This window comes from Toxotes jaculatrix, chromosome 16 (assembly GCF_017976425.1).
Source record: "Toxotes jaculatrix isolate fToxJac2 chromosome 16, fToxJac2.pri, whole genome shotgun sequence".
Taxonomy (NCBI): domain Eukaryota; kingdom Metazoa; phylum Chordata; class Actinopteri; family Toxotidae; genus Toxotes; species Toxotes jaculatrix.
The window spans coordinates 10,266,675-10,409,080 of NC_054409.1; the positions used below are offsets into that span (position 1 = coordinate 10,266,675).

The 142,406-nt window shown below is 40.7% G+C and overlaps 6 protein-coding genes across 9 annotated transcripts; 3 read left to right on the top strand and 3 right to left on the bottom strand.

Annotated features, from left to right (window-relative positions):
• Positions 1-15,165: 15,165 nt before the first annotated feature.
• pigo (phosphatidylinositol glycan anchor biosynthesis, class O) lies at positions 15,166-24,137 on the bottom strand. The gene is made up of 11 exons (XM_041059581.1): positions 23,982-24,137; positions 23,217-23,695; positions 22,654-22,797; positions 22,412-22,535; positions 21,916-22,075; positions 20,417-20,599; positions 18,665-20,261; positions 18,315-18,518; positions 18,039-18,223; positions 17,708-17,778; positions 15,166-17,350 (listed from the first exon to the last, which is right to left on the bottom strand). The coding sequence occupies exons 2-11, from the start codon at positions 23,692-23,694 to the stop codon at positions 17,221-17,223; spliced, it is 3,276 nt and encodes a 1,091-aa protein (XP_040915515.1). The 5' UTR covers position 23,695; positions 23,982-24,137; the 3' UTR covers positions 15,166-17,220.
• Positions 24,138-24,829: 692 nt separating this feature from the next.
• On the bottom strand, positions 24,830-29,622 carry stoml2 (stomatin (EPB72)-like 2). The gene is made up of 10 exons (XM_041059820.1): positions 29,486-29,622; positions 28,791-28,943; positions 28,201-28,300; positions 28,040-28,098; positions 27,322-27,423; positions 27,090-27,224; positions 26,731-26,875; positions 26,442-26,521; positions 26,214-26,342; positions 24,830-26,058 (listed from the first exon to the last, which is right to left on the bottom strand). Exons 1-10 carry the CDS (start codon positions 29,528-29,530, stop codon positions 25,951-25,953), a joined length of 1,056 nt encoding a protein of 351 aa, XP_040915754.1. The 5' UTR covers positions 29,531-29,622; the 3' UTR covers positions 24,830-25,950.
• Positions 29,623-30,702: 1,080 nt separating this feature from the next.
• On the top strand, positions 30,703-92,286 carry LOC121195432 (protein unc-13 homolog B-like). Of its 4 annotated transcripts, XM_041058892.1 has the most exons (40): positions 30,703-30,935; positions 37,947-37,976; positions 43,089-43,188; positions 45,632-45,747; positions 46,001-46,126; positions 48,004-48,077; positions 48,352-48,409; positions 49,976-50,189; positions 63,521-63,814; positions 63,933-64,023; positions 72,291-72,337; positions 72,532-72,610; positions 72,858-72,863; positions 73,467-73,541; positions 73,655-73,874; positions 74,014-74,241; positions 74,392-74,533; positions 74,702-74,871; positions 76,897-77,012; positions 77,692-77,855; positions 78,400-78,550; positions 78,730-78,798; positions 79,213-79,302; positions 79,498-79,635; positions 79,763-79,893; positions 80,113-80,198; positions 81,490-81,616; positions 81,784-81,880; positions 81,998-82,141; positions 82,785-82,862; positions 83,073-83,150; positions 86,749-86,837; positions 86,925-87,071; positions 87,341-87,464; positions 87,594-87,647; positions 87,801-87,878; positions 88,153-88,300; positions 88,831-88,923; positions 89,033-89,192; positions 89,660-92,286. In XM_041058892.1, exons 1-40 carry the CDS (start codon positions 30,914-30,916, stop codon positions 89,943-89,945), a joined length of 4,740 nt encoding a protein of 1,579 aa, XP_040914826.1. In that variant the 5' UTR covers positions 30,703-30,913; the 3' UTR covers positions 89,946-92,286. The 4 variants fall into 4 exon arrangements, with proteins under 4 accessions (XP_040914826.1, XP_040914828.1, XP_040914829.1 ...); XM_041058894.1 differs by lacking the exon at positions 72,858-72,863; XM_041058895.1 differs by lacking the exons at positions 88,831-88,923; positions 89,033-89,192; positions 89,660-92,286 and adding an exon at positions 88,534-88,778.
• Positions 92,287-93,244: 958 nt separating this feature from the next.
• LOC121196027 (phospholipid-transporting ATPase ID-like) lies at positions 93,245-104,894 on the top strand. The gene is made up of 28 exons (XM_041059795.1): positions 93,245-93,561; positions 94,387-94,470; positions 94,639-94,697; positions 94,860-94,973; positions 95,311-95,409; positions 95,604-95,665; positions 95,843-95,915; positions 96,049-96,119; positions 96,207-96,289; positions 96,635-96,793; positions 97,314-97,402; positions 97,634-97,827; positions 97,969-98,177; positions 98,289-98,332; positions 98,423-98,588; positions 98,915-99,103; positions 99,249-99,364; positions 99,461-99,625; positions 99,956-100,067; positions 100,306-100,411; positions 101,328-101,478; positions 101,753-101,936; positions 102,068-102,291; positions 102,412-102,495; positions 102,661-102,906; positions 103,047-103,185; positions 103,280-103,410; positions 103,579-104,894. The coding sequence occupies exons 2-28, from the start codon at positions 94,416-94,418 to the stop codon at positions 103,843-103,845; spliced, it is 3,591 nt and encodes a 1,196-aa protein (XP_040915729.1). The 5' UTR covers positions 93,245-93,561; positions 94,387-94,415; the 3' UTR covers positions 103,846-104,894.
• A 4,263-nt stretch (positions 104,895-109,157) lies between these two features.
• stbd1 (starch binding domain 1) lies at positions 109,158-115,904 on the bottom strand. Its single transcript, XM_041059481.1, has 3 exons — positions 115,595-115,904; positions 113,861-114,264; positions 109,158-113,475 (listed from the first exon to the last, which is right to left on the bottom strand). The coding sequence occupies exons 1-3, from the start codon at positions 115,902-115,904 to the stop codon at positions 110,779-110,781; spliced, it is 3,411 nt and encodes a 1,136-aa protein (XP_040915415.1). The 3' UTR covers positions 109,158-110,778.
• An 879-nt stretch (positions 115,905-116,783) lies between these two features.
• On the top strand, positions 116,784-117,522 carry LOC121195600 (heat shock protein 30-like). Its single transcript, XM_041059174.1, has one exon. It carries the CDS (start codon positions 116,846-116,848, stop codon positions 117,488-117,490), a length of 645 nt encoding a protein of 214 aa, XP_040915108.1. The 5' UTR covers positions 116,784-116,845; the 3' UTR covers positions 117,491-117,522.
• Positions 117,523-142,406: the final 24,884 nt, after the last annotated feature.

Here is a 142,406-nt window from a genome sequence, read left to right on the forward strand (position 1 = left end):
AAACAGTGTAAATGTAAAAACAACAACAAAAAAATATTATAACTACGTTTTGACACAGATAATTCCAACCATTGTTGAGCTCTCTGTCTTTTAGCTTCACTAGCACTCAAGTGAGCATAAGTCCTGAGCGTATAACGACACTTTTCCAAAAATGAGTGTGTACCAAAGAGAGCATCCAAACACACAGATAGGGAGCTGGCTCAGAGGGAGTCTAGCTTCTGTTCTTGCTCGTTCTCTGTGCTAGGATTTTCACAACAAAAACACCAAGTACATCAGTCAGTGGCAATTGGGAATCAATTCTTCCAATGTGTCCAGGGATTTGATATCCACACCTTTTGAGTTAGCACCTCTGTCCGTGTATGGACAGCTTAAAGATATACAGTCATATTCTTTTAAATTATGCATCATGCATGGATCTTGTAGCACAACAGCTTTTTCAGCTTTCACTGAAAAAAAGCCTGTTATGTAACGGATTCTCCTACCACAGCTCTGAATAAACAGAAACAAGACCTGGCCTTGACAGGCACCTTATTTAGAACTATGGTCAAAAACAGGTTCACAGTCGCACTGGGCAGGGAGTCAGGTATGGCTGAGAATAAGGCAGGAAATAACAGGCAGGCAGAAGGTCATGCACGGGCCAAAAACAGACACAAAGCAGTGAAATTCTGCTTGATGGTGGAGAACAAACTTGACTTCATGTTCTTGCAGCAGTTTGCATTTTACATAAACAGTACTTGCTGCAGATAATGACTTTTATGTGACATTATTTTCTAATTTTTCTGTATCGTTTATTACAAATAACACAGAGAAAAAAGTTTTCATTTTTCCCTTACTCCTACTAAGGTTAAATCCATAAAAGATATTATGAAACAGCCTATTGATGTTAGAAAGTCTGGGTGACAGATGCACGATGCCGGTGTTATGGGTATAAGATTGCAGGCAGCTCCAAAACCTTAGTAGACCTGAGGCCCAGGATTTTGTTATCACATCTGACTCTTCCATCTAAAGATGCTTTCAGTCCTCAGAAGTTTGAAAATTAAAAGCTTTTTTTTTTTTTTCCAAAGCTGAATACCTGAAATAAATGTTTATCAGAAACCAACAGCCAAGGAGTGTTATAATGCACTCTGACCCCTTTTACCTGGTTTTAACATGTGTGATTGTAACCAGAAAGCACTTAACCAAAAGGTGTAAATGCACTCAAGACACATTTGGGTTGGAGGCTAATCTAACCACCGAAACCACCTCCGGACGTGGTCTGGGACACATTCGACCATGTTAACAATAAAATTTAAAAGGGCTGTTTCTCGAGCCCACATACTACCGGGCTACTCAAACAAGCTGTTAAGACACTAATAGTGTTGGTCGGGATTCTTTTTAATGGAAAACAAGAGACATGTAGGATTAACTAGAAATGTTAATCAGAGGATGTGACAACCATGACAATCTGCAGAGGGAAAGGTTAATGCCGGGTGTTAACATATCAGTGACACATCTGGTCTAATAACAGCCTGTTTATGAAGCCAGGCATAAATGAGAAAGTGTGGCCTGGAGAAATACACCATACGGTTTTGACTGCTCCTGGCAGATTTCTCTTAACTGGCTTTAAGAAAGACAAATATGGTTTTCTACAAAACTTTGTATTTCTTGAAGAAAATAAGCTAAAGTTGTCAGAAAAAAAGAAAAAAAAACTTCACACACTCATACTAAAGTATTACAATATTTTGTCAAGGAAATTAATGTGAAAGATGGACAAATGGAAAAATGAACTAACTAGCCTACTGATTTAATGCAATGTCTCATTCAGTGACCTTCATACATGTGCAGAATCACACATTGTAATTCCTTATTAGTAAAATATGTCCTCCTCCGCCTGAATTTTCTCGTCTTCAGAATTTGATTCAGTTGCTCAACCTGTTACACTAAAAAAAGCATCTGTAATTTATGTAGGGCTGCAGTTATGTTTCTTTCAGTAGCCTAGTGTAAGCTAAAGTTTCTGATTCTGAGAATGGAAAGCCATTTGTGGGAGCTTTACTGTGTGTTTGTGTTGTGAAACTACAGTTCTTTATCTCCCTCCAGTCTCTCTCCTTTTTCTCCTCATCTTCACACTTCACACTTGCCAAGGTCCCTTCATATATTCTTTTGATCATTTATATTTTCATTTTAATTTGTTCATTTTTTGTGAATATTGCAACCTGTATATTAATAAATTCATTTTATCAGTCTCTGGCTCCATTTCAGTTCTTTCAAAGAGCTTTTCCTGATTGGATTGAATTGAATTTTCTTTTGTTGAGTCCCAAAACATTACTTAGATTTACAGAGCTGATCAAAAAATAAATAGTGTTAAAATATCAATAAGAAAATATATTGGAGTAGCTGTGGTAATGGTCATCAAAAGATGAAATAAAGGAGTGAAAAGCTTTCTCAGGGCATTTTAATGGCTTGCAGTTTTAGAGATGTATTCAACAGACTTGAAATAGGATTGAAAGAAAAAAAAAATCACTCAACTCCGTCCTGTGCTCAGTGTAAATGATCTCTCTTCTCCTCCTAGTAAATCACACTAACTATTGATCTTCTCTCCATCTGGAAGTAAGTGGCTGAGGTGATAGAGCCTCCACCATGTTGTTTTGCTCTTACATCCGTCTGTGTTGTCTTTTGACTCCCTACAGCTGCAGTAACAACATGAATGTGATAGACTGGTCCTGGCCATGTTGGCCCTATTCCTCAATACATGGACTTTATTATGATTATAGTCCCCTGAGGACATGAGAGACTAAGATCAGTGCTGCCAATTCCCGTGTCACAACTCCTCAAGAGCACTTAAAGGAGGGAGAAGGAAATAAGGGACTAAGTATCCATTTTCTTCTCAACCTAGACCTGTAATTTACTGACCGGCAACAAGATAAAGAATTTCCTTTACCTCGTAACCTTTGACTCTTAAGTGTAAGGCATTCAGTGGTTCTTAGAGGGGAGCATCGCTCTAAAAGCCAACAAGCCTTACTGCGAACCACATGCCAGCTTGATGAGGAAAGTACACTTGGAAGGTTGACAAAAGAGACGCCAGCCCTTAATCACTCTGGGCAACAAAAGCAGCCTTTTCTGGTGATTCTGTCTAATTGTGGCCTTGCTAATTATTCATTATCAAACTGTGGGCCATATACACACCCTCCATGTCATCAGCAAAAGCTGACAAGCATTATCATTGATCCAGAATCCTATTTCAGTATGTCAGTGTGGATGTTATCCTTTCTGCATCCCCTGCCCAAACCAGTTAGCGTCTGGAAGCAAAATGAGACAGTCCTGCAGGAAGTATAAAAAGCTGCCATAAAATGAGTTCAACACAAAACTCATCAAAATCAGAATCTGGCTGCAAATGTTGTTTGCCTTCCATGAACTCACAATGCATTTTCATGGTCAAATCAACAGCTTTTGAGAGAAACTGCTTCATTAAAGTATCTGCTATCAGCCCACCTTGAATCAAGGTGAATCTACTTTCCCATAAGGACTCTGCTGTCACATTTCAGCTCTAAAATCTAAAAATGCAACACCTCATGAGGCCGTCTCTGACCTTGTCTTTACTGAGAGGGAGGTTTCTCTGTCCTCTTGGTGTACTGTTTAATCTTGTTTAATCAAATACCCCTAAAGACAAGTAAGTTTTAAATCTTTATCTTGAATATCAAACAACCATTTGGAGGACTGAAGGTGAGTCTGAAAAGTTTGTACATTGCTCCTTCACATAGACAGGAGCTACAGTCGACTTTCAATGGCAACCCAAAAAAAAAAAAAAAAAAAAAAAAAAAGCACTGAAACATCAGTAGAAACAAGCCACTCCAGCAGCATTATCCACTTTCCCTCAATCATCATTGATCCTTACATTCAGTATCTAGTTTCTCTATGATCTCCTTGTAGCTTTGAAGTAAGCATGCTATTTTTAGCAATTTATCTGCAAGTAATGATGCATTTTTTTTAGATGGATGCAATATTTTTTTTTCACCCAGATGGTTAGAAGGGTCTCTGAGGATTCTAAGTGTATTATAAGCTGCCGTGGCCAGAAACACGAGAGAAGGTATGGGAAATGCCAGGGTCAAACACAGAAGACAAAACCATGAGGCAAACACAGGCACGATTAAAGGTGCAGACAGGAGCTCAGGAACCAACATGACTACAGGGACGAACACAGGAATGACAATAGCAGGTGCAAACTGGGATAAAAGCTACTGACTCAAGCTAGACAACAGGTACCAATACAGACAAACTAACACAGAGACAGGGGAGCGACAAGACTTACATACACTGGGGTTAATTGGCAACAGGTGATACAAATTAGGACAAGGCAGACAAACAACAAGGACAGGAAAAGAAAAGAATTAGACTTCGAATAGATACACAAGACAGATAGTCCAGATAGTCCATAAAGATTTCAATCAAGCCCAACACCATCTCAAAGGAGTTCAAGATAGTCACTAAGGGGTTGATCATGGCCATGAGTTCAACAAAAGACCAACAACAGTCCACAAATAGTCCGAAAGCCCAAAAACAGGCCACAGGAAGTTCAACCAAAGCCCTGAACAGTCCTACAAGAATCAGAAAACAGCCACCAAGGGCCTGATTGTAGGGAATACATTTAGATAAGATTTGTTGAACAAAGTTTTGGGTGTATAAATTATCCTGTCTTTTATTTATAAGAAAATCTAATGCTTAGCTGAGTGACTGGGCAAAATCATCAAAAAATGGCCTGACCACAACTTTTGTCTGTCATGACTAGCCCTTAAGGGGACTGTTTTCTGAGCCGTTTTTGTTACGTTTAGAACTCTTTGTGGACATTTTCAGAGTCTTGTTTAGTTTGCTAAGTTTTGTTAGTAGTTCCTGTTTTATTTTGAAACCATAGCCCTTGTGTATCTTGTCTTGTTCTACTTCCTGTCTTTGTCTTGTTTCCTGCCTTTGTGATTGTCTGCCCCGTCCTAATTTGTTTCACCTGTTTCCCATTACCTTGATACCTTGTCATGGTATCTCAAATAAGGTTGTGTATTATTTGTTACTTTGTTTCTGGTTTGATTTTTTGCTCCGTGTTCAATCCAGTTGCCTCACTGGAGTGATTTTGTGTTCACATTTTGTATTTTTGTTTTTGTGACTTTTTCCCCTTTATGGGTGATCCTTATTTTGCTACATTGTTAGGATAAAAACTATTATTTTTGATTTCGTCTGTGGGGTCGTGCATTTGGTCCAAGTCCTTGCTCAAGTCGTGACAATGTCCTTTCAGCTCTGTACAACTGAGTTTTTCAAAGGGGAAAACATTCAGTCTGGAGCACATTGTGACAGTACAAGGGTCTGGAAATAATGGTTTGTCAGAATGGCTGTTACTTTTCACTTATTTGTTAATTTTTTGACAGGCATTCCTTATTGTGCTAGGATACTGACATTTGAGAATGTGTTTCTACTTAAGCTTCAATATGTGGCTGATATTAACCTTTCTCAGACCTCAGACTAGAGCTCCTTAAGGAGAGTATTCTCCAAAATGCATCCATGAAAAGCATCCCATATAGTCTCTTAGGGAGGACAGCAGTTGTCCAACACGCCTTGGATGGATGATACATTAGTGCGCAGAGCTTGTAGATGGAGTTTGGAGGCTGTGGGGGTTGAAAAGCAGTCCACTGGCTTCATCCATTAGCTTAATGTGTTCTTTTCCACTCAATAGCCAATCCTCTCTATGCCCCTATGACTACTTTGTCATGTGCTCTTCTCCTTTCACCTCTCTGTTGTGTTTGGGGAGATGAAAGAGAAAATATCACACTGTTATCAGGAGTTATGCCTCCTCAAACAGCCAATAATGGCACATATTCTTTTGTATGAAAGAAGGAAGATGAAAGAATCCAAGGCAGACTGAGAAACTGAATCTTGCTGTTTCATTGTACTTAGAAAGTGGATATACATATATTGTATCTCCAGCAGGTTTAACTTGATCCTTTTATTCTCTTACTTACAGCACAGATATACCTTTCCACACCAACCGAATTGATAATTTCCCCAGATGTGACTTTGGCATCGTGGATAAACAGTTCTTCTAATTGTGAAAAGAAGCTTTGGGAAAAAGATAAGACTAATCTAAAGGCAAAATAGCAAACACAATCCCAGCAAACAGTCAGTAATCAGTGACAGACAGAAATCCACAGGAGTAGAAATGAGGCAGGTGCTGGAAGAATCCAAAATGAGACACAAACATTACACACAAATGACACCAAAATGAATGTGTAAATGAGAATGGAAAAAAAAATTGGAGCTGTTATTTATTACAGCCAATCAAGGGCACTGAGGTGCATGTTAAAACCAGAAAAAAAAACATTTTAAAGCTCTTAATCATATTTGTTGCACAAGTTAGTTTTCAATGAGTAATGTAATATCTGTATGTCTTATTTCTACTGGAACAAAATCATGGCCCAGATTCTGATCCTGCATTTGCTGATTTGGACGGCAGAAGTGTCTTCACCATCCACTGTCATCCAGTGGATGTGTCACGGCGTTCGCTGGCATCTGCGGCAGCGACAGCAGCAGATGCCTCACAGCTGTCAGTGCAGCTGAAAAGTCCAGAGCTCAGTGCTCCAGGTTGTGAATATGCAAACATGGGATGATTAGCCATGGAAGGGAGAGACATCACACGTTTAATGATATTTGTGAGAATATCCTGCTGACTATTCAAATGTTACGAACATCAGGGGCTGTATAAATGTAATCAAATGTGTACTATCACGCTAGACAAAAACGTCATCAGAATGGGTTGTAAGCCTGGCAATGAAAACAGACGAGATGAGAAGGCTTTATGAGAAAAAGATAGGAAAAGAATTTATAAAATTACGTTTCCCACAAAACTTATTTGCTGTTGCTAATTAGTTGTATAAATGTAATTTCTAGGAGACAGGGTTGACTCGCCTCTGTAATTCAATGCAATCTCTCATTAAGCATTTCTTTCATCGGTCTCCCTGAAAAGATGATGTGTATTCCTGGTGTTTACTTTCCGCATCCTACGACAAATTGCCAACCATGACTGGAGATGCTAATATGAAATGAAACAATAACTTTGTGAGCACAGAAAAAAACATGAAATGAAAATTTACAAGTGGGGCAGCACGGGCACTTGAAATCTCAACTACTGGATGGATTGCCATGACACTCGACACAGATATTTATGTTCTCCTTCAGTTTGAAGAGCTGGATCAAAGTCTGTGTAAAGGGGGAGGCAGCATGGCGGCATGGCGGGATGGTTGCACACCAATTGATTCCAGAGCAGCTTTGTTTGGTTCAGTGTAAACAAGCAAAGCTAGCACAATGAGAGGTCTTCTTAATGGCAATATAGTGGGATCACTGTATAAAAGAGTCTTTAGTCTTGTTAATATTTTTATTTACAACATTTCCCAATTAAAACTGGAAAACTAAAGAGAACACACAGCAGACAATGTCTTCAAAAACATGGAGAACAACATTCAACTTAAACTACTCCCTAAATTCTCCCTGGATCTGTTGGTTTGTTTATATATTAATTAATTAAATTATATATGTTTATGTGTTTTTGTGTGATCTGGATTTTTTAAAAGCAGGTCTGTTATTCTGGATTTTAGTAAAAACATTGCTTATGTGCTTATGGTCTTATGTGCTCCAGGCAGTGGAGAGGCATCTGGAGTGTGTTTGTGTGTGCATGTGGGTATAAGAGTGTGTGTGTGTGTGTGTGTGTGTGAGACCACACTGTAGGGAAACTGGGATCTCGCTCAGGAGCCGCAGAGAAGAAAAATATTCCCCCAGAGAATTAGAAGGAACAGCTGAGACTAATTCGTCAGATTACCTGGCAGCTGGGGAAAAAGTAACACCCCAAATAACCCAAGAGTTTTGCTGCGTAATTGCTTTCATTTGCAATTCATATGTGTGTGTGTGTGTGTTAGTGTGGGACTGTTTATTTCACAGGTGTTGCTGGTTGCAAAAACAAGACTGCTTTTCTCCCAGGTCACGTCTCTTCACTTTGTCAAGCTCAGGAGTTTTCTGCTTGCCAGCATGATGGCACACAGTCAAATCAAGCAAATTCAACAACATGCACCTGAATGAGATGAAAGATTGTTTTTGCCAAAAGAAGAAAAGCAGCAGCACCAAGGCCACTTGTACCAGCAAGGTGATATTCATTTGATAGTCCTCCAAAAAGACTTCTTGAAACAAGAGAAAATTGGATTAGAAGACAACAACATTTCAAAACTATAGATAGACAATTTATTTTCTGAATCAAATTTTAACGTTCCCTGAGCATAATCAGGTGCTTATTTGATCCATATTTTTCTTTTGTTGCAAGTTAATAGTATAATGAACAGCATCTTTTTAACCAAGGACATAAAATCTGGCTGAAATTGGTTTAAACTAATCATAGATGTTAAATGATTCTTCAGTAGAGTAAACCTTCAAATTCCATCAAAAAAAAAAAAGTTTCTGGACTATCAATCAGCATGCATAAGAAAAGCCTTGATATTTTCCATTCAGCTGAGCCATAAAACAGCCACAAACTAGTGTATTGAAGAAATCTGTGTGGAAGTTTATAGTTGTCTGACGAAACGTTCAATTTTGGGATTTTTTTTTTTTTTTAACTTAAGAAGCTAATATCAGTGCAAAAGGCAGACAAAACAGAAGGATGATGAAAGGGACCAAGGCAAACTGGTACACAGCTAACTCCACATTAGCACAGCATCACTGATGGCCACAAACAGCTGGCGCCTGGTTGCTACTTCCTCAGAGTGCTTGTTGTGCTGGGCCACTCCTGTAACTGCAGGAAATGCTGCTTGTTGATTATCTGTTCTCTCCTGCCGTGATTGGATCATGTAATGATGGCTGTGCTTAGTGGAGTCAAATGATATGGACTGCTCTCAGAAAAACACAAACTGTACTGTACAATAGATTATGTAATCTATTTTTTATTATACGATATATATGATATTCTGTCCCTGGACATACATGCAAAAACATCTGTAGTATAACATTAGTTACATCTAGGTCAGCTAATTTATTTCTCTGATCAGAAGGCCGAAGGCTGTTAGATTCATCGGTACAGAGAAATCTAAGCATCTACATGTATTAGAGAAGTTTAATGTTTATGACATTACACATCCGATTGCTTTTACTTTTTCTGTTATTGTCTTCTCTCCTGTTGCTGTGCGCTTGTATCGAGCTGTTTTCTGCATTAATGAAAAAAGCAAAAGTCAAAATTACTAAAGAGCAAGTCAGTGAAAAGTGGACATGAAGACAGAAAGAAGCACTGAAAAGTTCCTCCTCTCACCCACACATCAAATAGTCGGGGCAATTTTAGTGCCAGCCCAAAATTAGCAAACTAATCTTTGCTACTGGTATTTTTGCACGTTTCTTGCAAATCAAATTTACACACATTGTCTCAAGTCCAAAAGACACAAGCTTTCACGTTCACCCACTGATCATCCAACCTACTATCAAAAACGTATATCTTTATATGCCCTATTTGTGTTATTACATGCATTTATTTACATATGTAATAATATTTTGTAAATCTTGCAGGGCATGAAGGCTCCCTTTGAAAGAAACTGTGATATTTATATTTATGCTGATTTTTCTTTCTGGAAAAATACATCACTGTCACTGACTGAATGACATACAGAACTACTGATAATTTATTTACCAAAAAAAAAAAAAAAAAAAAAATCCTAGCTGTATCTCAATGCTAGGACCAAATTTAGAAATGTCTGTATGCCCCAAAGCAAGTAAGCAAGCGGGTCAATATTTCTATCTAAGGTGTGAGAAGTCAGGCGTTCGGAATCATCCAGATAAAATACTGGAGTCTGTTTTAAGGTGGAGGTACCTTGATATTGCCCAAGAAGAATTGTCTCACCAGCACATGTGTTTGTTTGCAGGAGCTCGAGGGAGCTGATGTTACAGCGGCTGAACCTGAGTTCAAATCTCAGCAACCTGACCTTTGACCAACGGTCTGTCCTCAGGATGATCAATAGAAAATGGTCAGCATCTGATCTATCTGGTCTTTCTCCGGCTTCAGAGAATCAGTGGTGAAGTAAAGTAAAGTAGTCTCACCGATTCATTTAACAGCTGTTCGGCAGCTCTCTGTAAGATCTTCTCAGTTCTGTGACCTTTAAAAAGTAGGCCGCAGACATGAGACAAGCTGATGTCTCCCACAAGCATGGAAACCTTTATCAGCTTTTAAAAAGCAGGAGTGAAATCCTCTTTCATATTTACACCAAAATGTTGGATGGGATCGCTTATCTTATCACAGCCAATACCTCTCTTTCACACTTCAAACGCCTACAAGCAATTTCTGCTCCAAGGACTGAAACACAACCACTCACCTAAACTTAAACCTTTTGTCTGTTGTGTTTCTGTTGTTTTTATGTTTTTTGTCTCCACCAGTAATATCATCCTCTGGGGAAACTAAATATATAGCTCAGTGCCATGTACTGTAGAGCACAATCCATGATCACAATGAACATAATCATAAGTAAAACTTAGAGAAACATATCTGACCTGTGGAAAATTGGCTGAATAGAAAGGTAAGAATATGTCAGATTGCATTCATATTGCTTAGATATACTTTATCTCACAGTGGGAGCTGTCTTGCAGTGTCCCGCTCCTTTTAGCTGTGTATTTGTTTCCACCAACAGTATAGAAATATCTGGCTATTTAGCTGCTAAATGCTGAGCTATGTTCACCAGCTAGTCACTAACTGTCTGTCTGCCTTTTGGTGCTGGATTGGAAGCATGCAATGGGTTTATGGTAGATGAGAACCGCTGCCTGTTTTGGCTCCATGGCATTAATGCAAGCAGTGAGCAGAAAACACAACAGTAAACTTGCAGGCTGGAAAACCAAAACAATTAGCTGCAAGACCCTAAAACACTGTACAGCAGAGAGGAACTGAAAGTAGGTTAATTAATAGGTTAATTTTTCACATTAATTATGTGCTAGTTTTTCCTAGACTTGGGCTGGACTGGAATTTGAATAATGTCTTTCCAAAACATATTCACTTCCACAAAGTTGTTTTCTCATCGAAAGACTGAACTACCTAAAATATTCCTCAAAGGTCCTAAACTACCTTAAGGAGCTTCGATTGCAAAATTTTTACATTTAACAGGGTGTAATTATCCATGTCTCAGAAAAAAAGTAACACTGCTAACTCAGAGAATTCAAGCAACAAATAGTTGCCCTCATTTTAAAAAGAAATCTTTCCTTGGCTTTGATACAGCTCACTCAAGCAGATCCTACCATCAGAAAGGTGCCACAGGGATGAAGCCAACAGAAGTGCAGCCATGTGCAAACACATCGTGGCTTATACAGCAGCTCCTCCATGTATATCTTTCAGTTGATTATGTGTGCAGATGCTGTGACCCAGCTGATTGGTCAGGTCCTGGCCTGCTGATGTATATCCCTCCAAGCAAAAAATTGCACTCTTTTTGAACGTCAGGTACCAATTTTGTATGAGTCAAAGCCATTAACCTTCGACTGGAATGGGTCCAGAGTTTGTTTCATGATATGTCCCTGTGTGGGAGCTGCATGAACGCCTGAATTTCAGAATCAGAAAAACTGAGGGGGTGAGGGGTATTCATTCAGTTCAGCTGCAATCTGCAACCTCGCCACTAGATGCCACTAAATCGAACACACTGGTCCTTTAAGGTTATAATTAAACTGATTAAAATGGGGTTAGAGTTGGGGTTGGTCCTGTAGCAAATACAGGTAGTGAAATATGGTGAATATATCCTGACAAAAAAAAAAAAATAGAAGTGTGTACTATATTACAGCCTGTAACCTGCTGACCTCACTGTGCATTTCAAGCCTCATTGTAGCCGACCCTTTCAGGAGCACTCAGCCTTTTACTTTGAACATATTCCTTTTGAACATGATCCTTTTAAGATCATGTAGGGCCCTCTGGCAGGTTCACCGACATGGTAAACTTTAGTGGCATCAGATTCAGGTATAACAGCGTTAAACTGAAGTTTGCAGAAACTTAGCTGGTATTTACATAAATGTATTATTATTTAAGGATTTTCTTAATATTGCCAAGAGTATTATACACTGTATACATGACATTATTGCTCATGCAGAATACAAAATAATGTAAAACTGTTCCCAGGAAGTAGCTGATGTCAGATTCATCCAGAAGCGGAAACAGTGTTGATAGAATTGCTTTCTTTTCATTCACTTTCATTTCAAATTCTGTTTTTAGATCAAACCATCAAATAAAGTGAGACTGCATACCTGGTCTTGTGCAACTGATAAACCATCCCTCACCACAAAGCTTTTTTAAAGTGATGTACATGATTTACCACCATTGTGTATTCTCTTTCACACGGGACTCTCTCAAACTTACTTTGATCTGCAGCCTATTCCTGGTTCTGATCCTTGATGGGTAAAATCTTTATTGAAAAAACAAAAAAGAAGAGACATGAGACATGCAGGTAAACATGGATTGGAAGAGAAATTAAGTGGATTAATGATTAAATACTGTGTAAACTAATCTGCCCAGTTGCATAGATTGGTATTAAGGACGGGTTTTGCTGAAAAAGCAAATACAAAAACATTTAACACCTTTGTGATGACTGATGTGATGTTTTAATGCAAATTAGCTGCAATTTTACCAGTGCTGTAATCCCCCATCCAGCCACTATCTCCATCTTTATGACTCATGATGTTAAATTATGTCCTTAATCACATGATTTGAACACCATGCTGACTTTGAGCATGTTTATTAATAATCCATTAATTTACTATTTTCAGATAAATAGACTCTGATTGTGTAATATTTCTCCTTTTTCATTAAAACCAAATCAAAAGCTTTTACAAGATATCAGCCTGGCTTACTGCTTTTATTGGCATATTTAAAAGAGAGACAGATTTTATTATTTTTTAAACAATAATCCTGAAGGTTCTGTATTAAGTTGTTTCTAAGGAGACGTACTGCTGCTGCTGCTTCATGTTGAAAGTATCCAAATGATAAAACTGGTGAAGGTTGGTTTGGCTGCACAGTTTGGCAGTGTCTGGCTTCTCTTTTGTTGTGTTTTTGACAAAGTAGTTGCATAAGGAGTCTTTGTAACCCCTGAATTCTGAGACCTGCAATATTAAACCACACTCGCTGTTAAACCACCAGTGTTGCTAAATCAACCAGGACTGAAATCTGACTGAAAACTGAAAAGGTAAACTCTGAAAGCTTAACTGCAAACCACAAGTAAAATCCTCCATTGCCTGTTTCTGCCACTGTCAGAATCATTTTGGACAATAACAATATGAATGATGCTGTACTTCTCTTCCCAGAAAAACAAATTGCAAAGTGGTAACCATAGTGCTGACACATTGAATGTATGGGTGGTCTCTGTGTATCTGATTATTTACAGATTGATTAATGTGATTTGTTTAGGAAGCAGATGTGTGTCTAACATTACCCATTTTTTTGCTGTGTTTTAAAACCATTCAGGATAATTAAAATCTGAAAATCTAGAATTTATTTACCTCAGTAAAAACTTGAGATACTGGTGCTTCTATTTTGAAAGACTTTTCCTCTACCTTTCTGGGGAGTAATTTTATTTCTTAGTAGCCACTACTTGCTTGCAACTTTGCAGACAAATGTTCGAGTCTCTCGAACTTTTGCTAAACAGGAGACAACAAAAAATAATGATGTCAGTGGACTGATCTGTAATGTTAGGCACACAGTACAGTATGTATTAAAAATAGCCAGCATAAGCCGATCACACTAGACCATGCCTGCAGTATCAAAACCCCTGAGTGTATTGAATTGGGCAAGGGTGAGATTTATTATATATGAATTACTTCTTATTTGTGAGAGGAAGAATGTGCTATTAAATTTTTTATATATATACATATATTTCAAATGTTAGCTTTTCGGAAAACACTAAATCAAATTAGAAGCCTTGTTCCCTCTTTTAGCCCAGCTAACCTGATTGCCATTTTTTTCAGAGGCCAAGTTTGCCTGCACAGATTCAGTAACTGAGCCTTAGTTAGTGATAATGGCTGAAAGCGTTACACCTAATAAATTCACTCTGAGTCCAGAAAGTCTGCATCCTATTCAGCCTCATCGGAAGAGCAGAAAGGGATGATGGATATCATCAAAACAAATTTAAGTGGGTTCCCTTGTGTAAGGATCAGGCCCTTTGCGCAAACATCAGAGATATCACATATTTTTCCATCCCTGTAATACAAATTGGTCTGACTTTAATAGTTGACGCGAGCTGAAATGTGGGAATTGTTGTCCAAATGGCTGTTCATCTGATAATAATGAGCAATTAGAGATACTGATGCTTTGAAAGAAAGCTTGGCAGCTTCACAGCCATAATGGAGTTTCGCATCCAAGATAATAAGAGATCCAAAGCTTCAAACAGCGACATCCATGGCACTGTTTTCCTGGATGTTACTGTGATGTTTTTTTTAAGTTGTTTTCAGGGTTAGAACCACTTCCTGGTATATCCATAATTCTAGAGGAATTCTTTATGCTAATCACATATTCAGTCAGACTACACTGATGCAAAAGCGCACTTTTTCCAACTTTTTTTTATACTCCAGACAGTATGAAACTCAAGCACATTGTATTCAGTGAATCACTGACCTTGGCTTTATGTGACAAAACAGTTTAGTAACATTATATAACATTAAGCATGATGAGTGAAGCTGTCATGACCAAGGTCAAAATTGTTAAAGCAATTTCTGCCTACATGTCTATTTCTATTTCATATATTTCCCCATCTGAAGCTTTAGCCTTGTGAAGCACAAGATGACACTTAGTACAACACTTTGCAAGATCTATAATTATATATATTTTTTGTGCAGTTCAGCCAGCCAGCAGCAATTTATGTTGCTCTCCACTTTCCCTGTTGACTTTGACAGAATTCTTGTTCGAAATTGTATAGAGTGAAAACACAAGTCCAAGAATTTCTGTTTCTAAATGTTTGGCATGAATTTGTCCAGCAGAAAATTTGGATTCAATGCTCCGCCCTCTTCTGGCATAGATTGTAAATACAAGATGTGAAAATTGACGTTTGAATACTAATGTGTTCAAATTATATACTATATATACTAATAAATCTCATCTCATTAAAAAGTGTCCCACCCACATATCCATCCATCCCATTCTCCACACAACTTACCACTTGACCGCAGTGGGTTTGCCTCTTACATGTCAGCAATACAGCGTACACATGCTGTGCTGGAGGTACGTCTGTAATGTAGAAATGTAAAATGAGCCACAAGTAGAGAAATACAGGCAAGGTGACGGAAGTTAGAAAATTTACTGACTAACATTTGTGTACAAGTGAGAGTTTCAGCAACTTACAGAGTTATGTGAGCTGGAAATGTGGAAAGCCTCCGTGAATAATGAATGAAGCACCTTGACTGATGGGTAGAAAAAACTTATGGCAGCACCCACTTCCTTCACATAGTCACTGGATCAATAAACATTAGTTTGCACTGCAGCGATAAATAATCTTAAAGCTGAAACCTGGATGCATGATCATAAATAAGGAAAGAATTTAAAAGAATCTGGTTACTTCTAATCTGTGCGAGGCTAATACGTCATGTAGAAAAGTTTTATTACGTTTTTCACAGAATGTAAAATCATTTTAATTAATTCAGTTATTTATATATTAAACATTTTAAAAACAGAAAAAAAAATGTGCCTTGTCATCACACAACCAAGCCAAACCATCACTTGAGCTGACGTCACTCGAGCGGGCTGCTCTAAATGACCAATCACTCCTTTATAACAGCCTGAGGAATGCAGTACAATTGCATTATAGCTAATTCAACCTGAGCTCAAGATTCCTTCGATATCATGCATTAGCTAATGAGCTTTAGCTGCTGACTACAGCTGCAGAACAGTAACAGATCTTACACCAGAGACTGACTCAGATGTGCCGCAGAAATAAATTAACTGACCGTGTTTCTGGAGGTCCTGGGTTTAACGACCCTGCCAAATTAATGACATCATATGGAAAAAAAAAAAAAAAGAAAAGGCATTTGTTAAAGCTAGGCACCTATTCCAAGGACAAGGTGTATGAGGCCCAATTAAGCCAAAAGTTTAGTTTGAGATTAGAAAACTGATCACTGATTTTAAAAAAATCAGAATTATAAACAGGCATTAGAGTTAGGAATCACAAAAATAAAAGATTAAGAACCACAAACTGTGTAAAAAAAAAAATTAAATAAAAGTATAATAACAGCACAGTAATACTCTGTGAATTGGCAGTAATCAGATGCACGGGGTATTTCAAACATCTTGAAAATACAAAACATAAAAAAAGGGAAAACTTCCTCCAGCAGACATTTAAATGACATGCTGTAATGCACTTGGATGGATTTCGCCACATGGAGTTGACCTGCTTGTGAGCTGATGATAAAGTTGCTCAGCTGAGTTTCTGCAGTAAGAAAGACAGTGAACCTTTACCTGCTCATTAGTCGTACATCGCTGTGGAAAAGTCAGCTAAATGGCTGAAGAGTAAATTTAATTGTCAATCGTCATCCTGCCACAGCTGCTTTTCCATCACATTAAATTGTCAGTTTGGCCACTCGGTCGTACCTAAGCACAACATTGGCTGCCTTAGTTATGAGGTGGAAAAAACCCCCAGATAATAAAAGGCCAATTCTGTTTAAATGCTGAGGTTGTTAGCCAGCTGTGACAGATGTGTAGGTAGTGTAAACTGTATGTATTTAGTGAAGCTGTTTAACTGCTGCACTATGTACCACTTGCAAGACTGTCTGGCTTGAAGAGCTCGGAAGGTTTTATCCACAAGTTTAGGAGAAACATTCAGAAATGACTATTCTCTCCTTAATCACATTCAACTCTGGCCCTGAAAGGCCTTTAACCACCATCACCTTTGTGAGGTGGTTTACAAGCTTTAATCAAAAACAGTGTATAAAAAAAAAAAAAAGAGAGAGAAAAGAAGTACAGGTGCTCAGAGTTTTTTAAGTCCGGGATTTGATGTCTTAAAAGTCCCTCTGGCTGGAAAGGAGGCAAACCTCAGTGTCAGTGATGCACAACATAGCCCTAAAAAGATTTACAGTAAGAGGCAGCCTCACATGACATGTCTGTGGGGATCCTTGTGTTAGACACCGATGGCAACGTTTCCATGTAAAAACTTTACAGGGACCACCGTGTCCGTTTTCTCTGTGGCACAGTGAGCTCTGGTGGGCCTCCGGGATAACGCAGCAGCACCTGTGCCGTCGCTACCTGGATGCGTCGGGGACGATTCTCTTAAACCAGCGGCCCACGGCTACGTCTACTCTTAACACTAATGTGACCCCAATCAGCAGAAACACGCTGCTCACCAAGAACCCTGAGGCCTCAAACATTAACCTGGAGGGAGAAAACGGATATTGTAAATTTCCAACTTTTTCAAATCTGAGAAATCTGTATTGTTTTCTATGGTTTATAACTCAGTGTTTTTTCATCTGAGCAGAAAAAACATGACACTATATTGGCAGCAAATAGACATTTCAGTATTCACTGGACTGGGAATGACAAGCAAAATAACATTAATTTAAAAACAAAAACTATGAATTTCAGATGTAAATACATTTATGTTACCGTGTAAAAGAAACCTGTATTCACTGAGGTGCATACACTGAACTGAAGTTACACTGGGTCCATATCCACAGAGGCCTTTACTGTCAGTGAGTTTACGTGAACTGGAAAATCCATTCAGGCACTTACTTGGGTGCGAAAACCTTCCACACCATTAGGTGTCTCCTGAGGATAGCAGCTGCACAGACTGATGCGAAGACCTGTGAAGAGTGCGGAGGTGCTTAGTGGTGTCATGTGATATATCTTCAAAATGTGGAACTGAGCAAAATAAATAAATAAATAAATAAATAAAAAATACAATAAAAACTGAACACCACACTAAAAGGGGATTTGGTTCCCAATCATAGATCATATTTTATAAAACTGATGACCAAACAAACAATCAATCACAGATAACAACTATGCTACTCTGATGTGTGAAATCACACAGCCTGAGATGATTCTCGGTCTATGGCCGCACCTGCGCTCCGTGAATAAAGAGGTAGCGTGTTGTGAGTTGTAGGAGAGCTGAGCTGAACAGCTGGGGGTTTTCTCTCAGTCTCATCTCCATCACGGCGTCCTCTCCTTCTTCCCCACAAACTCTTCCTCCTCTGCTTCCACGTACCTCGCACACCAGGGGCCAGAACAGTAGCAATGGACAGCCCACTGAAGACAATCAGACATTGTATAGGTTTTTGGGGACCAGCCATCAGACTGACTCACATGGAAAAGATAATACCAGCTCCTTTTTACCTACCTGCAAACAGAATGTGTGAGGCAAAGGTATTGAGGGTAACCAGTGAGGCGGGCAGTATGGTGCCTGTGTGTCCATCGGGGAAACCCACAAAGGCGGCACCCCACTGGATGGAGGGGAAGGTGGGAAGGTGACCTGTGGCATGGAAGAACTGGGTGGCAGCCAGGGACCACATCACTATTGGAGTCCAGGGCACGTTAAAGCCACCTGAGGAACCAACGAGAAGTGGGTGAACAGTGTGAAATCTATCTTTTATTAAAGGACACAGAGCATGTCACAAGTAATTACTGGCGTGATTCAAAAAGAGGCAAAGAAAGCACAAAAGAAAAGATGTGTGATTTTGAAGATCTCACCAGAATATGTTCCATGTAGGCCTCTGAGGGTAGTGGAGGAGGCGTGAATGTGCAGCAAAGCTCCCATTTCTAGCAGCAGCAGGAAGAAAGACATAGCCATGCCCTCTGGGTGCAGCAGCAGCATACCAATTCCCAGCAGGCCACAGAACAGCAGCAGAGGGGCAGAGTATACAGTTCCCAGTCCATAGGCCTCCACAGCTGGCCTGCTGTCCACCTCGCTGCCCCCGCTCAGCTCTCCGTCGTCCAGGGAACGGCGCATGCGCTGGTAGATCTGGGGAATGAGGTGGTGCAACTCGGCTTGGGGGCTGATGCCGGTGCTGGCTCGGTAGCGGGGCGGGGGTAGCGAAGAACATCTCGCTGAAGCCACAGCTCTGGTCTTCACAAACACAGTGAGAGGGTCTAGCCAGATAAGAAACAGCCCCAGCCCCAAGAGACAGAAGGCGGCCCTGGGGAGGGCCAGCTGGGCCAGGCTGATCAGCTCGGCCAGATTCCTGAAGCTGTCCTCCGGAGTGGCACTAACAGCCCAGTGGAGCCCCAGGCACACAGACAGCAGTGGTAAGATCCAGCGGGCCGTGAACACCGTCCCACCCGAGGAGTTGAGGTTACCATAGTGACGGAGGCAGCGTCTCAGCAGATATGTCCACAAGCCCAGGGAGAAGACAGAGAGGACGTAATGAAGGTTCTTCAGCTGGCTGTCCTGCAACCGGGAAAGAGGAGAAAGGAACGGCGAAGGCTGGCAGGAGCCCTGCTCTTCCCGACAGCCGTGAAAGGACAGGGAGAGGTAGAGGCTGCCAACAAGGAGTCCTAAACAGGTTAGGAGGGTGCTGCTCTCTTTCCTCACAGCTGATGGAGACAAGGCAGGGGAAGGTAGCAGCCCAGCAGACTTCAGAGGATCAGGGCTGGGGGGCAGAAGCAGGCCATCCCAGTTGAGATGGATGGGGATACAGAGAGCCAGAGAGAACATGAGGAAGGTCACTACCCGGCCTTCAGCGATCACATAGCTGTCTGACAGCAGGGAGGCACAGCGAAGAAGTGGAACCAAGAGAGAGGGAATGAGGAGATGGCGTGGAGTTAGCCTGCTAGCATACTTTGGAGCTTTAGATCCATTCTTTGCTACAGCAGTGGCTCTGGATCGACACACTCTCCAGAGGAACAGAAGTTCAGAGCTGAGGGCAGCAGCTGCCAGGCACCATGCTACCTCGATATATCCCTGTGTGAGCAGCTGACCCACAGCCACACAAACCCCCACTGTTAGAGCCACGACAACTGGGGCCTTCAGTCCGGGACCATTCTCCCTGATCAGCACAAGGGACAGCTCAGACAGGATGAAGCACATCAGGCAGGCAAACGCCAGGATGACTAAACCCACTGCCATCTTGAGAGGGTTGAATTGAGCCCAGGTAGCTCGGCAGGTGTCTCTGACAGAGGTGAGGTAAGCCTGCAGTGAGGCAGCCAGCTCTGGGGAGGGTGGCCGCCCCTCTCCAACTGTGGTGAGATACTCAGAGGAGAGGCGGGCAAATTCATCCTTCAGCTGAGAGAGGCTCTCTGGTGGAATGTCTTTGGCCATGCCAGAGTAAGTCTCCAGGAAACGGTTTACCTTCAGAAACAGAATGGTGACATGGGGTGAGATTAGATACACCGAAAACACACAGTTAGAGAACATGCTCCAGGATATGTGAAGTCTGAAGTGTTTTCCGTGCAGAAGCATTACAAAACTGTTGCTGCTAGACAGCTCGTAACTGAGCCGACTACCTGTTTTGCGTTGATCCACAGTGCCTCCAGCTGGCTGAGGCCTCCAACTGCACCTTCAGTCTTCCCATGAGGAGGGAATAAAGGCAAGAGAACCTGCCCCACGCTGCTGTACGGGATGGGAACGCCCAGCAACAGAGCCAGGGTGGGCACCAGGTCAGTCTGCGGCACCACATCCGGTTCATTCTATAAACATGAGAAAATAAAAGCCTGCGGTTTTAGTTTACTTACTAGTTTACTAAAAAAAAATGGGATGATAATAATGTCCCATTTCATTATACTAGTGGTATTTTCAATGTGCTCATGTAGCCTGCGATTTTCCACAATGTGTTATGTAACGCTCCAATTAAGCTGCAATTATGGAAATCAGCGGTGGAGTTTGCTTTTCTAGTGCGAGATCCAATTTTATCCCCGAAAAGGTGGAGACCACCTGCCAGCATCAATTTTACAGATTCGGGGAGCTGCACAGCCGTCCATGAACAGAAACGTTTGTGCGAGGAATAGTCTGATGTTTCGTATTTGGAAGACAGCAACAGTTGTTGAGGTGATTTGAGGAGATAAGCGTGATGTAAATGGGTATTTGCTGATAAAATAAAGACAGATACACAAACAAATACAGGCAAATAGTTACAGGATCTTCTATGTTGTTCTACTTCCTTATTAGCTCATGTGGGAACTGGATTGATATGTTGCTGTTTTTCGAATGTTCTGTTCTCTGAAAAGGTTCAGGAGTCAAGATTTTTGCTGCCAGTTGTGACCGAGCATGAATGGAATTTAACTTGCATCACTCTTCATTGCTTCTCTCTCACTCTGTATTGCATTTGGATTTAGGTGACTGGTTACTGGAATGTGTTATTTGACAGAGTCAGAGGAAAAATGATGTTAGTGTGACAAAGAACAAATTTAGTCTGACGCAAGACATTTTAGATTGGGCCTCTTTTGTTTTTTTTTAGTTTTTTAAATTAACTAACTAGTATTAACTACTATTTTATGTTACTAAATTTTATTATTTCTGTACTAAACCACATATTCCTCAGTTATATATATTCATAACAGTCGTGTAAGAGTGTATTTCTTTATTAGCATTACAAATGGGCCAGAACAGGCTTATTTGTATTTTTTAAAAAAGCCCTGTGTTTTTACTGCATGTACATAGTATGTCAAAGCACATGTTACAACATGTTTCTTTTTTAATTCACTTGCTTTAATCCCTGTTAATTAGATGTAGCCCACAAGGGAAAATACTATATAAAGGCTTTAATGAACCTTGTGGAAAGTCCTTGTAATTATGTGGGCTTACACAGCAGCATAAACCAAATTCATTGTTCCTATATTTGAAATAGTGAATAAACTAGTCCCTGAACCTTCCCCCATTTCAACAACCTTATTTAAAATGCACAAGCACCTTTCTTGAGGCTTCAGACTTTTGAATGTCATTCCTTTGCATGACTATTTGGATCACGATAAAACTGACAGTGGAAAAGTTGGCTTGTCTAACCCACCTGTGACGGGGGTCCGTGAAACAGAGGGGCAGGACTGTAGAGGAAGACAGCAGCATCAGTCTCCTTCTGACTCTCTCCACCATGATCCCCAGTGTCCGTCATCCCATGATCTCCCATCACCACCAGAAGGGTGTCGTTCTGCAGACGATCAATCACAGACCTGGAGGAGAAGGATCAATATGGTCTGAGGAAGTAAATAAACACAGTAATTGGGTTTCCGAACATTTTTTTTTTAAATAAAATTCATGAATTCTCAAACTCAAAGCAGCTGATTTAAATGTTGCAGTGTGTTTTGTTTTGGACAATAATTCTAAAAATGTAAAATCCAAAAAGATATATTTCATCACTGTCCATGACTGTCTGGGTCAGCATTTTACAATATCAGTGACCTGAACATCTGCAGTACTACAGATACACTATAGTAACAGCACATGACGGGGACAGCAGCTGTAGGACGCTGTGAAACATGCTTGTAGCAGCTTTACTGTTGTCTGACCTAATGACTCCATCCATCTGTGTGAGCTTGTCAGCCATGGCCGTATGGTCGGGGCCAAACCTGTGACCACAGTGATCCACTCCAAGGAAATGAGCAACCAGGACATCCCAATCACCACCCACCACTGTCAAAAGCAACAGAAAGGGACAGATGTATCAAAGTGTGCAATTCTGCTTTGCATATCATGTCAGGTGCTTTTGGTTTCACATAGTTTCATAAAAGCGTATTAAATAATAACATACTGGTGGAGTAGAGGTGCTGGAGGATCCCATTGTCCACTGTGTGCAGATCCTTGACATTGAAAGAAGGGAAGGGCAAAGAGCGGTAGAACTTCTTAGGAAAAAGACTCTCCCAAGTGTCATCGCCCATGAACACCACCCGTTTGCCTGCGATGGGACACACACATATAAAAATAAACATAATCGGCTTTGTTATAAACATTACATGATTACATTAAATGTGAGATAACACCTACCGTGACTGTTTTTTTCTTGACTTTACCTGATTACAAAGCTTTTCAATCCCTGAAAATCTTGAAGTTTAGTGTCTTGTTTTAAGTTTGTTTTGTTCAATAGTACGATACATCAGATTTCAATGAAATCTTATCAATATACTGTCATAACAGATTCTCTTGTGCAGTGTATTATTCCTGTTTTACCCTAAGCCCTGGATTGCTCTGTATTCTGGTAGTTCATCCAAAATCCAGAAAGAGTTTATACAACAGCTGTTCTGGAAATACCTGTCCTGGCGTCATTCACTGCGTTGTAGTTATACCGCAGTATAGAAACAGTGCGTAACTACTCACCTGTTTGTCCAAACTGGTGGATGAGATTGTCCTCCAAGATGGCGCTGGACGCAAAGTTATTACCTACATCTACAAACGTGGGCAAGGATCCAGTGGTGAAGCCCTTGATCCTCTGCATGGTGGTCGTAGGTGGGTCAGCACGGAAGGGGTACAGTCGGCTGTGAGAAGGCCTGGATGAGACGGTCTCCTCCAGCACAGGCAGCTTATTCTCATAAGGCCGGGGCGACGTGTTGCTGGGGTCAAACCGTGCGAAGTCGATCTTCAGGGCGTCGATGATGAGGAGGACAACCCTGCGGAAACGCGGCTGGACGCGGCAGAAGTCCACTGGCTCCTCTCCGGGCTGCAGCACGTCTCCGCAGGTGCTGGTCCTGTTCACCTCCAGCCTCACCAGCAGGAACCCACCCACGAACAGGTAAATGCCCACAATGTACATCGCGCACATGCAGAAGAGCAGGGACAGCACCGGGAGCCCCCTCATCCTAAACACACAGCAGCACAGGTAAAGATTCAGGCACACTTGTTCCACTCCAAGGTAAAAAGTCAAAGGAGAACAACTGTCTGTAGGGGACACCTGCTACAGATGCTAAAGCTGGCAAAGTGTAACTTGACAGAAACCTCAAGTTTCACCTAAACCAGTGAACGCGGCGCACGGTGTTCAGACGTGACTGGTAATATTAACTAGCTGACGTTAAAAGCAGCGTACGGTTATCGTTAGTGAGTTAACGCTGTTAGCCGCAGCTAGCTCGCCTCGCTCTGGTCACTGACCTTGTAACAGTCTGGTTTTCGTCCTCTCTTGGCCGCAGGGCGGACGTGAATGTGTGTATCGACAACACAAGGGGTACAGGTGTCTCAGGTAAACAGAGAACGACGTGACACCACCCTCACCTTCATTGGGACTCCGGTGCAATGATATTAGATGGCCGGTAGGAACTTTCAGTGTGCGTGGAACCTGGCGGAAGTTCGGGGCGGACATTTTTCTGCGTAACACCATGATTGATTGAGTGTTTTTTTGCCCTGAATACTGGCATTCAGGCGCACCTTCCTCGCAGCCGTCGGCGGAATAACAAAAACAAATTAAAATGCAGCCAAAATATTTAGCAGTTCTCTGAAACTGGCGAACTAGAATCAAATTTTACTGGAAAACTTTCTGAATATATGTGAAAATTTATGTCATAAGTCAAACAAGCAATAAAGTGCAATGAAAAACTAAATTATACAGCTTGACTAGTCATGCCTGTAAGGCTAAGCAGAGGATTCAGAAACACTGACATAGAGAGGACGGGGAAAGCGAAGATGTGTCACTCTGTCAATATTGCAAGAAACCAGAAAATCATTCAAAAGCAGAGCAGATACATGTATTTTATTAAATAAATAAATGAATAAAGTACATTCTCTGTAAAGTCTGTCCCATGTCCATTGTGGTAAGTTATGTCCTTTTTTGACTTCTCATATACTGCCAAATAATCCTGAGCAGTCTCTATAAATCATTTTAGGCTACAGTTGGTGTACTGTGAAACCATGTCAAATGATGGTATTAAATTAAATCCTTTCCACTGGTTTAAAATCATAGTGGCAAATACTGAAATATGTTTAAATAAACAGACCTAGTAAACCAAGGTAACAAGTTTCTTTATTTTATTACACTGGGAGTTTTTCTTTTTAACATTTTCCACACATTTCATTTGAAGAAGTCATGTAGTTTCTCATGAGTTGTTTCACACCATATTCCTCTAACATAAGTGCTTCACATCATCCCTCTTCCACCTCCATAAACCTCAAGTGAAGAAGAGACTTCACTTGAGAGTCTCAAATGACACATACTCAGATGTGCCTATTTCATGTTGCATCATGTTCCATAAACCTGTTTTAAGTTTTAAAGAAACCCATGAAATTACAAACTTGTTGTCTTTGCAGAGAGCCATGAAACTTAATAAATATAACCCACAAGACATAATAGGTGAACACAACTATGAAGATAATGGGGACATTTGTTCCTGGGGCTGACTTTTTAAACTAATTAATTAGCAAGAAGAAAATTATTTCTGAATAATTTTACACTTTCTCCAGACTATTTTTCAAGCAACTATTGGTTTCGCTTTTCAGGGAGAGAAGGCCAATTTTATGAATTAACTACACTTTTACTACACTTCCCACCATTTTGAGGCATCCAGCCAGACATCACATGTAGCAACTTAAAAGCTGCTGGTCCCAAAAGATGCCGAAGACAGTTGAAGAATTATCACAGATTCCTGTAAACAAGCCACAAGAAAGCAGATGTTTCACCTGAGCTTACTGTGATTAATACTAACGAACCCACAGAACCTGAAAATGGGCCAGAACTGGAACACAGCTTGGAAAAGAGAAGAAAGCATTAAACGACTAAATGTTTTAACCAAAGTAGTAGTGCAGTCACATTCAAAATCCTTTAAGTCACTGCTATGAGTATACTTGGCTGGAGGCTGTTGTTTATTTCCCAATCTGACAATAACTGAACATAAACAAGAGTCAGTGAAGATTAGAAATCCTCATACAAAAGATGTGATTTTCCAAGGACTCCAAGGCACAACAATGGAAGAGTTCATGAAGTTGGCAGTTTTTTCTTCTCATTCTGTCAGTAAAAGGTGTGTGAACTTCCGTCACCCAGCGATGCCTTGGAGCCCCCGATAACTGAAACTTAAACTGCTTCCTCTGGTGCTGTGTCATTTACTGCTCTGAGTCCATTTTGAGTCCTCTGCTATTGAGTCGATGCCGATTGATTCTGAAGCTCTTCAGTCTTCTCCTCCACCACTTCTGCTGCTACTACTGGGCTTGTCTTTGCCAGCGTGCTGTAAATGGTCATGGCCTGAGGGGCAGGAAAATAATCCTTAATATCATGACTGACAACAACAAAAGCATCAAAGATATTTTATTTAGATGCTGATAACATCTATATTTATGAGCAATTGTATTACAATGATGCTGTTCTGAACATATGAATAATAATGCACAAATAGATACCTGTGTGACCATTCCACTGATGTCCCCAGTATTAGAGGGCAGAAGGATGGTGTTGGATTCTTTGGCGAGGTTTGAGAAAGCAGACACATACTGCTCGGCCACACTTAGTGAGGCTGCTGCATTTCCATTCTGTACATTGCACAAAAAAACATTATTAGAATTAACCAGAAAACCTCTTTTATAAAGAAGACTGTAACCGTGGTTAAAAAACAAAAAAATACTATTCACCTGCTCAGTCAGAGCCTCTGACAGAAGACGGATGGCCTTAGATTTTGCCTCAGCTTTGGCCAATACAGCTTGGGCTTCACCTGGAAAGAAACCAGTAATCAATTATTGATATATAACTTGTGTTATCATCTGGAATATGTCAGTAATTCAAGTATTTTTAGCCTTACAACTTAAAACATCACTGAGAGCAACAGATACAGGAGAAAATAAGAGCCATTCCTCCAAGCACAGTAACTGTGTAAAAACCACAGAGATAAAACAACTGAACTGGGTGACTAAATGCACCTACCAGCCGCTTTATTGATCTGCTCTGCTTTTTCAGCCTCCGAGGCCAGGATCTGAGCTTGTTTACGACCCTCTGCGACATTAATGGCCGCTTCCCTCGCCCCCTCAGACTCCAGCACTGTGGCTCTCTTTTTACGCTCAGCCTCTACCTGCACAGAGAGAATAAAATGTGTGTGTTTGAACTTTTTCTGTGATTAATAGGTCTCTCTAGCTTCACGAGTGAAGTGCTGAATTTTGCAGAGGCTTTATTCTTCTTGCTAAGGTCACCAGCAAATGAAATCCAAACAAAGTAAAAGACTTCTAGGGAACTTTATCTCTTTGATCCTTTTTCATTCTTCAACAACATCAACATGTTAACCACACCTGCATCTGCATGGATTCTTTGACACGAGGTGGAACGTGAATATCTTTGATTTCATAGCGGAGGCAACGAATTCCCCACTCATCTGAAGCTTGGTTGATGGAGTGGACAATGTTGGCATTCAGGGACTCCCTTTCCTTGAAAAGACAGATAGATAAATAAGATTTAAAAATCCCCACCACACATTTTATGTCTCACATTCCAAAATGAGATACAGAAGTAGTTTGCTGTTACCCTGAACACTTTGTCCAGTGTGAGTTTGCCCAGTTCTGAACGCATGGTGGTCTGTGCCAGCTGTGTGACGGCATATTCTGGATCTTCCACACCGTAACTGGCCTGAAAACAAATAGAAAACAAACACTTTTAACTCTACAAATACTTTTAATTCTTGTGCACTGTACCAAATTAGCCAGGATCTAATGGTCAAATTACAGAATATCTGCTGCCCATCTGGATCTGAACCTAATAGTGTCTAATTATGCTAATCAACTGGATCCTGCTCTATGTAACCATGGAATACACCATTATTTCCCAACCTGGTTATAAAATATATATAAAGTTTACTAGGAGTCATTCTAATTTACGTACATTAGCGCACAGATATATATACATTGATACACACACATTGAAGTAATCATGGTCACCACAAGTTACAGGTATAAGTTACATAAATACTGTTACATAAAGTAAACATGTTTTTCTATGAGCATAACATATCACCAAAGGCCATACATGATATTACACATTAACCCAGGCATAACAAACAGGATGATGGAACCTAACCTAGGTCTAACCCTGTCCATATTTTGTTACAGAGAGGCTGATGGAATATTACATTATAAACCTGACTCTAGGTCACACATAACATACAGCAGAGCAAAAAAAAAAAAACCCTCCATTCATCAGGACAAAAAACTCCCTTCAAAAGAAATTCTAATTTTTGCAAACATACCTTAAAAGGGTCTAGGATCCTTAAGTAAAGCACTCCATCAATCTGTAGTGTCACATTATCTGAAAATCATCAAGAAAATAATGGATGAGCAACCAAAGATAAATTGCCTTCACACTCATCCTTCCCATGAGTTATGAAGAAAGGGGCATGGTGTTTCTTACCTAGAGATACTGCAGACTGCTCTGGGACATCAATCACTATCTCTTTGAGACTTTGCACATAGCGAACTCGGTCAAGTATGGGAATGAGGAAATTTAAACCCTAAAAGAGGTGAAAGGGAAAAATGTTAAGGAGCGCTCACTCCTTTCCACAGCTTTCAAATATATGTGACATGAGGACTTAGTAGGGCTGGATATTATTTGATGATACTGCTGTTGAATAAACACAAGCTTTAGGGTAAAAAGACTAAATTAAAATCAGTCTAAAATTGTTAAAATTGTGATTTAAGTAGGTAAATATTAAATCAACAGGTGTTTCTATTATTTTGTCCCCTCAATTTGAATTAATGACTACAAAACACATCCCACAAATTGATCATACAGTTGAAGCAATACTTCACTAAAACAGTTTCAATAAAAATTGAATATTATAACTTTCACAAAGGAGAATTTATTACAGAACTGTTAGATTGGACTGCATTAATTTTAGGTAGGTGTAACTCAAATGATAACTGAGAGTAACCTTTGGAACAATGCCCTGTGGTTATCCTGCCATTTAGATTTCAGTATCTATTAAAAATAAAGCCTGATACCGGCTCTAAGATCCGGTGGAAGCGACCCATCCTCTCCACAACCCAGGCTTCCTGCTGGGGCACAAACAGGATCAAAGTGTTCATGGGTAAGTTGGACGCCCATCTCTGCTGCGCTGGTGTCACCCACAACCTCGGTGCAGTCCGCTGGGTTTGCTACAGACACACAATTACAACAAAATGCCATCAGATTTGCAGAATGTCAGATTAAAAAATAAAATTTAAAATAATGAATAAATCTGTTGTTAAAACATGATTTTCATACCCAAGTCCTGACTGCAAAGATTTTGTCCCTTGCATTTAATTGAAAAAGATAAGGTTGCAGCTAATAATCATTTACATTACCGAGCAATTTTTCAGTGAGTCCTTTTCTGTTAATCAAATAATTGTTTAGTCTCTTGATGCCCCCCAAAATACCACTGAGCAAAATCTGACATCCTCAATGGCTATGACTTATCCTACAAACAACCGAAACTAAGGATGTTCAATTTTCTTATTTTTAGTTTAGCTGCTTTGTTCAGTGTAGTTCTTTCTTTTGACTTACAACGTATATATGTAAACAATTTCATGTTATGCAGCGGTAAGCAGACTTCTGGTCTGGATGTGACATTTCGTGGATTATTAACACACGGATGCGCGCTGAATGACAACTAACTAGCTAAAGAGCCGGAAATGACAAAACAACACTTTTAATTTACCTGTAAAATGGCTCCTCCGGCCCGACACAGCGTCCGTAGCATCATTCAAATGCAGTAAAGTGATTGTACAAATACGATTCAGCGTCTTGAACTGGCTTCTACCCCAAACTCCGCACTCATGTGAGTGACCCTTTCCGATCAGGAAATGAAAGTTACATCATTGGCGCAGCGCTGAAAAACTCCGCCGGTGCGAGGAACAAAGACCGAACGACTATGGTTCCGCTGGCTCATCAATAGTATCTGCTGTTGTAAATGAATGTGTTATAATCACACAGGGATAAACTGTGTAAAACTATACAATGTTGTGTCAAACGTAACACGAGTTAAACAAAGAGTAAAAGAGTCTGATGGAGAAAATGATGATTTGTACATAAGTCCTGTAAACAAAACCAACAAACAGCATACAGCCTGGTAAGAAGGGGGGTCTTCTGCACCCATATAGCTTTGAAATATCCGTTGTTAATTAAGTTTTTGTGTTGTCCCCGATCCGTAAATGTCCCACTCTCCAGTCAATAAATGTAATGACCCACTGAATACACAGGGCGGTGCTCTTGGTTTTTATTTAGCTCTGCTGCAGCTGTAGTCCCCCAGAGAAAGATCCTACTCATTTAAATAACTCTAACCTCATTGTTGTTAAGGGACCCTTGTTTTATGTCATGGCTGCTCAAAGGACAGACACTTGTGTATCAGCTTATGTTTTTTAAACTGACTTTTCTAACTGACTAAGAAAATCCCACTGATATGGTGTGGTGAAGACTAAGCGGACCGTGGACCGTGGAAAAAATTGTAAGACTAAGAAATCCGTGCTCTACCCATAAAATAATAAATTAGTCACCATTCACATACTTAAAAATAGATTTTGTCTGAAAAATTGTATGTTTACGTTTAAATATAGGAGACTAAATATAAATCCACAAGAAACAATACAAAAAAAATAGGAAAATTAACAGTCATCCTAAAACACAGTCTCCAAATGTCACTCAAAGAGTTGCAGGTGTTCAGTCTGCTTCGGATCTGTCTGCGTCACCTGTTTCTTCCGCCAACCTGTCCCTCTCAGTGATTGGTCAGATTACTTTAATTAGCCCCGCCCTTCAGCGCTGTACTGCTTTTTCATTGAACACATCAGACGCCAGTAACAGGTGCTTCGCCCCGCCCTTCCCCCCGTCTCTCTCTCTCTCGGTGCCCTCAGGTTGTCCGTCAGTCTGAAAACCTGGGATGAGAGTTTTGATAATGGCGTGGCCGTGGCGGGGGGCATCGGCTCTCTGCCCGAGTCCAGCATCAGAAAACCACCTGTAAACATCGGCGAGGAGCTTTTCAACGATTGAATAAAGTAATTTAACGGACGTTATAATGTAACCGGGCGGAGTAAATCTCCCCTGCTCTACAAACTCTGTCAAACTATTGGATTTTCGCTGGAAGCGCTTTGCCATGTCGTTACTGTGTGTCAGAGGTAAGTTTTCGTCTGCTTTTTAAAATTTATTTATGAAGTTAGAAACCACAGTAAGCGATAGTTTTACACGTACAACCTCAGTTTGTTAGATTCAATCTGATAAGGACAATTAAATCTTACAGAACGAGTTTGCTCGCAGCAGGCATCACCCCCCGCAGGCAAGTCACAGCACCGAGAGAAGTAGCTTGAGCGTTTGTCCTGTTGTGATTTTACGTCTTTTAAAAACTCAGACTTAAAGATAGTGAAATACCAGACTCATGCTTGAAACTATTATTATATTTTTTAAATTAGGAAATTATATCACACTTCTGTTGTATTGGAGCAGTTCGCCCACATCATACCGTTTTAAGCCTAACAGAGCCACCATGGCTGCGGTTTATATTGACTTTGAGATATTACAAAAATATGAACAAACAGTAGCTGTGGACATAATTTAAAATCACTTTACGTTGATCCCAGTTCAAAATTAGATTGGAAGACAAATGATAAAGTGATATATAATGAAAATCAAAAGAGAGTCATTTGTTTTTGTGAGTTAATTTGGACTTGGATTATCAAACAAACCACTTGTAGAATAATGTCAATGAAAACCAAAGGTTATGGTAACTATAAAGTACTATAGTACTATAATAGTACTTAAACTGGTGCAGGGCCTCTCTTTGGACCTCAAGGTTTTGGGATCCAGTTAAATTCAGTGGATGACAAAAACAACTATGTTATATATGCAGACCTTTTTATCATAGATTGAAATGAAATATTTATTTTGCGTATATGTAACATTTTTATCCTCAATAAAAAAAAGTAAAACATAAATAATGACGTGAATGTAAATCTTTTAAAGACCCAAATGATAACAATATAATAAAACACTTTAGGACTATAGAACCTTTCACAACAAGGTTACTGTCTGCTTTATACAGACACATTTAAAGACTAAAACTGAACTAAAGCAAATCAACATGAGGTTGGTTTAACCCAAAACATGTTGGAGAATCCTTGTCTGCTTTAGCATCCTTCACAGCAGCAAAGCACATTATGCAATACCCAATTCTGTGATCCAATGCCCAGCAATTTGATCCAGTGCTGCCAGGAGGAAAAAATAAATAAATAAATAAAAAGGAGAGAGATAAAAACATATCCCAAGCTTAAAGCAGAGCCTCAGGCTTCTTTTCTTTTAAGCACATATTTCATTTTTAAACAGTGCCTCTTATAGAGTTTGGCATTAAACTTTATTTTAGTAAAATGTGCTTTTATTGTTGGTTTATTGTTATGTTCTCCCTGATAATTTAGAAAGGGTATACTGATCTTAATAAAAGCATCATATTGACATGTTGCATCCCTTTTAAGAGTAAAATATTATTTCATACACTAAAATACATTAACAAATGCATTTTCAGGCATTATTTCAAATGAATAAGTTGTGTGCTCATTTATCAAAGAAAGTCCAGTAATATAAATAACACAATAACAGTGTATTTATACCTGCAAGTCCCATCTCTGACCTATAGTACCCTTTCCAGTGGTGGTTTGATTACCATGTGTCTCCTTGGTGGCCATGTGTCAAATTGATGGCGTCCTTTTACAGAAATGACGCGTGAAATATCATTGAGCATTTGGGTCAGAAAGTGAACTTTAAACTTTTCTTGGTTTCTTGGAGGAGTTGGGATCAAAGCTGACTTCAATCTGAAACTGCAACTAAAGCCATAGTAGGGTTTACAAATAGTTGTTTTTCTCTTAAAGCAGGAAGTATAGTGTATTCCTCCCTCTAGCTGTTTTCCATCCCATCATTTATCATGCAGCTTGATGTTCAGTATTCATTGAAGCAACATTCACTTTGCACTTTCTTTAAGTCTGGTCAAAGAAGGAGATGGTGAACATAGGAAATCATTTTTGCATTTTGTCTTGTTTTCTTTTATATTATTGTCACCAGCATATTTGTACCTGCAGGCAGTAACCACAAGCTGGACACAAGCCACTGATTTAGGTGTCATGTCTCATCATTGACACCTGATTCTGTTAAAATATCCTTCAGATCATTCCACTCATACCTGATTACAGAATCAAGCATGATGATCTTAAGCCACTTTAATACCTTTCCAAATATTATCCAAGTCACTGGAGATTATCAGACTTCAGATTTCTGTCTGACTTGTGGTGCAGTGTGGTGTTACTGCCAGTGCTTGTTTTCCCTGAAACTCTGTACATGCCTAATGTTAATGTAATAATTTCTTGTGACAGTAGATGAGGCACTCCTTATTTTAGGCTAGGTGTGACGCTGCCACTATAACATGTTATGGGAAACTCTCTTATATGAAGACTGACCATACATCTGCCTATTCACATATGGCACAAAAACCACTGCAGATTAATGATGGGCAATTTCAGATCATCACATCATCACTATCTCTCATATCAAAAAAAGAAGCTGTGGTGATCGGCACCTTCTTGGCAGCAGGAAGCACAGCAGGTTTTGGATGTGTAGGGAAAATAAAATCCAAAAGAAAATCAGTTCAAACCAGTCTGCCCTATTAAAGAAAACATAAATGAACAAAAATCAATGTATTTTTCTGTGAAATCCGATGCAATGATCCCTTCAAGTGATCCGGAAATTAATACACCAAACTAGGAAAGAGAGAAGCTCCTGGCAGGGAAAAGGTTACAATCAGTCAAATCAGTTTTGTCCCATTTACTTCAGAAAGTTCAGCCCAGTGGTTCTAGCAGTAGAGAGTAATTGTACCAAATGGGGCTTTTCTCTATAGAGCTCACACACTGTCTATTTATTGATTAGAGTTATGGCAGATGAAAGCTGGTGGGAATTATGCAGCCCATAGATAAAAGAGAAAAAGGTGCTCGGGCAGGGGTTGTGTGACTCATCCACTGATAGCACAGCTTGGCAATGTTGCTTATTGATTGCTAGTTGAGAAGCTTCATCTCCATGGCGATGTCTTTACACAACAGCTAAGTGGTTTTTACACAACAAGTGGACATTTGGAAGAGACTCCTGCTGTGGATCAGGACAGGGCTGAGTGGACACATGGCTCACATGGATGCTGCAGCACTGGGGGTGTAAAGATGCTGTTACAGACATGTGATTTTTTAATTTATTTTTTTCTCCTGAAAGAGAATTGCCACCGCTCCTCAGTACAAACAGATCTTCTTTGCTTTTAAAGAGTCCAGAAAGCTAAGTGAGAGCTAATAAGCAGCAATTGGAAGGAAGCTTTTGTGGGAACGGTCGGTCATGGTCTCAGTGGACCCATAATATGGTCTCCTAAAAGTTTTAAAGTTTTAAAAGGGAAGTGGTTGTGGACGAGGTTGATGGCAGTATTTCCTTTGCTGTGCATCAGCCAATATTGCTTACTGTGCTTTGGTGGAGGACGGCTGACAGACGATGATCTACTCAGACCGGACAATGTCCTGGAGGTTACAGTTGGAATATGAAGAGGCAGAGAATAACAAAACTGTGCTGGAGGGTGTTAGGATGTGAGATATGTAAACAACTAAAGTTATAACACTTTGTAACTCAATGTATGTATTGGGCTCATACGTAATATCAGACAAAAGAAGTAAATCAGAAAATACTTGAGAAGCAGAAATAAGAGATTTCTGTCATCAAGTTTCTGTTGATCAGCCAATTAACTGACTAATTGTCGAGGCACTAATCATCAGCGAAAAGCTACTCAGCTGCATCAGATATGATTGTTCGGTGCTGGTGAAGTGGCTTCATGCTTCCTCCGTTGGTACCTCTGTTTTTTATTGCCTGTTGAACAGTGTCCACACAGGATGTTGAGCTTGTTTCATGCATCAACGCGCCTTTTGTATGCTGATTCTTCTGTTGACACATGGTCAAATTTGTTTTACTCGTCAATTGAAAACAGCGACAGAGCAGATCTTTGTCACGGCCATGAATTAAAAACATGCGAGTTACGAAAACCACATCGCACCCTTTATCACAACCGCATTGACGCCATTTGTTTGGGGCCTGCTGGGTCGATGTTGGCACTGCAGCAGGATGAGTAGGTGAGGAGGTATTACAAGAAAATAATTTTCTGTAGGATGAGAAACAGAGGCCCTGCAGGACTAAACGTGACAGAGCTGCAGGCAGAGTGTTTGAGTGTAGCGAGTAGAGAGTAGTGGAATTATGAGAGAAAGAGGCAGAGTGAGACAGAGAGAGTGCTCAGAGATTGTGGGGGTAATCCCCTGGCCATCTGTTGCTCTCTCTCTCCCTCTTTCCCTCTCTCTCTCTCTCTCTCTCTCTCTCTGTCTCTCTGTCTGTCTTTCTCTCTCTCTCTCTCTCCCCCCCTCCTTACAGTGGCTCCACCTGACCAGATCCAAAAGCCAGTACAAAGCGGAAGTACACCACTGCCTGCCACAGTATTAGATTCTGGTGTCACTTCCTGTTCCTGCCCTCCTGTTTTCTTCCTCAACTCCCAGTGATGATTTCCTCTGTATAAGGAACATCAACACTTTTGGGAAAGGGTTGTATCATTTGCCCAATAGCCTTTAGTAGTATGGACATGAGTAGATATTGAATAGGGCTGCATATCTGACACAAATAAGATTAATACCACACGATTATTAAATCCTGTTTAAATAGGAACAAATCCACAGTGTTAAAGTGAGCAGCATAAGATCTGCATCAACAAGTTAATGAATTGATCAGTCAGTCTGCAGAAAGTGAATTTGCAACTATTTTCATAAAAGTGTAGTCACCTTTTCAAGCAAAAAAGAAAGCCCATCGTTCTTGAATGTGCAGATTTGCTTATTTTCTTAAAAAAATTTACAAGAAAAAATATTCTTATTTCTTTGTGATAGAAATACAAATACTGTTTGGTTTTGGACTGATGGCAGCTGCATTAGAAAAAAGCCAAGCAAGTGTCCAGTTTAGTTAGTCAGATGGCTAACAACAAAGGAATACACAGTTACGGGGAAAAGCGTAAAATTTCTTAATAAAACTGTCCTGTGTCAAAAATTCAAAATTTTGCACCATCAGTTTTTAAAAACAGACCATTTTGTGATACTGTATGAAGTGTAAGGAGGGAACGAGGGAAACAGCAGGTTGATGGGGGTAATTCTGCAACCAGCCCTGCAATGAGCTAAATGGCCTCTAAAGCCATGGAGGGCCCAGGACAGAAAATGATAAGCATCAGTTTCCACCATAATGGCCCCCTGTTTATTGCCCTCTGCTCTGTGTGTCACAGCCCTAAATAACATCATGCAAATTAAGACATAAGGCCACTGTGCCAGCTCATTTGTGCCACTGACAAAGAGATAGGTCCCTGGCTGAAAAGCCTTAGTGGAAAGCCAAAAAAAAAAATTCACACTCCTGGTTTGTCTCCACATTTCCACTGCTCCCTTTCCGCTTCACACAGAGGTATGTAGAGGACAGGAAGTGCTTCGGAAGAAGTGACTAGTTCTTTTTCTTTTTTTTCCTGCCTTGTGATAACAAAGTTCATTTTCCTCCATTGTTATCCTAAAACACAACACTGGGAAAAAAAAACCTCTAGATTTTCTGAGTTTTAATTAAAGTTAGTGTCTGTTTGTTGCTGTGGTTTAATTGACATAGTCAAGAATGATGCTTCATACTGAAGGGAAATGTGCACACAGAGAGGACGGTTTGATGTTACATGAAAATATGAAAGTGTCATTTGTGCCTTCATCATCCCGTCCTGCCCATCTGCCATCACAGGCTCCAGAGGTTTAGTAGGTTACATGCCTGAACACATAACTCTGCCACAGCAATCACAATTAATCCCCTCCAAAGCGCTTCACAATCCCATAAACGTTATTGTATAGATGCATCAAGGGGCTAAAGATGGTGGGTTCTAAAAATAAACCAAAATACACGAAAATACACACCAAAATTCCCCCTTAAATAATTGCTTTGAGATTTTAGAAAACGGCTGCCGGTGCCAGACATTTTGCCTTCTTTTTTTTTTTTTTGTTATCTTAATACCCATCTGCCCCAGTCCACTTTTGTCATTGTTATTTGTGTGTTGTTTACCAGCTGCTGAGTTTTGTTATACAGCTGTCAGGGCTTACGCTTTGTGATTGTATTGAAGTTGGTATTCCGCAATCAAATAAAGGCATTTGTCAGCTTTGATAAAAGTTAGGTGGCAGTCTTTAGAATGTTGTTGTCCGTTTGTGTCATTTAATTGTTTTTTTTTACTTTCTATAATCAAGGTATATATTATGTGCCAATATAACCTGATCACAAATATTCTAATATACAGATTATATTTTTCAGAAGTCGTATCAAAATATAAACTTCCCAAAGCTATTTCGAAGGAGGTATAGTATTAATAAGAGAGAACAAATGACAAACATTACTAATACAGACATAAAAATGGTCATGGAAATCTATTTAACTTCTAAGATTCAGCAAAGTTTAGGATTATTGCTCGTGTCAGAAGGTTTACTCAGTGAGCTGCATTCATCAAAAAATTCACTCTGTATCAGGAGAGCAAACAAAGATGAGTTCTTCATTGGTAGTTATTGTGGAAAAAAAAAGTTTTTTTTAGGGTAATGGGAAAATGTAAATCAGGCAATTTGAATAATAATGTGTGTTTTTGTTATAAAGCCACCCAGTCAGGCAGGGTGACGCATGAATTTAACAAAAACATTGTGTGTGTTTTTTTTTCCTCTAATAACATTTTGACCCAAAGCTGAGCCACCAAAACAAATGGCTCATCTGTTTTGATCAAGCGGCACGTTAAGTGGTCTTCCTCTTGCAGGCGACAACATCGTGAGGCTGTTATTCAGGTGTCACGAGTCGTCAGCTCATGGCTCACTTCTCTGCATATCAATGAATTTATCAGGCTTCAGTAATACGAGATCCTGTCCGTTTTTCATTACTCGTGCCTCGACTTGTTTACATTTCTGACTTGTTTTTCCTCACCAGTGCACTCAAGATCTTAATTGAAATTTTTTTTGTTTCTTTTCATCAACTTAATAAAGTCCTTATGAAGAATTACATCACATGCTAATCATTGTTTTTGTTTTTTCTCTTTTCAGTAAAGAAAGCCAAGCTCCAAGGACCTCCAGGTGAGTACTGTTGTATTCACAAATCTTTTACATTTTATGAATGTATTTGTTCACTCTGTTCACACTTTCCTTCCATCTTGAAGATGTTTCATGTTTTTAGCACTTTGACTCGCTCAGTCCTCTTTTATCTGTAGAAGCGGTGGTTCTTTCAGTCTCTTAAGAGCTGAATCCTGGTCTGTGGTACTTGTGGGACTGTTCATGATGTGTTACATCAACCTCACCCAGGGTCGAACTGTAGGAGAATCCCCAATAAACTAGTCACTTGCAATATATCACTTAAAACTTCCTGATTTGAAAGCTTTCCTATTAATGCTAATTCTCTTAATGCAGTTCTTGTTGGAAATATGCCACATGCACTCAGTTTCTCATGTAGGTTAATCACACAAATTCTGGCAAGTCACTGAAAGCCAGGTTTGATTTTGCATTGTGTAATCCTGTGTCCTTCTGCGCCACGCCGTGCACAGGTGAGCTTAGATCGGTGGCCGCTAAGTCCAAATCCCCACGGTCTTCACCTAAGCAAATCCCTCCAGCATTCAGCCTCACGCCTTCCTTTAAGCCTTGTGACGTTTCTGTCAAGAGCAGCCATCAGCACTGACACAGAGTCGCTGTGGCTTTGGATCTGCTGCTGACATTTTACTCTCACTCTCAGTTCGCACCTGACCCCTGTAAAGTCAATTATCCAGCAGGTCTCTACGTTCGTTTTGTGTGTATTTTTCTTAACCCCCCATCCCCTCCTTCACCTTTAAGCATAATGATTTTTTGAGGTGTCTGCATTGTAGCTGCACTGAGCTATTGGTTTAAAATTGTCGGCCTGTGCTGGCCTTCTATGTCTGCCTGTGCCCTCCTCCCTCCTCTGCACCACACCGCGTTACACCTACCCAAGAGCAAACATCAGGGATAATTGACTTAAGCTTGTCGTCAGCCCTTGGTGAAATTTAAACATCAGTCACTTTTTTATGCTACAGGGCAAAGACGGATTTGATAGGCACAGTCCTGCAGGAGATTTAGAAGATCAAAGGTTATGTTGATGCTGTAAATGATATCACTTTTAAGCAAATGGTGAAAAACATTCAAATTAATACTGTGAGATTGATATTGTAGGATTAGTAGTAGCAACCTTTTCGATCAGGTTTTCATGGAAATGTCATCATGCAAAAAATATCCTCTTCCACACCTAACTCATTGTGCCATATCAGCTAATATATAGGAAAGCCATGTTTTGCAATTGCATTGTAGGTCTTTTTTTTTTTTTTTCCTTTTGGGCCATTATGTCACCGTACTTCCCATTGTTTTGGGAATTCTCGGAAATAACAGGCTCTATGTCTGTTTATTCAGGCTTAAGAAATGACTTAACGTGTCATTGTTATTTACTAGTCCTCGTGATAACCCTAAGTCGCTCTGTAAAGGAAGATGTGTAACTTGTTGGAAGAACGCACAAAGTTTACATAAGGCTGGTCTGGGATCTGTGTTTGCGCTGTGCTTTCACCACACCTTTAGATGGATAGTTTTTAGGCCTTACTTTTGGAGGCCTTGGATTAAGTTATTTCTGGAGAATACTGTACATGTAGAGTTGAAGGTGACCTTGGATGGGCCTGTGGCCAGCTGTCTTATTTTCCACTGATTGCCACAGGAAACTGGGGCTTGATAAGGGCTGTGTGTTGCTGGATTTGTGTGTGCGTGTGTGTGTGTGTGTTCAGTCTGTGTGTGTGCTCGCCCACAAATTTTAGTATTTTTATTTTTACAAGTACTATTCTGAGTTGCTCAGGATGCGTGTTCAAGTCACATTATGTTCAGTCTAAAACTCTGTACAGATATAGACTTCACATGAGGGGGTCCCAGCAATGGTGAAAAAAAAAAAGCCTCCAATAGGTTTATGTCTCCTGTCGCATGCAACATTGATGAGTGGTCTGAATTTGAAATGTCAGCCTTCCAACTGCCTGCGTTTTCCTGACTGATTGAAAAACTCATCATCAGTCAATAATGGATGAAGACACTTACAGCTCAGGAGTGAGTGGGCGGTTCACAGGCTGTGGCAGCGAGTATTGTCTTAAAACAGCGATATGACAGTTAGGCTGTATCATCCCACAATTCATCACATCTGATTCCTCCTGATCCCTCCTCTGACAGGTGTGCTCAGTGTGCTTTCTCTGTGTTACTGTGTGTGCATATGTGTGTGCGTAATGGAGAGAGAGAGAGAGAGAGAGAGAGAGAGAGAATGGGAGTATGTGCGCTCTGGTTAGGATAAGATTTTACATTGTCACTTTAGATTAGTTAGGTACAAGCTTGATTTATGTGGATTTACATATCTTGCATGTTTGGGTGTGAATGCTTGACCCCGACTAATATACAGGCAGGGATGATATTATCATTTACTAGCATCTTGTCATGGCTGTACAAATATGTACTATATGCATACAGTGAAGCGTAAAGCTTCCTCTTAAATGAATGAATGACATCTTCTTTTCATAATAAAAAAAGTTAAACACATGTTTATCACAACTCTTTATAAAACTACATTTGAGGCATCCTTAACAAAAATGTTTACGTTGATTTCTGTCAACTTTGTGAATTAAATCTTTAAAAAAAAAACTGTTTTAAAACATGGAACCAACCAATCTTGCTACTGATCCTTTAGATTTTTATTTATTGTATTTTTCTTTTTTTTTTTTTTTATTGACAGATTAATTGACAGATTGTCAATTGACAGATTAGTTGACCAATCTACTTGCCAGGGTGACACTGTTCCTAAATTACCTCAAACCTTGGTCAGCAATTTTGTACAGCAATTCCTTACTTACTTATCGGCCAAAATATACACAATATCAATATACCTGCAAAGCAGTCTAGGTCTAGTGTTCATATTATGCATATCCAAAAGTAAAAAAAAAAAAGGGAATACTGGCCAATATCTTGTCAGCATATTTAAATTATTCTCAAACACCGATACTGGTATTGGCCTCATAAATCCATTATCAGTCAGGCTCTAGTGTGCATGCACATAGTTTGTGTTTTTTCAGGCAGTTACCGCTGCTTCCTCCTCAACAGCGCAGATTGTATCAGCCGTATAGTGGACAGCGCCTGCTGTAAAGGGCCCACAGCCACTAAGTGGCTCTTATCTAATCCAACATCCTCTTCCCTTATCTCATCTCTTCTATTCATGGGAGGCGGCCCAAGTGTGGCACAAAGCATGGACTATCTAATTAGGGAATGGCTTGAGCATCCCCCAGGCTCCTTTGTAATAATGCCTGTGTTTTGTCGCCGCTGCCCTCTCGAGACACTAATTAGGTTTGTGTCCTGTCACTCATGGTACTTGCAGGACGGACGATGCTTTCAGACGGTGTCACATCAAGGGGTTCGCCAGGTGCTTGCAGCACAACTTTTTTGTTTTGGGGCCTAATTTAATCTTAAACATTTATTTACATTGTGTGTCAGTGGAATGTTGTAAAAATCCACCTGTGTCAACTGTTAACTGTCTCATTGTGTCAGAGTTGCGTTTACTTATCTGGCTGTTGTGTTAAAGACTATGTGCAGAGTAAATGTTTCAATATGTTGCTGGGGTAACCAGGAAAATCTTTGTTTAGTGTGGTCAGGTGATCAGTTTACAAAGGAACAGCTGATGCTTTGCTTTTATTTCCCATGGACCAAAAAAAAGTGGAGTGTGTGTGTGTGTGCATGCAGGGGGGCCAACACCAGGGTTTTGCCCTGGAAATCTTGGGTATCACAGTGCTGTCTGTATCAGTTAAATTATTTTTGATATTGTATGGTGAATTGTCAAGAGAAATGCATTTAACTCGTGTTTTTTATGTAATTACTTAACTATATTTCACGTATCAGATGTATTTAAAAACATACATCATATCATCATATCATAATGTGAAGTTACATAATGTGATAGAAGATTTTTTCCGTATTGCCCACTCTTTGTCAGTCATACCACCTATTCTAAAGCATTTCAAAGCATTTCAATCTAAGCTGCTCCTATAGCTGCTTTTGTGCACAGGTAGGTGTCAGATTTATGCAGCTAGAAGGAGGTGTTGCAGGGCTAGTAACGACCAGAGCGAAACTGAGCACTACCACAGGCACGGGTTTGACTCTCCCTCGGCCTACTGCGGGAAATGAAAAGTGGTGGTTGTGTTACGGGCTGTTTAATCCCCTTCCACCCCCCTCACCCCGCCCAGCGCTGACAGCTGGCACAGATGGTTGTTGTTACTTCAGTACTACTGGCTGAGAGGAGGCTGATGGAGATCACTGGGTGTGAAAGTTTACACAAACCGAAAAATAGGCATGTGAATCCCTGTCGCAGAGTTCCAGCATTGATCGTTTACTACAAATATGGCCGGCTGTCATATGTAGACTTTATCTGTAGATCACATAGCTTCCAATAGATGCCTTACACAGGAAAATTACTGGTCACCTTTGACCCAAGTGAAATTCGGTTTTAGTCTTGATGGTATCAGGACTGACAGAGACCTTTTCTGCAGTAATAACAGGTCAGGAGAGACTTCCACTTTATTACATCATCAGCAGACCTGCATCCTCTGTCACATACTATATGTGTTGAAGGCCATTATAAAGAATAGAAAATCAGGAGAAGCTGTAATTTACAGTGCAGGAGAGACATACCAGGCGGTTGGATCCTGTAGTTGTATCTGCCGTGTGGGGTTGGCTCTCATTGGAGATTAACAGGGTCAGTTTGCTGCCCTGCCCTGGCTTGGCTTGGCTTGGCTAGGCTCCCGGGGGGAGGGTGCAGGACTTATCTGCTTTCACTCTCACTGGAGCTCTTGATGTCTTTTTGTCCCACACAAAGCTGAAGTAGAACTGGCCTGGTCAGTATTACCTGTATTAGTTTGAGCTTGTGAACTGTCAATATGTAACACCCTTTGAAAGTGTGTGTTTTGGTACAGTTGTGCTGGATAAATGACCCTGCAGACTTCTGCAGATCGGCTGACACTTTCACCACACCATATCTTCTCTACTGCTCATTGACTCCCCAATGTTTTTTTTAATAACCATGCATTATATTCTCCCTTATACAACCCCTATATATGCTCTCAGTGCATTGCTGCCACCTCAGTTTAATTTAAACTATAATCTCCTTTTCTTTTGTTTCAGACAAGTTCAACACCTACGTGACGCTGAAAGTGCAGAATGTCAAAAGCACAACTATCACTGTGCGGGGGGACCAGCCCTGCTGGGAACAGGATTTTATGTTGTAAGTTATTAAACACAGACACACAGGGTCATGCATCAAGATTTACTGAACTAATTAAATTTTGATCACTTTAATTACCAACTATAATAAATAAAAACTTCATAGTAGACAAGAGAAAATGCTGCAAGGACGTCACATAATATACTAAATATAAAGGAACATCTCAGTGCAAGCTTTGCACATTATTCAAGACTGTTAATATGTTTGACTTGATATGTTTACTCTCTGTGTCCTGTATTATCATAAAATCACTGACAATGGGCATCTTTCTATATTGACAAAACAAATTTTATGGTTTAGTGAAATTACTCCTCAACTGGCAAGGCTCTCTTTGCTGATTATCTTAAAAGATATTAATCTATGAGAAACAGTACAGGATGCATCCTTCTGATTCAGACACATACAGTGTTCCCACATCGTCCATGGAGTGCCATTTCCCGTTACTCTAATTTGAAACCTACGTAGTGCTTATAGCTACAGGAAATAGTTATATATATAGTTTTTCAAGTTGAGCAGCTCGTTCCTACGAAAGCTTCTTGTCAAACAGCTGCTGTTCATTTCCTCCCTGTAATTCATTGGTTTAATTTCCTCATTTTACTTTCCCTGTGAAAGGTATCCATGGTGACGAGAGAGACAGCACGTTGTTGCATGTGTGTCATTGTTTGTCTTTTGTTAACTCCCTCATTGCAACAGTGTTTGTTTTTCCAGACCTTCATCCTTCTACTGTCCATTAATGATGTGTTGGCTAGGTGTAATTCAAAGTAAAGCATAATCATTCGTCAGGGTTTTCAGTAAATGCTCAGCACCACCTGTTACAACCTAATATCTTTATTAAACATTAGAAATGATGACTTAGCTCAAGTAAATTCTAAAAATGAGAGCTGCAAATTTCATAACTGTGAACATCAGCATCACACTACCAATAGTTTTTTCAGGAGTAGATTTATATTTGGATGGTGGTGCACTTTAATGTATCAGCTTGGAAGAGTGTTTCAAATTGAAGGAATAGTTCAACATTTTGGGAAAAATATGCATTAGCTTTCTTGCCAAGAGTCAGATGAGAAGATCGTGACCACTCTCATGTCTCCACCATAAATATGAACCTACCACCGGCTGCCAATTAACACAGCTTAGTTTAGCCTGTTTTCAGTCCTTATGCTAAGCTATGGTAATCATATATATATTTACCATACAGGCATAAGAACAGTATCAAGTTCCAGCAAGAAAGTGAATGAAGTAAAAATGAAGTATTCCTTTAATGTTGCCATAGCTCTGACCAAAAATATATGGAATTTAAAAACCAGCACTGTTCTGCTTTAATTTGAGGATAGTGCAATAGAAGGTGGGCAAAATTGTCATCAATAATAAAATGAATATGCAGTTTGTAATGAGTTAAAACCACCACTACAATGAAAGGCTTTAGAAAACAGAAAGTTAGCAAAAATGTTATGCTTTTATAATATAAGGTTTCCACATTTCTTGTTCCAGTTCCGCTGTGATTTATATTTGCTGTAGGTCCACCCTGTTTGTTTTGGGAACTGTGCAATAAAACTGTTGTTTTGTGTCAGAATGGGAGCCTCTAATTAAACTTAATAATTATCTGAACTACATAAAGTGGTTGTGAAAGGATGTGGAAACTTTCACTTACTTACTTTCAGGTGGGCCTCTGCAAGTTCATTCCAGGTGTTCATTAGCGTTTGAATTTTTTAAAAATGGATGATCCATAATCATTAAAAAAAAAAAAGAAAAACTACAAGTTTGGATAACAGAATCTAAATGACATCCTGAACAAAAGAAGTCTCCCAGCTAAAATTAGCAACAGTTTGATATTAATACCTTGATAGATTTATTTATTCTGTGCCATTCTGTATGAGCAGATGATTTAGAAAGCCTTTGTCTGTGCACCTGGATGCCCTGGATACTCAACGCCCTCCCCTGCACTTCTCTCAATTGGCTGTTCTCTTTGATTATCTTTTCTCTCATCTTCCTTTTGTTTGGCCTGTTGATAGTTGTAAACTGCCACAGATGAAAATATGCAAATGCCCTTATCACGTGACCCCTTTCAGAATTGATATGCTGTTTTATTGCTGTCATCAAGCTGTTTTTGGGCCCTTTGAATAGCACAAAACAAGGCTGGAATGGATTATGACAGCTAATACACAACAGAAAGAGGAAGCAGCCTTTGTTATCAGCCAGTGGTAGGCCTGGCAGTAATTATGTAGAAATTTCTGGCTCATTGAATGTGAATTGAATAACATTGGAAGTGTTTTCAGTGTTTTTATGTTCTATTCTTATAACAAAGACTCAAATTATGTAGCTATTGTTTAGCTCCTTTATCCACTGACATTCTCTAGGCTGATTATCAGGAAACACCTTTTATTATTGAAGACTGACATTGCTTGATACCTGATATGATTTTTTCTTATTTGCCTTTTCTCCTCAGTGAGATCAACCGGCTGGACCTCGGCCTTATTGTTGAGGTGTGGAACAAAGGCCTCATCTGGGACACCATGGTGGGGACCGCCTGGATTCCTCTGAAGAGTGTCCGCCAGTCGGAGGTCGGAATACGCACCCACACAAATTACATAATACAGAAGAAAGATACAGGAAGAATTTAATTCCACAATAATTCTTTCCTACTGACGTAACTAAGTTTCTCATTAGTAACAAGATGAGGTATTTAGCTTTTGTAATTTATTTTAACACCACAGACACAGTGTGGCTTCATTGTTAATTATGTTTGAAGTAGTACAAATACACAAAAGAAGTTTTGCAGGTAAACTAATAAAAATACCTGAAATGTACTAATTTCAGGAGGGCTCAGGTGAGTGGATTTTCCTGGATGCAGAGGTTCTGATGAAAGCAGATGAGATATATGGCACCAAGAACCCAACACCTCACCGAGTCCTGCTGGATACTCGCTTCGAGCTGCCTTTTGGTGAGACCTGCCAATCCCTTTTTTTTATTTTAGCTGGATGTTACACTTCCAGAATGAGGCAAATTTCTGATAAATGAACCACACTTTTTGTAAAGTTCAGGTGGTTATGTAATCCTGTCACCTCAAGTATCTGGTCTGACCACAGTGGATGCACGAGTGATATAGAGAGTACATTAGTGATCCAGGTTACCTCTGGGCAAATCAAACCTTGATCCGCTGAGTTACACAAAGGCCACGAATGCTTCCTGCTGAAATGTCAGCAGTCGGCTTTTGAGGCTAGACGGGAAAAACTATCCAGCCTGGGGCACTGTGTAACAAACTGATGACGTAGTATAACCTGGTGGTTTTATGCAAGCATTGATTTCTCCTGTAGAGGAACTATATGGATCACATAAACAAAAAACCTACTCAGTTATAAGTATGAGGTCACTTTTTTCCTGAATCAAGTTAAGTCATAACATCCATACTGTTATCTTATTGCATGATGTGAAGGACACTGATGTTGAACAACTAATGGCTAGAAACAGGAAAGTCTTAGATATTTGTAATAGATATTCGTCTTAGTGTCTAATGTCCTCTGTCTGGTTCCAGTGCGGATGAGGGGCCTGTTTCTGTCCTGTATAAATTGGGGACACTGACTCACCAATGGCAGATCTTCCTTTATTAACTTAGGTTCAGCAAATATAATTTTGTCTTTCCAGGTTGTTCCATTGTGGCCGACAGGATTAAGGAACCATTAAGAATGCTTTTATATATATTGCTAACATGATGAAGAGGAAAGTTTGACTGTGAGACAGTTTGGGTCCATCAGCTAAAAGTGACTGTTTGCTGGAATTATCCACAGAAACATTTGCATACACATTTAATTAAAGCCACATTTAATGATTTTCTTTTCTTTTATTTATTTATTTATTTATTTTAAATCATCACTTTACAAAGTAGAGACAGTTTAGAAAGGGGTTACAATGTTTTCCATGGTGGTGTCCACAAGCCACTCACAACACCTTGTCCAATCTAATTGATCAACTAGTATGCTAGACCCTATAATTTGCCTGATTAAAATGACAAAAAGGATTTCAGAAATGAAATGTCCTCCTCTTGCACTCTACCTTGACCACCATTCTACCTGCAGGATCCAAGTTACCGGCGCTGCGTACAGCTCGAACTCATATGATCAAAAGGCATCAAAGTTAAAGCAGGGTGTCTGTCTGTTGAGTGGGAGACAGCCTCTTTTTCTGTTTCAAGAGGAGACCTTTCAAGGTTGCAGGACGCCATCATGACTCTCTGCGCCACCAGAGCCATTCATTAAAGCCGTGGGTCGGTGTGTCTTTGAAGCCCTGGCCTTTGTGTGTGTGGCCTTTAATGTGCTTCTGTCTGCAGTGTAGCGCAAATCCCCCCGAAAAGTGGGATCGGTGAGAGTGCCTGATCTTAGACAGAACAGTGATCTAGTATATGGTTGGAGAGGCAGGGTTAAGTGGCACAAAAATGAGGACAAAACACTCCTGTCCTGCTCATGGGCACTTCAGTTGTGAGGAAAATGTTGACTTAATTTCATATCAGCTGTCCCCTAGATAAACATACATGTATAAGCATGTAATATATTTTGTCAAGACTCTTCTGTAGCATCTTAGGCTGTTGGATCCTTTCTACCGTGATGAAAATGGTCCTGACATTTGTGATTCTCCTCCCTTAACAGCTTGTGGCCATTTCTAACTAACTGTTTTTATTTCCTCGTTCCAAAGAAGCTCATAGGAAATTCAGCAGGCATAAATGTATTATGATGGCATCCTGGAATATGATGCCTGAAGTCAGAAGGAACAGGATGTTAACGTCAAACACAGGTTCACATGTATGTTTTATGCATATTTTGGAACCAGACATCCCAGATGATGAGGCACAATACTGGACAGGCAAGCTGGAACGCATCAATACCATGAGAATCCATGATGAGGTAAAGTACAGTTTAATAAGGTTTTATTACTTTTATTTGTATGTATGTGTTTGTATTTATTTGTATCAACAAGTGTTTTTCTATGTTTTGGTGTCTAAAAATAACGTATGTTCCTGTTCACTACTTTACTGCTAATGACTCACTTCTATATTTATTTATTTTTTGTTGTTCATGCTGAAGGAGTGGTGCATGTAAATTGCTGTGGTAATAATAACAATATGAGGACATGAAAAACAGACTTGATGCCTGCTGTTTTTCTCTCTCTCCTTTGTAGTACCCTCTTCAGGATGACGTTCAGAGTCGCCCACTTCCATTTGCGGCTTCCCAGTGCTGTGAGTGTGTCTGCCCATACTGCTCTCAGCCTCTAGATGGGGCCAATTATCCACACTTCTGACTCTCAGGCTTTGAAATGATCTCTTTCCCCTTCCTTGACCCTGTTGCACTGCCCAATATAGTAACAGCTGAGCCATTTTAATCAGAGTAGGAAATTACAACTGTACACTTCTGTAAATATTTTTATAAACTTAACAAGGAGCCCATGTTATGCATGTTAAACCTTTTCTTACTGCTGTGACAGTTTGTTTTCCACTCCAGAACCACTGATGGGGTTCCCTTATCCTCCCACTATTACACTATTTTTTTTGTTTTGTTTTGTTTTGTTTTTTTTGTTTTCACCCCTCTCACCTTCTCTGACTCTACCTCTCACTTGTAACATCTGCACTTTCACCAGGCAACTATTTCGGATGGGCTGACCCACTGAGTATGTAAAACACACTTTGATGAAATTTTCCCCCCGGCCAATCCTCAGTGCCCTCTGCATGTCCTAATGCCCCACATCCCCCAGTGACATGTAATCTATAAAGCTTCTGTGCATTTTATTCTCATGATGGCACTCCAAGATTTGTTTTTCCTCTCTGTTTTCCTCAATCCCCTTTGGCCTTTTTTACTAAATTTCTTTCCGCTGTTGTTTTCCTGTTATCTATGCTCTGTGCTGATGTCACATAATTTTCCTAAATCATCTATACCTAATCCTTAAATGATTGGTTTAGCACACACACCATCAAAAACACTGATATGTTTTTCTCCCTCTCTCCTAAATTGTGCTCTACACACCACTTTAGAGAGAGTTCATTTGAATTTAATAATAGTAATGGGATGAAACATGTGAAAATTATTAGTAATAGCTATAGAAAAGCCCTCATCAAATCTTAGTGTAAAGTGCAGTTGCAGCACTAAACCGGGAGGTGGCAGTTTTTGCTCAGATGTATTTATACATCACCTTGACATTTCTTTGTCCTCCCACTTCACTCTTAGAGATATCAACAGAATCAGTTTATCCTCCACCCTCTCACTTTATCGCTCTGAAAAGATAAAACTCCACCTCAATGCTTCCCTCCAGCAGACTCCAACCTTGCCATCATTTTCTAAGGTCACTCTTGGGGTTGGCAAGGTCACTTTCAAGATGTGGTCTTGGTGCACTTTTTATATGCAACCATGGATCATGTTATAATAAAAATAATAATTGATATAAAACAAACAAATGTATACAATTATATACAATTGCAGATCAGTCTAAAGGATAGTACAGACAAAGACGCAACTCATTATCTTACATTTAGCTGAAGAGGTTGCATGTGTAAGGGCTGCAGTCTTCTAAAAGTGCATGACCTTTGCTCTCTTCAACCTCCCTATTAACCTGGCATCCACTGACCCTAGTCCATTTCTTTGTTTCCTCAGCTCTTAACATTTTTTTCCAGTTAGACAAAATGGGATGCATTGTCCATTTTCACATTTGATAATAAGCAAGGATTTTTTTAATGCTTGTTGTCATATAATACATACTTATTGATGTTTCAGGCAAGCTTGATTTACTCAGCTCATCGTGTCTCCTGTTGCAGCTCTAGATGACCAGGACAGTGCTGTAGATGACCGGGACAGTGATTACCGCAGTGAGACGAGTAACAGCCTGCCTCCGCGTTACCACACAACGGCTCAGCCCAACTCCTCCATGCACCAGTACCCCATGGGGCCTCGGATGCAGCACCACCCGGACTCTTGCACAGACTCTGTCCACAGTTTTGACCTGGACTACAGGGACCAGAGAGGAAGCAGGTAGACTGAGTATACACTCACAGTCACCCATACACACCTTCACTCTCTCTGTCACTCAAGGTGAAACCCTCACTTTCTTACACAAAGTTGGTATTCAAGCTTGTGGTCACTGTAATGGTCAGATTAGAGACAACACAAGACATATTTAAAGACTGTTGTTCTGTTTGCATTAGAATAAACAAGTGCACCCTCAGTAATAAAATTATTACTCTACGTATTCCATTATTTCTTCAATTTACTTGTAACAGCAGAGCAACTTTCATTTCCTGTGTACTGTCTTTACTCATACAGAGTCTTCTGATTTCTCTCTCCATAAAATACAGAGCTGGAGACATTTCAGTTACAGTGACAGAAGGAGTCATTTTAATCATCATGCTCCTTAAATTTTTCTCTGTCGGATAGTTTGCCTGACCAAAAATCCAACATAGCTGGAGCTTTGTGCTGTTCTTTTGTCTGTGAGCTGGCTTTCCTTTTTTTTTGCCGTAGTTGATGGTTCATTCAGCTGCCTCAGTAGAACAGGAGGGATTTGTACTCCAGAGGCGAAATGGATTTTGTCAGACCCTGTTTTCTCAGCCTAAGTGCCAGAGCGAATTCAGCTCTCTCTCCAGCTTTTTAATTCATATTATCGTGGCTGTCCACTGACTTGCACATCAGGAGGCATACACACTATTTGTTTAGTGTGACTGAAGTCAGAAACTGAGATGGCCAAAAGTGTGTGGTGATTGTTAATTATGTATTAACATTAAAATAGCAAGAATATTAGAGGAAAAGACAGCATTTGTTATACTACTGCAATACAAAAATCATTACTATTATCATCATTATTATTATAATTAGTAATACCACACAGCTCTTTTCACACAGCCAGATTTCGTCCATAAGACAAACAGTTTCGGTGCATGGAATCTACTTTTGTGCACTCGTGGCTTGTCATGGTGCACCAGTGAGACTGCTGCAAATATGCCTGTGTGGACTGATAGGGAGTTGATCCGGATAATTCTAGATCAGAAAAAAAAATGGGATTACAGCCAGGGAAAGCTCATTGTTAGTGTTTCTTTTTGTCTTGAGGGTCTGTTGTGTTAGTTAAAGTTCCTGGTAGTTTCAAAGGCTCTGAACTTGGTTTAGCCATATCACAGAGGAAATCCCTCTGTCATACATGGAGGGAGAGTGTCAGTGACATACACACGCATTTCTTTGGTGATTAAAAACTTTATCCAATGTGTGCCATATGGTGGTGATCTAGCGCGCATTTCTCATGAATGCTGTTGCAGGCAGAGTGTTGAAGTGCTGATAAGCATGACAGTTGCTGTGGGGATTTACAAAGATCTAAATTCAGAGAGGCACATGCAAACATAGGCGCACACACACACTTGTATATACATATAGTTTTATTACCTATATAACATTTCCTGTGATCTCTGTTAAGCATGTGAGTGCAGTATTATTTCAAAAGTGACTACTAAGCTAAGAAGCATTTTTGTGTCTTGACATTTGCATGAAACTGTTCTTGTCTTAATTTCTCCATTTATCATACTGCTTAACTTGTTTTTGTTTGCATTTTTCTTCGTTTGTTTGGTTCTTCTTTTCTTTCCCTGTATCCTTTTCCCATTCCACTAAATCTTTTTCTTTAACCTACATTAGATCATTAAACCAGAAAGGAAGGGTTAGAATTATACCTGTAGATTCTGGCATGGGGGTCGAAGATTGGGAAAACAAATACAAAGGGCAGGGCAAGCCTCAGCTGAGTGATTTCTTAGATGATGAGGAAGATAACGTTATCCTTCGAATGGGAAGATCCTACCCTGAGCCATCACACACTTCTATCCGTCAAAATACTCAACGTAGTGGTTTTCTGCCTGCCACCTACCCTGAGGGATATGACACTATTGATCGACGGCGAAAGAAAACGATAAGGAGCCCGGGAGGGTTGCTTAGTTCAGAGGCAGACAAAATGAGGGAAGAGGCTTTTCCCTCTGACCTTGCGTTGCTCCGTGAGAAGAGAGGGGAGCTGTTTATGCGGCAGGTAGTAGAGATGCAGGAAGAGGAGGAGCGTATGACATCATGCCTCAGGCCATACAAGAATGGACTTCTCTACAAGACAAGGATGTGGGCTAAAAATGAGCTGGACCACACTTTAGAGAATTATGTGGCATACAAAAAAGAACAAGATGCAAGAATGAGGGCACGGTTTGATTTTGATTTAGAGAGTTCTGAAGATCTGCACTGCTCCATAGGAGCAGAGGAGGATATTGATGATATTGCCCTTGTAGCAGAAGACTTTCATCCAGAGAATGCAAGACATTACAAAGACAGGTACACTTTCTCCTATGAGGGCCACACAGAAAATTCTCAAAGTTTTCGAGAAAAGAAGTGTGGAAAATCTAAAATTGGAGGATGGACTCCGGAGGCAATGCTCTCTCCTGTAGAGGAACCAAGTGATGAATATGTAGATCCTATGGATGAGCTCCAGTGTCTTGTTGAAACAGTTTCTGAATACCTTGCTGAAAAAGAGGAGGAAATTAGCAAGTATGGTTCCCTTCCTAAATCAAGTAAATCTCGGCTATCATCTCAGGGTAGCTACAGAACTGATTCTTTTGGAGAGGACCAGAATAGTTCATCAAAGGATCCAAAAGCAGAAACTCAATCACACACTTCTTCTGACCAAGGCGTCTCAGGGGTGAAAAATGCCATGAGCTCTTTATTTAGTTCTCTCACTGACAGAGTGGGAGGAGGCCCCAAACAGCCTGTCCCACCTCCACAAGCACCACCAGCACAGTCTGGACTAACAAAGCTCTTTTCCTTTATTCCTAAATCAAATAGCTCAGCGCCTATAGCTGTTGTATCTCCAGTAGAAACTTCTCCTGAAAAATCATTCAGTTCTTTATCTTCTCAGCAACCACATGATGCCAAGACACAGTGTCAAAATCAGGAAACAAAAGCTCCCACATGGAGTCAGACTCAAACAAGTACAAAAGAAAATGTGCATGAGTTTGTAACCAAACCACAAAGTGCTCCAGGAAACTCAGTCTTAGGGAAATTGAATCCTTTAAAGCTTTTTTCGTCAGGAGTAAATGAGAACTCAGCTGAATGCAAACAGGAACCAGAAACCACATATTCTCAAGGTCATACACAGTGGGATGACAAATGTGTCCTTCAGGGTAAACAGTCAATGACCATAGAAGGAGGAAGGAAATTTGAAAAATTTAGAAGTTCATCACAAGAGAAACATTTTGGACAAAATCAAGATGAAAATATGAATGGGAGACAAAATCCAGTGTTTTACAAACAACAAAATGTGCCTGTTTCAGGGCCAGCAAGGCCAACTAGCCAAACACAACCAGCAAACACTGGATTCTTTAGCCCTCTGAAGAAGTCATTAAGTTCACTGATCACACCTGCTGTCCCCATTCCACCTCAGGGAGCTCCACCTGTGGCAGTTTATCCAGTGTTTAGATCCACAGAGGATCCCCGGCTAGAAAAACCAGTGGAGGACCCATCATTTAGTAAGCCTAAACTGCCTTTCCTCTCTTCTGAAAATGTCTCCGCTCAACGTCCCAAAGCAGAAGGAAGCATGCTCTCTGGTTTTTTAAAGTTTGCATCCAGTGAGGATGTCAGTGCCTCCACGAACACGCAAAATCCAGTGCAATCATATCAGGATTCAACTTCAACAGCCTCCACCACCTTTTCAAAAAATTCCGCTGTGCCCCAGGAAAGCACTGAGAAAGGATGGTTTTCCAGCATCTTTAACCCTACTGCTCCCTCAGGTTCAAACCAGAATTATACCAGTAATCAGCAATCTCAGAACAGCAAAGTGCCATCAGGTTCAAATGCACAACACACATCAAATCAGAAACCAACAGCAACTTCTCATGGAATGCAGCATCAAGCACCGAATCAGCCTGAATCTCAAAGTTTCTTGACAGGTCTTTTTAAAGGGACCTCAACCGAGGACGTCTCTCATGTGGGTTCTAATCAACCAAAACAAGGAGGGCTGCTATCTGGTCTTCTTAAATTTGGCTCTACCAGTGACCTATCAAGTAGTTTGCCACAGCAGGCTTCCCACAGCAATCAACCACCCAGGAGCAGCAATCCCCCACAGTTTTCTCATCACCCTCCCCCACAACAAACTTCTTCAGCTCCCCAGAAGGGGGGAATTCTCTCGGGGCTTTTGAAGTTTTCATCAACAGAAAATATACCACAAAACGTACAGCTATCGGAAGCTGAAAACCAGAGCAACATCCGCAGCAATTACTCTGGTCAGCAGCAGACGTCAGATGAATCTCAACAAACGCAACCTCAGCAAAAAGGGCTGTTGTCTGGCTTGCTTAAATTTACTTCCTCTGAGAATATTACAAGCAACCAAACAGTTCAGCACCGGCAAAGCAGTGTTGAACATAACCGACAGAATTTCAACCGACAGAATACTCAAGGTCCAGACCAAGGGCCACATATCAGGAATAGATTACCAAATCAGCAAGTTATCCAACAGAACACTAGTAAACCAGGCTTTACTCGACAACAGACGGTTCCACTCCAGCAGCCACAATCGGAGCAAGGTGGTCTTTTATCTGGTCTTTTTAAGTTTGCTTCAGCGGACAACATAAACACACAACAGCACCCACCAGCTCAGCAGCATGGAATTACTCCAAGTAAATCCAGCCATGAGCAAACAAGGGCAAGGAATATCCCAGTGTTCAACCAAAATCAACCGCAAAATAGCTCAACACAAAAAACAACTCAAGAAAGAGGTCTGCTTTCTGGATTATTCAAATCCTCCTCAGAAAATATGGCTCAGCAACCTCAGCCTGGAATCATACACGAGGCACAGCAACAAAGCAAAGTGCCACACAGCCAGACTGCACAGGCTCAGTTGGAGACATCAAGTCAATCTGGAGTGCTCTCAGGGTTATTTAACAAGTTAACAAAATCATCTGAAAACATTGAGACAACCTGCCAGACATCGACTGCACAATTGCTGCATCAGAAAGGCAATAATTATTCAGTCACAATGAAAACCCCACTGCAAACACAGTCACGTACTAATGTAACACAACAGTCCTCACAAGAACATGCAGAGAAAGAGAAGAGGATTCCACAAACTGCCCAACAAGGGTTTTTATCAGGACTATTTAGCAAAAATGTAACTGAGGACCCTTGCACACAGAAACAAGTTAAAACATCAAGTCAGATTACAGAACAGACATCTTCAACTGAGTTCACAGGTCTACATTCAGGCATATTAAAAAGTACTACCTCAGACTTTGGAAGGGACAGTTGTCAAAAAGTTGTTCCACATGCTTTCAATCCAGGACAGAGCAGACACGCTTTAATCAGTGCACCTGTCTCAATTGACACTGAGAGTTTAGACTTAAGAACATCAGCTACTTTTGCACGATCTCTTCAGAGTCAGGCAATGTACTCCTCAGTTAGCACAGGTAATTTATCTCAGTCATATTCTTCTGGCTCTCTTCAATTAGTTCACCCAATGGCTTATAGTACAGGAAATATTCATTCCCTTTTACAAAACCATACAAGTTCTTCAGTCATGAATATGCAGCCATATATTGGCGGAAGCACTCCCTCTTTGTATGGAGCTACAAGACAAAGTCTTTACCAAGGTCAGTTGTCCCCTTATGGAAGTTCCTATGATGAAAACCAGTGGATCCGTGAAAGTGCTCTGTGGCAGCAGTTTCAGAATGAGTCACTGAATTATCAGTTCCAGGGAGAAGATCAAGGGTATAGCCAGAGCTGTGAAAGAGCATCATTACAGGCATCTTCTCTTCGGTACAGCTCTTCAAATATCAGTCAGCCATTTAACTCCCTTACACCATGGCAAGGATTTGTTTGTCACCAAGGGCAAACAGGACCATATGAGTTTGATGGACACAGGAATGGTGATCCATATCCCAAAAGGAAATTATGGAACAGTTATGAGGACCTGGGAAATCCAGTATATTCGCCTAATGAGGAGGGGGTATTGAATTTGACTACTAAACAGGGTACTGCAAAATTTGGGAGATGTCACTCATTTAATGATGGTAGCACTTACAGCTTGAACGGGGTTTCATATCACGAAGGATATTATGAGGAGACTGCACCAAGTTTATCTTATTCAGCTAACTGGCAGTATGGAATGGATAATGCAGTCCTACAAAACTTTCATACTGATGGCATGGTCCATCGGAGTCAGTTTAATTTGAACCAACCAACAGATTCAGACTGCCCTCCAAATTTCAATCCTGAGACAGAAGACTCCCTTTACCTTAAAGACACTGAATGGTATCAGCAGTGGCTTGCGCTTTTGGAGCAAGGAATGTGGTGGCCAGCAGATGATGGTGACTGTGGTTACTTTGTTTACACAGATCATGAGTACATTTATGCTTTGCTTACAGATATTGCAGGTGAATATGTGTATGCGTGTGCCCCTGAAGGCGAGTCTTGGGAAAATGCACTGAAACTAGATAGTTTTCCCAGTGCTTGGCTACACAATGAAATGGTTTCAGTCTGTGGCTTTAAAATTCCACTTTACAATGAGGATGAGCTTCTTTGGCTACCTGGTCAAGATCACAGTGATTTTCAACTTCTTAATGCCCCCCTGGATTTGTCTGCTGCCTATAGAAAAGGAAATCAGATAATGAATTTAAATCTTGAGCAGTTCTCTCAGATGTTTGAAAATTCCTTTCTGTCACAAGGGCAACAAGGAGTAGATTTCACATCTTACAGATTAAACAAAATTAGGATGGATCCAAGACAGTCCAGTAATGTCTATGACGACCAATGCAAAGATGTTATTGACCTTTCTTGTCGTAATAAAGACCATTTTGGACCTTATTGGAACAACCAGGAAATTAAGACATTTCTTGCTCAAAAGGTTGCTGTTTCCCTGAACTCTACACCTACGGCAAATTCCAATCAGCAGCTACTTTACAACTGTTACCAACCTTGCCAACGACGGCGCTCATCCACTGGGGTTACAGTGAAGCATGCAGATGATGTATCTGAGGAGGAATGGAGAAGGAGAGTGTCTCCAGGAGAAGAACAACCTAATCGTCAAGTCAAAAAGATTTCTTCCCTCATATCATCTTTTGTGGGCAAAACATCACAAGTGGAACTGAACAAAACTAGCAAATCATCCTCTGATCAAGCTCCTGACAAACATTCTAAGAACATTGTTTCATCAGGTTTCCAAAGCCTGAAGTCCAAGATCATTAAAGATGAGTCTACTGCTGCTGTGACTCAGCCAGAAAATGTTAAACAACAAATGCAAATGCCAGCTAGCAAACAGGGAAGAATTTTACCCTCAGTACCAACAACTGCTCAAGTGACTCCCCCTACACAATCACATATAACTTCACAGAAACCTAGACTTTCACGTCAGACTACCATGGTACATCAAGCGGCCCCATCAACGCAGTCCAATGTCACGTTGCCTGCAGGATCAAAAGAGTCTCTTTTTAAACCTGTACCTCATGGTGAGCTTGCAACTGATAAACCAGCAGATATACCGGTGGAGAAACCGTCTGAACAACCACAAGTAGGCTTCATGAACTTTCTGAAATCTGCAGTACGCATAGAGGAAACCAAGCCAGATCCCCAGAAATCTTCTCAGACATCTCCCAATCAGCAGAGCAAAACTGGCAGCACTGCTTCCTTACCAGGCACTGCTCCAACAAATAAAGAGGCTACAGGAGTGTCAAATCTGTTTGGATCAATTAGCAGCCTGTTTAGTACTGAGCCCTCTCCACCACAAAACCAGCAAATGAAACCTAGTGTAACCGAAGGTTCTCTGACATCAGCATCTAAACCTAAGGGTATACAAAGACAACAAACAATGGACCAAAGTGGTACCTCTCGCCCACAGACCCAAACCCCAAACAAAAGTATATCCCAAGTATTTTCTCCCAATTCTTCCACAGGCCCTGCTACAAGCCGATCAGAAACGATGCCACCTACAGAACAGACAAAACAGGAAGCAGGAACTAAACCATCTGGTGGACTTTTTGGATTTTCGATTGGAGAAATGCTGACAGGATCAGCAGCAACTGCTCAGTCTGGACCCGCACCTCAAACACCTGCATCAGCTACAGCTCCACAAGAAGAATCCCTTGGTAAAAGCATATTATCAATCTTTAGTGGGCCAAATCCTCCACAAGCTGCACCTAAAACTGGGCCCTTGCCTAGATCACATCCTCCAGGTCCAGCTCCACAACCACCTCAGCAGGAATCACTTGGCAAAAGTTTATTAACATTGTTTGGGGGATCAAGTCCTCCTCAGGCTCCTCCTCAAACCAAGCCTACTGCTGAGGCACCTCAACAGGAAACTGTTCCTCCAAAAGACCCCCCATCTACAGGATTCCTCTCCATGTTTGGTGGCCCCAGTACCCAACAGTCCCAAACTCAAACAGGTTCTATTCTAGGGGGAATTCTGCCTGGGTCATCAAGTTCAACTGAAAGCCCAATGAAGGGATTGTTGTCAATGTTTAGTGAACCCAGTCCTCCACAACCTCAGTCGCCAGCAACATCATCTCAACAAAGAGTAGCACAATCACAAACTCAACAAGGTGAACCTCAGGCACAACCTCAAGCACAAGGGCAACCAGCCAATTCTGTTCTTGGGGGGATATTGGGTGGCTTGTCTACCTCTGAAAGTCCAAGAAAAGCTCTGTTCTCCATGTTTGGCAGCCCCAGTACTCCTCAAACACCTGGAGCTGGTGCAAGTACAAATGTGTCATCTACACCAGGGACTGCAGCACCCAAAGAACCTGCAAAGAGCATACTCTCTGTTTTTAATGATGTTATGACACCTCCACAACAAATTCCTAATTCATCTGCTGTTGTAACTACTACCAAAGAGCCATCAGCTATTAATTTGCAACAAGGTTCTTCCCAAATTTCATCTGTTTCCAGTAGCCATGCACCTGTGGCAGCAACTATCAGTGGAACATCAAGTGAAGTCTCAAAGAGCAGTGTTAGTACTAACTCCAGTGAAATGAATGCTAGCCCATCCACTGATATTACTGTAGATAACACAAATTCATATAAAGTGGACACCACAACTAAAGGCTCTGATATTGCATCTGTGGAAACAAAGTCAGAATGTGTCACTGTGCGAAAGGAATCAAGCACAGAAAGTGCATCCCAGGATCCTGCTCCTCATAAAGAACCACCATCTTCTGGTCTGTTGTCTATGATGAGTGGATCTGGGCCACAGGCTTCATCCTTCATTTGCGATGGTCCAGGAAAAGGTTTACTTTCATTATTTTCAGGGCCCAGCACTGAGCCTAGTGCTAGACCAACAGGACCTTTACCTACTGCGCCTGGGTCTGCACCTGGATCATCAGGACCTAAGGAGCCACCAGCCAAAGGTTTGTTCTCTGTGTTTGGGGGTCCGGTCCCCCAGCCCCCTTCACAGCCTGGAAGTTCTCTACTGGGGGCAATGTTTGGAGGCTCTTCACCCCAAACACCAGCTTCTCAAACAGGAGGATCATTACTAGGTGGTTTATTTGGAGGGTCTGCACCTCAGACTGCTCCTCAAGTTAGTCCTACTAAGACTGGAGGCTCTACTTCTCAGACAGGAGGACCTCAGCCAGGGTCATCCTTACTTGGTGGCTTATTTGGCGGATCAGCTCCCCAGGCTGTTGGATCTCAGACTGGAGGGTCTATTTTGGGAGGGATTTTTGGAGGATCTGCAGCTTCAACTACATCATCTCAGACTAGTGGGTCCATCAGTTCAATCTTTGGTGGGGCTGCCACTCAAACTTCAACACCCCAAAATAGTAGCTCTATATTGGGAGGTATGTTGGGAGGGTCATCTTCTCAAGCAGCTACTGGTACATCTCCTCTGGGAGGTATCTTACCTGGAGCCTCTGTTCCTAATGAGATGCCTGGTAAAAGTTTGCTTTCAGTGTTTGGAGGATCTGTTACACCTGCAACACCCACTGCTGACAAGCCAACTGCTACACCAACATCTAATGACAACAATAAAATGTTAACTGCAGACACTACCTCAGCTGTAACTGTTCTACCAAAACCCACTGATGACACTAAACCTGATTCAGCTCCAGCTGGTCCTCAAATGTCTGTAATTGATGCTAATACCAAAAGCAAAGAGGAGGTAGAAACACTACAACACCCTGATGCTACGGTCCAGTGTCTTGAGGAAAGCTTGAGCAAATCTGATGGCAGTGTCACTGAAGAAGTTAAATGCCAAGATGCAGACAAGCCAACTACTTTAGCCAAAGATAATCAGCCTAAAGAATCTGAAATCTGTGCTCCAGAACAACATCCTGCAAGACCAGAGCTTGTGGTTGGTCAATCAAGTCAAGATACAGTTCTATCTAAAGTTGACAAGGAAACACCAGCCACTCAGTCAGTAAGTCCTGTGGTTCAGGGACAACAAAAACCTCCAGAGCCAGAGAAGCTGGTTGGTGACTCATCAGCAGATACGGTTACAGGTTTTGTGTCCTCCCTTTTCAAACCAACAGCTGCTCCCACTGAAGGCTCTCAGCAACAGCAGAAGAACTCACTTTTTGGACTGGGAGGAGCTGGACCTCAAGCTGCTTCTGGTCAGACTGGAGCATCACTATTGGGGGGGATTTTTGGAGGTTCCAACACTCAAACAGCAGCTCCCCAGACAGGAGGATCATTACTTGGAGGTTTATTCAAAGGGTCTGCTCCACAGTCTGCTCCTCAAACCACCGCCCCCACCACTGGAGGGTCAATATTAGGTGGGATGTTTGGAGGAGGATCCACTGCCAAGTCTGCAGGTCCCCCAACTGGTGGATCCTTGCTGGGTGGGATGTTTGGAGGATCTGCAGCAACAGCACAGCCAGGTGGTTCTATACTTGGAGGAGTATTTGGAGGAGTTACTGCCCCATCTGCAGGGTCACAGACTGGATCTTCAATTCTTGGGGGCATAGGCGGATCTTTATTTGGGGCTATGGGACAGCCACCTAAGTCATCTGAGCCAGTGTCTACTGAGCCCAAGCCAACCACTAGCACTACTCCACAGCCACATATTAAGAATGAAAGTGTGACACCAAAAGTCACTTCATCTACCACTGACACTGGTACAGATCAAATGGTGGACTCAGCCTTACCAGATAACAATCAAGTAAAATCTGGCTGCCTATCAAGTAGTAGTGCTGTGGCATCTGAGGCAGCTTGTCCAGAAACCTGTTCTGTCACAAGTGCTTCAGTAAGCGCTACATGTGGCCTCACCCATCAGGTGGATAACACTGAAAAAGAAAGGTCAACTGTTGAGGGAGAAGTGATACATGAGAAGCCAATGGTCATTAAGGGCGACCCTGAGAGTAAAGAAAGTGACAAATCAGTCCCACCTAATAACCAACAAGCAGAAACTAATACAGCGCCTCAACTTAATCAATTGCCCACTAATGCAGAACCACCTCAGGCCAAGTCTCTGTTTGGGTTTATTTCAACACAAAGTGATGCAGGAAAATCACTTGGATCCCTGTTTTCACCAACTATGCCATCTGGTGCTCCATCAGTGCCTCAAACAGAAGCAGGCAGTAGTCTATTGTCAGGATTAAAGACGCTTTCTGGAGGGCTATTTCAAGAGGATAAACCTGTCGCTGGAAAACAAGAGCCACCCACCACTTCATTATTTGGGACAAAGATAAGTTTTCCTTGGCAGGCAGAGCCACCTAAGCCACAAACTGTCCCAGCTGTAACATCACAACCTAAACCTATCAGCACACCAACAAGTGGTCAAACACATACTGATCAAAAGGTTCCAACATCTGATGCCCAAAAACCTGAATTGGTAGGTTACACAGATGATGTAGCAAACCCCCAGATTTGCATCTCCACTCCTGAAGTAGATCCTTCAGCATCCCTGACCCCAAAGGAGAAGGAAAATCTTGTAGAAACAGACCCCTCTGCAGGTCCTACCTCTGGAGTGCAACTGGACAACCAGTCCGAGAAGGATCTATTGAATGCAAAAAGGCTAGTAAAAGCATAATAAATGGCATTACCTCATTGACATTTTGGAAAAAATGCATTCCCTGTCCAGCTCTGCAATCCATTCTCCTTATTTAATTTTTAGTTTGAAAAATGTATGTGTTTGCCTGTGTTTACTCTTTGATATGCGTATTTAGTGTGTAGCATCTCCATAATGTCATGCATCATTCAAAACAGAATTCCAAAACAAAATTTGCATATTTTTACAATAATGGGCAATTCACAAATAAATGAACATAATCATTAGTTAGTTTATTTAAGAGAAATTGTTTTCTGTGCCACTCCTCTGATGGAGAGTGATTATGGTTTGCCTGAACTTCTATACTCAAATTATGTTAATTTTTATTGTAGTCATATTTATGCACAGCTGGAATAATATCCACAACAAATGCAAATGTGTTGGCATCTGTGTGGCAACAAATTTTATTGCCTCTTTAGTTTGTTAAGAGGTATGTTTTTATATCAAATATAATCATAACTGTCTGCGACATTACAAATAATGTAAATTTTGTTTGACCATGGAATTCTAATTTGTGTTGTGTATTATTTTATGTGGTAAACATTATTTTATCTGATAAAGTAAAATAAAAATTTAAAATCCATTTAACCAAATACCTGCACTTATCCCATAAAAATGAAATGAGTTATGAAATGCCACTTTATAAAAGGTAAAATTTCAAACACAGATTATCTCTGCATATTTTATTGTTCACATACATCTGTACTTTAGCCCGCTGTCTTTATAAGCTTAATAAGCTTATGTGTTTTGTCATGTGGACAGGTGAAAGGAAAGCAATATGACAGGAAATGACAATGAGATATGCAGATGTAATTGTGTGCAGAAGTACATCATTTAGTAAAGACTAGAAGTTACAGGGGCATTTTATACTTCACACCACAATCTTGAGTTTACTCATATGTTTTAAATTTACATTGTCATTATTTTTCAACATGCAATGCCTCCCTGCAAGGTTGGCTGTCTTTTTTGGGAATGATGTGGTGTCCATATACTATACCAATTAATTCTTTAGAGAGAACATTGATAAATGTAGACCTTTGCTAAATAGTTAAACAGTGTTTGTAAATTATTCTTAATAGATGAGTGGGGTTTATTACAGCCCAGAAACTATTATTTGTATTGATTTTTTTCAGCAGTATAAAAAAACATTGAAACTATTTTTAAAATCACAATAGTTAAAGACAGTTTTATGTAACAAACTCCACTCGTCTAGCCTTTGCTAGAGGAAAAATACAAACAACAAAAATATTTAGAAATAGTTTTTTTCAGCCAGATCTGATCTAAACAAAAGTATCTTGACACTGAAAACTTTCCTCTCTCACCATTTTAGTCCAGTGGAAAGTAGTCGTTTTGGGTCATCAGGAAACCTGAGCCAGACCAGCTCCCAGCTTAGTGAGACAGGCCAGGAGAGCACTGGAGGCTCAGAATTGGAGGAGTCATTCCACTCCTACCACAGTACTGGCTTTCACCCCTCCACCAATGGACAGTCGCGCACAAACGGACATCTTCCCACCAATGGACACTCTACGGTTGGTGAGCAGGAGATACATAGGCTGTCCCCTGAAGTAGGACGGAGTCTGAAAAATGACACCCCAGCAGGGAGAGGGTCCTCTAAACTTCTAAGGTACTGTTTTTGTTCAGAATTCAACTTAGCTTTGTGTTTGCTATCGTGAAAATGCATAGGAATTGAGAGATTTTCTCCATCTGTTTCTGCCACTAACTTGTAAATTCATGTTACCCAGGTTCCATGATGACGGGCCGCCATTACCCTTTTCCCCATCCCGCGTTCGATGGTTGAAGGCTATCAACAAAGTCAGGGTTCAGCTCCGGGAGGTATGCACTGGTCCACTTCAGTTCCTCTACCAATGTCTGACCTCTCATAACGCTTTAATCTTTCTTGCCATCTTCTTCCTTCCTAACACACAAACAATACACATATGCATACACAGACATGTACAGACACTTCCAATTCTTTGAAAGTGGTTGAGTTGAACCTCTCTGGTTGTTTAAGAAGATGCACTCAGATGTATTAGAATCAAATAATAACTGCAATGTCTCTGTCATTTGAATTTTGCAACAAAGCCTGTGCTCCTGTGTGCCCTCATGGTTACACGCAATAATAACTTATGATTAAACAGACAGACCTCTCATAGCCTCTGATCACCACCAGTGGAACTACTCAGTATTCAATGCCTCATCCAAGACACCCCATAAATCATAGTCAGGTTAAGGGAGTGACTCTGATTTAGTTTCGCCCACCCATACATTTCCTGCCACGCATATTTTAATTGTATCTATCTGGTTATAAGCTTCCTCTTCTGTGCTACAACTGTCCAACAAACACATGCTGCTTAAATAGAGAGGTGAGATGATGCAGCCCAATCTTTGTAATATTTGCAGCTCATTTTAGATACTCAGTCTCTTCCTTCTCTCCCTCTCTCTGTCTCAGTCTTCAGTGGTTAACTTGATCTCTTCTCACAGCACTGTAATTGTGAGGCTAAAGCGCACAGTCCCTCTGTTGAGTTAGGTCTGTCAATCATTGCTTCAGGGAACTATAATTTGCATTAATGGATGGTTCACTCATGGGAATCCCTTTCATGTTCCACTGCGAATGATGTCCACAATGTTTGACTAATTGGTCAGTTTGTGTCATATCTAGTTAAAGATCATTACTGCATTTTATCAGAATCTGTTAAAGCAGTGCCTTTTTTTTAAATGAAATTTAGGATTAAACCATGATCTAACCTTCTTTATTTCTTGGGCATGACAAAAAATAATTGGCAAGTGACTTGTGCCAGTGTTTGAACAATATAGTGACAGGGAAGGATGTAAGTGGTGAGGAGATGTCTGAAGAATGTGTATCTAGCACATGTAAACAAATGCTGAATGTAATCCTGCATCACGTCCAATTGGAAATCTTTAGGGGGTGGTCAGAATGAAAACATCACAATCCCTCAGCTAACTGGGACTCATCCCCTTGATTAATCGTTTTATGGCGTGGCAGTAAAGGAGTAGCTCTGGTAGCCATCGCTTGGCTCCATTATAATGATTGGTTTTCATGGACTGGTTGAGAAGAACATGTACAATAAATGATGGCTGATTGAAGGCATGAGTATAAATGGAAAGCAAGGTGAAAGCTGCCTAAGTGCCATTTATTACAGGACTTAGGGAAACACGACACAAGGCAAAATGCTGAAAAAACTGTAATGAATTAGAATTGGCTGTTAATCTGTCAAGCAGTGTCACAGTGACCAGCATAATAAGGATGATAGACGTGACACTGTAAAACATCTTCACATGCTTGTGTGCATTCAGAAAACAAAGAGACGAGATGTGCAGCGTGTTTATAGTTTCCTCGAGAATTTTTGGCAGAGGGACACACAGGCAAACCCAGAGCAGGAATTAGAACTGGCTGCCAGACCCATTTCCAGTATCAGTTTCAATAGCTATATTTGATATGACTGAGTTCAAGCTTTAAATAGAAACTCTTTTCTTTTTACATTTTTGCATCAGTAAGATAGATAAGCAAAGAAATCAGGAAAAGCAGTGGTGCTGGTATGTTTATTAAGGATGGTTGTAGTTACATGGTTTTAGTTACAAACAAGGAATTTTATGAATTGAAAGAGAAATATCGGGAATTGCAGCAGCAGGCAGATGTGGAAACAGAAAAAAAGAGTGAATGAAATTGAGAGCTGGCACTCTTACAGCCTCAGATTAGCCTTGTGCTGGAATATATTGCCAGAGGACAGAAGGAGAGAGAGCAGAGAAAGCATGTAAGAGGGTGGGAGGGAAGTACAGATGGCTACTTAACTGAGGGTGAACTGCTGTGTGACTGTGGTATACCGCTGTCGTCTTTGCCGTTCTACTGGTAGAAATGAAGGATTCAGCAACTCTGGGTCTCTGTCAGTTAAAGAAGATCTGTTGGTTTGATTGAGACAGAGCAAGACATTCAGTAATATACCTGAGGATACATTTTTGACAAAACTCACTTTACCATCACGGACCATCTATGTGGATTTAATTGATCTTGAAAGATGATATCTACAGGTTGTTTATGATTATAATTTTTTCCTGTAAGGTAAGGCTTACATTTTTATATATATTTCTATTTTATGCACATAGTCTGAAGTTTGTGTAGACTCTGATTAAATAACGCTTAGTAACACACCTAACTTTCCTTTGGTCGGTTTACGTAGAAAAGATCTTAGTAATCTTAGTACTTCCACTTAACTTCATCTTGTTTCAGTTCTCAGTTGTTCTAAATTTTAATACCAAATGCCATCCTTTGACAAGGAGTCAACTTAAAAACTTCAAAAGCAAGAAGTCTTTTTTTTTTTTTTTTTAATACAGGCCACAAACCATTTAGTAAGGAGAGAAAAGAGACTGCTGCAGGCCATTGCTACGACTGGCCTGGAAAATGGTTTTGACCCCAACCAGCCCCTCAACCTGTCTTTATCCTGGACAGTTAACAAATAACTATTCTGACTATTAGAGTGCACATACAGTGGATCATGGCTGTTCCAGTGGTCCTCAGAAGTGTATCTGAATAGGCTTTTTAACATTATTTGGTATGTAATGTGTTACGCAACAAATGTGTTAAAGCCACATATTCCTGTTCATGTTTATTTATTAAATAAGTCGTCAGAAATGACAGAACATGTAGAAATGATATTTTAATGAGAAGCATAATGCTGACACACACCTTCAATTCTCAAATGCTTATTGGAGACCTCCTTTGCAGGGGTGGGTTAACATAGTTAGCAGCTATTCATTCTCTGAGATAACTCAGTTGAACAGGATATCCTCTTACCAAAACTAAAAAGAAGGAACATTGCAGTTATCTAATTTATTATGTTATCTTATAAAATAAATTTACTAAATAATTGTCATCACATCAAACTGTGGAGAAAACTAGCAGAAATTAGCATGGATCATTCTTGGGCCAGACAGTTTAAAAACATGATGTTGTGTGTTTAGGGTTAGTTTGTTTAAGGCTGTAATTAAAACTTATATGCAGGTTTTTAAAAAAACAAATTAGGACACATTGCCAAGTCTATAGGACCATATTGTTACAGAGGTTACAGAAATATTGTAATTAAAGAAACAGAGATATGAGATATAGTCAATTGAGTTAAAGTGTGAAAAGTTTCAAAATAATTTTGACTGTAAATTCAATTCGATTTTCCAAATTCCTAATAAGATTATCTCAACGGTGACTCAGAGTGGACAAAAAAATGTGTGGTGATTATTTACTAAGACTAAATGGAGGGAGGTTAAGAGACATATCTATATAATTGCTCAACCTCTGCCCTTTCTGTTTTGTAAACAAGACTGTGTTTACAATCAAACTGCGTACTTTCCCAGATTATGTAATGCCATCAGATATATTTATGTTGCATTTTTGAGCTATTCAATAATCCCTGTGGTGTTTACACTGTAGGCAATGGGTCAGAGCTATCAAGCCGTGCAGCTGGTATGGGTCTAAAAGAGTGACATGGCCTTAGAGGAGAGAATTGACCTGTCATCTAATTACCGTGCTGTCTTTCCAAAGCATCCTAATTACAGAGATCTAAGCAGCTGCATGGTGTTCATTCTGCAAGTTGCCACTCTGACTCAGAGGAGACTGGATAAAGCAATACTGTCTATCACATGTCTGTACTGTACAGAAAAGTGTATTCTCGCACACTGGCCTCAAATATATATGTAGGATTCCTTGTGTGCTAAAATATATTAAATTTACTGTTTTGTCTTAAAATAAGTAAGCATTCTGTCACATTTTTAAAGCAAATATATAAAGTACATGGCCATAGTTTGCTGATTACCGACTGAAACAAATCTACCTTGTAATCCCAGTGTCAGAAGTTAGATTTCCTTCTTGCTTTTCTCTCTGTACTGACTCGTCTTGTGGTCTTAATATACAATTTTAATAAATTAACATTTAGCAAGAATAACAATCAACATATTTAATTTATTTTCTCAGTGTTTATTCCACTTATGCAAGTTTAATTGACATCAGACGTGAATTTGGTAGGTGAGAAAATACATTTCTGTTTTTGGGTTGTGAATACCAAAATTTCTAAATGTTTACAGTAATGGATAGTTTCAAAATGCATTTTTTGCTTTGTTGTCTGATACTTTTCTTCTGTTTTTGATCATCGAATGCAGCTGTGCTCCAGCTGATTGCCAGGAGGAAAGATCAGAAGACATTTCTTCAGTTTTTGGTGGTTTAATGATTATGTTTGATTGCTTTTTTTTGCTTTTTTTGTTTTGTTTTGTTTTGTTTTGTTTTGTTTTGTTTTGTTTTGTTTTGTTTTGTTTTGTTTTTAACAACAGAGAAGGCAGAACACCAACCAAAGTGGCTACTAATGAGATTCCTATAGTTAATTTAGTTGACATACAACAAATACAGATCAGTGCTTGGAGCTTTCACTGCTTTGAGAAAATAACTTACTATTCAGTTTTTTCCTGTTATTCATGGTTGGAAGTTTAAGATCCTATCTTATGCTTACATCACTCAAAGGAGGAGTTACTGAGGCAGTGGTTTGTCCATGTGTGGGAACAACTGATTAAGAGTGCCACTTCTCAGGGATGTTCCCCAGAGGACACCTCAGTGGTCAGGATGAACCCTATAAATCAGAGCAACTTCCCCTCTCGCCCAAGAGGCGAGACCTGCAGAAGAAGAGGTCACAGAGCCCCAAAGTGGGACAAAGCCTGCGCAAAACGCTGCAGAAGTGCTTACACGGGCCAGAAGATAACTCCCTTCATGACCTGTCATCAGTGGACACTACCGGCAGCAAAGCTGACCTCATCCCGTCTGGAAAAAACAGCGGTTCTGAATTCCAGGATAGCACTGGGGGTTTGGAGGTTATGATACCCAGGCTCATTGAAAGGACCAAATATGAAGAAAAGAAGGAGGAGATGGAGGATGAGAAAGCAGAGCAAGGTTCTAGTAACATAGTAGAACATATTCTGAAAGAGCTCAAAGGCATCAATAAGATCCAGGAAGAAATTTCTGACTTGAGGCTGTATCTAACATCTGTGCGAGGCTCAGTGGATGAAGTATCTTGTTGTGTCGATGCAGTGCTTAGTGAAATTGGTGAGCTGTACTCTGGGGCATCAGCTGCACCTCATCCTAGTCCACTTTCTCAGACTCCCCGCATCAGGCGAGGAAGCTTAGGTAGACAGAATGCCATCACATCTCTTCATTGCAGAGACACTAGTCCAGTGTTGGATCGCAAAGTCTGTGGAAAAGATTTAGGATTTATAGCATCTCACAGATCATCCGAACAATGGCACGTTGATAGAGTCGGTCATTCAGACCAGCAAACCCACCAAGAGAACCAAGAGCAGAGTTCCAAAATGCGCATGCTAGGACCTACAAAACCTGACCTCTGCTTCCTGGATCTCCATCATGGCAATGACTACCAAAGCACCAGCTCTTTGTCATCTTGTCACAGTTCCAACTGTCCAGAAGCTGGCTTTCTTTCTGGTGACACAGATTATGACAGGTGGCTTTCTGCTGATATGCAGCACAGTATAAGTGGAGAAGGAGGTTGGAGTGAAGAGGACATCTGCTCTTGTGCAAACAGTAGAGAAGAGCTAGACAGTTGTCTCAGTGTTTGGGACAGGTGTGCCACAGAGGAGACACAAAGCAGCACTCCGGGTCATTCTTCAGACAACAGCTCTGAGCATCTGTCATTGCTGTTTGGACTTCATTACAACTCTCCTTCCAGCTCTTCTAGTATGGTGGACTGGAGGCCCCCTAGACTCCAAACTGAGGAAGAAAACCTGGACTGCAACTGTACTGCAAATTGTCCATACTCACGCAGTTCAGGTTACCACACCATGGATGCCTGTGCAAATGAACTGGACAGTGGGCCTTCCAGGAGCCTGAGTTGCTCCACTGTGCTGTTAACAGACTGTGATGATGGTTACCTGGAGCCACATTCACCGTGTGACGACTGTCCATCATCTGGTCACACTCTTGATCTGGGGTCTGCCGAGAGTTTGGACAAGGAGTGGACAGATCCCAGCATATCCAGGGATGAAGCAGGCGAATCTTTGTCACAGGAGTCTTCTGAAATTGGTTCTGAGGGCACACCCAGGACTCCTAATGTAGGTTTTGATGTGACAACATTTAGCAAGGCTGTACTGACCTTCAGGTCAGCTTTGAAAGGTGCTTTAAGAAAGTTGGAAGGATCCAGTCCTGAAGGTGTGAAAGATGGCAGTGGGTCTGAGGCATCTCCGTCACCTGTCAGGCAAGCCAGTGATCCCAAGGAAGAGCAGAGCAGTACAGAGTTTACAGAGGGAGACATTAGTCTGACTGAGAATCACGCTCAATTTGGCACTCCAAAGGAGGACAGTGAGGCGTCATTCTATGTGGACTGTGGTGAGACACCTGAGAACCTGTCATGCAATCTTCAGCCATCCCCCCCTGAAGAAAGCCACTCTCCCTGTACGCCTACTGAGTATCACTCTGTAGAAATTTCACAATGTAAAGGGGAGTGTCCAACAGATGGGGAACTGTCCAATCCTGACCTAACACCAGACCATTGTCCAGCAAGGGTGGCTGAAAGTCCACTGGGACCAGTGCTCAGTACAGATGAGGTGCGGTTAAGTCCAATTAGGGAAAACCATGTTCTTGACGAGGTCAACGAAGGAAAGCCAACTGATCCCAGTCACAGGGAGCGTATTGCTAATTTCCAGCGTATTCTGAGGGAAAAGAGGCAAACCCGTCATAGACTATCCAGATCTGCTCACGGTTCCCAAGGGTCCCATGGCTCTCAAGGGTCTCAGGGATCCCAGTCTCAGGATGAATTCATCCCAGGTACTCTTAGGGATGTTTTGTCTGACTTTAATCTCTTGCAAGCCCAGTAATAACGGCAAAAAATATAAATCATGTAATGATCTAATTAATCTGTGTATATAGAGATTAAATATAGTATTATACAAGTATCCTTTATAAACAATTTAAGAATCATTAGTTTTTTTTGTTCCTTTTTTGTCTCTTTTGAAATCACAGTCTTGCAGATGTGCTCAAATTAGTTTTCTCAGCAACACTTTCTCCACATTATTTCTAATATTGTAATATTTTTTCCTTGCAGAGTTTTGGAGAGAAGATAATCAGGTTACTCATTTAACCTTGGCTATATACTACAGATCATCTACAGTTTTTTTCTGTTTATTTTAATTGTCAGCTTTCTTTTTTTTCGCTTTTTTTTTTTTTTTTTTTACCTGATTATTTGTTTTGCCCGTCTTTGTCTAAGCAGTTCACTGAATCTAACTGAAAATCAGTAATTCGATTTGGGAAGGCTTTTGTGCACTCCAAAGCATAATGCACAGTTTGCACACACTACAGGTCATTGTTTGGGTAGATATGTAATATTTATTGAAATCGTCATCTTGTTATTCTGTGAAACTCTTTCCCAACACTTATTCTGTATAATAAATAGTTTATAAAGGGTTTGAATAATGCTGTACCTTTAGTGCATGATTCCCTAGTTCTGTTCCTAGTGCTAATGTTAATTCAGCTGTTTTAAGTTTTCCCCAGTTCCGAAAGTTTTTCAAATGTTATCAGAAACATATACTTGGAGAGAGAATCCTAGAGGGATCTCTGTACTCAGCTTCTGTCATCTGAGAGACAAATGTACAGACACTGATGAAAGACTTCACCTTTGAGAAATGTTTGTCATAATTTTGGTGATTTTGTGACACCCTTGCAAAGGCTTGCTCTTATCAACTTCTGCTAAGTTATCTGGGGTGTCTTAGAAAACAGTATACAGGCAAAATAAGTTATTTAAACTGATTTTGTGTGCATCTTGACCTGTGAATTACAACTTACTCTGTGGTTTTGTATCTGCATAATGCCGGCCCATCATTGCATCGCTGCATTTCACATAGTATCTTGTACAATTAAAGAATTCAGCAATGTCTGTGTGAGCTTGTGTTTAAAAACTTTTTTTTTTTTTAATTTTTACATTGCATGTTCTGTAACATCAGAGAGGTGAAACTCAACCAAATGTAACTTTCCATTACCTGTTTTTTTTCTCATAATATACTGCTACGTGTCAGCCTAAGTTCTTACATTTGAAATCTTGTAGGTTCGAGATGAAGAACCCAATGCCAGACAGGCCTGGGTCAAACCAGGGTAAGTGATGTATAGTTAATATCTACGTTTGGTTTGGTTATTTTTGTGTATTTTTAATGAATAACTGGATAAGCAGCACTAAGTTAGCATTTTAATACTAGTGTGACTATAGTCGTGACCCTGTTGTGCACTGCTGTGTTATTGCATGTGAAACCTTTATATTATCCTTCTGCACTATTTTTGTTGGTACCTAGTGGCGGATCGGGTCTGTATGGAATTGACAGCATGCCAGACCTGCGTAAAAAGAAGCCTATCCCCTTGGTCAGCGATGTGGTCAGTACTAACCTATCGTTCCTTTGCTGTATATACTGTATGTCATGTCTCCCTGTTTGTTTTGTTCTTTCTTTGTGAGTGCATGTCTTTCTATGTGTGAGACCTCCACAGAAGTTACAGTTTGGGGGTGAGGTTGTTATCAGCGAGACAAATATGAAATCAGACTGCTAATTTCTCTCTCCCTCCTCTCTTAAACCTGAAACTATTCCCCACAACTCTCTTGAATGCATTCACTCTCCTTGGTCAGGCTATGGTAAGTTAATGGAACCCAGCTGCCACTCCCTTTTCTACTAAAATGCAAAATATCAAGTAGGACAAATAGTACACGGTAGCTGCCTCAAATTTGTTTGTCTGTAGCATGTTGATCACTTTGATCGCAGACCTCATGTTTAAAACAAATTAAAACTTTTGCATGCATCCTCTTGGGTAGCTTTTCTCCCTACTTGATATTATCATGAAAATACATAATCACGAAATCCTTCCCCCACCTTTTGGTTTGCCATCACAATCATGAAAGCACATGGGTAGAATATACTACTAACCCTCCACAAAGAATTGTGGCAATTGATCCTGTTATTGATTGATAGTGTTGACACTGGTATAGCGTAATCCTTTGTAGTAATTTCCTATTCACTAGTTGCGTGAAACTAATAATACTCACATGCGTTTTCTCATCATCTGGTAAGGATTCACCAATGGAGAAAAAATATATTAACCCTACTCACCACCCTTACAATCACCCTGGCCACAACCATACTGACCGTCATAGTCATAGTAATATTTGGGGGTGGGGGATTGTATACATTTATGTTAAATGCTAATGTAAGTAAATTTTCCTTTGTAACCTGTTGTGCAGTCCCTCGTCCAAGCCAGGAAGGCGGGGATCGCATCTGCTATGGCTGCACGGTCCTCAATCAAGGATGAGGAGCTGGTGAGTATGACACTTAAAACTTTCTCTACCATCATTATAGACTGATAATATCATCGGTTTCACAAGGCAGATTGGTGTCCCTGCACTGAAAATAAACATTGTCCCTTCTACAGAAAAACCATGTGTACAAGAAGACCCTGCAGGCTCTCATCTACCCCATATCTTGCACTACACCGCATAACTTTGAAGTGTGGACCGCCACTACGCCCACATACTGCTATGAGTGTGAGGGGCTTCTGTGGGGGATTGCTCGCCAAGGCATGCGTTGCTCCGAGTGTGGCGTCAAGTGCCATGAGAAGTGCCAAGAGCTGCTGAATGCTGACTGTCTGCAGCGTGAGTACTGCCTACAAAACATTCAAAGGATGTGCTCAGAAGTGATTTAAAATGAATTATCAATAATGCTATGTCGATTAGAAAGTTCAGGAATAATTTGTTTTGTGCAGTTTCACCATGTTATTGTTATTGCGTTTAGGTGCTGCGGAGAAGAGCTCTAAGCATGGAGCTGAAGACAGGACTCAGAATATCATCATGGCCATGAAGGACAGGATGAAGATCCGGGAAAGGAACAAGCCAGAAATCTTTGAACTTATCAGGGAAGTGTTTGTCATCAGCAAAGCCATCCACGCGCAGCAGATGAAGACCATTAAACAGAGCGTACTGGACGGGACCTCAAAGTGGTCAGCCAAGATCACCATCACAGGTATCCCACAGATCAAAACTGACAAAAACTGGAGCCATAACCAATTCTTCAGCAGCTGAGCATCAATCTTAGCAGTACAAATTTTGATTCTTGGTAATGCTAATGTTTGCTCCTTGTGTCTTTGTTCTTCCACCATCATCCTCGCAATAGTCGTGTGTGCCCAAGGACTCCAAGCAAAGGACAAGACAGGATCCAGTGATCCATATGTCACTGTGCAGGTGGGCAAGACCAAGAAGAGAACCAAGACCATTTATGGCAACCTGAATCCTGTCTGGGAGGAGAAGTTCCACTTGTGAGTCACCACAATTTGTTGGTTATAAAATGCATCTTCGTTCATTCATTGTCTTCATTCTTTCTCTTCATTTGCCGTGGTTATTTTTTAGGAAACTGTATTCTGTATTATATTATTCTTCGCTTTATATGGACCTATTTTTTTCCCTCATTTCCTGTTTTATGTTAGTGAGTGCCACAATTCCTCTGACCGAATCAAAGTGCGTGTGTGGGATGAGGATGATGACATCAAGTCGAGGGTGAAGCAGCGTCTCAAGAGGGAATCTGATGATTTCCTCGGCCAGAGTATTATTGAAGTTCGAACGCTGAGTGGAGAAATGGACGTCTGGTACAACCTGGGTCAGTATGCTGTCCTGTTTATCGACTCTATGAAGAACATAATGAGAGCGGGGAAACATGGTCTGTTTTATTGGTATATTTTTAGACGAAAAGCATCTGATCAAACGGGTTTTGAGGGTGCAGAACTGTATAGCAGATACTGGGCCCTGCACGGCCTGTACGAAAGCATAGCAATAGCAGCGGTTTATATGTGGAGATGTGCAGCGGACATTTCGATGTCACCGTATGTAGGCAAAGAAAGAAATAACTTTTACAATTTGATTCTTGTGGCACCAGCTTTCAGTGACCGTTACAACTCCATTTTCTTTTCTCTTGGAGGTGAAAACTTCGGAGAAATGCTGTATAACACCTGGGACTCTCAAGAAAAGATTATAGTAGAAACATATTCTATCCTGAGGCCACTGGATTATTAGATGCTGTGTATTGTTCCTCATTTACCATGTCTCTTTTGCTTAGTTCCACCCCAGGCTTTTTCTCCCTGGCCTGCAAAGGAATCACCTACAACAACTTGGATTTCATTAGCTGGTTACATTGCTTTGTCTTACTGAAGGATTGATCTACTTCTGATGAGATGTGCAGTCTCACCACATCTGTATGTTTCTGTTTGCTGCTAAGAGAGTTTTGTTTTCAGTAAGCCCAGTCAGTGGTTTGTTCGAACCTCATTACCCACGTCTCCTTCGCCTGCAGCAACAAATTTATTTATTTATTTATATATATATATATATATTTTTTTTTTAGACAAGCAGCAGCCCTAAGGCCCATACTGGCTTTCCCTGGCAAGATTATTTTATCAGAATTTAAATGAGTCCCAATGCAATCGCTGAAAATTGTGCACATTTTAGGAAATAAAGAGAACTAAACTTGTTTCATAATAATCCCCAGTACTGTTCCCTTTTGTATAGAGATATTATAAATAGGATGAGGCCTAAATACAGTTGCTTATAAGTACACAGGAGCTGCCTCTCAGTCCCCTTATTCTGTTTTGTAAGAGCAGTGGTTGTACAGCATGAATAGAGGTAGTTTGGGTGCCTCTCAGGATGCACAGACAAACTGCATCTTTCACTTGAATTATATTTCTGAATTGCTGTCTCTGTGTCGCTGCCTGTTTTCTTTTACAGTCTGTCTCCTGTGTTGTCAGTCATCAGCTCACTGTTGGTCCATAAACACTCCCCACACTCCTTATCTCTAAATCCATGTTATCTCTAAGAGTAAGGCATTGATTTCTTAAGCACAAAGCATCTCTTGTTCCGGCTTGATTAAAGCAGGAATTTACTTCACTGTGGCAACAATAGATCTTCTAATGGAACAGAGTGGTTCTGAATACGAATGAGCCTATAAATTCACTGTTGTTTTGTTTTTTGTTTTTCCCAACTGGAAAATATGAACTGGTCAATTTAAAATCCTTGATCTCTGATAATTACATTAACAAAATATTCCTTTGGCATTAGGAATTAGAATTTGAAGAAGTCATGTAATAACACCCCATGCATTTCAGACAACATTTTCTTTTCTCTGCCTCTATCTCCTTCCTCTCCAAAGCACCCCTCCCATGCCCTCCTCTCTCTTCCCCCCTTTCTCCTCCTGATGTGTGATTATCAAGTAGCAGCTCTCCAGTCGGAAATCGACCGCTCCGCCGACATGTACAAATTACCCCTAATGATGTGCCTGTCAGGGCAAATAGCAGGGGTGAGCCGCCAAGCACTCCACCTTCAGAGAAGCTCCAGCTCAAGTGTCTTGGGTGATCAGGCACAGATCCATACAGCCCACTGCCATTGTCTCCCTCACTATCAGCTGGAGAACTATTAGCGTTGCCGGCTCGGCACTGCCCTCAAACAGGAGAAACAGAACCCCCTACAATAGAACTGCCATGTTAATAGTCTGTAATTAGTGTTGTGTTAACAGACCTGGTTTCATGTGCCTTCTGTGTCACAGAATTGGATTGGACTTATGAATCAGGAATGTGCAGATATGTGAGTGTTTGTGTGGCCGTGTAACCGCATGACTGTGTTTCTGTTTTCATTACAGAGAAGAGGACAGACAAGTCAGCTGTGTCAGGTGCCATCCGCCTCCAAATCAACGTGGAGATCAAGGGAGAGGAGAAAGTGGCTCCATATCATGTGCAGTACACATGTTTGCATGAGGTATTGGATTCTACTGAAACAATCAGTTGTGCTTGACATGATAAACTGAAAACAGTGGTTATTATGCAAGTTCGGTGTACTAGATTCTGTATCTGTATTCTTAATGACCTGTCATCAGTCAGTATAAAAGATAAAGAAGAGATTGTCCACTACATGTACTCATGTCACTAAAACCTTTCTCCTCTCGTAAGTACCTGGGGATGTTTACCTTTGGCTGATTTGATATTTGGGAATCTGAAATGCATATACACCTTAGTGGATCACGTGGGAAGTGGGTCACGTGGTAGTTTCACTGTCCAGCGGGTTTATTTTTTTTTCTGGGAATTTAACAGAAAATGCTGGAATATTTCTTTGCAGATTTCCTGTCTGATTTAGGCAGGATTAAAATAAGAGAGATACTCTTGTAATAATTACGTAATCCCACCTCTTCCTTGAAAACCTATCCAAATCGAATGAATTGAATAAGGCTTACAGCGCATAACATGTGCTTATAAAACAATCAGTCCCATATTCAGAAAGGCCAGAAGGTTTTAAACTCTCATTTTCTTCACTGCACTTATCCCACATAAGCATTACAATCAGCTCAGATCTATAAATGTCTCTTTGTCATCTTTTTCTCTCGTCTTTCCTGTTGTAACCTCTTGAGATGATATTAACACAGTGCTTCTGTCCATCACAGAACCTGTTCCACCATTCGACTGACGTGCTTGGCCAAGGTGCGGTGAAAATCCCAGAGGCTCGTGGAGACGATGCGTGGAAAGTCTACTACGATGATGTAGCGCAGGAAATAGTGGACGAGTTTGCCATGCGCTACGGCATTGAGTCCATCTATCAGGCCATGACGTGAGTCTGAGATATCACAGTGGACATTGTCTCCCTATCTCTCTGTCTAACTGTCCATGTGTTTGTCACCTCTTCATCTCCATTGTTCTTCGCCTTCCTTTCGCTCTGCCTTTTTTTCTCTCGTCCCAAAGTGCCTCTCAGTACCATTGTCGTTCCCTGTTGGCCTCCAAATGAAGGAAAGTCAATTACAAATGGGCTGAGGATGGATTTGTCTCCATGAAATATCATGCTCCACACAGACGCCTGTTAGCCGGGCCCATCATTCACAGAAAACGCACTCCAATGGGCCATCCTTCAGCCTAAACGTGAATGAAAACGACCGTTCCTAATAGGGATCATTAGGTGAAAACAAGACCCTTGAGAGGACACAGGCTGACCAAATAAAGGCACAACTATTCTCTCTGTATGCCTAAAATGCTTTAACAAAACCTCTTCTACATGGTGGGGGAAATATCTTTGTAAGTGTGAGGAAGGTATAAATGGGAGGAAGACGAGGCCTGCTGCCCAGGTCTTTACCAAGCTTTGTTTGTGCTTCTCTTCCCAGGCACTTTGCATGTCTGTCGTCTAAGTACATGTATCCCGGGGTCCCTGCAGTGATGAGCACCCTGCTGGCCAATATCAATGCCTTCTACGCCCACACAACCGCCTCCACCAATGTGTCCGCCTCCGACCGCTTTGCTGCCTCCAATTTTGGGGTTTGTATTACTGTAGCACACAAACACACAGACAATAAAAAATGTCTCTGTGTTTCTTGTTGTCTGTTTACTGCCTGTACACACACACACACACAACCCTCTGTCTTTCTCCTTGTATTTTGTGTGCATATCTGTCCTTTTTGCTCTCTCTCATTATTTCTTTTCTCTTCCCCATACAGAAAGAACGCTTTGTCAAGCTCTTAGACCAGTTACACAACTCCTTGCGCATTGACCTCTCAACATACAGGGTAAGATTTTGATTGCACTAAATAAATATCACGGCCATTAATGACTGATGTAGTTCTCACTCATTACATTGTGGCCTTGACATTGAGATACTGCTTCAGCAGTTTATTTATTTTTACCTGATATGAAAAGTTGAATGTTCTTCCATAATCACTTGTTCTCATTTAGGGCACATATTTTCACAAAAGAAAAATTATTGATGTAGTGAATAAAAATATTTTCTGCCATGTCACATTTTTAATATTTTCAGTGTAACTGAGCATCTGTCTGCTTCTGCAACAGAAGTTTAATTTAGAGTGTGAAGCATAAGTTCCCCATTCTTCCCTCACTGATATGTACTATATGCCTGCAATGATTAATTATTTTGACATGACTTGTGAATTGAACTTAATTATTTATTATTTTTTGTTCTGTAGAACCACTTCCCTGCCAGCGACAAGGATCGTCTGCAGGATTTGAAATCCACTGTGGATCTTCTAACCAGCATCACCTTCTTCAGGATGAAGGTAGCTAACAGTGTGTCATATACATTATCTTTCTTTTTACTGTAGTTGCCCTTTATAGAATCTCAGTAGTTTTTTTTTTTTTTTACTTGTTTTTTGATAATGACGTGGTTGTCAGTTTGTGTATAAGTGGACTAGGTGTCAGTGATTGTTTACAGTCATTCACTGCTAGTGTTGCTATCTCCATCTGGTGTTCAGGTCCAGGAGTTACAGTCTCCACCCAGAGCCAGCCAGGTTGTGAGGGACTGTGTCAAGGCCTGTCTGAACTCGACGTATGACTACATCTTCAATAACTGCCACGAGCTGTACAACAGACAGTACCAACCTGTGGATACAGTGAGTCACATACTGTTTATCCAGCTCAAGCCTGCTAAAGCAGACACAAAATCCATTACACTGAATGTACTTAACTTCTGTCAGGTCTGTTTTTAGTGACTGACTGTGTGTTTCTTTCCTAATCCAGAACAAGGAGGAGCTCCCCTTGGAGGAGCAGGGTCCGAGCATCAAGAACTTGGACTTCTGGCCCAAGCTCATCATGCTCATCGTCTCCATCATTGAAGAGGACAGAAACTCCTACACACCCGTGCTCAACCAGTTAGTAGTTGGCGCACATTCACTAAATCTTTACTCTGTAAAAATATCGCTTGAATAAAGCCTGAATGTTTTTTTTTCATTGGCAGTTTTTACTAAATTGAGAGTAGAGGGGATTTTCTTTAACACTTATTTTGCCTTTTTCAGTCTTAGAATTCATTAGGATTAATGTAATGATATTCTGAAGTAGAATTATTTATATGTGTGTCACCCTTTTCCCAGGTTCCCTCAAGAACTAAATGTAGGGAAGGTGTCAGCAGAGGTCATGTGGACATTGTTTGCTCAAGACATGAAGTATGCTATGGAAGGTAAGCCCCAGTCTGTTATGCCCTCAAGGTCTCTTTCTTTTCTGAATCAGTAACAAACGGTAAGTTATCGTCATCACCTTCTTCAGAACCAATGTGATCGCTTCAAAAGAAGCACATTACTCTTTAGAATGAAACTCATCAGTATGGCATGTTAATTTTCCTCATGCATTATATCCCTCAGTGCCGTCATCCTGTATCTTTTTCCACATTATATTTCACACATTATGTTTCTGTAGTATCCTGCAGAGCCATAACCTTGACTTTTGATAGTAATATTCTGCTGTGTTGGAAACTCGAAGCATCATAGGCTAAAAGCAAGTAAGGAGAAAATCTCTGGCGAAACTGGAAATGTCCAGAGGAGAAGAGAAATTCTGCAGTGAAAATGACACAATGGCACAGATGAAGTTAAAGATCGAAGGGATAACTGTGCAGGGTTTGAAAGCTGCTTATGTCTCCCAGTAGCCTCTCTGCACTTTTTGTCTGCTGCGATGTACTGTACAGCCCCACCGGTCCCCAGAGCCAGTCATCCTTTATCCCAGCCCCTGTCCCCAAGATGAATCCCCTACACAGACTGTCACTGTGAAATGTATGTCTCACAAAGTGGTGGCCCTTTCATTTTCAGTCTGAATTAATATAAAAGGGGATGGTAAATGTGTTCAAAGACGGAATGAATCCTGACAGAGTTTGTACTTAAAAGAATTTAAAATTTAAGAGTAGCAGTTGTTTTTAATAGGTCACTAATAATACACTCAAGTTTCTGGTTAAATTTGACAGAATTATTGTTGCACATGCAAAAAAAAAAAGCACATTGCTTTCTATGAGTCTGTTTGAGATTATATGCACACAACTACAGTTAATTGTCTATTACCCTGAAATAGGACTGATCCAGAGTATTACATTCATTTGCAATTTACATTTACAGTTTGTGTTTGTGTTTTATCTGTGTCTGTGATTTCCCCCCAAAGGTCTTCTTTAAAGTCAAAAGTATCTGTAAACACTTGTAATAAATTAATGACTGACTTACAGAATGACTCAAACTTTGATTAGATTAACTTTAGCAGAGATTAAAGGATTAGTTCAACATTTTTGGAAATAAGCTTATTTGGTTGCTTGGCACAAGTTAGATCAGAAGATTGATACCATTCTTATGTTGACTGTGCATTAAATACTGTGTGAAACTAAAGCTAGCAGCAATTAGCTTAGGGGAGCAACACCTAAATTTGTGAATTTTCACTTAATTAGGAGTTTTAGATTCTCTCACAGGTTTTTTATGTCTTTTCTGTATCTGCAGAGCACGAGAAGCACAGACTGTGTAAGAGCACCGACTACATGAACCTGCACTTTAAGGTCAAGTGGCTCTACAATGAATATGTCAAGGAGCTGCCAACATTTAAGGATGTTGTTCCTGACTACCCATCGTAAGTGCATGTGACATATTCACTCATAGCCACAGGGAAACATGACCTTTTTTTTTGTTTTTAATGACTTATTTTTGATTTACACAGTTAATTGATTACTCAGATATTGGTTAGGGATATAATGCAAGTAAAACTTTATTCTCGTTAATCTTTATTTTCCCTTGTAGATGGTTCCTACAATTTGTGCTGCAGTGGTTGGATGAAAATGAGGACGTATCTGTTGAGTTTATGCATGGAGCCCTGGAGAGAGACAAAAAAGATGGAGTAAGAAAATTTAAATTGACTTTGATATGTTGTTACCTCTGTTAATAAGGTGAATTTTTCATTAACATAAAGATTCAATTGAGATTACTGAAGTCCTCCTTGTCGTCCCCCACTCAGTTCCAGCAGACGTCTGAGCACGCTCTGTTCTCCTGCTCTGTGGTGGACATTTTCACCCAGCTCAACCAGAGTTTTGAGATCATCAAGAAACTGGAATGTCCTGACCCTAACGTCATGGCTCAGTACAGTCGTCGCTTCTCCAAGGTAAACCCACTTCACTGGATGGTGCAGCCAAAGCCCGCTCTCAAGTACAACACACTGTAAAATGATTTGAACGAAGAAAACAACACCAAAGCTATTGTTTATAAATTTCATAGCTGCTGGAGATAATTGAATCACGTTCTAGATATGGGTCCTGAATTTTCATATTTAATAATAAATTGGTTTTCAGTCATTTTGACCTTTTACTTTCAAAAGCAGCATCTAACTATGACTATTTCCTCTCTCAGAAACACAGTAACCTATTAGGGATATTGCCACAATTACGGCATTGTCTGGGAGGACATTCACTTTTTTGTAAAGGGAATTTGATATTACTTCATTAAATAGAAATCATTGGACTGAATGCTCCCTTCCTGGGGGAAGGGGGCACAGCACAGTTTTGTGTTTTGTTTTCCTGTATATCAGAGAATATATTAAGAGACATTTGGGAATGTTTCTAATATTCAGGTGATAATAATCTTTTGGACATTCTCCTCAAAAGTGTAGTACATTCCACTCTGTAAACACTATGAGCAGTTTTATTAAAACTAAGTAATTGGATTTGAAACCGTCTGAAATGAAACTATGTCTATTTTTTTTGTTCCACATCCAGTTTTAATGACTTTGTTCCTCTTCCTTTTTACAGACAATTGCCAAAGTTCTTCTGCAGTACAGTGCCATTCTGACCAAGAGTTTTCCCTCTTACATTGACAAGGAGAAGATTGTGAGTTGTTTCCCTAGTTTTCTGTGTTCTGTACAACAATAAGACATTTGGGAATTGTTTTGACACTTGACAGAGCCACCGGTGGATGCATCGTCACATTAATGTTGTTCAGTCTGTTAGAATTTTATTTTAAATGGTAAGTTCAGAGTTAAATAATTCCCTCCTACATTAGTGTGATCTAACTGTCTCTTTTCCTGTGTCCTCTCATAGCCTTGCGTCCTGATGAATAATGTGCAGCAGCTAAGAATCCAGCTTGAGAAGATGTTTGAGTCAATGGGAGCCAAACAGGTAAGTCTGGAGACGAAGGTGTGGATGTGAAGACGAGACCGTTTTAATGTGCTGTCAGTATCACACTGGATGACTGACAGTATCCAGTATGATACTGTTAATAACTTAATAGCTTCTGCCCCATTAAGGGAAAAAAAACCCGAAATCACTTATCAACCAAATATTTCTTAGCCAGCCATGAGAGGTAGCATTTCAGTGGTGGCTACTTCTACATCAGCTGTATTTGTGTCTCTTTTGTGTCAGATTGCAACAGAGGAAGCGCGGGTATGTACAGTAGTGGTAGTTTAAGGACCATGTGAAGTAGAAGACTGGTAGAGCTTGATTAGGACTCAGTCTTGGCTCTTAACAAAGCCATAGTGGATGTTGTTTATGCCGTGAATGTTACAGGCAGGTTGTATAGAAAGGTCTATAGGCCGTCCTGGTGTCTGATGTTACACTGTCAATGAAAGCAGATCGATAAAGACAGAGATCATACTCTGTCTTAGACTAGAGAATATTGAGACAGAGACTTAATTTAATCATGTCCTCTGTGTCTGTGTCCTAAGTGTATCTGTAGTTAGGACAATCAATAGCCTCTCTGTCAGCTGTGACGTCTCTTAGCTTTCAATCCCTCCCACGCTGTTCCTTATAGTGCTTTATCATATTAATTTTAGCTGTAGTGTAGTAATTTTTATTTTTTAGTGATGTTTCATTGGTTGTAGGACTGTAGCTGTTGGGACACTATAGCTAGAGTTTCAACCAGTGTGTTCACTTTACATTTAAAGCAAAATGAAATTGTGGAAGAAGAAGAGGAGGAGGAGGCAGGAGAGGAGGAGGTAGGTTCATCGTAGTCTGAGCTGGGGCTGAAACAGGCAGATATTTGACCATATGAAAGTTCATCTTTAAATAGCTTAATGGTGCAGTATGACACTGTATTCATTATTTCCCTCTTCCTCTGACTTGGACAGCAGGTCGTAACTGAGGATAAGGAAGCAAAGGCTCCGGTGGGTACTGTGGATGGTAGCAGTGTAGATTCAGTAGATGCTAGACTTTAACTAACTCATAACAAAACTTAGCATAGTGACTACTTTGCTATTAGTCGATAAGTAATATTGTGGAATATTTACTAAACTTTAAACTAGTAGATATAGAATCTTGAGTCCCTCTTTAGCAAACAGTAGCTTAACCATTCCAGAGCCCTCCAAAAAGTCCTGTGTTCATGAGAAAGAAAACACTTGAACAATGGTAAGAAGAGTTACTCTGCTGCTGAAGTAGCTTGGATGCTTGGCCCTGTTTTATTTTGTGCTATACCATTGGATAATTAGCCATCCATCTATAAATCTACAATAGTAGCACCAGGCACATGAGGGCTTCTTTTTAGATTCACAGCTTTGTGAGTAAGAGCAGCAAGATTCTTACTGTTGCACTAAAAAAGTCTCGCTCCTTCAGATAATGTGACTGCACCAACACACAGTGGAGTTTTCCTTTGGTGGTGACTTACACATGCTTCAGTAACTGAGTTGAACTTTCATTTTCTTTCTCTATTGATATGCGTGAACTTATGTTTTGCGGAAGTCATATTATTTTGCAAGTTTCTCACTGATGTGATTGGTTAGGCGTCGTGCGGTGGCGTGTTGGAGGTGAGTGGCTGCAACATGGGGGCTCCTTTGAGAAATCAGTTGAGTTTGTGTGTATAAATGAAAATAAATCCCCAGTTTCTCTGTGACGGGAAGCAGTTCACAAAGTGCTTCCATCAATTATTTGAATGATTTTATTTATTAAGCAAAATAAACTGTTGTACCCAAAATATAAAATCTTGTAATTTGCTCGGTCATGTTTTCCCTCTCTTTTCTAGTGCAACAATAGAATGCTAGCATGGCAGGCAAGTTCACTGTATATGCATGCATGTTTTGAGATACATGACTGCATATATTCACGTTCATCTCACCACTTGTGCAAATGAAAATTGCATTACTTGTAATATTTTCTGGAAACATAGGCACCAAACTTAGCTTAAAGGACAAGTTTTAATCAGTATGATTGTGGTATCAGCGGCAATTAGAATTAAAACGTTAACATTGTGTGTTGTCTTTTCACTGCCACTCCTAGTTTGAGGAGAGTGAGGAGGAGGAGGAGGAGGAAGAAGTAGGGGAGGAAGGGGAGAAAATTGAGGCTGAGGTTTGTTGCAGTCTGAAGTGGTTTTAACCTATAACATCGTGCTTGGACTCCAAGTCATTCTTCTTCACCCTTTCCCTGTTCGTCCCACTCCCAGCAACACCACAGTGAGACTCATTCCCACTGAAACAGGACGCCCCTGTGGTTACCATGGTGGAGTTTATTGTCTAGTCTTTATCGTCATTCGTGGTGATTTTTATACCTCGAGTTTTCACTTTCTTTCAGTGACATTTTCCCTGGTCTCTCCTCAAAGGTGGCCACTCATTCCCCTTAAACAACAGTTTTCTGTTGAACCTTTTCTTTAAACTGTGTTTTTTTTTGATGGTTTGTCCTTTTTTATTTCTCTTTTAAACATCTCAATACATTCCCACCACTCAAAGATGGATGCACCAGTAGAACAGGTAGGTTACATGCATACCAGTGTATGTATGTGCTGCCACAGCACTTTGTATAATGGCGATTGATCTTCTGTAGTTTCCCACTCAATATAAATGAAAATCAAATTCCAAATGGGAAATGACAGTTAACCGAGGTTGTCCTTCACCTTTCTGTGCTGCCATAGACTGAAAATGTATTTGAAGAAAAGAAGGTGAGTGTAGGTGAACAGACTCACGCATATCAATATATCCACACACACAAAACTCTGAGGCAAAAACAAAAAAACCGAACCACATACAGCACATTACAAACACAACATAATAATTTCTAGCTGCCCTTTTCTCCCCTGAAGCCTTCCCTCTGTGCTGTTTTGCAGAAACTTATCAGTCCCCTTCCCCCACTAATGGCACCATGTAACCCTGACAGGCCATGAATCAAAAGACCTTCGGATCATTGACTTAATGAGCCACACCATGGCTTCATCCATGTGGCTTAGCTCCCCTCCGGGCAGTGTTTATTTAGAAGATGCCACAGTGTACCTGGGTTAGGTGCATTCATAGATCTTTCCTACTTGTTCCCTCACCCTGTGATTGTGAGACTCACTACTTGTAAGACACACTTCTCTTGCAATATTAAACTTTTTATTTTTTCAACGTGCTCCCATCAAAAGTTGGAGACTGCTGAGAAAAAGGTGGGTTTTAGCAGACGTATATGTTAAATTTTAATCATTTTTTTTTCTACTCTTATTTTTCTTCTTCCCTTTTATTAACTGCATTGAAAGAGTTTCTGGTCCTCCATGTTTGGGAGGAATCTGGCACACATTTTCTTTCTCCCTTCTCTGTCTTTTAAAAGTTTGTGAAAGCTATGGGAAGTTTGTGTGAAAGTTTTTGTGACTTTTTTTTCTGTCAACATATTTCAGACTTCCTTTTTGACTCTGCCGCAGTATATAAAATAAAGATTCGATTTTTAGATTCAACTTTATTGTCATTACACATGTACAGGGACAGGCCCTCAGTCAGTTTTAAACTAACACCTCCTGGACTTCTGTCTGCCTGTCTTTCTTCAGATGGACACTGAGGCCAGCGACTTACTGAACGACCTGCAGGTGAAGCTGAACAGCGTGCTGGATGAGCTCAGCAGTACATTTGGAAACAGGTACATATACCGTTCTCGCATATACGTACAGTTAATTCAGTAACCTCACATGCATTTGTGTTGATTGAGCATCCTCCTTCTCATCAGTTTCCAGAGCCGTATCAACGACTGCATGCGACAGATGGCGTCTCTGCTGTACCAGATCAAAGGGCCACTCAACGCCAACAACAAGAACCAGGTGGAGGGCGACTCTGATAACATGCTAAGGCCACTCATGGATTTCCTGGATGGAAAGTGAGTGGATTAATTAAGATTTGAGACTCTTTTCTGTCCAGTTTGTTTTTTTCTTTTTCTACAGTGTACTCATTTTTTTGTCCTACTATAATCTGAATGTATACACCTTCTTAAGGTCACACTAAAACTGAATGGTAAAAATCTTAAATTGGAATTTTCAACAATACCAGCACCACTTAGAGGTCAACACACCTCATCTCTTTCTGTGGTCCATGAATCTCATTAACCTGTGTGTATATGTATTTGCGTGTGTTTGCATGTTTTTGCAGGCTGACACTGTTTGCCACTGTATGTGAGAAGACTGTACTGAAGCGTGTGCTCAAGGAGCTTTGGAGGATCGTAATGAGCAGCCTGGAGAAGACTATTGTCCTGCCGCAGGGCAACGACACCTTTGTAAGTCCAGTAATTGTTTCTTTCTTTGCTTCAGCATTTGTTGATGTTGCAGATTAATTTGACTTTTAGGTGCAGAAATACAACTGAAATGATCAACTCACTTCTGTTTTTTTTTTTTTCCTCTTTCAGGGAGCACAGATCCTCTCAGCTGCAAAAGAACTCGGTCAGCTCTCCAAACTCAAGGTATCATAATACGTTCATATATTTCAATCCACATTAAATGGAGCTCAGTGTTACCAGACTCTGTAGAACTGACCATAAAATTACTCGTTGAGAGTAAATGAATCTCTTTTTATGGCACTAACTCATCTCTTTTCTCATTATTGGGATGTGCAGGATCACATGGCAGGGGAGGCTAAAAGCCTGTCTCCCAGGCAGTGTGCTGTCATGGACGTGGCACTGGACACTATCAAGGTCAGTTTATACGGCGGGCTTTGGTTTCATTGGGATGCAGGGTAGACGGGTCGAATTAGCTTCATCAACTATTCATCCATTAATCAGGTACCCTGAAAGCTTATGTCGAAGCCTGATTTTAACTGGTCAGGAGAATGTGTGTAGAGGATTAAGTGGATGTAAATCAGACCAGCTTTTTTTAAAAATAATCCCTAATACTTTTGCCCAAAGTGTAGTAAACCTCCAGTTGTTCCTCCAGATGTTTGCATGGTCTCATCCTCTGTCTCCCTTGCAGCAATACTTCCACGCAGGAGGCAATGGGCTGAAGAAAGCATTCCTGGAGAAGAGTCCTGAGCTGTCCTCCCTCCGCCACGCTCTGTCCCTATACACTCAAACAACAGACACACTCATCAAGACCTTTGTCACCACCCAGCATGCACAAGGTAGTTTAGACCACTGCCTAATGATACATCTGAAGGGTAAAACAACTTTCCCATAATAGACCAGCAGAGGGTGCCAGCTGACCAGTGTGTGTTTGTAGAACAAGGCCTTTCCCTGAAGATTCTCTCTTTTAGGTCTGCACCTGTGTTTTGTGTTTTTAACATGTTCTTGATGCTGGAATTTGTTGACATGTTATTGCTGTCTTCTCTTATCTCCCGTGCTGCCTCTGTGCCAGTGCACAATGGAAAGGGTATTAGGTTAACCCCCAATGAAAAAATACAGCCCAGCAGGGGTAGGTTTCATTGAAATCATCCACCAGCCTTCCTCTTCTTCCCCGCTCGCTCTCCCTTTGTACATTTTGTCACTCTGTGCCTCTAAAGGTGGGTAGGTCAACCCTAACCCAGCCTCTCCACCTGCACCCCCTTCCCATACTGACTGTGAATCTGCATTGTGAATCAAAGTTTCTTTTTTCGCCTTCATGGGGCCAAGTGAAAGCTCACTGTTGTACGTATGTGGGTGTGCGTTAAACTAGGCTCGGGCGTGGACAAGCCGATAGGCGAGGTGTCTGTCCAGATTGAGCTGTACACTCATCCTGGGAACGGGGAGCGGAAAGTTACTGTGAAAGGTCAGTTTGAGCTTTCATAAAAGGATCTCTATTTATTAGGCATTTTAAAGAACGCTCACTGATCTGATGGCATCATCCTTCTCCTATGTGTTTGCACGTGTTACTACAGTCATGGGAGCCAGTGATTTAAAATGGCAGACGTCCGGCATGTTCCGGCCCTTCGTGGAGATCACCATGATCGGACCTCACCTGAGCGACAAGAAACGCAAATTCCAGACCAAATCTAAGAACAACAGCTGGTCGCCCAAGTTCAATGAGACCTTCCACTTGTAAGTACTGTAACAGTTGTACCTGCTTTAGTATTATTTTATTTATTATGTTTTTGTTTCCTTTTTTTTGTTATGCAACAGCATCATTAGCTGTGTAACTGCATATCATATCTATTTACCTGTATAGCACATTTTCCACATTTACAGCGACAGTAGGCAGCTTGGTAACTGGAACATCAGTAAGTAAGAGGCAGATATTTGAAGAATCTGACCTTCAGTACTCAGGGCGATTTAATGTCCCATCACTAATGTTAATGTTCGCCAACCTGGTTAATCTGTGATGTTTTTCTGGAGGCTCAGAGTTTGGGTTTCATACTTAAAGTAAATCTAGAGCATCTACATTAAGTTGTAGTTGGGCTGCTCTTTTGTTGTTGCTGCTGTTTCTTTCAGAGGATGTACTTAAAGTTAACATGCTGCTTTGTTGTCGAATGACTGAAAGTACAAACCTCTGTGTTCTCTCTGCACAGTGTTCTGGGTAACCAGGATGGCTTCGAGTGCTACGAGCTGCAAGTCTGCGTCAAAGACTACTGCTTTGGCCGTGCCGACCGAGTGGTGGGTTTGGCTGTGATACAATTAAGAGACATCATGGAGAAGGGCAACTGCGCCTGCTGGTGCCCGCTGGGACAGCGCATCCACATGGACGACACCGGCCTCACCGCCATGCGAATCCTCTCCCAGCGCTCCAACGACGACGTTGCCAAGGAGTTTGTGAGGTTGAAATCAGAAACGCGATCCGCCGAGGAGGGCAGATAAGGAGAGCTGGAGACGGAGAGAGAAAGACAGAAAGGAAGGAAGGTCTCCTAATTTTAGTCTTGTCTAAAAAGCAGGGAATTCTTTTCCGTAGCTTGCCATGTGGACTCTTTCTTAGACCTTCGATGTGTCTTAGCTGCTGTTGACTGTTTGGTGGTGCTTTGCCAAGCTCACTGACTCACTGTCACGTTCACACTCTGGGTTTTTTGGACAAACACTCACTTTCCGTGTTCCTCAAACACTCACGTTATTGACAGAGCTACTGTAGAGCACGCAACCACGTAGACACCGGCTCACTCAACCTTCACACTCACCAGCTGTTTCACCAAGTTTCCATTCCTGGCAGTGACCACTCACTCAGTCATTTAACCTGTCTGTTTTTTTTTTACCCCCTCTCCTCATCAGCTGGAGTGGGACAGTGTGCACGCCATAGCCTCAAAGGAACAGAGGATGCCAGGCCCCGCTGGAGGGCCAACCAAGTTCCTACACCTTCCAAGTGTTGTTGTGCAAGTGCAATAACCCCACCTAAACCCCCTTCAAACTGTGGCCATGTGTTTTTCGATGCCTTACACTCTGCAAACTGTGAATGTGTGAAGTAAAGAAGTCTTTTGAATGCCCTGTTCTGTAGCTCCACTGTGATGGTCTGAGTAAATGTGAAAATACTGTATCGTTTATCTCATGAAAGGTCTTGAGCTCAGTGAATGGATGACTGGTAGCTAGGAGACAGCCCCAGTCCTAATCATGTACAGCTAATGTTCCAAGAGAAGGTACTAGAAGTAATAACCCATGATTTTGTCCCTTATTTTAAAGGATTGATCAATTAAATTTGTGCCTTGTCATGTTAAGTTTCCATTCCTGTTTTTTTTTTTCTTACCCGGGAGAAACAACAGTGATATGATCAGTATAAAACTTTAGAAGTGAAATTAACAACAGTATGATTTAAATCAAAACCAACAGTGTGGGCATTCACTGTGTATGTTCAAGGCGAGTCCTGTTTTGCCCATATTTATTTATAAGCTCAATTAACAACTCTTGGCTCATGTGGCCTAGTGGAACCATGACAGTGCAGCCATTTTATTTATTTTTTTTAATACATATTTATTGATGTATGTGCTTTTCAAAGCTCGTGATTTTAAAATGTTGTTTACTGCTGGGAACAGACGTGTTTGCCAGAACAGTGTGTTGTGAGAATTTGCACATTTGTCTGAATGAGTTGCTCCTGTAGCGTTGTACACGTAAAACAGCAATTTCTCTACAAGATGAGTTAAACACCATCAGAATAAAGTGACAACCTAGTGTTTGTTATAGAAGTGGAAACAAAGCTGTTTCCTTGACTAACATAAGAGATATCTTTTGGAGTTTTTCATTCATAGAAAAAAAACCTTCAGGTAACAACTTTTTCTTCCTAAAAAACAAAACAAAGAAAACAATATCTCAACATTTGGACCCAAGCTCCTCAGCTGCTGAGTTGATAAGGAGTCTAGAGTTATTTATGGTTTACATATATTTTCGTGCTCTGTTTTCTTCTACTCTTCCTATGAGTGGCCTTACTTTGGTGAAAAGAAAAAAAACAAACTGAATATGTTTTGAACCTTTTTTTTTAATCCATGTATTTCCTTTGGCTCTCAGCAATGAGTATATTGGCCACTTTCTTTTTGCCCACAATGATGTCAAATAAGTTTTCCAAGTGATCCTCCTTATCATTTTTGTACTTTTTATCTTTGATTATATAGCAAACATTGTAGGCTTAGTTTTCTTTGCGGTCTGTTATACTTTTTGTCATGTTTTGTAAATATTTCCCTTATTCCTCTTTAATAGTTTGGGATGATGTCAATGATGCTGTATTGTAAGATTTTTATGGACAGAAATAATATGCAGTGAGGTGTGTGCCAGTGAATTTGTTCATAACTGATGGAGAAATATTAAAATGTTACACTCAGTGAAGGATGGATATTGCTATGATGTGAGAAGCTCAGTGTGTGCACATTTTTAAAACCAGTCACACTATGTAGAAACCACAAAATCAGACTCCTCTTTGTTACAGTACACTAAACCCTGTGAATAATTTATGTTACTCGTTTATGTGGGCAAATCTTTCATAGCCATTCTGTAATATACACGTTCCTTTGTGCCAAGTTACAAGTGTTCGCTTTTTTTTTTCTAATTTCTGTATTTTGTAAATTTGTTAACCCTTGCACTATCACTCAATCACTGCAATAGTTAACGAGTCCAGTATATCAGTCAAAGTAACTGCATTTTTGTGGTGTTTTCTTTGTATTGTCACTATTCTGAAATGTTGTCATCACATAAACATTCCAATTAATAAATTTTGTATAAAGTATTTGAGAGGTATCTATAAATGTGCCTTTATTGAAGTTTTTCTTTCAGTGTTTAACACAACAAAAACAATTCTAATAACATCAAATAATTCCAAATGTTCTTGTTGTAAACTTAACTAGTGTGTGAATGTGTTTGTGTAACATGAGCATCACAAGTGGTGGGGGGAATTTTTCTGCTTTGAATCTGTACTCAATTTTCACAAAAAGCACTTGTTATTTCACAATGATGGCTTGTGCACAATTTAATTTAGACACTTAACTTTTTTTTCTACAACTAATTTGTTTTTTCTATAAAACCTGATTTTCTCACAGCTTTTTCAACAGTTCACAAACATCAACATCATTTTACAAAGCAAGTTATTCTTTTGTTAACATTTGTCCTGCATGTGTTTCCTGTTGGATCTTCCCACATATCTGTTTTACTCCTTTGAAAACATTATATTAGTGTGTGTCCTCTCACATCTGTGCAAACTTTGCATTCATATCTGGCTGTTAACTGGCAGAGAGCACACACACCTGCACACACACATAAACACAATAACTAATTTAGCAAGCCGCTCATGTAGAGGTCCCCTGGACGACACAGCGTTCCTTTGTGTTCGAGCCCAGGTATTAAATTCCATTTCTGAAAGCATGTTGAATAACATGTCATGAAGTCACAATATTCAGTCACAACACTGCCATAACTCACGTTATTGCAAAAAAAATGTTTATACTTCAAAAATTACATTAAATGAATACTTTATTTTGCTCCTATGATAGAGGCAAAATGTGAAGTCCTCAGTCTGAGCATGCGCACCCACCAAAAAGGTGTGTTACATACCTGACCGCCCAGATCACAACCTTTACGTTGGCCCTGATTGGCTGGAGCCATTCACCTGTACTGTTGTTTTACTGCCCCTCCACTCCTGCCCGAGATCTGCAGGTCCAAAGATCGCAGCACTGTTTGTTCAAGCCCTGAGCTGTTAGGCGCAGGGAGATCCCAGCTCTTCCTGCATGAACCTGAAACCTGTACTATAAGTGCCTCTCTCACCACTGCACCATTTCACCTGTCGTCCAATCTGGGCGTCTTTCATCCAGCCAGAGGCCCCATTCGAACCACCCTTCCTCTGTCTGGGACAAGATTGGTGCCTGGATGTCCAGACGGAGCCCAGACGAGGGCTTGGATTTGCTTCATCTGAGCCGGAAGCCAAAGGAACATTGAAACTCGCAGCATTTTCCCTCTCTCTTTCTAGGCCCTATGTGGGTGAAGGACACAAGAAATCACATTTTTGTTTGAGGTATGTGGCTGATTTTCTTTTGTTTTTAGACTTTGGTACTTTTGTGGACAAAGATCACGAAGCGGTTCACGTTCTGAACTCTTTGAAATGTGAGAAACAATAACTAATCAAAGTTCAGGCTTAGTCGCTCAATAACGTCTGGTTCACAATAAGTCAGATCGATTTCATAGTTGTGTGAGTGTGACAGTAGAACAATAACTTTGAATTCTTGCCTCGTTCTGTTTTCATTTCATGTGTTATAATGTGAACTTAAAATGGTGATCAAGTCAAACGTCCATGGCCCATATCATATCATCTTAATCTTTGTGGTTGTGCCATAAAGTTTACGCTGGTTCAAAGGGTTGGGAAGGGAGTGGGCAGATGTTTTTACAGCTCTGCAGCACCGATAAAGGATTTTCTAAATGATGTTACCATGAAGAAAGTCCCATGCATGTCTGACACGTTATCTAACTCAAAAGTCATGTTACCTTGAAATGTTTATAAAAATGCACAGAAATATACCTTTAATGTTTTGTTTGTGATAATTTGAGTGACGACCCGATTAAACAATTAGTAAAATTAGAAGAAAAAGTAAGTAAAAATACTCTAGAGTTGTATCTCAAGTGTCCTGATAGAAAGTCCTCTGCTGTCGCAGTAGTCTCTTTGATCACCAAAATATCAGGAAGCACATTATAACTGTATGTGCACATTGACGTTTTTGGTTCCCCCTCTCATTTGCCACAGTTTCACTTCCTGTGTCGGTAAATGGCCTAACTACATTGAACTAACCTTGGCCTCACCGACTCTACTCTGTCACAACATGTCATTTACATGCGCTTTCTGTAGGTGTGAAACATGGAGAATCTGAGCTGAAGATGGGATCCGTAGCGTCATACGTTCGCCAGCTGTGCGGCAAAGAGAAGAAGGAAGGTGAGATCTGACGCCTGTGCACACAAACTTTACACTAAGTGCTGCGTAACTGTAGCTGAGATTTTCTTGTTCTTACATCATGTCTGTGATAAACAATAGACAATGGACTAATAGCATCAATCCTTAGTAACAGCATCTCTTGTTCTGAATTTTTTTATTCTGTCACAGAGGAGGAGAGACACTTGCGAGCTAATGACAGGCCTTTCAACTTGTCTTACCACTATGCCGTAAGTGTAGAACCTAAACTAGATATAGTTAAAAATGTGGAGTGTTGTTGTGTGCTGTGCTTAAAGAAAAAAAAAGAATTCAATCAAATATCACAAATCATGTTGATTCATATTAGAATACAAAGCAGTGTAACAGTCACATGTCACTTTCCTCTTCTTCAGAACAACGCCATCAAGACCTCCAAGTACAACATTTTCACCTTCCTGCCACTTAACCTCTTTGAGCAGTTCAGGAGGCTCGCCAATGCTTACTTCCTCTTCCTCTTCATCCTTCAGGTAGACATTTTTTCTCTTTTCTAATATCACTGTACATGTTAACATGGACCATACTGGGGTTCTCAGGCTTTACAGTTTTTGTTGATTGAAAGGCACATGTCTGCTTACAAGTGCATAAATTCAATGTCCTTTTTTTTTTTTTTTTTGAATTTCCCACAAACTTAGCAAGTTGATCCACTTATCAAGGCTTATTTTTGCTGACTAATGTTGGTGTAAATATTTTTTGCAAATGTTATTGACAAATTGTCCAGAGTTCCTGTTTAAACAGTGCATTGCTGAATCCAACAGGTGCAAGATCCTGGAGCAGTTCAAATGTGTGTTTGTGTTGTCTTGACAGCTAGTCCCACAAATCTCCTCTCTTTCCTGGTTTACCACGGCTGTCCCCCTGATTCTGGTGCTGTCTATAACAGGAGTCAAGGATGCCAATGATGACCTGGTAAAACCTTGAAACTGTAGAAATTGAAATTGTGACCTTGAAATTGTAGCAATCTTTTGAAGGGAAAAAAAATAGAAAAACAATGATTTGTTAAATAACTGAAGTGGAATCACACTCAATTTTAAGACAGAAAATGCGAAAGTGAACCCGTGCATGTAAACAAACACTGCTTTCTTGTTATGTCAACTGAGTAGAACAGACACAAAAGTGACAACCAAGTGAACAACCGCAGGGTGGACGTCCTCATCGATGGAGAGTGAGTCATTTAAGATACAAATATCACATTATATTCAGAATATTTGTAAATTATATGTGATAAAAGCACAAATACATAGCTCAGAAGTCCATCAGCTCTGGGCAGTAAAAAGTCCTGTTTTATATGAACTGTTGTGCAGTGTTGAGGTTTTATGGTTTGTTTATATTTTTGTGGCAGACTGAGAAATGAAAAATGGATGAACGTTCAGGTTGGAGACATAATCAAACTGGAGAATAATCAGTTTGTCACAGTGAGTACAGAGGTTTTATGATGAAGATTATTTATTTATGTAAATGCAAGATATTACAATATTAATTGTAAGTAAGTTCCCATAAGTGACATCTTCCGTATTCTCAGCTGCCTTTGATGCTTTCATCTCTTAGGCAGATCTCCTGTTGCTGTCCAGCAGTGAGCCTCTCAATCTGGTGTATGTAGAAACAGCGGAATTAGACGGGTGAGTGTGCAGAGTATTTGTATGTCTCACACTGTCTTGGATTTCCCTGCGGTCACATCCTTCTCGTGTGCTCTTGGTCTCCCCCAGTGAAACCAATCTGAAGGTGAAACAGGCCCTGACCGTAACTGGAGAAATGGGGGACAGCATCGACGCGCTGGCTGGTTTCACTGGTGAGAGACTGAAAGATAAACACACCCCCTGATTTTTAGAATTGCAGTCTGGCTTCTTTACTGAGTAAAGAAAATTTTCTATTAGGATATTGACTTTTTATGTGCAGCACAACACAGAAACCAACGGCATGAACATCTGAAGCAAAAGGAAAACTTCCCAACAATAATATATCTACATCTATGACCCCAGCTAAACTTTTCAAAGATGAAAAGAGAAACCAAATAAACTTTTCTGTGTTTGTGCTCTTCTGATGATAATATATGGAAGCCCGTTTCTGCCAAAGTAGAAAAAAATAAAAGCTGTTTCTCTGAATGGGACGCTGACATCTCACCCCTGTCTCTCAGGTGAAGTGCGATGTGAGCCTCCCAACAACCGTCTGGACAAATTCAAAGGGACCCTGACTCTGAACGGACAGACCTACGCCTTGGACAACGACAAGGTGCTGCTCAGAGGATGTACTCTGAGGAACACTGAGTGGTGCTTCGGTCTGGTGATCTTCGGAGGTAACCTCTCTCACTACAGTAGCTGTTAGTATAGCAGCTGTGTTATGCATAGTGTAATGAATGACCCACAAATTGTCACTTTTGGCTCCAAACAGCCATTTATTCTGGTTACAAGGGAATGAAAGTCAAGAGTCAAAGACTTTGCTTTGATGAGTTAAATCCAGAATCCATCAGCCTGTTCAACCGAGTAAAGAAAATCATTAAATGAAACTAAAGAAACAAAACGAGAAACTGTGTAAGCAGCTATATGGTACAGACAGGCATGTTTTAATTAAGGGGCAATGCCTCAGGCTCAGAGAAGCATTGTAAACTCCAGCGTTTAACCTATAAGCCCCTGTGCATTGTTAGGAAATCACATTATGTGATGTTGAGACAAAATGTGTAACTCACAATGCTAAACAAATACAAAGCTTCACTGAACATTGGATATTAATCCATTTTAGGCAGATTTTCCCTTCAAAACAGTCACAGCAGATACTGAAGACTTTCCTCTGTCTGCACGATTGTTGAATATCTCCAGGTCCCGACACCAAGCTGATGCAGAACAGTGGAAAGACAACATTCAAACGGACGAGCATCGATCACCTGATGAATGTTCTGGTTTTGTGTGTGAGTTTGACATCCAGGCATTTCTTCCACTTACAAGATCAAGAAATAAATCTCATCCCCTCACTCATTCCTAATCCAGCACAAGCCGCTAACAGTCATCGATTACGGCCCCATTACCTTCATAAAAGCATTCACTTTTGAAGTTCAGTTCGATTTTTCACCTGATCAATATTATCAATTGAATATTTTTGAATTGAATCATGGAGATGTGTCATGTCTTTAATCTATCAGATCTTTGGTTTCCTGGCGGCCATGTGCTCCATTCTGGCCATCGGCAATGCAATCTGGGAGGTGAGGGAGGGCTCGGTGTTCACAGCTTTCCTCCCTCGTGAGCCGGGGACTGATGCTGCTCTCTCATCCTTCCTCTCCTTCTGGTCCTACGTCATCGTACTCAACACCGTGGTGCCCATTTCTCTCTATGTCAGGTATGTTCAAGCCCGGAAAGGTGACAGAATCACAGAGAAGCTAAAGTTACCGTGACAAGTATCAGATCTGTTCTTTTCTTCGTGTGTTCCTGCATGCCTCTCGTTTCGACGTCTCTTACCCCTCCCGTGCTTGGATGTCAGCGTGGAGATCATCCGCCTGGGGAACAGCTTCTACATAGACTGGGACAGGAAGATGTATTACCCAAAGAATGACACCCCTGCCCAGGCGAGGACCACCACCCTCAACGAGGAGCTCGGACAGATCAAATACATCTTCAGCGACAAGACTGGAACCCTGACGCAGAACATCATGACTTTCAACAAGTGCTCAATCAATGGGAAAAGTTACGGTGAGCTGCTCTGCTCATATATATATAAAAAAAAAAAACACTACAGTGTTGAATGGACACACCAGCATAGGGCAAAAGACTGATTTCAGAGCATATTTCTCTGTTGTTCAGGGGAGCTGTTTGACTTTTCTGGACAAAGAGTGGAAATAACAGAGGTGAGAGAAGCACACTGATACATGATCACAGACTTTTGTTGAATTATGTGTAACTGCTCCAACACTTCTTCTGCTTCTTTTTCATTGCAGAAGACAGAGAGAGTGGACTTCACCTGGAACCATCTGGCTGATCCAAAGTTCATCTTTCACGACCACAGTCTGGTGGAGCTGGTGAGGCAGGGAAACCCGGAGGCTCAGGCCTTCTTCCGCTTGCTGGCTCTCTGCCACACTGTCATGCCAGAGGAGAAGAAAGAGGGTGAGCATCCTCTAATGGACACCTTTATTACTGCATGGCAAGTGTCTGCAAAGGCTTTAAACAAGCGTATTACATCTCTTGTGTTAACCAAATGGGGGTAGCACGGTTCCTAACAGTGCTCAGTCCTGAATAATGCAAATACTTTTATTCTTTATTTATTATCTTACTAACTGTGCTTCCAAGAAGTATTAAAGCCATAATGTGTGATTTGAAAATGTCAGACAGCAATGCACCCCATCACACAAATGTCCTTATTTTAACTTCTCTGTCTCCCTTTCCTCTCATCCATTCACCCCCTCTCTCTTATCATCCTCGTCTCCGGGCAGGGGAGCTCATCTACCAGGCTCAGTCTCCAGATGAAGGCGCTCTGGTGACGGCAGCAAGAAATTTTGGGTTCGTGTTCCGCTCACGCACACCAGAGACCATCACGGTCGTGGAGATGGGAAAACAAGTCATCTATGAACTTCTGGCTGTTCTTGACTTCAATAATGTCCGCAAGAGGATGTCAGTCATAGGTGAGAGAAAGTAGATGGTTCCTATGTTTGTGGAAATGACATAAGATGAAATCTATCATAGCAATAATCATAGCAACATTACCAAGTTTTTATGTGAGGCCCCATGCCTCTGTCCCTGCTAAATGGCTTTCACTATGATTTCCAGTCTGCAGCCCTGAGGGCAAGTTGACTCTCTACTGCAAAGGCGCAGACACCATCATCTATGAAAGACTGCACCCGACCTGTAGCAAACTGATGGAAGTCACCACTGGACACCTCAACGTGAGTGATGTGATTGCATTGTTAGTGTGTATTCTGATATAAAACTGTGTAAAAGATGTCAGGATTTGTGTTTCGTAACTGCTTTGAATTCTCCAGGAGTACGCAGGCGATGGCCTCCGCACGCTGGTTCTGGCCTACAAGGACTTGGATGAGGTCTACATGGCTGACTGGAGAAAGCGCCACCATGACGCCAGCACCGCCATGGAAGGACGAGAGGAGAGACTTGATGAGCTTTATGAAGAGATAGAGAAAGACCTTCTGGTTAGTCCTTAGACACATTGCTAGATAGTTTATGGCTGGTTCACTTCTTGGTTGGTAGTTTGGCTGTGTACTTATTTGAAGAAAAAAATTATATATACTTTTTTTATCTTGCCGCATAATACGTGAAAAGAATAATGATGAAACACCAAGAAATGAAGAAATAATGCCTCAACAGAAAGATCTACTGTGCAAACAGAGGTATAACATTAGCAACAATGTGTCGGGATGCCTCAGATTTATTTTGCTTTAAATATACAGTATTGGAATAATTATCACAGAATAATAATTTAAAAAAAATCCTTGTCACATTACCACACTGTTGTTTTTTAGCTGTTGGGAGCGACAGCTGTGGAGGACAAGCTGCAGGACGGTGTGCCACAAACCATAGAGCAACTGGCTAAAGCTGACATCAAAATCTGGGTGTTAACTGGAGATAAACAAGGTTAGTGTAGTAACATATGGGTGATTTTACACAGTGATTTAATGCGAAATATATTCTCATATTCTCTCATTGTTAATCTCTGTGTGTCAGGAACTCAGGGTGGCCAGTTTCAAAAAGTTCACATGACACATCTAAACACACTGCTTGTGTAAATTCAGGGTCCGAGTTAGTGGACATTTAGCATGTTTGACAGATGAATTGCACCACTTTGACTGAAAATATTGACATTTTGAAACAGAGACAGCTGAGAATATCGGCTATTCCTGCAACATGCTGAGAGAGGAGATGAAGGAGATTTTCATTGTGGCAGCTAACACGGCTGAAGGAGTCAAAGAGGAGCTACAGTAAGTCAGACAGATACAAAAGACTGTAACAAATGCAGTGTCTGTTGAAAATTTGGAGAAGTTTTATTTAACAGATCTCTTTGAAAATTCAAGTTCAAAGAGAGAACTATGACCTGGATGAATGAGAACATTCACAGACATATTTAACAGATCATTTTCCAAACTCAACATACTTCAAATAAGTGGGGTAAAAATGACCAGTAATACACGAAACACAATCCAACACAAATTTGATACATAAGTAAACAAAAGCAGGATTTTCACTTCTACCTACTGACCTTGGATTACGTAGGCTAAACTGACAACTGATGCTGGCAGGTTTTACCAGCTGTAAGCTTGTGTAAGTTAATGCTAAAATCCTGCAAGTTGGCTGAAAGCTTTGCTCTGTACCTGCCTTTTAATGTTTCCAGGTGATTGGCTTTAAAACAAAAAACTGTGTTTGTATTTCAAATATGCACACGATGGCTACATCCCGACTCTTGATACCAAGTATTGCTTTTATTACAGCTCCATGTGCACCAGTTTGCCACATGGAGAAATCCAAAGCTCAACAGGCCGGCTTTGCCAAGTTACAGTTGTGATGCTATTATTGGACAGTCGCTTTTTAAGGGTGGGGTTTAACAAATAGTGAATTGACCTTTCACGAAACACACTCATGTTTCCCTTAATAATTATTAGGATTAAAGTGGATTAAGGATTAAGATTTTCCACATTACTGACACTCTTTCAAAAGGAGGAGGCCTTTTACAGAGCCAGTGAAGGAGACATTATGTTTACTAGCATTAAGAGGTGGAACGGCTGATAAAAGTTTATAATTAAACTCAACACTGGCATGTGATACTTAAGCCCTGCTCATACAAAATTTCAGAGCTTTTTATCAACTCACCCAACCACCTCCATGTCCTACTTTTTTCAGGAATGCAAGAAGGAAAATGTGTCCTGAGGCATCGGAGGAGCCATCGGTGATAAAGGCCCGTGCAGGCCTGTTTTGGCTTAAGACAACAGAGACTGTGCTGGATGAGAAGGTGGATGGAGATTATGGCCTAGTTATAAATGGGCACAGTCTGGTAAGAAGGATGTTTTGTTTTTTGTTTTTTCTGGGCACATTACCAAGCTGTGTGTCCTTTTTTGTCTCTAAATGTCCTCGATCCAGAAAAAATTCACGGTGGATGTCCCAGTTTTTATTTGAGTTACCTAACCGGGCACAAAAATAAATCAATAGCTGCAAAGTCACCGCATTGTTGGGGGATGGATTGTACAGCTAAAACAAACATAGGCTTTTGTTGAGGGGACTTGATTCATACCTCACTATGGTAATCCCCTCTGTCCTTTCGTCCTCAGGCCTTTGCTCTGGAGAAGAACCTGCAGCTGGAGCTGCTGAGGACAGCATGCATGTGTCAGACGGTGATTTGCTGCAGGGTCACCCCTCTACAGAAGGCCCAGGTGGTTCAGCTGGTCAAGAAATACAAGCAGGCCGTCACTCTGGCCATTGGGGACGGGGCCAATGATGTTAGCATGATCAAGGGTAAGCTCATTCCACTCAGATGGAGGTGAATGAGAGCCGAGCTGGATTTGCTGCAAAACCAGCCAGCTGGAAAATAGTTAGCATTACTCGTTGTGTAAATTCAAATTCTTATTTTCCTGTCTGTCCTTCAGCTGCTCATATCGGTGTGGGTATCAGTGGGCAGGAGGGCATGCAGGCAGTCCTCTCCAGTGACTACTCCTTTGCCCAGTTCCGTTACCTTCAGCGCCTCCTCCTGGTGCATGGTCGCTGGTCCTACCTACGCATGTGCAAGTTCCTCCGATATTTCTTTTACAAAAACTTCACCTTCACCTTCGTGCATTTCTGGTATGCCTTCTTCTGTGGCTTCTCTGCACAGGTGAGGAACACGTATTTTACTCACAGTGTGTCATATAATTTAATCAGTCACATGCAATGTGAAAGAAATAAGTGAAGTCACAAAGGTATTGATACTGATATTTGTTGTTGTTGTTCATAGACTGTGTATGATGAGTGGTTCATCACCTTGTACAACCTGGTTTACACAGCTCTTCCCGTCCTTGGCATGAGCCTCTTTGACCAGGTATGTTACTGAAATAGTCAATATTCTGAAAGCACTCAGACACTCAATTCTACATTCAATATTTTTTGAGTTTAATGTCATATAATTTATATTTGGCTCACACCCTGGCATCTGTATCCCTCTGTATTATCTCTTCTCTCTCCCTCTAATCGTCTGCTACTGCAGGATGTGAATGACCGCTGGAGCTTCCAGTATCCTCAGCTCTACTCTCCAGGACAGCAGAACCTCTACTTCAGTAAGAAAGCCTTTGTGCGCTGTATGGTGCACAGTTGCTACAGCTCCCTCGTCCTCTTCTTTGTCCCATGGGCCGCCATGCGTGACACGGTCCGTGATGACGGCAAAGACATTGCTGACTATCAGTCCTTCGCTTTACTGGCGCAGACGTGTCTGCTTTTTGTGGTGAACACACAGGTGAAGAATACAACCCCTGTCACCAGAAGCATCACAATAAGCTATGGTTGCAGGATGTTTGTACCAATGTGATGAAATACGACACCATGGATGAAAATGTGCACCAGGATCTAAACAAACTTTTTACTTATACTTTTCAGCTGTGTCTGGACACCCATTACTGGACAGCAGTGAACCAGTTTTTTGTGTGGGGCAGCCTGGCCGCCTACTTCGCCGTCACTTTCACCATGTTCAGCAACGGCATGTTCCTCATCTTCACCTCCGCTTTCCCCTTCATTGGTGAGTAGCTTCAGCTCGTGAGCTGTGAGCTTGTTGGCGCCCACTTCTCATCTATCTGATTCTAACTACTGCTCTGATGTTTTTGGGCATCCAGGCACCGCAAGAAACTCTCTGAACCAGCCTAACGTTTGGCTGACCATATTCCTGACTTCCCTCCTTTGTATACTGCCTGTGGTGGCTTTCCGCTTCATCCTCATTCAGCTTCGGCCCACCATTAACGACAAGGTGAGTGGAGACATGACAGAGACTATATAAAACCATCATGTCCTTTATGCAATCCATCAATTCACATCATTATAAAAATATAAAAAAAAAAAAAGTGTTCTGACTTAATAAATGTACTCATATTAAGAAGTTTACGTGAGAGACTTGTCCCCTGTGTCTCCCCTTTAGGTGAGGTATAAGGTGCGAAAGGAGGGGTTGCCGGCTCCTGCACCTCGCCGCCCACCAACCAGGCGTGTCAGCACCCGTCGGTCGGGCTACGCCTTCTCTCACTCCCAGGGCTACGGCGACCTGGTGACATCTCGAAGGTTCCTGCTGAAAAGACCCGTGAGGAGTCGACCGGTCCTGTTCACCCAAACAGACTCTCCTCTGGCTCAGAATCAGCCACAGCACTACCGCACCATCACAGAGGAGCCAGAGGAGTCGCAGAGCCCTTAGACAGGAGCTGTGCAGGAACCACTGCAGAGAGTGCGTGGGACCAACATAAAAAGCTTTTATTTTGGAGCTCAGCTCATGCTCATGAGAGGATTCACAGGGTATTGTTCACTACCTGGATTGTTTCCAGGCCAAAGTTTTACACTTAAAACTGAGTCTGACTTTAACTTAAGACTTTTTTTTCTAATGGATGAATGTTCTTATCTCAACACAGACAGCCTTAAAGGACTACACTGGTGGTTCTTCCACCTCAATAAGTTCAACTGTCATTCACTGTGACGGATCTTCTATCTCAGGCATGATTTAATATTGGTAGATAAATAAACAGAAAGTAACAGCAGTCTGAGAAGTACAGTCAGAATAAAAAGCACATTTTAAACTAGCAATAAGATTAACACTGTGTCATGCACATCAAAATTTTACAATATTGTTATTCTTAAGAGATTGTTAAGTTAAATGTTTTTAAAAGTTGCCACTGGCTGATCTGGAGAAAACCGGATTACCACAGTGCCTGCGACATGAAGTTGCATTTTGTACCTTTTGATTTTTTTTTTCCCCGCAAGTGAATTGTCAATGCTCAGGGTGTCATTCTCAGAAAGGATAAAACATTAATTTCACTATCTATTGCCACTCTGATGTTTACATAAAGATTTCTAAACACTGTCTTATTACAGTTATGCTCTGTGTCGATAATCTGTTTGTTGTTTTAATATTCAGTCGTTCATGAAGGTAAAAACCTCACCAGCTACCACTTCATCACTGTTTTTGACGTACAGCTAGGGGTCAGTGTTGCAGTGTTTTCAACTTTCCAGAACCAGTATAATGAAGATCGTGTAGTGGTTAAAGTGTCATACTAGAGACAGAGCATGGACCAGCAGACGGCGCGTATCAGCACATAAAATACTTTTTTTTTTTCAGTCCTGGCACATATTTTGCTGTTGTGACCTTCATTTTATCACGATAATGAAGGTCAACATGAGATTTGTTTGTTGCCTGATAGAAGTTTTGACTGAATTGTTCAAATTTCTTCACAGGTGATCGTGAATAAAACAAATAACTTGGTTGACTTGTGTAGTCATTTCTTTAGTTACTTTGGAAATTCAATTCTTTTCTTTAAATATCATACTTAAAAAAAAAGAAGGGATCTTTCATTCACTAGACCAATATCGTTATTACATCAGATAGGACACACCTGTGCTTTTCCATGCAAGCACACATGGGAAGTGCAGTTCACAATTGTGGTTTCCAAGGTCCACATTCATGGAAAGTTTCAAAGGTACAACAGATCACAAAAACTGGAGATGAATTAGAACAGGATGTAAAGAAACAGAAATACACATTGTAAGTAGACTCCCTTGTGTACCTCATTTGTCCCCATTTTGCACTCTTGGCCTGATTGTGTGTGCTGTGTGTGTGTTCCAGCCTGAGTGTGGTGACCTAGATTCTTCCCGCCGGCTCACCTACACACCTGACAGTCATCACATCATCAACCTCCACCTCCAATCTGCTGTACTTAAGGAACTGCTCTTTACTTCATTCTCTGCCAGTTTGTCAGCTCGCCCACAGTGGTGGTAACATGTGGCCGACTCTCTTTAGAAACCCTCTCTGTGTTGAATTTACCTTGTCTGCACCCTGGGATTCATTATTTATTTCTTCCCTGTGAGCTCAGTGTCTGTTTCTGGCCCAAATTCTGCATTTTGGACCCTTTAAAGAACCTGACTAAACATCATGGGAATGTCATCACACAGCGTTCTAGAAATTGTTAAGATCTGCTGGTTTTTGTTTTGATGTTAGCTTAGTTTCAGACACCAGATAACCTTTGTCATTTCACCACAGGTAAAACAAGGCAGATTGACAGGCAGAAAAACGACAGGCTGATAGAAACATCCATACAGTACAAACCTGCATACATACACATTGGGTCATGGTGCACAGAGTTGTCAGAATCTAAAAATCAGTGTAAATATTTCATAACCTGCCCTCTTTTAAGATGCTTCAACCCAAACCTCTTCCAGATCTGTTTGCATTATGTATGCAGCTGTGTGCGCTTTCACTCTCTTCTTGCTTGTGTTTCCTCACACTCACACTCCCCTTACATGCAGACTGTACATCTGCAGACACGCACGCATATACTGCATTCAGCCCACAACTGCAGTGTCCTCTGGGACGGTGAGTGATAACATCACTGGCAGAGGGATGCCCCTGTATGGCATGTATCCAGAAGAGCTTTCAGTTTGCTTTCTGATCCACAAGAAACATGTTGGTGTATATTGCAGTTTATGGGTTTGTGTGTTCTTTGAATGAGAATGTGCTTTGCAGATAAAAAAAAAACAAAACTATATAATGTTCCCAAAAAGAAAGGGTCAGTAACAGGTTTGCAGAAAAGCCAATGCCTGAAGAGATGAAGCAGAAGAATAAATTTCTTCCAAAAATATATCAAAATTGATATAAAATCAAAAAACAGTTTTTACAAATCTTAGAGTTTGCTGATCTAATCTCCTTGCTTGCAGATTGACAAATATCCATGTACATCTAACATTATGCACCTGAATACTGTATAGGCTCAGCATGAAGGTTAAAAAAATGATAATAATAAAACCAAGCTAATATAGCTTCTTTGCCATCCAGTTTAACCCTAGCCCACTGCTCCTCCCCTTATGGCCATGCAGCACAGTCAGCAAGCTCCACAGTGAAGGTCACTGCATGATCCCACAGTATGGAACAGGAATGAGGACTGGCATGCTGTATAAATAGCCTGCCTGTGTGGCACACCCTAACCGCAATCATTGCATAGTATACCGACACTGTTACCATGAACTTCCTCGGGATTTCATGAAACAACGTAAGATTGTGTTTCAGATTAACAACCAAAGTCCATTATAACTGAAAAAGATCAACTACAAGGAGCAGTGAAAAAAGAACAACTGTTAAATCCTTTATGCTAAAACACACTTATACATTTATTGTGCCAAGAACAAACAGCAGTTTGATTCAGAATGAATGTTTTTTTTTTTCTGCTCATATAAGACACAGAAACTAGAATGAATCAGGGACAAAGAAAGGAGAAGATGGTTGGGACTAAAAGCACAGTGAGTGACGTGCTTTAAGCATTGTGGCAAAGACACACGAAAGCAAATATGAATAGACACATGCCTACACCGTCTGATATCATCATACAGTCCTCTTAGGTCAAAGTTCAGCAGTAGCCTGGTTTGACACTGTCAGCCTCTGTAAGAGGAGACAGCAGACTGAACTTCAAGAGAAAGAGAATTTCACACTTGGCCGTCCAGCTTGGACTGAGGATCACGGGTGTGTTTCAATTTACCAGGCAACGGTCTTCTGCTCTGTGGAGCAAGAGTCTGAACACATTTTCAAACGAAACAAACAGGTGTAATAAGCATTTTCACAGTAATAGAGCGCATTTCTGAAGAAAACACCAAGCTCCAGATAAAACTACTTAGTTGCCCTCTGGATAGCTCTTCATGGTTTACTCTCTGGCTTTTTGTCTATTGCTGCCATCCTGTCACATCAAAAATTTCCCCACGACTAGCATTTTGATCCATGACAAGGGATCTTGAAATTTAATGATCATATTTTCAATTAACTCTGGAACATTAACAGTGTCTGTGGATGACTCCATTTTTTTTAGTTTGCTCAAATTCTACAATTAAAGACAAATTAATCAAAATCGAATGGGCAGATTGTTCTGAAATGAGCACGCTCTGTCTCTCCAGAGGATAAAACCAAACAGCGGAACAGTGTGTAGAAATTCTCTATAAGCCCTGTAAAGCTGAGTGGAGCCAATGATCTGACCCCAACTGCAAGTAACCACACCCACATTTACTACCAATAGCACATGATTAGCTGTCACAGATCATTTTAGGGTGTTGATGGGAAGGCTTTGTTCACTCCAAACAAGCAGTGTTTGTGAAGAGCCAGACAGAGGGCTGTTTCCAAATTAGACCATGGACTCAGTGTTAAGACTTTTGCCTTAACAGAGATCAAACTTTGCCCCAACTGTGGCTTAACTGTTTAGATGTTCGACAAATGGTGTGTATATGTGTGTGAGATAGAGAGTGACATACAAAGAAAGAAAGAGAGATAGATGTGTAAGTGGAATGTAAGTGGTGTCAGTTGTAAGCCTTGTGTCTAAATAAAGGATTACCTTCAACCTTAGAAAGTGCACACACTCCCAGCTTCCACATTAGCAGTGCAGGAGTGAGGGAGAGTGCTGCATTTACACTCCGCAAAACCAACACGCATGACGCAGAAGGTTATGTGAGTTAGTCAGTTAGTTAGTTAGTGTGCTTTCAGAGTAAACAGAGCCTCTACATAACATCATGTTTTGTTATATTTGGCTCTCTGCACTTGGGCAAACAAGCAAAAGATCCCTGAACTTGCGTTTTGAAACAGAAAAGACACTAGAAATCACGTGCCTTACAGATGGGGCCGAGTTCTACTGACCCCATTTAAAGTGGGTCAGATGAGTCCCCCCAAAGGACTTGTTTGGCTAAGAGGTGCATGGAGTTAATCCTCCAAAGGTTCAGGGTTCAATATCCAAGGGGAGGCTCCTGCAAGTATTAGTCACTTTGGATGGAGGGGTCTCCCAAATATGGAGCAGGGATCACATTTCACAGACAGTCACATTAACATGTAGATGGCACACAGCGGCTGGTCAACATGGGAAACTTCTTAGTAGTACTATTAAGCTGGCAAAATGTGTGTGTCTTTTATTACTTTTAAAAAATTTGATCTACATTTTTTTTATTTATAGATCGTTGTTGCTGTGGTGTTCACCTGTTTTATTCTTCTAAATCCTTCTTGCTCATTCACATTAAATAATTTATTTGTGTTTGTTGATTGTTGTCCTTTGCAAGTCATTACTGTGCATGACTTGAACTCTTCTATTCACTGAACTGCCAGTGAACCATTAACATCTAATTTACAGATGAAAACAAATCCCTCTTTCTTTCTATAGCGCATCTTCCCTCCCTCTTTCAGTACTGCTTATGTTTGGTTTTATCCTCTGATGGTTAAAATTGGATTTGTGCATGAACACTATTCACAGCAGAGTCACCTTCAGCACTGAGCTGAGTGGAGCTGACAAGCTGGCATGAAAATATGCCTGTTAATGACGCTTTCGCCTGCATGAGCCACCTCTGAGCCAGCTGGCCTCAAAACAAGGTCTTGGTTTCTGGTTTGAATTGCAGAACTTTTTAGATAAAATTTCTAAACGAAGAAGATCTACATATCAGCTTAAAAAGCTTTTTTTAAATATTTTTTTTCAGTGCATTACCTCACAAGACTGAGTCTGTCAGTGTTAAGTTTATTTGTTTGTTGCAACAGCAGTAAATGATTCACAGAAATTTAGACAGCAACAGCACATTTGCACATGCTCGCGCTTGGTTGAAAAATTATAAAATCTGCCATATTGAGTTGTGAATCTATTCATTTTCAAAAATAATGAGTAAAGCAATGGAGTTCAACCCCTCTTATCCAAACATGTTGCACATATTAAATAATATCTTTAGAATTTAAACATATATTTATGTATGTTACACTTCTTTCAGTGACCAGTAACCTGTATAGGAAACACATTCCCAACTATGATGGACTTGGAAGATTTATTTATTTGGTAACCAACTCCATCTTCATGACATTCAAGAACAATATTATCTTCAGATTATTGCATATTAAGATACTCGGACATGATCTGAGATATTGAGGCTATAGTTTACACTGATAAAGAACTTAAACTGACAGTATAAGTTTGAGAAATAATGAACGGACTGTAATTAATTCAGTAAAAGTTGTAGTGAAACAAAGAAAATAGTGGCTGTCATAGACTCACTTTTCGATGCATTGCGACACATTAATAGAAAAACCATTTTTAAAAGGCACAGTCAAAGAACAACAATGGGACAATCTCGCATGCACAGAGTCCCACAGGATAAAAGCAGCATCAAAGTTACAACTATATCACAGTTTAGTGGTAAACACATTAGAATACCTGGTGTAACACCAGCAATACAGTATACAGAACAATTATTGCTTTGATTATTGCTGTAGTAAAAGTGAACTATGTGCATTTAGTATCATAGATTGCTGGGGAGTATTCAAGCAGCATATGGACAGTATAATAAAGTTTCCATTTATACAAATTAACACTTGCATTAGATCACCCACCTTTTAAAGAGGTGCAATTTGCATAATCAAAGATATTGCCCCAGAAAAAAAAGACATTTATGCAATGCGTCTGTCTTTTGATGGCAATTTTTTTCAGTTCACTGAAAGATCTGCTTAATCTCTGGTTATTAGAGGGCAATCCTCTCAGGAACTTTCCATTTAGATTACTGACTGACTGATTTATCTCAATAATCATGGAAAGTTGCAGGTTGAAAAACATCAGGCATCCAAGTTAAAACTGGGCGAAATATGGTTCAAATTTTACATGTCTATAGCTGTTGTTTCAGCAAACTCTTTCAGTGTGAAACTAGCTATGTACACTGGACGGTAGCAAAAATTTATTTCAGTACTGATTAAAGTACATTTATTTATTTTTGAGGGATTTGGGAAAAAGAAAAAAAAATCTCACATTTCAGAGGCTGGAAATACATTTTTGGCCTTTTTGCAAAAAATAATTTAATGATTAATCAATTATTAGAGTTGATGTTAATTAATTTTCTGTTGTAATACTAAAAAAACCCAAACTTAGCCCAGTTTTAACATAGACCTGCAGACATCTTTTAATGTATTGATATAGTACATCATATTTTACTATATCATATTTAACTCTACTGCATCATCATTCGAGTCTTGTGATGGGATGTACAGTTTAAATTTGCACTTTATCTGGTCCAGTATTCAGTACCAAAGCTTACTATACATGTCACTCTCATTCTTCCTCTCACCTCCGCAGCTCCTCTCAAACTCCCCTTACAAGAATCCCCACCATTTGTGCACAATCAGGTCATCTCCAAAGCCTGTATCAAGGAGTCGGTTGCCACATTCCTCCCAGCGACACACCTCACCTTTATCCACCACCACAAACTTCCACTCCACATGGCTCTCTGCGGGCAGGCTGACCACCGTGGCCCAGTGCCCATCCTTGGTCCTCTCTAGCGGGATGAATTCCTTCCAATTCCCCAGCTCCTGCTGGTTCCCTGTGACAGCTACCGTCTGGTATGGTGAGTGGGTGAGATAGTGGATGCGGAAGGTCACATTGACGTTCTGGGACATGGGTTGGACAGCCGCAACCTTTTTGTTATTCTCAGCGTTTTCGTCAACAAGGGAGAGAGTGCTGGTTTGTTTGACTTCAGTGGAAGGTGTGGTATCTGTATTTATACAGGTGGCATCTGTGAGAGGAGAGATGTGCTGGCGCTCTTCAGTGGGAAGCTGCTCGGGTTTTGTGTGGTCTTGGGCCAGAGATGGGACAGAAATGTTCATCCAGGGAAGGACTTGGTAGTTACTATCCGTGATCCATTCGTTATTGTCCATTGTCGCCTCCATGATACTGATTTCAGTCCTTTCAAAGTCATCTTCTTTCGCCTTCTCTTCTTCTGTTTCCACTTTCTTTGCAACACTTGCTTTTTCCTTGTACACCTTTATCTCTGCAACCTCAACAACATCTTTCACATCTGTTTGCTTTTTCAGCTCATCAGTTAAGCTCACTGGACTTGCTGCAATCTGTGCCATAAACTGCTCCATTGCTCTGTGGTAACTGTCCTCAATCTCATGGCCAAACATGTCCTCATTGGCTGCAAATGACTCATACTTGGCCCCATCTGTGTGCTCACTGTGGGGTTGCTGGGAGAGAAGTGATGGGTAAGCCCCAAACACCCTACCTGCTGTGTTTTGATTGATGACAGGTATAGCTACATCATCAGCAAAGAGGCTGATTTGAGCCTCTGTCCTTTCTTCATACCGTGGATCACTATCTGTGAGAGGAGGCCCCCTATTTTCAACGGTCATGCCAAACTCATTACCAGCATCATGCAAATCAGGGCTGATCGTCATGCTCGAAATCCCGCTCTCTTCTCCAGCACCAGGAGATGACATGCTGTCCTTGTCAATATCCCTCAGGCCACTTTGCTCAAAAGATGTTAAGTGAATTTGACACATCGGAGGGTTAAGGTCCTCAGTCATGACAGGAGCAGCCCCAGTGGTAAATTCAGAAAAATCGTCATCATTTCGCATTTGGTCACTCAGTTGGTCTTGGGAGAAAGACAACATGTCTGGACGAGATATTGCTTCAGACATTACAGGTGTAGTGATGCTAGCATTATCACAAACAGCTGCATCTGAAGCAGAAATAACCCCCGTTACCTCAAAAGTTTCACTGATTTCCACATGGTCACGTATTTTGCTTTCACAGGTGGATGGCAAGTGAGAACAAGACATTTCTGCTCCTGTTACAGAAGCAGTTCCATTTTCAATAGTATCAGGAACAGCATCAGCACTAGCTTTGTCCAAAGCTTCATTGTTTATCGTTTGTTGGTCTTTGTTGCAAGACAGCACATGAGGATGAGATATTTCTTCATCCATTCTAGGGGCAATAATGTTCTGAGCATCACATGTAATCATATCAGGAGCAGCAGCAACACCAGCCTTATTATCAACATCAACACTTCCATCTACCAACACAACAACTGCACTAGTTTCGTTCTTATTGCACTGATTTTCTTCCTCGAGAGATGGCAAGTGGGAGCCGAGAATAGTAAGACCTGTGTCTTTTTCCAAAGGTGCGGCGATTTGTTCATCTTTCACTTCACTTTGTGGCTGTTTACCATAAAATGACAAGTCAGCGAAATCTTCAATGCCTGAGATTTGAGTGTTTGCATCAGCTGTGACACCGGACAGATCGTCATTTACAGGCTCGTTCAAACAATGCAGATTAGGGCCGAGTTCCACACTTGAGCTGATACATTCCTCACCACATGCAACAGTATCATCACTAGTCAGCACTTCCTCTTTCGCTTGATCAGCCACAGTGGGAAGAACACCGTCCTCCTGATAGCATGGAAGACCATTTTCTTCTTTTTGTTCAGTCTGAAGTTGTTGCTTGTCAGACTGTGGTGGGTGGGTATCGAATTTTGCAGCCGTAAGAACGTGGTCTTCATCTATAATTTCTTTGACCACGTCATCATCCATATCACTATCCTGAACTGTTGACTTCACCTTGCCTGTCGCGTAATCACACTGTTCCTGCTGTGAAGGTTGCAGGTTTGGTTCTTGTTCAGATGTTGAGGACCAGGTCTCATCTTGTTGAAGAATTAGCTGTTGGTCTACACACTCTTCTTCTGCCTCTTCACACTCATTTTTCTCTTCTTCTTCTGGAGAGAGGTTATTGCTGGGGTAATTACTGTAGTCAGTACTATCTGGATGGTGATTCTCTTCCTTAAACTCCTCATCTTTGCCATTACTGATGCAAGTGGCAGGTGCATCTTTATGGATTGTCTCTGGTGTGGTTTTGTTAACTTGTCGTCTGTCATCATTTTCACTCATAAGAGAGATCTGGTCGGAGCACACTTGAGGGTTTGAAGCAGACTGAAAGTTCTCTTTCTCTTGTCTGGTATTCTCATCTAAAACATCCTTTTCTACGATCACATCTCCCTGATCTTCTGCTTTAAACACCTGAAAAGACACATGAAAAGAAAGTTAATATAATTAAAAAATATAAAGTACACAAAGTTTGTACTTGACAAAATGGCTGTGGTTGATCTCCCAGCCTGCGCTAGCCTGAAACTCCAGTAAGAATGAGATCTGAGAGAAATGGATATGTAGGTGAGAGAGAAATATCCCCACTGGTTTGGTGCTCCAAATCGTTAAAGAAATAGTTCAGTCAAATTGGGAAATACACTGAGTGTTAGATGGGATCTTATTGCTAACTTTTATTGCTAACTTTGTCCATCTGATATTTGGCATAAAGCTACAGATATTAAATGTAATTTATTGTTAATATACAGACCAACTGTAACTTTAATTTCTCTATAGCTTGATCTATAACATGGCTGCTTACCTTCTCCTCCTCCTCCTTGTGGCTCTGATCATTAATCAGCTCAGGCTCCTTCAAGCAGCTATCGTTACCACTGACCTCTTCTATCACATCCTTAACGGTGTCATCTGTCACACCAAGGTGGCAATCACCAGCACGCTCCACCTCCTTTCCAGCAACGGTGTAAGAATCAGATTGCAGGTTGTGACTGGCCTCCTCTGTATACCTCTCTGCTGCTTTGTAAGAGTCCTGCTCATCTGTCATGTCCTCTGTGTTATCTGAAGTGGTGTGTTTGTTTGGAGGAGAAAAAGATGGAAGTTTCTTCTCAGCAGCAGCAGCAGCAGTGGCACGGCGATGCCTGATTTTTAGATCTGTTTGAAGTAGATCAGCATCCTCCTTCATATCTGATAAACCTTCATCGCTCGCATCTATAAAAGAAAAATGTTCCCAAAAAAAATTCACACTATAAAGTAATATTCTTCACAATATAATACTGTGAGTTTTCTGTTTGATTATTTTCTTGGTTGTATTCCTTTTAATTTATTGTTAGCTTACCTACAGACATTCAATTAAAATTCAAAATTAATATTTGATAGGAAGATTCACTGGTTTACAAAGAACAGACACAAAAACCAGGTAACATTTTTTTCAAGGCTTTATCTTATCTATTTTCACACCTTTGCAAAACAACAGAACAGCAGAAGATTTGATCACAGGAAAAGTCATCAGTACAGTCTGTGCTGTGATTTGCTGGTTGTATGCCTCCTCCATTTAAAGCCTTATTTGACCTGGCCACCATCTCCCTAGCGTGTCTTTATCATTCAGTTTTATCTCACTGCGTCTACAGCTGAATCTAAATGATGTCAATGTTGCCACATGCCAAAGTTAAAAATGTATATTATGTTTTCAATATAAAGGGAAAGTTCTGCATTCAAAATTTTACTTATGTAGTTTTTTATGAATGGGAAACTGTATTTAGAGTACCACAGTATTTACACAGTACAGGAAAAATATCCCCTGTGGGGGTTTTATGTAATTACAAATGGTATATTACTTTATTATAGATACATTAATAGTTGAGCAGCACTTTTACTGTAGTTGGAAAGTTTGACCTGACCCAATTTTAACTCTTGCTATTACATGCTATTGGGTAGTTTGATTTATAACACTGTATTTCATGAGCTCATCCTATGTTTAGTTTGTAAAATCTTAATTTGGAGAGGAGCCAGAGGAGGAACTCCAACCGTCAGATAAATTAACTTAAAGTAAAAAAGGACATTAATGTGTGGGAGTAGAATATGGGAATGCTCAAGAGAAGAAGACTTATGTACAGGCATGTAATTAAAAGTTATCCCATCACTATCAACATTTTCCAACAACATTTTAGTACTATGGTAATCTCTATTCTTTAAAATGCCTATTTGGATTAGAATGAGGTCAGCTTTTGCTAACGGCCCAGAGTTAATAATGGCTTTACAGCACGTTATGATAGTCTATTCATATCTTCAACAGTATCACAGTATCCAGCCTAAATATTAATACTAACATTATTTCCAGTATCCTGTAATTCATGTGGTCTTTATGATATAGTATTTCCTACAGGGATATCATATTTTTGTGATCTTCCTCTGCACTTAACTGGGGTTCTCTGTATTCACATTAGATTAAGGCAAATACCCATAGGTTAATATTACTATAATGACTTGTGAATTCCCACACCTGTAACCCGAAGCAGCCTTCAGCTCGTGAAAACGTTACCTGTTGACTCCACGGAGCTGTGCGATTCCTCCGGGCTGCTGGGCTCCGGTCCCGGTAGGGTCACCGATGCGTCTCTCTTCGCTCCGGGGCTTTTGCTGTCACTGTCGGCGGAAACAGCGGCGGAGGCAGCGGCTGTGGCCTTCCTCCGCTTTCCCTTCACGGTCCGGTAGATGATGAAACCCGCTAGCACTGATACCATCGCTATTACAGCCAGAGCCACGGCGGGTCCGTGCCGTCCGATCATGCAGAAGAGCGAAGCCAGATCCATGCGTCTCTCCAGAGCCACGGTGTTGCTATTTTTCAGCGACATTGTAATATGTTGTATAAATAACAAAGCCTCTCTGTAATATCTGTTTATAAGTGCGCAAGAAGGCCTGACTGATGCGACTGAGGCTGCTGCAGGCTGCCGCTGCTGTGGACTCCTCCACGCTGTGAAGTGTAGTGACCTCCTGTTGTTGCTGCAGAGCTGGAAACGGCTGCAGGTGCGAGCTGCTCATTGGCTGACTGGATCACGGGGGACTCAACATTCATTCATAAAAAAAGGGAAGGGAGGTTAGTTTTTGCAGGCTATTTCACACAGACGTTCATGGCGCAGCTATTGGTAATGGATCAGGTATCAAGGATCCACATCCACATCAAACCAGTGAAACCCAGTCTGATAGAATTCAGTCCCAAAAGAAACTCCGGCTTGATGGGATTTGTCCCAAGATGGATGTTTATAACCTCAGCTTGTGTTCCTATAGATGAGATCTGTTTCAATTATTGAGGGGGGTGACGGTATAGTGGTTGGTAAGCCTGCTCTGGTTACTCAAATGTTTTCTGTCTTTACCCACAGAGATGACTGCATGTTTGTGGGTTCTAGTGCAGGTAAAACATATTGATTATGAATAAAAACACAAAATGTTTTACATGATATTGGTGTAAATAATCCTTGAGGAGTGATAGAACACACAAGGATCACTTGCACATTCAGAGAACTGTATTCTCCCGTAGCTCCAACCTCCGATGTGATAAAGCCTCATGAAAAAACAGGAATGATCCAGTGAAGTCCACAGTCCTGAGTCAGCCCTGAGTAACAGCTCCACCCAGTGGAGAGCTGTGGTAATGACAGGAAAGTTCCTGAAGACTCTGGACCTCCTCCAGTTAGAGTATAAAAGCTGGGACAGTCCCACTGCTGAGACACACAGAAGAGAACAGACACTTGAACAGCGTTTCATCTCACAAGAAGAGGACACTAAACACACACTGAAGATGCTGTGCTCTCATGGATTCCAGTCTGCCCTCAGTTCATTCATGGACTTCTACGGTCCTGTCCGCAGTCTGTGGCCAGAGGTCAAACCTCTGCTCTACCAGCAGGATCTGCTGCACAGAAACCTGCAGGAGCTGTGCAGCAGTCTGGAGCTGATGGACAAACTTCAACACAAGATCCCGGAAGAGACGGAGCCTTTCCAAAGCAGTGTGGCCGTGCAGCCAGTTTCCTACCAGCTGGACAAAGAGGGACAGCACTTTGGCCTGACTCTGGACACTCAAGGCTTTTCCCCAGAGGAGCTGTCTGTCAGGCAGGTGGGCAGGAAGCTGAGAGTCAGTGGCAAGACAGAGAAGAAGCAGGAGGACGGGAAAGGCTCCTACTCTTACAGACTGCAGGAGTTCAGACAGGAGTTTGATCTGCCTGAAGGACTGAACCCTGAAGCCGTCACCTGCTGCCTGGCTCCAGACGGGAAGCTCCACATCCAGGCAGCCAAAGGTCCATGTGCTGAGGAGGCTGAGAGAGAGCTGACTATCAAGAGGAGCCTGGAGGAGAAAACACAGCAGAGTGTGTGTTCACACACAGAAGGCAGCAGCAGCAGCACAGAGACACACAACAGCACACAGGACAAACCTGAACACATGGACTGATCACAGTGTTGCTGTGTGATTTTACAGGAAGAGTTTTTGTACAAGTGTTAAATGATGATGATGATGATGTCTGCTTTTGTAGCCTGTTTTTATGATTGAAGAAGATAAATAAATTTTCACAACTTAACCATAGTTTCTAGTGTTTTTATGACAAGTTTCAGAAAATATTATAATAACATAGCAAACATGTTTCTAAATGAAAAATGTTTAAACCTTTAATCCATCACTCAAAAAAAGTTTCCTTTATTCTTATTTGAAACTGATTTTAGTATCGGTGTGGTTATACTATTTTATCTTCTCAAAATTAGAGGCATTGAAACCAGAAAATTTTCACGACATCATGACATTAGTTATGAGCATTGTTTTTGAGAGAAACTTTTCATTCACAATCAAATGGAAATAAAAGAGACATTTTGAAATTTTCTTTTTCTTGTCATTTACCTAAAGTGGATTTTGAACTTTGAATGAAAAAAACACAAGCATTGAGGAGATCGAACAAAGAGTGCAGTAGCCAACGAACGTCCACTAGATGTCGCATGTAGCATGTAGCATAGTCAGTATACCTCTGTGATGAGTGAGCGTCTTTTCCTGGGGCAGCTACTTTATGATTACTGTGAGAAGCCTCAAAGCATGGGTAAACAAAAGTCTTGCTCTCTTTGATGATGAATAAGACCACGGTTTGCTGTGATGACAGGGCTCTCAAAATAACAAGTCCATCACTTGTAATAGGATATTGCTTTTAAGGATATTTCCTATTTTAGAGAACGTGCAAGACAGAACCATTTGTGATGATTTTGATTATATGGAGAAAATGTATTACCTATATATTTGAGTTCACCAGGAGCACATAATAATAATAATCATCATCATCATCGTTATAATGATAGGGATTTTGTTTGTGGTATCACATAAAAACTTATCACCTGGTGAGCAGGTGCTTTACAGTACAAAACTCCCCTGCAAAGAGATGATGTTTGAATTTTAAAGTTTGCATGAAAAGCTGTTTTACTTTTTCAAGCTTCTAAAACCGTGACTCAAGTTAAACCGTAAATAAAAGTCAACTCTCCTGGGACACAGTCTTCACCAAGTTAAAAAAAAAAGAAAACATTATTAGCCTAACATTGTAGAATGAAGCTGCATTAGTGACCTTGCCCACCCATGTTTTTCTTTTTCTTCGCCTATGTTGTTTACAAGTTAATGTCAGCTATTACCATGGGTGCTTGGTCTCCCCCTGGCTCCTGTCTGGCTGTCAGGCCTTTACTTTCTCAAGAAAAGACAGATTGTTCCATAAACGTGGCAGCACAGGGGCGGAGGAGGAGAGAAACCTCCTTTGGGGACTCACTCGACTTTTGTTTTATGTCTATTTGTGGAGCTGCCCTTTGTTTTTCAGGGCAGTGCTGACAGAATGCTTATTCGCTGGCTCTTTAAATACTGTATGTATTTAAATACTGTAGGTGTTGTTCGCTTCTCTACCTCATTCCTCCATCTCTCCCTGTCTGCCTTTGGAGTCTTCCTTTCATCTCCTATCATCTCCTTTCAAATCACATTGTTTCCTCTTTTCTTGTCTTCTTCGCCTCTTCTCTCCTTGCTACTGCCATCCCATTAACTCTCCTTCTTTCCTCTCCTCTCAATCCTCTACACTCCCTCAGTGACCGTTAGGCTGGGCATTGCCGTGACATCCCCTTTACTCAGTATCCTTTGCTTTCATCTCCTCGCTTCTCCTGCAAGATGTGGAGTTTCATTTTGACGCCAGCAACACATGGGAACATTTACTGACTCTTTTATTTCTTCTTTCCTCCAGGCCCATTTCCCATCCCATCCCCTCCCCCTATCATCCTTCGCCTTCTTTACCAAAATCTTCCCTATTTACTTTTTCTCTTCATTTCCCGCCCTTCCTCACATTCACTCAAGCCACATTTTCTCCCCCTCCCAACCCTTCCACTCGTTTCCCCATCGTCTCAGACACTTTAACTGACTCTTAATCAACAGGGTGTGTTTGAAGAAGACAGTTTTTATAGCCATTACAAAAGCTCATGAGTCAGTCTTGTGTGTGAATGTGTGTGGCTGTCTGCATCTGTTTATGGTGAAAAGATGCCATGTAGGATGAAGGCAATGTGGAGCCTTATTAAAAGTGAAAAAAGTGGGAACTGATTCAACAAATAAAATTAGCATTCCACTATTAAAAGTTTCAGCTCCTCGAACACTCCTTTTTTTCAAGGTTCTGCTCAGGAATTTTACAATTTTGTTGAATTGTAATAAAGTTGTGTTTTTCTGACGCACATACAAAGGTCGGATTGTACCTAAACCTACAGGAGCCACAGAGGAAAACACACAGAACACACAGTTTCTGCCGCCAGTCCTTTCCCTTTTAACGACCAACCTAACACCTAATAAAAATGTCAGTATGTATGTGCTGCAGACAATGCTATATGAACAATATAAATGTTGTTGAAATATAAACTTTCCGGGTGTACAAGTGTTTACTGTGTTAAGTTTTATTTAATTCTGTAGTCAGCAAAGCTGTAGCCAATCAAGCATTTACATGAATATCAAATCTTTACATTGCACACACTATGTGCGCAATGTAAGTTCAGTTAATTTTCAATGGAGAGAACGACTCAGCCTGTTAAAACCATTGTTTAAAGTCCTCTGTGGTTCTGTGAAGGAGCTTTCCATAGCATGAGAAGATATGTTGCCTATGTTGCAGGCCAGCAGGTGTAGAGTTTGAAAGATGTGGGTGTTTGTAGTGAGACCCATACTAGGGACTAAAAGTCAGGATATCTTGGCCTCTTTTTTTTTGCTTTTTGATTGTTGTCTTCTTGTTGAAGACAAGCTGAAATCTCCTGATTTAGCATCAAAGACTGCTGTTTGTACCTTTTTTCCAAACAAGAGTTGATGTTGTTTTCTTTTAAAAATGACCTTGATCTGTCCATAACCTTATCCAGTTTAACCTTAGTCGTGTGAGTGATTTCTATAATGGCCCTGTGCATTGAGAAAGATGAGTTTTTTGAAGAAATGTAACAAATGTTCCTGGGTTTTCAGATTAAGCCACAAAACAACCATTTTCATTAACATATTCTACACATAGTGTCTCAAAACACTGAAATATAAAGGAGATGATGTGAAAGTTGCTATTCAACTGTACAAGGCCAGCAATATTAATGGCTCTGTCATGCATCAGCAATATAAAGCTCCACTGTATTATTTCTGACTCCCAGCATCACTTCACTGTACATGTGCAAAGAAAAACTTTGGAATTGTGAAACTAATGTGTTTATTCAGCGTCTGTGCCATTTTGGAGTAACACTGCAGCAGGTACATGACAAATTTCCCTCTGTTACTTATTGTGGGAACATGTTATATCAAGCGAAAGGTCAAATATTTTTATAAATTGTGCTCACAAAGAGAGGCTTCTGTAGCACTCATGCACACACACATGCACATACTCACACACATTTCCTGTATGACTTTGAGGGTCTCCGGTATTTTAACAGATGTGGGTAGACTGAGCGTGCCTAGATCCCCCCCTGACCTGAACGTGCACTTCCTGCTCCGAAAGCTAACACCCAGAGAGAACAATCGTTGTCTGTACCCTCTGAACACATGCACACACACACACTGTGCACAAACACAAGCGGTCACAGTCGCATATAAGGTCAGCATGCAAGCCATAAACACTTAAAAAACACATGCTCACAAACACACATGCTTACAAAGCAGTTAGTGTGTGTTGTTCTCAGATGAGGTGTAAGTGAGAGTGACCCAGTATTACTCTCCGAAGACATTCGCCTCCCATGTTTCAATATGTGCGTACATATACATTTAGTTGACTTCTTTCACGTAAATACCAGTTTTGCATATATTTTCATAGGCTGAAAGTGTATTCATAATTTTGTGTGTGTGTGTCTGTGTGTGTGTGTGCGCCAAGTCAGCTGAAATACAGCAATGCGATCCTGTCCTCAGCTGGGAGATGCCGAGTGTAATAATAAAGTATGAATGTAATAAACTCAGTCAGCAACACTGCAGAGTTCACATTCTTTACTTTCCCGTGTGTGTGCACGCGCGTGTGTGCGTGTGTGCTTTGGGAACAGTGAGACATCAAGAAAATAAAAGCTGAGATGGATAGCTGAGGCTAAGGCGTGAGGAGAGAGATGGACCAGAGTAAGAGATGAAATATGAAAACAGCAGAGAAGAAATTTGAGAACTACAAAAAGGAAAAAGCAGAGAAAGAAAAGTGTTAAGAGAAAAATCTCCTGAATTAAGATAAAGCATTGTCACTCCCTCTGCTCCTGCCCCCTGGCCTCCTAGCCAAGAGCTTCTCTCTCTCACCATCTGTGTTGGGCTCTGATTACAAGAGTGGGATCAGGTGGGCAGGTGTAAGCTGCTAATCATCTCCTATCCTCTCTGCTTTACCAGGCTTCAACACTTCCACTCCTGCTCTGTAGTTATTGTAGCTTGAGAAAAAAAAGGAAAGTTATACACAGAAACAGTGTTCAGAGGGGGAAAAAAAAGATTGAGTGGTCATAAAGTGTAAGCTGAATTTATGCCAGAGAGGCAGAATAGAAAATGAGATCCAGTTGGGGTGCCTACTACAAGGGGAGGAACAGATTAACAACACATACTAACATCAAACTGTTTTTTTTTTTTAAATCAGAACTACTTATCAGGCATAAATAAATGATGTGAGATTTAAAAAACAGTAATGTGGTTTCACTGGTGAAAGGTTGGCAAGTTAGCAAAGGGAAACTACAAAACATATTGCAATAAAATGTGGAATTATTACTCTGAAGTTCAAGTGAAATTCTAAGCTAAGATTGTGAAGAAGCTAAACATTTTGTCTTCTAAACATCAGCATTTTAACAGTGCATTTTGAGCACAGAGCACCTTGCATGGCTGCTGTAAAACTCACTCCAACACCAAGCATGTGTTCATCCACGACTGAAAATAGTCCTCAATTAAAGCATTAAAAACTTCTGTTTGAGTAACATTTGCTAAAGCCTACAGTGCCCCATGGTTTGAAAGAATAAACCCATTTTTACAGTGCATTGGTGTATATGATGAAATTGGTGAGGGTCATTGACAGGTTAGAGAGGCTGTATTCAGAGATGGCACAGTAAAATAAAGTACGCTAGCCTTATCGTTTTTATGGACAGTCTAGCCCTCCAGTTCTGACGCAATGACCTAACATGTGAAGATGTGTATCTGCACTCTCCCACTTAGTTTTCACTACATAAGCAGCTGTGGCGCATTTATGGAAAAATGTCACCACTTTTCCAACCCGCCCCAGGAGGCAGGATACCTGGTTGAGTGAGACTGCCTTCCTGACTGAGAACATGCACAAAGAATCCAGACTGTGGCTGGAATCCAGTTACGTCTTTAATAGCACTCACAATGTTTTTTATGTACATTGTCTGGATCACGGCGTTGGGCTGCTATTGCATTTATCCCTACACCACTGTGTGGTTCTCATAGAGGGTCTGCATTTGTAATATTGAGCTTGTCCATTGCCAAAATGTAGTGGGCAGTCACACAGACAGATTTCAGTGGTCTCGGAGGTTTGTGAGTCTGTGTTGGTCAATTTGTTTTCAGTTCTGCTTTGTGATTCTTCACAGATCTTAGGAATTACTGAGGTAAATATGAGAAGACAAGCTCAAGGTTTGGTTGCTGTTTTGTGTCTCTCTGAACCAGCACTGAGATGCTGCATAAACACAACAGAGAGAGCGAGTTATTTATTTCCCCATCAGCTCTTCTCTACTTTAGCAAACCAGGGGAGCACCTGTGTGATGTCAGCGTAGGTGTTGCATGGCTGTTAATATTTTTCCCTGTCACATTAAAACATGGTCCCACAGTGTTTTTCTTTAAATATCCACAGCTGTGTAAGCTTCCGTGATGGTTTTCTGTGACATTTTTGTAGTTTCCCATGGTAATCGTGTCTCATCCAGCTGCATGGTCTAGGTTATGTTTGTTGTTTTCAGCCTTTTTTTTTTTTTTTAGTGATTTCCTGTTTTGTTTTGAAATACCCACCTCTTGATTCGTTTCAGACATCTTCACTTCCTGCCCTCATGTCCGCCCACCTGTGTGATTACCTGCCCCGCCCTAATGAGATACACCTGTGTCTCATTGTCTCTCCCTCCATATAGTCTCTGTGTTCCCGTTCCTTTGTGCCACTTTTTTGAGTCTTGCTTTCCTGCTCTTTCTCCTAGTGTGTTTTCCTTGATATTTGACCAATCTTGGTGTTTTTTGGACCCTGCCTTTGCCTTGTGATTTTGATACTGGCCCGAGCTACCAAACCCTCTTCTGAATCTATGTAACCAACAACATGACATTTCAGCTTAAAAAAAATCTGTGAGGACGCACAAATGAATTTTGCTGTGTCTACTTAAGATCATCAGCATCATCATTTAAACAGCGATCAATCAGAATAGCACCAAGACAAATCAAATGACTCGTAAGTTTTGCTGCTGTGATTTAACAGCTCAGATGAACTGCACTGACAAATTTTGTTCCACAACCGCTGTCGTAAAAAACACTATAAAATGATTCAGTACACAGCACGGTTGACACAGACAGCTTTAATGACATTAACAGAGTGACTGCAAGAGAAAGTGATTTACACAGACAATGCTTCTGTGTGTGTGTGTGTGTGTGAGACTGAAAGACAGACCATCATGACATCACTGTTTCCACAGGAAATCATGTTTCCAAAACCTTGGTTTTCCACTCCGGGGCCTACCTCATACACAACTCAATTCTCTCACTCAGTTTCTCTGCATCTCGCTGTCCAACACATGATACTGCATAGTAACAGCAGTGAACTAAATCACTTTAATTATGTCTCTCGGTGTTGTAGTACCCAGCAGCAGAAAGGGTGACGTCGTTTTGTTTTTACGCGTATGGTTGATGATTTAAGGGAAAATCATAGTTTATTACAAGTTGGGTCTCATTTTCATGATTTTGGCCATCATTCTGATCAGTTATGATAACACTGTAGTCTCCAAGTACGCACTGGGATCTGGGAAAATACAGACAACAGTGAGTGTGACTGCAAAAACAATCAAGTTGTGTGAAACTGGAATTTCCGGGATGACGTATTAATTAGGCCACTCATTCACTACCACTGAAATCCAGACAGAGCAGAAAACAAATTCATACTGGATCTAATTAATAGGTAGTCATTATTTAAAGTGATCTGTGCTGGGATTGGGTCAGTTCAGGGAAACAGAACAAGGAGTGGAGAAAAAGATGAAAACAGGAAGGTAAGATATGAAGGGAAAGTGGAGAAAGAGAAGGACAGAGAGGGAAGTAGTTTTAGAGTGACTGATATGATCACGATGATGGAAAAACACAGATGCAGCCTGAGGCACACAGATCGGCCTACACGAAAAAACACACACCTGCACACACCCTTCATGCACTCTTCTAGTTTAGCTTGATTGTACACTTCCACATATGCTAACCTCTGTCTTCTACAGTGTTGCAGTTACTTCATGTCATGCATGCGCACACTGCAGGCACAATCAGACATACAATCACTCAGAAGTGATAGAAGATACTGTGTAAATATTCAGATCCAAACATTTGCAGATGGAGAAAGAAAAAAAATCCTAGATCTCTGTGATGTGTGAGCAAAGTCGATATGCAAAATCAAAGCAGAGCTTAGCCAGACCTGCAATCACTGCACTGTGTAATGGGCGGTTAGTGTATCATGGTGGTACTTGGGTAATATGCAATTACTGTGCCATTTTGCAGATTCAAATAGAAAGAGAGGCTGTGAGTGAGAGAGGGCAGGTGACAGTGGAAAATAAAAGAGAGGAGAGCAAAGGAGGGAATGAGGGAACAGTGGCTCCTTTAAAGTCAGCTAATTATGCTTCCTCCCGTCCTTGCTCCTCCATCCTCCAGCCTGTGACCTGGAAATCGATAGAGGTACGCCCTCATCGAGAATGCTCCAAACCTTAAAACACATCTGTCAGAGAGTAGTGAGGAGGTTCTCAGAGAAGCCTGGAGCAGGGAACCACAGGTGTATCCTATGTGGAAGTTTTTTAATGGGCAGCAACACCCTAACCCCCTGTTTAATGATTTGTCAGCTGATCTAAAAGGAACGCCTAGGCCGCTGTGGAAATTGTAAATTTTGATATTCTTGCATGACTACAGAGCTCTAGATTTAGGAATAACAGCTCTAACAACGACTCATGTTTATTCATACAGTCCAAATTCAAATCATGAATGAATCATAAAAACATAACTTTGTCTCGTTTTTCATCATCTGACAAAAGAACGTTTTCTCCTCCCGTACTTCTTTTCCATTCCCAGTTCATCTTGGCTCATTCAGGGAAAAAGTGGTTATAATATTTGTGCTATACTGCCACAAAGTTGCAGTTATTATTAGAAACATCAGTCTGAGGACAGGCTTGCTGTTTGTAGCCTTTCACTGACATATTATAGATTTTATTTAGGGCATTTATAGTTGTGTTGTTGCCCCCTTATGCATCCTCTGTGCTTTCAGTAATAAAATAAGTTGCATCTCCTCCCAACAGCCAACAACCTTTTTCCTAACCTTCTGAAACAAAGCTCGTTTTTGTTTTTTTATATTTTGAATGTCTCCTTTCTGGATAAAATCCAGATTTTCCATGCTTTCATTAATGCGTAGCCATATTTATGAAGTCTATCTCTGTTGGCCAGATCAAGGGACCGACTGGGTGTTTATCACTGTTACCATGATGATTAAGGTCCAGTATGCCTGCCACTGGTACGCTCCTATGGGTCATGTCTGAGAGTAGGGAATAGCGACCTATATAGTTTCTTAGGTTGAAGGGCTCGGTGAAGACACAATTGTGACTGTGTCTTTCTTTTATCTCAGAGGAGTATAACACGGAAATCGCTCTGACAGGACAGAAACCTTTAGCAGGTATGTTGTCCTGTGAAAATCTGTGAGGAAAGATTCTGTACCTTTTTTACAACAGAGATCTTTTGGGTAGATAATAGTCAGACACAGAGGGAGAGACAAGCTCAGAGACAGGGAGAGAAAAACAGTGAGAGATGACTTTGACAGAAGGGAACACAGTGTGTTTTCCCCCTGACCTCAGACTGAACCGGTGATGAAAGCGATGAAGGCCTGACTGCCAAAACATTGCACATGACTATGACTTTACTTCTGCATCAAAACAACGATTTTAGGAAATAAAGACGTGATCTTTAAGGACAATTCTGAAGCACAGATCAGCCTTCATTTTATGTCATAACTCCAAATACAATACAAAATAAGCTGTTCTGTATTTTATTTTCAATTTGTCCATTATTTGCTTTTCCCATTCCAATTGTGAAGAAAATGTGATGAGAGTGTGAGAGGGATGGAGATCACTTAAACATTTTTTCAGACAACTTTCAGACAACATTCTTTGAAACGTTGTCTGGGATAGTAACTTTAGAGGCTGGTTAATTCAATAAACCTTTAAGTCAGCTGTGTTAGCTCCCAACTAGCTTTACTGTTCCTGCTAGTGGTCCAAGACGGTTCAACTGTGGACTGTCAAGGGTCCTCAGACGTGAGTCAATGTGTTGGACCCTTCTCGCTGTCAGGCTTTAATATCATTTGTGTCATGGTTATGTAACTAGGTAGCCTAATAACCTGGCAGGTTTACGGTATGTCTTACTGCTGGCCTGCAGCTCATCTGCAGCTCATCTGCAGATTAGCCTTTGAGATCCCTGATTTTTACTAATAGCCTAATACCCTGATACTAATAATCCGTTTTTGGTGTGTTCCTGTTTAGCTTCAGGGTATTCTATTTCTGCAATTAATCTGAAATAAAAATCAAGGACTTTCCAGATGAGCAAAGCAGGCCATAAAACAGCTGGAAAAACTGAACTAAACTGAAGATATGCACTCCCATATCGTTCTCCATTTTATCTTTTGACCACCCTTGTTTTTGTATCTCCTCTCAGCATGTCTGCAGCAGTCTGTTTTGTTGGATGGGTTGTTTTTTTTGTTGTTTTTTTTTTTGTTTGTTTGTTTGTTTTCCTTGTTTAGCCAACATGTGCCAACCTGAATTAGATATCATTAAATTGTGGTTCATACATAAAAATTTAGTGAGAAATGACATGACATAACAGGAACACCCAAAGGGGATTGAAAGGACAGTGCGGTGTTGTGGTTGTAGTCAATGTTTTTAAAGAGGGAAAATCAGAGACACGTTACTTTCTCTTCCTCCCTGATCAGTTCCTCTGTGTTTGCCTTGGCCGAAATACATGTTTTTATAGGATCTCTTTGCTCGACTCAGCTTTCTTCCTGTGCATACAGTCTGTGAGTTCACATATGCATCTCTGTCCCATTTTGAATCTTTGTCACAGTGCTTTCATTTTGATTCACTTTTTCTCCATTTTTAAAACCCCTGCTCAGTTTTTGTTCCCTTTGTTCCGCTCCTCCCTTGCACCCTTCGCACAGGATACTGATTTTATACAGTGTAATGTATAGTCACGCATTTCTTCACTACAAGAGGCAGCCCCTAACACTCTGAACACATTTCATTTGTAATGTACACAGTGTCAATAGTGTACAATAACTTGCAGCATATTTTCACAAGACATACTGTACATTCCATACTAAAGACCACCAGTATTACTACATATCATGTGCCCTGACTTAAATGTAAAATCTAGGTACTAAAAGAGTCATGCAGTAACATTCAACTGTACTGATTCCATATTGATTCAGTCAAAAAAGATAAAAAATTTGGTTGTGAAGGAAAGAACAATTCTAAAATAGCTTGATGGTTTAATAGACAGCACTACTTATACACAATCATTAACATGTACGTACAGCGCACACACATTAGGACAGACTGACAGACAGTAAGACGCAAACATTCACAATCTAAATAAACAAATGTGCATGCAGAAACTAAAATAAGGCACTGGCAATGGTTTTCCTCTGTAAATAATTACATTAGTAATACAGAAATCTATTGTTGTAGCCAACAAGAACTGTTTGGGTCAAACAGACATCCAGGCCAGATACTCTTCCCAAACACTGAGTTTTGCTGACCTAGAAATACTTCACTTCTAATAAAACAAACTCCTGTGACAGTTAGGATTGAGTAGCCCAGGGACAAATACTCTTGTGTAACTAAACTGGCTTTTTTTTTTCCAGATGTACAACAAGTGGAGCTAGATAGCAAGATTCAAGGTCTGGGCTGTTTGATTGTGACTATTCTGTTTTCTTCATCTGTGTCTCGCAAGTCCCCCAACTTCCAAGTATAAACCAAAATCGCTAGAGTAACCCCGTTTGAAAGGGGTTTAAAAACTATTGTATTAGTTTCCTCTCTGAGGAATTGAAACAGTGCTTTTCTCTCAGAGCAAGAACAAGATACCTGACAGATTAACAGAGACAACTTCTGCAAGTGATCTAAAAGTTATTTCTGTGTTTCAGTGCATATAAAAGCAGGGTTTGTTTAAGCCCATGTTTGGCTTTAACTATATCATTTGGTTCATTTCAGTTGCACTTTGGATTCGTTTTAGGACAAAGTAGCTTTTCCAAAAAGACATGACATCAGAGCTGAGGAACATGGTGGGTGACTTGCCAATTCCCCATGATTCATTTCCAGTGAAGGACTCCGTTAGTGTTGCATAATTTCTATGATGCATTCCACTTTGATTACCTTTTCTCTGTTTTACTTTCACTTATGTGATGACTTCAAACAAATACAGTTTTGCAACCTCTGTTTTGAAGGAGGTTAATGTTATTTCAGTACATCGGAAGTTCAACAGAAATGTTTCTTCGTCATTTTCATTTCATTATGTTTGGCCAATGCTTTACAGATTCTGACACAAAGACTCTTTTGTGTATTGCATCCTGTTTTGAGTTACACTAGTTTTGATATCTTTTCGAGCTCATTGTACGAACTACAAACTAGACCAGTATTCCAGGAAAATGGAATGGCCCGCAGACAGTGTTGTCAATGGGTTCTTGGCCACAGTCAGTGCCACTAGAACGTGCAACAAAAGGCTTAAGTCATACAGATAAGAATAAAAATACTCAGAAAATCTGATGAAAGTACCTTTTTGAAATTATCTTTCTTGTGTTTTGTTTAAATGTAGTGAGGAGAGTCACACCTGCAGAACGTAATGACCCAAACCTGAATATGACCTTATCATGAACAGTGATCAGGCAAATGTGCCCATTGTCTGGAGCTAAAGCTTTCTCTGTATACTTGAACTGCACAGTGGTCCAGGTGATGTTAGGCTCCAGGTCGGCTATTTTTGCAAATGTAAGGTAAAGAATCAAAGTATTCTGTTTCTCGTCTAACCACCTGAATGCTGTGTAAATATCCCTTTGAGCATTGTTAATAACCAGGAGATCTGTGTCCTCTTTGCTTTTGGAATTTGAAAGAAATTCGACCTTCTGGAAATGCTCTTGATAGGGGACCCAAGGCCCATCTGGTCATCTACTTAATTTTGCTCTAACCATTGGGTTCCTGAGGTTTTTTTTGGGTTTTTTTTTTTTTCTCAAAGCTGACATATTTCTCTTGGAGTCTAGAAGCAAGCATTATTTGTTGTTGGTCCCATGTCTCAAAGAATATTTACTGTAAATAAAGTTTGAACTCTCTGAACTCCCCCTGTTGCTTCTCCTGAGTCTGTACGTGTGAATGGGGACAAGTCAGCAGGTAAAGTCGTTGACTCGCCTCAAAGAGCATCGGAAAACCCACTGACAGAAAGAGCTAACAGACTCATTTGACCTTGTGACACACAAACATTGAGACATATGCCCTCTCTGCTTCTCATTCATTCTCTCTCCGCCACTGGAGCTCTCCCTTTCTCTCTCTCTGTCTCTGCCTCACACATGCTCACACAAGAATGAGTGTCATTCTCATCACCACTTTGACGGTAGGTGATCTGCTGTGGTTGACCCCTTATTGAAGTCTGGTGCTAAATGTCACCACTTTGATGTAAAAGCACAGCAGCTCCTGTGTGTGTGTGTGTTGGGTGTGTGTGTGTGTGTGTGTGTGTGTGTGTGTGTGTGTGTGTGTGTGTGTGTGTGTGTGTGTGTGTGTGTGTGTGTGTGTGTGTGTGTGTGAGAGAGAGAGAGAGAGAGAGAAAGAGATTGTGTTCATCTGTGCAGATGTGTGCTCTTACACATTCTTAACATGCCACAAAGAATGTCACACCACTGAGTTACATACATGCCCCCTCCCTTGTAAACCACATATTAAGACAAGCACCAAACCTCCACTACGAGAACACACACACACACACACCTGTCTAGACATTTTCCTCTGATATGACCAGTCTTACCATATACTCTTTGTTTACTGCGCCTGTGTGACGTCATGCTTGCAGACAATTCCACTGAACAGATTACTTTAATGAAGGCATCGTGTCAGACTTTAATCATTTAATTTACACAAGAAAATTTGCTTGGCGTAAATGTTGGCTTGGCTTGGGACTAGACTTGGACCAGTTTCAGCACTGAGGCACCTTGCAGTGTTTTTTTTTTTCTCGTAAACTGCTGGTTACTAACATTGACAGATGACAAAGAGAGGAAAGAAAATGCCTCTTCACTCTAAAATTTTGGGATGATTAAAGGTCCAAGAAGTGATGTTGTGAGATGTGTTCTCATCTCATACCCATATAATTGCACATTTCTTCCATATAACCTAATTCCATGTTTCTTATCATCTCATCTCTCATCTAATCTTCATCTCATGTCCTGTCACTTAATCTTTTCTCTCATGATGTCTCATATTTCTTGTACTTAATCTCAATCTCATCTCATGTCATGTGTCATGTCATATACGTATGTGTGCCATTCGATTTGTCATATTTTAATTTTCACATATATATAAAAAAGCTTATCTAAGCCCAGGGCATATATACTTAAGGAATAACACTCACTGGAGTTTTTGCAGATATGGAAGGTCTGGGAACCTGGAATAAGTAACAAGCTGGACTAAACTAAAGAGCCTGAATTAAAGAGAGCTGAAATGTGACTTTGTTGAAACAGACAAGGGCTTCTTTTACCTCTATGGGCAGGGACCATTTCCTCCCCCACCCACCCTCCTTCTTTCCCCTCTCCCTCCTTTCCTCAATTTCTCTTTTTTAAGGTCTTTATATCTTTCTTCTCCTTCCTCCATTACTTCTCTTCACCCTTCTCTTACTCACTCTCTTTCTCCCTGTGTCGCGTCTCTCCCATGCTGACTCCCTCTTTTGGGATTCTGGCATAGGAACTGAGAGTGTGTGTTTAATCCACAGGTCCTCTGTGTGTGTATGTGTGTGTTAGCCAGAGGTCCTGTGGTCGCTGGGACTTCAAAGCTGAAACCAGAGTCTCTCCACAGTCTGCAGCTTCCCTATAAATCACACTAATCATACTGCAGGGGAACACACATATGTATACACAGCCACAACAGAGAGAGAGATGGGAGATAGAAGTGAGAGTGAAACATTAATGAAAAAGTATATCAGATAAAATATTAGCAGGTACAAATCAAAGGAAGTGGAAAGAATGAAAGATGACTTAATGTGACAGTGCAAGAGAGGGTCAAAGTGGATTTTGGCAAAGATGGAGTAGAAAGAATTGAGTAACAGCAGAAAAAGGCCAGTCTTACATTGAATTTGACATAGAATAAACAGGGTGTTGCCAGCCGAGCCCTTAGCGAACTTATTTTTGTAACTAGATTCTCTCTCCTGTTATATATACATCTGTGCAGTTGAATAAAATAATTTCCCTTGTGAACTTCAACCAAAGATTGAATCACTATGTCCATAGGAGAGAAACAGAAAGCAGAGTGGTTTTTTACATTGTTTTGCTTTGTTTTTGCTTCATTTTTGTTTTGTTTGAATTTTTGTCTGTGAAAAGTGTTTCATCTGCTTGTCTTTCACAGTAACGCCTTGCTTCTCTTTTCGATTCATGCCCCACGTGTCTGTTCATTAAAACAGTAAGCATGCACAGGAAAGAAAATTCACCAAACCCACAAATTTCAAATTTGTCTTATGTCTTTTACAAAATCATTCTCATACTATGAAGAAGGTTTTGAAATGATAAGGTGATTTGGACAGAGGTTCAGACAGTAAAGAATCTCTGTCTATATTGAATTCTTACATAGGTGAAATTCTTCCTACTCAAACGTATTTTTCTCTGCCCCTTGTAACTTAGCTGTCACCGGCTTTTGTAAAAATGAAACACTTTGTTCCAAATGCTGCCAAATCCAGGTGGGTCTCAAACTGTCAGGAGGTCAAAGGTCTCCAATTGTAAAGTCTTTGACACTTAGAAGATAACCTCAGTGATCTTTGCTCTGAGTGCCTACTCTGACATGCAGCAGCCCAGTCATGTGAAATGTAAATTATTGAACTAGACTTGCTCTGACATACTGGGGTAGCAACAATTAAATACGTTTTCCAAAAAAAAAAAAAAAAACAAGTCACATGCCCTGCCTGAGGACACATGGTGACAGTGTAACATCTGTTTTTTGAGTCTTTTCCCAATAAATTTGAAAATATATGAGTTCATACTTGTTTTTAAAAAGTTTGGAGGAAAGAATAAGTTTAACACTTAGAAGATTTTTGTTATAGTACTCTCTAATAGCAACAGAAAATCATAATTAAAACAGTTTCAAATAAGATTGAGCTAAAACATGTACAATGTTTACCTGTATATCTTTAGGAATTATTTGTAAAACTTGCTTCTATTTTAACAAGGTTGCTCCATGTGGTCTCGATCTAAAGAAAATGACTTTTGTTGGTTTTCTTAATCCAAATAACACATACATTCGGACAGAGTCAACACCCCAGCACGTGCCTCTGATGGAGCCTGTTGCATATTCTAGCCTTTCTGTTGCTCTGTCCAATAACCACAAAAAGGGTTTTGACAGAAAAATGGACAAGTTATCAAATAATCTGAAAACTTGTCCATATTCAGTTCTGATCTGCAGGTTTGCTTGACTTGAGCTGTTTTAGTTGGACTAGTATTCAGTACATTTTGAATAATATAATAATATGAAGCCAACCTAAGCTGCTGACAGCAACATGACTGTTGACATTTGGCTCAATATTCTGTTCCTTATTTAAATTACTATGAACAACTTGACCTGGAATTTTGTTTGGGCAATTTTATCTTGGTCTTGTGCAGACTGACAGATCTCCAGCTGCTGCTGTGGCTCGAACATGGAGTTTTTAGAGCCGACTGCCTTTAACTTGGAGTTTTAGGGGCTGATTTTCTTCTCACAATGCCTGAGAACCGCAGCAGTCAGCACAGCAGCACAATGGGTGGTAGATCGACATCCTCCCTTCAGCCATTAAAACAAATAGCTCTTTATCCAAGAATGTGTGTGTGTGCGTCTGTGTCTACAGGAGAGACTGTGTGTGCATATGAATAAGAGCAGACAAGCATGCATTTACCTGTGTATACATTTGAATGTAATTCTGAAGTTAATTGTAACCATGTCAGCTGACAAGGAATCCCATTTCTACTTACTTTGTGATTTATACACTCACTAGTAATCCACCAATATATAAAGAAATTATAATAAGATTAAGAAACACAATTAACAAATCATTGAAGCTACTACAATCAATATTTATATATTAAGAAGGGATAAAAATGTAACATTTAACGTGAAAAGGGTTGATTTCAGATAGAAATGCACAGATTATTATCTCCTCACTGTCTTCATCATTGTTTCAAGCAACAGTCAGCTGTTTTTCACATAAAAATAAGTTCTGGAAACTGACTCTGCGCTACGTGCCAAGAACAGTAAACAGGCAAAGTCAGCAACGAGCTGGTGAACACAGTGGTTCATTTAGCTGCTAATGAACCTGATATTTTCCTCTGTAGAGAGAGAGGGGGATTGAATATTGGACTTGCATTCCTCAGGTAGACACAAACACGGCTCTAAATAATGACTTTGACCAAAAATCATTATTATTACTGCTTGTGATAAATCAGTTGCTGTAAATATTCTAAATTGTGGTAAACTGTATTAAAATATTCAAACAAATGCAGGCATGAAACAAAGAAACAAATGTATTGCATCGACAAGTACAGTACAGACAACACACTGAACACAGCTCTGTCTAGGATGTTGATAGACATCTGCAAAATCCAACTGAAACATACAGATAAAATCAACTGTAAGGAAGAACTGGATGAACAGAACAGGAAACAGAAGATGAAAGCATGAGATAGAGAGGGAGAGAGGAACAGGAAAAACAAGGTGGGAAAGAGGAAAAAAAAGACAAAACAGAAAGAGAGAAAGAAAAATAAGACCAAGACAGAGAGACCATGTGAGGGTTACCACAACCATGCCACTGAGTGGTGTGTTTACATGGTACCACACCACTAGGTTTTTAACCACAGACAGGGCATGTGTGTGTTCATATGTGTGTGTGTGTGTGTGTGCATGCAGCTGTGTGCATGTGTATCCTCCGTTACTGAAACGCAGACCACATGCATGCCTGCGGGTAGAGATTCAATGGTTTTAAATATGAAACCTGTGATTTTAAACTGCAAACATAGTTTTAATGAAATCAAAAACTAATTTAGATTTACAGACAGGTGAAATTCAGACCAAAATCCCTTGTGCCTCTGTGTCAGTACCCACAGGATTACACAATCCCCTCACTGCTTTCAACTTTTAATTCTGTTTTCTCTACAACATTCAATTTTAGGTTGAAATTTCCACTACCTCAGCAAACACAAAGCCAAGGTTTTTATACACCACACAGCAGGACAGTTATGATTATGTTTCAAAACTGTAGCCTACGTCAGAATAACTTGTTTAGAACAGAGGAACAAATCACAATCGTATTATAACAGAGAGGAATGAATCACAAAAGACCCTGCCAGTCTGAGACGCTACAAGGGAAAACGTTATTTTTATTTGTGTTTATTTCATGTGTTTCTGGATGAAATCCTGGACATTTGTGACTAGTTTCATGTCACAATCAGCCTCGTGCGTGAGGCTTACTTGTACGAGCTGGATTCACCACGCTGTCTGAACTGCACAAATGTTTCATAAAATGATCTTTTCAACTTGATGAATGCCATCTGTTCAAGTTAAGTTCACAAAAAATATTACCAAAGAGGAAAAAGAAGAGTTTCGAATCCTGCTGTAAGAAATCCGCTGATGAAAAAGTAGAAAACACAGCAGTGCTACTAATGGTATGAGGGGACCTGAAACAAGTATTATTAATACAGCTGCCAAAAACATGTCATCACAGCTGAAGTGAACTTTGATTGATAACGGTATCATATCTAAACTCATCAAATTCACTCACGCAAAGTCACTGTGATCAGAGTCAAATGAGTTTTGTTGAACAGATTTTGTCTGTACCTGACTCATATGACAGGTCTGAACCACTCAGGAATTTCTCATGTATCCACGAGAGAATTATTAGTAAACTCTAATCCCTCTTTTTCTTGCATTGAGAAGAGGGTAAAGAGACAGAGGGAACTTTATGAGCGGTAGGGATGATAACATGGCGACGGACTGGAAAGAGAAACAGAAGTGGAGTGCAGGAAGGGCTGGGCAAGGGGGCAAGGAAAGGTTATGAGAGGAATGAAGCAGTGAGAAATTTTGAAAAAGTGAGAAAATTAGGGGGAAAATATTTAAAAGCAAGCTAAGCTGGCAGGAAAGAGTGGAGGAGAAAGAGTGAAAGCAGAGAGAGAAAAAGAGAGACAGGAAGGAAAAGGAGGGTTAGCTGAAGGGTGAGGTGCCAGCAAGGGAGGAGAAAGAGAGAGGGAAGAATAAAGGAAGGAAAGGGAGGGATCAAGCCAAAGAGAAAGGTAGGTACTGGCCAGGGAGGGGATGGAGGGAGAAAGAAGGGGGGAGAAAAGTGTGGGGGATGGACAGGGAAGAAGGTAGAGGTGGTGGTGGGGGGGGGGTTCTCCAGCTGCTTTCTGAGGAGAGCAGTTGAAGGTAATTGGTTCCTGATGTGAACCTGAGCTTAGTTCTTCAAATAAAAGGCCTTTCTGTCAGCTGTAATGGCTTTTCCATGCTGCACTGCTCTGGTGGGGGCTATGTTAGCATCCTAGCATTGCTCGTGACCTGCTTTGAATTAGAAGGTATGCAATAATACAAGTGTACCAACTGTGATGGCCTGATTAGCATCATAGATCAGAGGGTTTCTGCGACAAAGCAATCTAATCTATGGGAGGCCAGATAAGAATCCTGGCATAAAACTGCAGACTGTGAGCTGTGCCACGATATACAACACAGTGTGGATTGTGGACAGCGTGGCACTGCACTTATGCTGTTTGGAATTATAGTGGCATCAAAGCATAATCAGGGCATTGGTAAATGGATGAATGATACCTGTCAAACAAGTATTGTCCGACAGCATGTTGCCACATTACTTCACATTTCATCCCAGGTTTGGATGGTTACCTTAGCATTAATTAAGTTGCCAGACAACCAGCAGAGACTCCAGGAAGTCGCTGCTCTAGGGCAAGAAATAGTCCAGGACGTAAACCCTCTAAAATCACAACTCGTTTCTGTTTTAGGTTTTGTTTTTTGTTTGGATTGATGATTGAAATCAGTTTTCAAGAATAGAAACTGCTGGCTTTGTGCTGATGTGGGTCCAAGGAAGAGGGAAAAAAAAGTATCAAATTCATCTACATTAGTGGGGACATGTTCTTAGTGAGAGTCTGAGCCACTACAAACACCAGACCTCACTGACCTCACCGACTCAATAACAAACAGCTTTCACATAACAGCCCGGTGTGTGTGTGTGTTTGAGAGAGAGAGTGTGTGTGTATATATGCATTTAAGCATGCCTATTTGCCTGATTGCCTCTTTATCTGTGAAAGTGACTGTGTGACTGCATGTTTGTTTACCTGGTTGCATGACAGCATTTATTTGTGCGTCTATGTGTGTGTGTCTGCATTCACTCGTTGAACACATGATGGATTAGGGTTGAAGATGCGGTCCACTGGTGGGAGAAAAAGAAAATTGTTCATCTGGCCATGTTGTCTTTTCTGCTGATAAAAAATACATCAGGGCCATTATGAGCATACTGTAATTACAGTAAACAGGTGATGATATGGTGATGCTTTAGATACTGTGTGTGTGTGTGTGTGTGTGTCCGTTAAACTGAACAGCAGCACATAAAAAAAGCTCTTTGTGTCTTTTCCGATCCACTGTATGTTTCCCATGCTCACCTGGCTGTGAATCTGGGTGTGTTAATTACTATGTTTTTTGTCTTTTAACATCCTCAATTCATCTTTTAATATAGTTTCACTTAACTGGACATCGTGGAGAATTTTTTTTTTTACTCCTTTTACAATGACAGCCTGGCAATGACGACAACACTCTGCGGTTTAGGACCCAGTAAACCAGTATACAAGAGCCCATTTCAAAAGGAACACTTCATCACTGGTACAGTCATCGACAGAGAGAAGCCATTAGCGCGTATCACCACTTGAGAGAAAGGAAGTCACCATGGCTAATCTGTCATCTCCATCTCATAGATGTTTTCTGCTCTGACAACAAGAGATAGAGATGAGAGAGAGAGAGAGATGCTGAGTGGGAAATAATGCTGCTACGCAGGCAGCCTGGCTGTCGTCAAGTGCATTTGATCCGTGTAATTAACGCTGTCAGATAGTAATTGTGATTATAAAATGTCTGAGTCGCAGAAGCAAAATAAGGGAGTGAAGAGAGGAAAGAAAAGGTGGAGGTTTGGAGAACCTGGAGTTTACTAAGATGCAATGCTGAATTCAGAAAGAAAAAGGAATTTATTTATTTTACTCAAGGGTCAAAGTCTCCCCCACAGGCAGGAAGTACTCTCTGTCAACATTTGTAAATTACGCATTTTGTTGCTTGGTACCCAAATAATGAAGAACAGCAATGTACTGCAGAAACTGTGTATTGCTCAATAAATAAATAATTTGAAGCGGAGATGCTGACAGTGGTAATATATTTGTTCTCTCTGTCCATCTGCACTTTCTTTCAGAGTGCCCGACTGGCATTTATTTAAGGCGAATTCTCTTAAAGACCATCTCTTTATTATTGTTGTTATTTTCATATGTGGAGGCCTTTCATATCCAAGCGTATTGCGTCCGTATCAATGATAGAGCTCATAAACACCTCTTTTCACGCTTCTACGTAAGAGTTTTGTTTACTTTGTGATGTCATTCATCTCCTTGCCCCCGGGCTGTTTATGTAGCCCATTCTCTCTCTCTCCCCCAACCTTCCACTTTTTTTCTTCCATTTCCTCTATTTCACCCAACCTAACCCCTCGTTCTCTTTCACTCTCTGGCTCCACAACTGAAATTTAACTCTCCTTTTTAAAACCTGTGCGCCTCCCTCTCCTTCTCTTCCCCTGTCCCTCAACTCTTGCTTTCTGTCTAATTTAATTCCCCAATTGTCTAATTCCCTCACCATCAACTTCCATTGAATCTGTCAAAGTGATTCTTACTCACCTGTCAGTCCTCAAAAGTCTAAAATTACTTTTGTATTGGGAGTTAGGGCTTGAGTTGATCAGTAGAGCAGCACATGCTCAAGGGCCTTTGTGTCCTTAAATACACAAATTCGAAATGTCAAGCCTCCCTTATCTTCATAGCTAAATACCACATGGAGAGGGACCTGGGTATGTGCCTTTTAGTTAATTGAGACTATATACCACAGTGTTATCACACAGAGTTTGCACATGTAGCATTGCTCATCTAGGGGCTTGCAGTCTTGAACAGCTTCACCATATTACTGTCCACAAATGTATACTTATACTTTAGTATTACTTTACTATACTTTAGTTTTTTTTTTCTGCAGTCACACTCTGTCAGGTTTTTAACCATTTGGAGCTTTGAGCATGTTAATGTGCTCACAGTGACAATGCTGATATGCTGAAATTAAACAGGTATAATGTTTACCGTTTCTGTTTGCAGGTATTTGGTCATAAGTCAAAGTAATGGACAAACTGAAATTTGACCTGATGATGGTGCTAAAGGAAAAGACAGAGGATCACCACTCAGTGCCATTAGGATTGATCCTTTAAGCATTGTGAATACCTGTACCACATATCAGGGCAACCCATCCAAATCTCCTCAAGGCATCTCAGCAAAAGCCAAAAGTGTCAGCCTGCTGGTGATGGTAGAGATAAGATCAGTCACGTGAAAGCCGCTTTACAGACTTACAGACATTTTCATTTTCTGTTTCAAATTATTTGATGCATCAACTGAGAAATGATTGCGGAGTTCACGAGATGTTCAGGCGTCCAGCGACTTCCAGTATTTGAGAACTGGGTAGTTTTGTGATCTCAGCTCTTCCCTTCCATTCCTACAATTATGTTGGTTTGTTTACTACAAACACCTCAGTAAATACTTCCAGATGCTGCACAAGTCTGTGGGTGTGACACATGAAAAACAACTTTTGTGGACTGTGCTTACTGAACTACCTGGTGACAAGGATACATGTATCTAAAGTTATTGAGGTGATATGACTGTTTTTTGTTGTTTGACTAATGGTAGAATCTTGAAGACACAGGTAAAGAGCACACATTATAGCAAGGTTACCTCATATGAGAATATAAGCAGTGTGTATGCCAGGCTGACAGGAGAAAGCATCTGAATTTGCCTGCACATCATGTACCCTACAGTTTTTGACCCACTGCACAATCATAAGAGGCGCTTTTCAGGACACAGTCCAGTCCAAACTTTGACCCATGCCAAAACAGTGACGGGAACCTTATGCAAGGACCTTGCCGACAACCTTCTGAGCTGTTACTTCCTGTACACAGACATTTGGATGAGCAGGGAGGCTGAACAGGGTGAAAAAAATAAAGTCTGATTGCCAAGCAGAAGAACATGCTTCCTAGCAGCACTCGCATATTAGCAGCCTCCTATTTTCTTCTATTTTGATATTAACACACGACTGAAAAGTAATTTTACTTGTTTAGATTCTTCTTCAAAGTAGTGAACAGTTTAGGAATATTACAAATTAACAACATCTTTGCAAACAAGCTTACATCTGCCTGCAGCCATGTAAGCCTGAGGCTCCCCCTTGTACAGTAGGTGGGATTCTCCTTTGGCTGACGGGCAGATGTTTGCTTTCCATTGTGGGACACCACGGTTTAAATTTGGTCTGTTAGATTTGTGTGAAATAGAGGCACTTCTATCACGACAAGAGCGCAAATGTAGCACAGCGGTTGTGCAAGTATTTTTGACAAATCGCTCAAAGCAAACAGATTTCCCCATCGCTGGGTTCTGTGTGGTTCCACTCATTCTTCTCCCATCCACGAGTGTGCAAGGCACATTTCAGATCTTCATCAAGATCAAAATCATGAAAAGTGAACTTGTATTTTCCCTTTTTCCTTCTTTTCCTCCAAATTATTTTGTTATGCGCTCAACTTTAAGAGGCAGAGGAGAACCACAAGGATGTGTGGTAACTAATAACTATGAAAATCAATGTGGGTGGCAGAGAAACTCAGAACAAAATACTGTGGATGTACTGACATTTGTGGTAGTTACAGAGTTGTTAGAGATGTTTGAATTCCCATAAAGCTGGGATCAGGCTACATGACATTTATGTCTTTTGAGATTGTCACTGGGTCAGATTAGGTAATCGTGGTGCCCTTTTGCAATAACTTTTAGAATATTCTCACAGTCCTCTGCAACTGTCTCCTAGAAACTATCTTTGTAAAGTACAGTATAACATTTGTCATGTTGCGGTGACAAATTCAGTCACTGCCTGGATTATATTCAGAGGTGACTTTTTTTTGTTGAATGAATGAAGAGCTACATTTATTTAATATACCAGAGTCACAGTGAGGTTGTTGGGGTGGATAGAAGGTGCACAAAGAGAAGGATTGTGACACCAGGACCTGGTTTTTGCATCATAGCTCCTGCCTGTGGTTAGGTCTGAACAGCAAAACAGCTTGTTTAAGGTTAGGGTAAGATCGTGGTTTAGATTTTATGTTAAGAAACATGTCGCTTTGAAAGTGACATGTTGATTGAAAACACATCAGGAAGACAAACTCTTTCTCAGCAAAAGTTTACGCCATTGTTGTGGAGATCCAAAAATGCTGCTGACCTTACTTTCTGATACTTCCCCCGAGCGGTCATGTGCTAAGTTGCATCTCAGATGCGTAGCATTAATGTCATTGGTCGTGCACAAGCAAATTACTTTGAACATGTGATGATGACATGAGGTGCATCAGTGACCTTAGATGAGAGGTGGATCACAAGGGGGACCACAAAGCCTGCGGCCTGGACGTGTTCTACCTTTTTTTTATCATTTACTTTGGAAGACGTGCGTGAAGCACCAGGGTGGCCAGGCAGGTGGTGCCAGAGACATGTCTTCCAGGGCCTTGAATGTCAACCACCATGGCATCACAGATGTTAGGTGAAAGAGGGCAAAAAAATCCTGTGATGCTAGCCTTTGCATCTGTGGCTCATGAGGCATCCAAGATGAGGACCTGGACATCCTCCGGTGTGATGGGATACAACAACTAACTGTTAACACTCTCAGGCCAAAATTATGTAGTTTAACCCTGGCTTTGGAAGGTGGTGCCTGACTGTGGACTCTTTTGAAGACACTGATGCAACGTTATATTGCTCTGAGACTGATCCTAACTAGAATTAAATGTAAGTGACATATTCGACTTAATGAGACAAATGAGAGAATGTTATATTGTTCACAACATATAGTGGCTTTAACACCCCATTTCATTCCACAGCCGCAGTGGCTGGTTTACTACAAACACCTCAGTAAGTGTTCACAGATGGTGCGAAGCTGGCAGACATAACTGTCCCTACCAAATACTTTCTCACAACCTGAGAACTTCATTCGAGAGGGGTTTGAACTTCACTTGGACAGCAGCACAGGCAGACGGGAGGAAATATTTCTAATATATTATGTGGAAGGTTAATTGGTAAGGAATACAATATGTCTTTGAGTCCCTCAGTGTCAGTCTCACGCTCTCTTTTTCTCTCTGCTTCACT

Excerpts from the sequence above, each read along its gene's own strand:
- pigo (XM_041059581.1), bottom strand. The coding sequence starts at position 23,694 with ATGAGGGGGCTCCCGGTGCTGTCCCTGCTCTTCTGCATGTGCGCGATG. Across the intron at positions 22,076-22,411 it reads CAGATGGATGGAGTCATTAG|GTCTGTGATTGATCGTCTGC; the intron begins GTCAGACAACAG and ends CTTCTCCTCCAG. Across the intron at positions 18,519-18,664 it reads CCTACATGGAACATATTCTG|GTGGCTTTAACGTGCCCTGG; the intron begins GTGAGATCTTCA and ends TTGGTTCCTCAG.
- stoml2 (XM_041059820.1), bottom strand. The coding sequence starts at position 29,530 with ATGATGCTACGGACGCTGTGTCGGGCCGGAGGAGCCATTTTACAG. Across the intron at positions 26,876-27,089 it reads AAGAATCCATGCAGATGCAG|GTAGAGGCTGAGCGTAAAAA; the intron begins GTGTGGTTAACA and ends CTCTCTGTGCAG. Across the intron at positions 26,059-26,213 it reads TCAGTGGAATGGTCACACAG|GCCATGACCATTTACAGCAC; the intron begins GTATCTATTTGT and ends CCTGCCCCTCAG.
- LOC121195432 (XM_041058892.1), top strand. The coding sequence starts at position 30,914 with ATGTCGTTACTGTGTGTCAGAG. Across the intron at positions 45,748-46,000 it reads GAGTGTCCGCCAGTCGGAGG|AGGAGGGCTCAGGTGAGTGG; the intron begins TCGGAATACGCA and ends TGTACTAATTTC. Across the intron at positions 78,799-79,212 it reads TTGACCTCTCAACATACAGG|AACCACTTCCCTGCCAGCGA; the intron begins GTAAGATTTTGA and ends TTTGTTCTGTAG.
- LOC121196027 (XM_041059795.1), top strand. The coding sequence starts at position 94,416 with ATGGGATCCGTAGCGTCATACGTTCGCCAGCTGTGCGGCAAAGAGAAG. Across the intron at positions 97,828-97,968 it reads CCCATTTCTCTCTATGTCAG|CGTGGAGATCATCCGCCTGG; the intron begins GTATGTTCAAGC and ends CTTGGATGTCAG. Across the intron at positions 102,907-103,046 it reads TTTTTGTGGTGAACACACAG|CTGTGTCTGGACACCCATTA; the intron begins GTGAAGAATACA and ends TATACTTTTCAG.
- stbd1 (XM_041059481.1), bottom strand. The coding sequence starts at position 115,904 with ATGTCGCTGAAAAATAGCAACACCGTGGCTCTGGAGAGACGCATGGAT. Across the intron at positions 114,265-115,594 it reads CAGCTCCGTGGAGTCAACAG|ATGCGAGCGATGAAGGTTTA; the intron begins GTAACGTTTTCA and ends TTTCTTTTATAG. Across the intron at positions 113,476-113,860 it reads ACAAGGAGGAGGAGGAGAAG|GTGTTTAAAGCAGAAGATCA; the intron begins GTAAGCAGCCAT and ends GTGTCTTTTCAG.
- LOC121195600 (XM_041059174.1), top strand. The coding sequence starts at position 116,846 with ATGCTGTGCTCTCATGGATTCCAGTCTGCCCTCAGTTCATTCATGGAC.